Source organism: Coregonus lavaretus, assembly GCF_964263955.1.
Source record: "Coregonus lavaretus genome assembly, chromosome: 24".
Lineage (NCBI taxonomy): Eukaryota > Metazoa > Chordata > Actinopteri > Salmoniformes > Salmonidae > Coregonus > Coregonus lavaretus.
The window spans coordinates 42,334,571-42,478,749 of NC_140011.1; the positions used below are offsets into that span (position 1 = coordinate 42,334,571).

General features: G+C 43.7%; 5 protein-coding genes across 7 annotated transcripts; 2 read left to right on the forward strand and 3 right to left on the reverse strand.

Moving 5' to 3' along the window:
- Positions 1 to 16,419: 16,419 nt before the first annotated feature.
- On the reverse strand, positions 16,420 to 29,056 carry LOC311099553 (katanin p60 ATPase-containing subunit A-like 1). Its single transcript, XM_084140252.1, has 11 exons — positions 29,016 to 29,056; positions 27,447 to 27,639; positions 27,132 to 27,292; positions 26,246 to 26,417; positions 25,870 to 25,997; positions 25,617 to 25,722; positions 21,787 to 21,945; positions 21,336 to 21,462; positions 20,324 to 20,458; positions 19,945 to 20,071; positions 16,420 to 17,139 (listed from the first exon to the last, which is right to left on the reverse strand). Exons 2-11 carry the CDS (start codon positions 27,606 to 27,608, stop codon positions 16,941 to 16,943), a joined length of 1,476 nt encoding a protein of 491 aa, XP_083996378.1. The 5' UTR covers positions 27,609 to 27,639; positions 29,016 to 29,056; the 3' UTR covers positions 16,420 to 16,940.
- A 7,614-nt stretch (positions 29,057 to 36,670) lies between these two features.
- On the reverse strand, positions 36,671 to 43,111 carry LOC311100231 (high mobility group-T protein-like). 2 transcript variants are annotated; one of them, XM_084141052.1, is made up of 5 exons: positions 43,033 to 43,111; positions 39,441 to 39,595; positions 38,925 to 39,070; positions 37,985 to 38,159; positions 36,671 to 37,506 (listed from the first exon to the last, which is right to left on the reverse strand). In XM_084141052.1, exons 2-5 carry the CDS (start codon positions 39,585 to 39,587, stop codon positions 37,357 to 37,359), a joined length of 618 nt encoding a protein of 205 aa, XP_083997178.1. In that variant the 5' UTR covers positions 39,588 to 39,595; positions 43,033 to 43,111; the 3' UTR covers positions 36,671 to 37,356. The 2 variants fall into 2 exon arrangements, with proteins under 2 accessions (XP_083997178.1, XP_083997177.1); XM_084141051.1 differs by lacking the exon at positions 43,033 to 43,111 and adding an exon at positions 39,732 to 41,387.
- A 5,548-nt stretch (positions 43,112 to 48,659) lies between these two features.
- On the forward strand, positions 48,660 to 84,984 carry LOC311100290 (uncharacterized protein). 2 transcript variants are annotated; one of them, XM_084141147.1, is made up of 9 exons: positions 48,660 to 48,778; positions 49,824 to 50,008; positions 50,910 to 51,032; positions 51,828 to 53,547; positions 56,191 to 56,301; positions 69,399 to 69,534; positions 73,337 to 73,462; positions 79,925 to 80,085; positions 81,650 to 84,984. In XM_084141147.1, the coding sequence occupies exons 2-9, from the start codon at positions 49,865 to 49,867 to the stop codon at positions 83,881 to 83,883; spliced, it is 4,755 nt and encodes a 1,584-aa protein (XP_083997273.1). In that variant the 5' UTR covers positions 48,660 to 48,778; positions 49,824 to 49,864; the 3' UTR covers positions 83,884 to 84,984. The 2 variants fall into 2 exon arrangements, with proteins under 2 accessions (XP_083997273.1, XP_083997272.1); XM_084141146.1 differs by having other exon boundaries at positions 49,824 to 51,032.
- Positions 84,985 to 91,011: 6,027 nt separating this feature from the next.
- On the forward strand, positions 91,012 to 98,922 carry LOC311100332 (arachidonate 5-lipoxygenase-activating protein-like). Its single transcript, XM_084141218.1, has 5 exons — positions 91,012 to 91,231; positions 91,917 to 91,998; positions 97,102 to 97,172; positions 97,281 to 97,362; positions 97,577 to 98,922. The coding sequence occupies exons 1-5, from the start codon at positions 91,162 to 91,164 to the stop codon at positions 97,737 to 97,739; spliced, it is 468 nt and encodes a 155-aa protein (XP_083997344.1). The 5' UTR covers positions 91,012 to 91,161; the 3' UTR covers positions 97,740 to 98,922.
- A 903-nt stretch (positions 98,923 to 99,825) lies between these two features.
- On the reverse strand, positions 99,826 to 104,990 carry LOC311100331 (mesenteric estrogen-dependent adipogenesis protein-like). The gene is made up of 5 exons (XM_084141217.1): positions 104,745 to 104,990; positions 104,495 to 104,631; positions 102,403 to 102,518; positions 102,048 to 102,218; positions 99,826 to 101,160 (listed from the first exon to the last, which is right to left on the reverse strand). The coding sequence occupies exons 1-5, from the start codon at positions 104,939 to 104,941 to the stop codon at positions 101,140 to 101,142; spliced, it is 642 nt and encodes a 213-aa protein (XP_083997343.1). The 5' UTR covers positions 104,942 to 104,990; the 3' UTR covers positions 99,826 to 101,139.
- Between the last annotated feature and the right edge of the window lie 39,189 nt (positions 104,991 to 144,179).

A 144,179-nucleotide genomic window follows, 5' to 3' on the forward strand; every position in this document is an offset into this window, starting at 1 on the left:
ACACACACACACACACACACACACACACACACACACACACACACACACACACACACACACACACACACACACACACACACACACACACACACACACACACACACACACACACACACACACACACACACACACACACACACACACACACACACACACACACACACACACACACACACACACACACACACACACACACACACACACACACACACACACACACACACACACACACACACACACACACACACACACACACACACACACACACACACACACACACACACACACACACACACACACACACACACACACACACACACACACACACACACACACACACACACACACACACACACACACACACACACACACACACACACACACACACACACACACACACACACACACACACACACACACACACACACACACACACACACACACACACACACACACACACACACACACACACACACACACACACACACACACACACACACACACACACACACACACACACACACACACACACACACACACACACACACACACACACACACACACACACACACACACACACACACACACACACACACACACACACACACACACACACACACACACACACACACACACACACACACACACACACACACACACACACACACACACACACACACACACACACACACACACACACACACACACACACACACACACACACACACACACACACACACACACACACACACACACACACACACACACACACACACACACACACACACACACACAGCCAGTCAGGACAGAGTCAAGTTGACAGAGGTATTGCTCAGTGGTCGATACACAGATGTTTGTCGTTCGATTTCCCCCTTGCTCCCTCCGTCATCTTCCTGCATCCATCACATTAGCACATCTACAGCTGCTAAGCTTGCCAGTAAAGTGCTCAAAATAGCCCACGTCAACATTTTACATTTACATTTTAGTCATTTAGCAGACGCTCTTATCCAGAGCGACTTACAGGAGCAATTAGGGTTAAGTGCCTTGCTCAAGGGCACATTAACGTCATTTAGCAGACGCTCTTAGCCAGAGCGACTCACAAATTGGTGCGTTCACCCTATAGCCAGTGGGATAACCACTTTACAATTTGGGGGGGGGGGGGGGTTTAGAAGGATTACTTTATCCTATCCCAGGTATTCCTTAAAGAGGTGGGGTTTCAAATGTCTCCGGAAGGTGGTGAGTGACTCCGCTGTCCTGGCGTCGTGAGGGAGCTTGTTCCACCATTGGGGTGCCAGAGCAGCGAACAGTTTTGCCTGGGCTGAGCGGGAACTATGCTTCCGCAGAGGAAGGGGAGCCAGCAGGCCAGAGGTGGATGAACGCAATGCCCTCGTTTGGGTGTAGGGACTGATCAGAGCCTGAAGGTACAGAGGTGCCGTTCCCCTCACTGCTCCATAGGCAAGCACCATGGTCTTGTAGCGGATGCGAGCTTCAACTGGAAGCCAGTGGAGTGTGCGGAGGAGGGGGGTGACGTGAGAGAACTTGGGAAGGTTGAACACCAGACGGGCTGCGGCATTCTGGATGAGTTGTAGGGGTTTAATGGCACAGGCAGGGAGGCCAGCCAACAGCGAGTTGCAGTAGTCCAGACGGGAGATGACAAGTGCCTGGATTAGGACCTGTGCCGCTTCCTGTGTAAGGCAGGGTCGTACTCTCCGAATGTTGTAGAGCATGAACCTGCAGGATCGGGTCACCGCCTTGATGTTGGCGGAGAAAGACAGGGTGTTGTCCAGGGTCACGCCTAGGCTCTTCGCACTCTGGGAGGAGGACACAGCGGAGTTGTCAACCGTGATGGCGAGATCATGGAACGGGCAGTCCTTCCCCGGGAGGAAGAGCAGCTCCGTCTTGCCAGGGTTCAGCTTGAGGTGGTGATCCGTCATCCATACTGATATGTCTGCCAGACATGCAGAGATGCGATTCGCCACCTGGTTATCAGAAGGGGGAAAGGAGAAGATTAGTTGTGTATCGTCAGCGTAGCAATGATATGAAAGGCCATGTGAGGATATGACAGAGCCAAGTGACTTGGTGTATAGGGAGAAAAGGAGAGGGCCTAGAACTGAGCCCTGGGGGACACCAGTGGTGAGAGCACGTGGTGCGGAGACAGCTTCTCGCCACGCCACTTGGTAGGAGCGACCGGTCAGGTAGGACGCAATCCAGGAGTGAGCCGCGCCGGAAATGCCCAGCTCGGAGAGGGTGGAGAGGAGGATCTGATGGTTCACAGTATCAAAGGCAGCAGACAGGTCTAGAAGGACAAGAGCAGAGGAGAGAGAGTTAGCTTTAGCAGTGCAGAGAGTCTCCGTGACACAGAGAAGAGCAGTCTCAGTTGAATGACCAGTCCTGAAACCTGATTGGTTTGGATCAAGAAGGTCATTCTGAGAGAGATAGCAAGAGAGTTGGCTAAAGACGGCACGCTCAATAGTTTTGGAAAGAAAAGAAAGAAGGGATACTGGTCTGTAGTTGTTGACATCAGTGGGGTCGAGTGTTGGTTTTTTGAGAAGGGGAGCAACTCTCGCTCTCTTGAAGACGGAAGGGACATGGCCAGCGGTCAAGGATGAGTTGATCAGCGAGGTGAGGTAGGGGAGAAGGTCACCGGAGATGGTCTGGAGAAGGGAGGAGGGGATGGGGTCAAGCGGGCAGGTTGTTGGGCGGCCTGCAGTCACAAGTCGCAGGATTTTATCTGGAGAGAGAGGGGAGAAAGAAGTCAAAGCATAGGGTAGGGCAGTGTGAGCAGGACCAGCAGTGTCATTAGACTTAACAAACGAGGATCGGATGTCGTCAACCTTCTTTTCAAAGTGGTTGACGAAGTCATCCACAGAGAGAGAGGAGGGGGGGGGGGGGGGGGGGAGGATTCAGGAGGGAGGAAAATGTGGCAAAGAGCTTCCTAGGGTTAGAGGCAGATGCTTGGAATTTAGAGTGGTAGAAGGTGGCTTTAGCAGCAGAAACAGATGAAGAAAATGTAGAGAGGAGGGAGTGAAAAGATGCCAGGTCGGCAGGGAATTTAGTTTTCTTCCATTTCCGCTCCGCTGCCCGGAGCTCTGTTCTGTGAGCTCGCAATGAGTCATCAAGCCACGGAGCTGGAGGGGAGGACCGAGCCGGCCGGGAGGATAGGGGACACAGAGAGTCAAAGGATGCAGAAAGGGAGGAGAGGAGGGTTGAGGAGGCAGAATCAGGAGATTGGAGGGAGAAGGATTGAGCAGAGGGAAGAGATGATAGGATGGAAGAGGAGAGAGTAGTGGGAGAGAGAGAGCGAAGGTTGCGGCGGCGCATTACCATCTGAGTAGGGGCAGAGTGAGTAGTGTGGGAGGAGAGCGAGAGAGAAAAGGAAACAAAGTAGTGGTCGGAGACATGGAGGGGAGTTGCAGTGAGATTAGTAGAGGAGCAGCATCTAGTGAAGATGAGGTCAAGCGTATTGCCTGCCTTGTGAGTAGGGGGGGACGGTGAGAGGGTGAGGTCAAAAGAGGAGAGGAGTGGAAAGAAGGAGGCAGAGAGAAATGAGTCAAATGTGGACATAGGGAGGTTGAAATCCCCCAAAACTGTGAGGGATGAGCCATCCTCAGGGAAGGAACTTATCAAGGCGTCAAGCTCATTGATGAACTCTCCAAGGGAACCTGGAGGGCGATAGATGACAAGGATATTAAGCTTAAATGGGCTAGTGACTGTGACAGCATGGAATTCAAATGAGGAGATAGACAGATGGGTTAGGGGAAAAATTGAGAATGTCCACTTGGGAGAAATGAGGATTCCTGTACCACCACCCCTCTGACCAGATGCTCTCGGGGTATGCGAGAACACATGGTCAGACGAGGAGAGAGCAGTAGGAGTAGCAGTGTTTTCAGTGGTGATCCATGTTTCCGTCAGCGCCAGGAAGTCGAGGGACTGGAGGTTGGCATAGGCTGGGATGAAGTCAGCTTTGTTGGCAGCAGAACGGCAGTTCCAGAGGCTGCCTGCGACCTGGAACTCCACGTGGGTGGTGCGTGCAGGGACCACCAGGTTAGAGAGGCAGCAGGCAGCCACGCGGTGTGGTGCGTTTGTGTAGCCTGTGCAGAGAGGAGAGAACAGGGATAGGCAGAGGCATAGTTGACAGGCTGTAGCAAATGGCTACAAAAATGCAGAGGAGATCGGAATGAAATGAGCTAAGCATCTGGGAGCGGAGAGAGCAGGGCCTCCCTCACCAAAAACTTCTACCTCAGAAACTAAAATTGTTTCACTGAACCACCCGAACAAAAACTCTCCCAACTTCCACCTTTAGAAATCAGAATTGTTGTGAACCACAGCGGTTCAATGTTTAAAGGAATAGACTCAACCCACTTTATTCAACTATGACACCATAGCTAACTAGCAAGCTAGCATCCAATAACAATAACACACCGTATAGCACCAACCCTTGGTCACAACAAACCACCAATAGTGTGATAACACACTAAACAGATCATTCGTGTCTGTGTCAAGTTCCTTTCATGACGCAGCAATGATTAGACGTTGGCTAGCTAGGACAAGTATATTGTATTTAGCTACTACCGTACAGTTAGCTGGTCGTGTTGGGTAGCTAGCAATGGCCACTGTGTTGACTTTGTTTGAAGAACGGCTAGCTAGCTAGCTTCGTGCTACACCCGGCACACAATGGCTATTGTGTTGACTCTGACTCTGTTCGAAAAAACGGCTAGGTAGCTCGCTTCGTGCTACAGCCGGCACTGCCAAGACACAGTAACTACCCACAACAACCCACGATGCCTAGCTATGACGCCGTAGCTAACTTGCAAGCTAGCATCCATTAACACACAATTTAGCATCAATACTTGGTTACAACAAACTGCCAAGAGTGTGTTAGCACACTAAACAGATAATTCAAGTCCGTGTCTAGTTCCTTTCATAACGCATAACGCAGCAAAAATTAAACGATGGCTAGGACTACATTAACATTGGAAACAGCTCTCCAGCGTTGCTAATCGATACCAGTAGCTACCCGCTAGCTAGCTAGCCTCGTGCTTCGATACTAACCTACAATTACCTACGGAAACCTACAATAACAACAATACTAACCTATAATAAATACAATACCTAACTACAGCTAACTACCTACGATCTAATACATGGTTAAGCTTTACTCAACACCATATGAGAAGCTTACCTCCTGCTTACCTCCAGCTAGAGAAAAACACGACCTCTCCCGACATCTTCACTAGCATCCATTAACACACAATTTAGCATCAATACTTGGTTACAACAAACTGCCAAGAGTGTGTTAGCACACTAAACAGATAATTCAAGTCCGTGTCTAGTTCCTTTCATAACGCATAACGCAGCAAAAATTTAACGATGGCTAGGACTACATTAACATTGGAAACAGCTCTCCAGCGTTGCTAATCGATACCAGTAGCTACCCGCTAGCTAGCTAGCCTCGTGCTTCGATACTAACCTACAATTACCTACGGAAACCTACAATAACAACAATACTAACCTATAATAAATACAATACCTAACTACAGCTAACTACCTACCTACGATCTAATACATGGTTAAGCTTTACTCAACACCATATGAGAAGCTTACCTCCTGCTTACCTCCAGCCTTACCTCCAGCCTTCACTTAACAACATATGTAGCTTAAGAAAAAAGGTTCATGAAATCAATAATTTGCTAGTGACAGATGACATTCATATTCTGACTATCTCTGAAACTCACTTAGATAATACCTTTGATGATACAGTGGTAGCAATACAAGTTTAGAACATTTAAAGAAAATATAGAAATGACAATGGTGGAGGTGTTGCTATTTATATTCAGAACCACATTCCTGTGAAGATTAGAGAGTATCTCATGTTAAATACTGTTGAAGTAATATGGCTACAGGTTCATCTGCCTCACCTAAAGCCAGATACAATGCTATTTTACAGTAAACAAACTGACAACAAACTTTCAGCATGCTTATAGAGAAGGACATTCAACAAGCAACCCACTGATGTCAACAACTACAGACCAGTATCCCTTCTTTCTTTTCTTTCCAAAACTATTGAGCGTGCCGTCTTTAGCCAACTCTCTTGCTATCTCTCTCAGAATGACCTTCTTGATCCAAACCAATCAGGTTTCAGGACTGGTCATTCAACTGAGACTGCTCTTCTCTGTGTCACGGAGACTCTCCGCACTGCTAAAGCTAACTCTCTCTCCTCTGCTCTTGTCCTTCTAGACCTGTCTGCTGCCTTTGATACTGTGAACCATCAGATCCTCCTCTCCACCCTCTCCGAGATGGGCATCTCCGGCGCGGCTCACTCCTGGATTGCGTCCTACCTGACCGGTCGCTCCTACCAAGTGGCGTGGCGGGAAGCTGTCTCCGCACCACGTGCTCTCACCACTGGTGTCCCCCAGGGATCGGTTCTGGGCCCTCTCCTTTTCTCCCTATACACCAAGTCACTTGGCTCTGTCATATCCTCACATGGTCTCTCCTATCATTGCTACGCTGACGATACACAACTAATCTTCTCCTTTCCCCCTTCTGATAACCAGGTGGCGAATCGCATCTCTGCATGTCTGGCAGACATATCAGTATGGATGACGGATCACCACCTCAAGCTGAACCCTGGCAAGACGGAGCTGCTCTTCCTCCCGGGGAAGGACTGCCCGTTCCATGATCTCGCCATCACGGTTGACAACTCCGCTGTGTCCTCCTCCCAGAGTGCGAAGAGCCTAGGCGTGACCCTGGACAACACCCTGTCGTTCTCCGCCAACATCAAGGCGGTGACCCGCTCCTGCAGGTTCATGCTCTACAACATTCGGAGAGTGCGACCCTGCCTTACACAGGAAGCGGCGCAGGTCCTGGTCCAGGCACTTGTCATCTCCCGTCTGGACTACTGCAACTCGCTGTTGGCTGGGCTCCCTGCCTGTGCCATTAAACCCCTACAACTCATCCAGAATGCCGCAGCCCGTCTGGTGTTCAACCTTCCCAAGTTCTCTCACGTCACCCCCCTCCTCCGCACACTCCACTGGCTTCCAGTTGAAGCTCGCATCCGCTACAAGACCATGGTGCTTGCCTATGGAGCAGTGAGGGGAACGGCACCTCTGTACCTTCAGGCTCTGATCAGTCCCTACACCCAAACGAGGACATTGCGTTCATCCACCTCTGGCCTGCTGGCTCCCCTTCCTCTGCGGAAGCACAGCTCCCGCTCAGCCCAGTCAAAACTGTTCGCTGCTCTGGCACCCCAATGGTGGAACAAGCTCCCTCACGACGCCAGGACAGCGGAGTCACTCACCACCTTCCGGAGACATTTGAAACCCCACCTCTTTAAGGAATACCTGGGATAGGATAAAGTATTCCTTCTAACCCCCCCCCCCCCAAATTGTAAAGTGGTTATCCCACTGGCTATAGGGTGAACGCACCAATTTGTGAGTCGCTCTGGCTAAGAGCGTCTGCTAAATGACGTTAATGTGCCCTTGAGCAAGGCACTTAACCCTAATTGCTCCTGTAAGTCGCTCTGGTTAAGAGCGTCTGCTAAATGACTAAAATGTAAATGTAAATGTAAGCACAGCACTTACACAAATGACTGATGATTGGCTGAGAGAAATTGATGATAAAAAGATTGTGGGGGCTCTTTTGTTAGACTTCAGTGCGGCTTTTGACATTATCGATCATAGTCTGCTGCTGGAAAAACGTATGTGTTATGGCTTTACTCCACCTGCTATATCGTGGATAAAGAGTTACCTGTCTAACAGAACACAGAGAGTGTTCTTTAATGGAAGCCTCTCCAACATAATCCAGGTAGAATCAGGAATTCCCCAGGGCAGCTGTCTAGGCCCATTCGTTTTTTCAATCTTTACTAATGACATGCCACTGGCTTTGAGTAAAGATTGTCTATGTATGCGGATGACTCAACACTATACATGTCAGCTACTTCAGCGAATGAAACACTTAAAGAGTTGTAGTTAGTTTCAGAGTGGGTGGCAAGGAATAAATTAGTCCTAAATATTTCTAAAACTAAAAGCATTGTATTTGGAACAAATCATTCACTAAACTCCAAACCTCAATTAAATCTTGTAATAAATAATGTGGAGATTGAGCAAGTTGAAGTGACTAAACTGCTTGGAGTAACCCTGGATTGTAAACTGTCATGGTCAAAACATATTGATACAACAGTGGCTAGGATGTGGAGAAGTCTGTCCATAATAAAGCGCTGCTCTACCTTAACAGCACTATCAACAAGGCAGGTCCTACAGGCTCTAGTTTTATCACACCTGGACTACTGTTAAGTTGTGTGGTCAGGTGCTACAAAGAGGGACTTAGGAAAGTTGCAATTGGCTCAGAACAGGGCAGCATGACTGGCCCTTGGATGTACACAGAAAGCTAACATTAATAATATGCATGTCAATCTCTCCTGGCTCAAAGTGGAGTAGAGATTGACTTCATCACTGCTTGTGTTTGTGAGAGGTGTTGACATGTTGAAAGCACCGAGCTGTCTGTTTGAACGACTCGCACACAGCTCAGACACCCATGCATACCCCACAAGACATGCCACCAGAGGTCTCTTCACAGTCCCCAAGTCCAGAACAGACTATGGGAGGCGCACAGTACTACATAGAGCCATGACTACATGGAACTCTATTCCACATCCGGTAACTGATGCAAGCAGTAGAATCAGATTTTAAAAACAGATAAAAATACACCTTATGGAACAGCGGGGACTGTGAAGCAACACAAACATAGGCACAGACACATGCATACACACACGATAACATGGGTTTTGTGTTGTAGATATGTGGTAGTGGAGTACCACATATCTGAGGGCACACAGTGTGCTGTGAAATCTGTTATGACTGTATTGTAATGTTTAAAAAAAATGTATAACTGTTATGGGAATTATTTAACAAACTATTTCAGTGTCTCGGTACGTCTCCCAAAAGGTTGTAAGTCTTTTGGGATTTAAGTAACGGACAGAGTCCGGGTCTGCATAGTCAGAGATTTATTCATTGAGAATTCTGCCATCACAATTTCAGAGTCCATCTTTTATAGTCATACGTCATACAAAAAAAATCCCTCCCCTCTGTAGGCGGGCTGTAGTTTTCCACTCTAAAACTGCTCTCCTGACCATCAGTTCACACACACACACATATACTCACATGCATACACACATACATACACACACACTTTCTTATCATAGCCTACTCCCTACATTCCTCAGTTATTGCCGTTCTCACAATATTCTGCACCATACTCATTAAAAAGCCTATCAGTTGCCTGTAGGCAGTTCTCCTTGTCCTTTGTTGTCTGGCCTAACTCTTACTGTCACGGATTCAGCCGAGGCTGCTCCTCCTCCTTGCTCGGGCAGGCTTCGGCGTTCGTCGTCCCCGGAGTACTAGCTACTGCCGATCGATGTTTCGGTGTTTGTCTTGTTTGGTCTTTATTGTTTACACCTGTTTCCCATTATGTTGTATTGTATTCCCTATATTACCCCCTGTCTCTCATTGGTTATTGTGTGTGATTGTTCTTTGTCATTCCGGCAGTTGCTTTGGGGTACGGGTTATTGTGTTTTCCTCCCTGTTTGGAGATTTATTGTTTTTGGACTATATTTACTGTGTTCAGTAAGGTACGTTGCCAGCCGCTCTGTGTCCTTGCGTTTGACTTTGCTGACCGCATACACGTCGCGTGACAGAATCACACACCATAACATGGAGTCAGCAGGAGCGGCGGTGCCAGCTGGATCAATGGAGGAACGCGTAGCACAACAAGCGGCCATGATCCAGGCTCTCGGCACCGCCATGGAACGGGTAGTGAACACCATGGAGCGATGGGAAAGAGGAGGTTTGCCTACACCTCCTCCGATGATAACACCACCATCAGCTATACCCATCGCTTCACCTCCGGGGTCCAGTGGGATTCGGCTCTCGCTCCCGAGGGCTTATGATGGCACAGCGGCCGGGTGTCAGGGTTTCCTGCTCCAAGTGGAACTCTACCTGGCAACCATCCACCCGGTGCCCTCGGGATACGAGAGCGTGTCCGCCCTCATCTCCTGTCTGTCCGGCAAGGCGCTGGAGTGGGCCAACGCCGAGTGGGGGGGAATAGACGCCGCTACAGTCAACTATGCGGAGTTCACCCGCCGCTTCAGGGCGGTGTTCGATCATCCCCCAGAGGGGAAGGCGGCGGGTGAGCGTCTGTTCCACCTCAGACAGGGGAAGAGGAGCGCGCAGGAGTTCGCACTGGACTTCCGGACTCTGGCTGCCAATGCGGGATGGAATGAGAGGGCCCTCATCGACCACTACAGGTGCAGCCTGAGGGAGGACGTGCGTCGGGAATTGGCCTGCAGGGACACCAACCTAAGCTTCGATCAGCTGGTGGACATGTCAATTTGCCTAGATACCCTGTTGGCTACCCGCGGACGTCCGAGCCGAGCCCTATGGAGCTCGGGGGTGCTGGTGCTAGGGAGACCAGGAGAGACCAGGAGAGAGGCCGTCCCCTGCACCAACTGTGGCCGCAGAGGACACACTGCTGGTCGGTGCTGGGGAGGGTCTCCTAGGAATCGAGGCAGTAGGCAGCGCACTGATGAGTCATTCCAGGTGAGTAAGCACCCAACTCACCCAGAGCTCTCTGTTGCGCATATGTGTATTAAAGTTGTGTTTCCTGAGGTTTCTCCTCACTCCCAGCACAAGGCGCTAGTAGATTCAGACGCAGCTGGGAATTTTATCGATCGCCGGTTCACGTATAAGTTAGGGATTCCTATTGTACCAGTTGATGTGCCCTTCCCTATCCATGCCCTAGATAGCCGCCCTTTGGGGTCGGGATTGATTAGGGAGGTCACAGCGCCACTTAAGATGAAGACGCAGGAGGGCCATGAGGAGATTATACGGTTATATTTGATTGATTCTCGTGATGCAATAAAGGGATTGGCTGAGCAGACAGCGGCAACTAGCTTAATGGCATGGCAGAATAGAATAGCTTTAGATATGCTTTTGGCTGATTGGGGCGGAGTTTGTGTTCTGTTTGGATCTATGTGCTGTACTTTCTTCCCCAACAATACAGCACCGGACGGGTCCGTGACCAAAGCGCTTCAGGGACTCACCACGCTGGCGAACGAACTGGCTGAGAACTCTGGTATTGATAGCTCCCTAAACGGTTGGTTTGATAACATATTTGGTAAATGGAAAACTATTATTGTAACTATTCTGGGTGCAGTTATAGCTTCTATGGGTATACTTGTTCTTTGTGGATGTTGTCTTATTCCCTGTGTCCGAGGGTTGGTGAGCAAGGCGATGGAGAAGGCGGTTTCCCAACAGATGGTGAGATACGGCCCAATCCCGTACTCCGACCTAAGGAATGAAGGATATGACCTATCTGGCTTGGTGGAGGACGACGACGATTCAGATAGTTTGAGACTGGATGTTTTCCTAGAACTATAAATCTCTAGTTTAAAAGTTATTGTAATGATCTTTTGTGTATTAAAGTCTCGTTTTAAGTATGATGTACTAGTTACTATTGCTAAAAAGTAACGTTACGCTTTTAATCATGGGGTAACCCTGATGAACCTGTAATGTTTTTATATGCAAACCAACTTACAGTGGGGGACAAAAGTATTTAGTCAGCCACCAATTGTGCAAGTTCTCCCACTTAAAAAGATGAGAGAGGCCTGTAATTTTCATCATAGGTACACGTCAACTATGACAGACAAAATGAGAAAATAAAATCCAGAAAATCACATTGTAGGATTTGTAATGAATTTATTTGCAAATTATGGTGGAAAATAAGTATTTGGTCAATAACAAAAGTTTCTCAATACTTTGTTATATACCCTTTGTTGGCAATGACACAGGTCAAACGTTTTCTGTAAGTCTTCACAAGGTTTTCACACACTGTTGCTGGTATTTTGGCCCATTCCTCCATGCAGATCTCCTCTAGAGCAGTGATGTTTTGGGGCTGTCGCTGGGCAACACAGACTTTCAACTCCCTCCAAAGATTTTCTATGGGGTTGAGATCTGGAGACTGGCTAGGCCACTCCAGGACCTTGAAATGCTTCTTACGAAGCCACTCCTTCGTTGCCCGGGCGGTGTGTTTGGGATCATTGTCATGCTGAAAGACCCAGCCACGTTTCATCTTCAATGCCCTTGCTGATGGAAGGAGGTTTTCACTCAAAATCTCACGATACATGGCCCCATTCATTCTTTCCTTTACACAGATCAGTCGTCCTGGTCCCTTTGCAGAAAAACAGCCCCAAAGCATGATGTTTCCACCCCCATGCTTCACAGTAGGTATGGTGTTCTTTGGATGCAACTCAGCATTCTTTGTCCTACAAACACGACGAGTTGAGTTTTTACCAAAAAGTTATATTTTGGTTTCATCTGACCATATGACATTCTTCCAATCCTCTTCTGGATCATCCAAATGCATTCTAGCAAACTTCAGACGGGCCTGGACATGTACTGGCTTAAGCAGGGGGTAACGTCTGGCACTGCAGGATTTGAGTCCCTGGCGGCGTAGTGTGTTACTGAGGGTAGGCTTTGTTACTTTGGTCCCAGCTCTCTGCAGGTCATTCACTAGGTCCCCCCGTGTGGTTCTGGGATTTTTGCTCACCGTTCTTGTGATCCTTTTGACCCCACAGGGTGTGATCTTGCGTGGAGCCCCAAATCGAGGGAGATTATCAGTGGTCTTGTATGTCTTCCATTTCCTAATAATTGCTCCCACAGTTGATTTCTTCAAACCAAGCTGCTTACCTATTGCAGATTCAGTCTTCCCAGCCTGGTGCAGGTCTACAATTTTGTTTCTGGTGTCCTTTGACAGCTCTTTGGTCTTGGCCATAGTGGAGTTTGGAATGTGACTGTTTGAGGTTGTGGACAGGTGTCTTTTATAATGATAACAAGTTCAAACAGGTGCCATTAATACAGGTCACGAGTGGAGGACAGAGGAGCCTCTTAAAGAAGAAGTTACAGGTCTGTGAGAGCCAGAAATCTTGCTTGTTTGTAGGTGACCAAATACTTATTTTCCACCATAATTTACAAATAAATTCATTAAAAATCCTACAATGTGATTTTCTGGAATTCTTTTTCTCAATTTGTCTGTCATAGTTGACGTGTACCTATGATGGAAATTACAGGCCTCTCTCATCTTTTTAAGTGGGAGAACTTGCACAATTGGTGGCTGACTAAATACTTTTTTCCCCACTGTACATACACACACACACACACTTTCTTATCATAGCCTACTCCCTACATTCCTCAGTTATTGCCGTTCTCACAATATTCTGCACCATACTCATTAAAAAGCCTATCAGTTGCCTGTAGGCAGTTCTCCTTGTCCTTTGTTGTCTGGCCTAACTCTTACTCACATTGCTAAATAGTAGCTCAATGCCATAGTCTTTACTGGTCCTACACTCACACATTTCTAACAAATTATACACAGTTTCAGGGTGTAATAATTAGTCATTAATAATTAATCTATCACTAACTGCCTTAATTTTGGAAGAGTGGATCCATAATAAATACAAATACACAGAATATCTGATAACACTTTAATATTCTCGTTTTTATAAATGACATTTGAAAATATCACCAAACATAGTGAGGCTGCCTAGCTCCTCACTCCTGCTCTAATTCACAACTCTGTACCTCTGATGTACTAGACTTAGTCTTAGGCCTACTTGACAAACCCATCTGATTGTGTCCTAAATGGCTGTATTCCCTATATAGTGCACTACTTGTTGTCCCTATGGGATGGGAGCCGGTCAAAAGTAGTGCAGTACATAGGGAATAGGGTCCCATTTTGGACTCAGACAGACAGACAGACAGACAGACAGACAGACAGACATACAGCTCTGTTACTTCTCCAGTGTTCCAGTGTTCCAAAACTTCAAACAATAAAAACATGACAATGACAAGATTCCATTTTCCTTTTCACTTAAAACATTCAGGAATGTGAATCGTAACGCGCGTACAATTCATATAAATTAAATCACTAAAGAAAGGAATGAGATGAAGTTTCTAAAAACGAAAGTCAGTACCGCACCAGACGTAGAGCCTCTCAAGTGGAAGAATGGTTCGTTTGTGTGTCTCCAGGTGAAATATAAAGGAACACACACACACACACACACTACTACACAGTCTTTCTGTGGTGCTGGGTTATAAAACACATAAGATCCAACAGTTTAGTGATCAATAATAAACATCTGTGTGAGTAGTGTTCATCAGTGATGACTAACTAGGATACTAGTTACAGTAGCTACACTAACTAGGATAGTAGTTACAGTAGCTTCACTATCTAACTAGTATACTAGTTACAGTAGCTATACTAACTACACTGAACATAAACGCAACATGTAAAGTGTTGGTCCCATGTTTCATAAGCTGAAATAAAAGATCCCAAAAATGTTCCATACGCACAAAAAGCTTATTTCTCTCAAATTGTGAGCACAAATTTGTTTACATCCCTGTTAGTGAGCATTTCTCCTTTGCCAAGATAATCCATCCACCTGACAGGTGTGGCATATCAAGAAGCTGATTAAACAGCATGATCATTACACAGGTGCACCTTGTTCTGGGGAGTATAAAAGGCCACTCTAAAAAGTGCAGTTTTGTCACAACACAATGCCACAGATGTCTCAAGTTTTGAGGGAGCATGCAATTGGCATGCTGAGTGCAGGAATGTCCACCAGAACTGTTGCCAGATAATTTAATGTTCATTTCTCTACCATAAGCCGCCTCCAACGTTGTTTTAGAGAATTTGGCAGTACGTCCAACCAGCCTCACAACCGCAGACCATGTGTATGGCGTTGTGTGGGCGAGCGGTTTGCTGATGTCAACGTTGTGAACAGAGTGCCCCATGGTGGCAGTGGGGTTATGGTATGGGCAGGCATAAGCTACGGACAACGAACACAATTGCATTTTATCGATGGCAATTTGAATGCACAGATACCGTGACGAGATCCTGAGGTCCATTGTCTTGCCATTCATCCGCCACAATCACCTAATGTTTCAGCATGATAATGCACAGCCCCATGTCGCAAGGATCTGTACACAATTCCTGGAGGCTGAAAATGTCCCAGTTCTTCCATGGCCTGCATACCCACCAGACATGTCACCCATTGAGCATGTTTGGGATGCTCTGGATTGAAATGTACGACAGCGTGTTTCAGGTCCCGCTAATATCCAGCAACTTCGCAAAGCCATTGAAGAGGAGTGGGACAACATTCCACAGGCCACAATCAACAGCCTGATCAACTCTATGCAAAGGAGATGTGTCGCGCTGGATGAGGCAAATGGTGGTCACACCAGACACTGACTGGTTCTGATCCACACCCCTACCTTTTTTTTAAGGTATCTGTGACCAACAGATGCATATCTGTATTCCCAGTCATGTAAAATCCATAGATTGGTGCCTAATACATGTATTTCAATTCACTGATTTTCTTATATGAACTGTAACTCAGTAAAATGTTTGAAATTGTTGCGTTTCTATTTTAGTTCAGTATATTATCTACATTTCCAGACACTGTGATAGCTAGGTGGTCAAACTAACGGCTGAACCATTCAACCAACCTGTTCAGCTACATTTAATCTCCTGGTGAATGTGTGTGGTGGTTAGTGTATGTATGTGTTTTCATTCCAAAAAAAAAGTATCAGTCCATTCAAGTATCAGTCCAAGCAGTCCCACCAGGACAATCATGTGAAGAGTCTCAGACTGCATTCGGAATGGCACCCTAATCCCTATATAGTGCACTACTTTTGACCAGACCCATATGAGCTCTGGTCAGATGTAGTGCACTATATAGGGTATAGGGTACCATTTGGGATGCAGTCACAGACTCCTTCTCCACAGTCACATAGAGCCGTAGTGAGTGGAGGGAGGGAGGGACAAACAGATACAGAGGAAGAAAAGGAGATGAAGAGACAAGGAGACAAGGCTTTGAAGAGAAGGAGACAAGGTGATGAAGAGAGGAAGACAAGGAGACAAAGAGAGGAAGCCACTTTAGACTATTGAGATGTACCCTTTAATCTCAACCAAACACTCCGCTTTACACTTCTATCCACTTGGCTCACACTCTGGTCCTCTAGTTCCTCTCCAGTCACACTCTTGTCCTCTAGTTCCTCTCCAGTCACACTCTTGTCCTCTAGTTCCTCTCCAGTCACACTCTTGTCCTCTAGTTCCTCTCCAGTCACACTCTTGTCCTCTAGTTCCTCTCCAGTCACACTCTTTTCCTCTAGTTCCTCTCCAGTCACACTCTTGTCCTCTAGTTCCTCTCCAGTCACACTCTTGTCCTCTAGTTCCTCTCCAGTCACAGCCTCCTCTAGTTCCTCTCTAGTCACAGCCTCCTCTAGTTCCTCTCTAGTCACAGCCTCCTCTAGTTCCTCTCTAGTCACAGCCTCCTCTAGTTCCTCTCCAGTCACAGCCTCCTCTAGTTCCTCTCTAGTCACAGCCTCCTCTAGTTCCTCTCTAGTCACAGCCTCCTCTAGATCCTCTCCAGTCACAGCCTCCTCTAGCTCCTCTCCAGTCACAGCCTCCTCTAGTTCCTCTCCAGTCACAGCCTCCTCTAGTTCCTCTCTAGTCACAGCCTCCTCTAGTTCCTCTCTAGTCACAGCCTCCTCTAGATCCTCTCCAGTCACAGCCTCCTCTAGCTCCTCTCCAGTCACAGCCTCCTCTAGCTCCTCTCCAGTCACAGCCTCCTCTAGCTCCTCTCCAGTCACAGCCTCCTCTAGCTCCTCTCCAGTCACAGCCTCCTCTAGTTCCTCTCCAGTCACAGCCTCCTCTAGTTCCTCTCCAGTCACAGCCTCCTCTAGCTCCTCTCCAGTCACAGCCTCCTCTAGCTCCTCTCCAGTCACAGCCTCCTCTAGTTCCTCTCCAGTCACAGCCTCCTCTAGTTCCTCTCCAGTCACAGCCTCCTCTCCAGTCCTTTCTTCCACTCCCAGTGCTGTGTCCTCTCTCTAGACCGATCCAAACTCGTCCATCCAGGCCTGGTACTTCTCCAAGTCGGCAGCGGAGACAGACTTGGAGATCTTCTTCAGGGTCATGGTGAAGTCGTCCATGGTGACAGGCATCTGAAGCTCTTCTTTAGACAGAGCTCTGATCTCCTCTGGAGAGAGGCCCTGGATACGCCGACGCATTGCCATCATAGACGCGTCTCTGTGGGGGCACACACACATGGCATTAGCATACAACACACACACACACACACACACAGGTTGAGGAATACACACACTCAGAGACAGAGACAATTTATTTAACAGTAGACACGTTCTTTATACAGAGCTCTGATCTCTTGACACCAAAAAACCTGGATACAGTGCATTCGGAAAGTATTCAGACCCCCTTGACTTTTTCCACATTTTGTTGCAGCCTCATTCTAAAATGTATGAAATAGTTTTTTCCCCCCACATCGATCTACACAAAATACCCCATAATGACAAAGCAAAAACAGGTTTTTATACATTTTTGCAAATGTATAAAAAATTAAAAACTGAAATACCACATTTACATAAGTATTCAGACCCTTTACTCAGTACTTTGTTGAAGCGCCTTTGGCAGCGATTACCCAAGTCTTCTTGGGTATGACGCTACAAGCTTGGCACACCTGTATTTGGGGAGTTTCTTCCATTCTTCTCTGTAGATCCTCTCAAACTATGTCAGGTTGGATGGGGAGCGTCGCTGCACAGCTATTTTCAGACTGGGCTCTGGTTTGGCCACTCAAGGACATTCTGAGACTTGTCCTGAAGCCACTCCTGCGTTGTCTTGGCTGTGTGCTTAGAGTTGTTGTCCTGTTGGAAGTTGAACCTTCGCCCCAGTCTGAGGTCCTGAGCGCTCTGGAGCAGTTTTCATCAAGGATCTCTCTGTACTTTGCTCCGTTCATCTTTCCGTCGATCTTGACTAGTCTCTCAGTCTCTGCCGCTGAAAAACATCCCCACAGCATGATGCTGCCACCACCATGTTTCACCGTAGGGATGGTGCCAGGTTTCCTCCAGACGTGACACTTGGCATTCAGATCAAAGAGTTCAATCTTGGTTTCATCAGACCAGAGAATCTTGTTTATCATGGTCTGAGGATTTAAGTGCCTTTTGGCAAACTCCAAGCGGGCTGTCATGTGCCTTTTACTGAGGAGTGGCTTCGGTCTGGCCACTCTACCATAAAGGCCTGATTGGTGGAGTGCTACAGAGATGGTTGTCCTTCTGGAAGATTCTCCCATCTCCACAGAGGAACTCTGGAGCTCTGTCAGCGTGACCATCGGGTTCTTGGTCACCTCCCTGACCATGGCCCTTCTCCCCGATTGCTCAGTTTGGCCGGGCAGCCAGATCTAGGAAGAGTCTTGGTGGTTCCAAACTTCTTCCATTTAAGAACGATGGAGGCCACTGTGTTCTTGGGGACCATCAATGCTGCAGAAATGTTTTGGTACCTTTCCCCAGATCTGTGCCTCAACACAATCCTGTCTCGAAGCTCTACGGTCAATTCCTTTGACCTCATGGCTTGGTTTTTGCTCTGACATGCACTGTCAACTGTGGGACCTTACATAGACAGGTGTGTGCCTTTCCAAATCATGTCCAATCAATTGAATTTACCACAGGTGGCCTCCAATCAAGTTGATCAATGGAAACAGGATGCACCTGAGCTCAATGTTGAGTCTCATAGCAAAGAATACTTATGTAAATAAGGTATTTCTGTTTTTTATTTGTAATAAATTTGCAAAAATCTCTAAAAAACTGTTTTTGCTTTGTCATTATGGGGTATTGTGGGTAGATTCAATTAGTTTTTTCCCTCATCAATCAATTTTAGAATAAGGCTGTAACGTAACAAAATGTGGAAAACGTCAAGGGATCTTAATACTTTCCGAATGCACTGTAAATTGACGCATAACTAAAATGTACTGCACACAGCTAATTGGTCACATACAGCGCAGAGGCCTGACCTCCCGAGGCCACAATGGTTTCTCTCCATTTCCCTCCCTCCCTCCCTCTGTATCCTCTCCCTCTCTCCCTCCATCTCGCTCTCTCTCTCTGTATCTCGCTCTCTCTCTCTCTGTATCTCTCTCCCTCTCTCTCTGTATCACGCTCTCCCTTTCCTTCCATCTCTCCCTTAATCTATCCCTTTCCCTCTCTTCTCCCCTCTCTCCCTCTTTCGCTCGCTCGCCCTCCCCATCTGCCTCCCACTCCCTCTCTTCCCCCCTCCCTCTCTCTCTCCCTCCCCCTTCCACTCTCCCTCCTCCCCCGCTCCCTCCCACTTCCCCCCTCCCTCTCTCTCTCTCCCCCTTCCACTCTCCCTCCCTCCCACTCTCCTCCCTCCCACTCTCCCTCCCTCTCTCTCGCTCGCTCTCCCACTCTCCTCCCTCCCGCTCGCTCTCCCACTCTCCTCCCTCCCGCTCGCTCTCCCACTCTCCTCCCTTCCGCTCTCCCGCTCTCCCTCCCACCCACCCTCCCCCCTCAACTCTCTCTGTTATATAAAGGGTGTGTTCAGGGGATGCCCCTGGCCAAGAGCCATGACTGTGACCTTAGCTTACACACACAGACAGAAAGTGCCACACGACTAGTCACGACTCACAAGGGTCAGTCATGGGAACAGTCTCACAAGAACACTCGCACACGTTTTGTTCATCTATCCTCGTGGGGACCTCAGATTAATTTCCATTCAAAATCCTATTTTCCCTAACCTGTAACCCTAAACACTAACCCCTTACCCTAACTGTAACCCTAAACACAAACCCCTTACCCTAACTGTAACCCTAAACACAAACCCCTTACCCTAACTGTAACCCTAAACACTAACCCCTTACCCTAACTGTAACCCTAAACACTAAGCTTAAAATAGCTTTTGTCCTCATGGGTGTATGGGAAATGTCCCCACGAGGAAGAATTTTCCTTGTTTTACTATCTTAAAGTCCCCAAAAGGATAGAAGAACCAAGCCCCCCCCCCCCCCCCCCGCACACACACACACAGCTAGACCTGCAGACGTTGGTGATGTCAGCGCCAGAGTATCCGTCTATCTTGTCAGCGATGAGAGCCAGGTCCACGTCATCAGCCACATCCACCTCCTTTAGACTGATCCCCAGCAGCTCAGCACGACCCACAGCTACACACACACACACACACACACACACACACACACACACACACACACACACACACACACACAGGAAAGTGGGTTAACAACACACCCTACAGCTAGAGACATACAGGTATAACTGTACAACAATGTGAATGTTCTGCACAACAGATACATTTTAAGAATAGGTTAATATGCAAGACATCTGTATGAAACAGGATTTCCGCATCTCAGGTTCAGGGTAAGGGTAGAGGTTAGGGTTGAAAGGTTAAAGATCACCTGTAGGCAGTGGGATGTAGATTCTCTTCTCCAGTCGTCTCCGTAGCGCCTCGTCGATGTCCCAGGGGAAGTTAGTAGCGGCCAGAACCATCACCATCTTAGAGGGATCGTCATTCTCTGAAGCTCCCCCCACACCTGGACAACAATGGTACAGTCAGATAGCTCCCCCCACACCTGGACAACAATGGTACAGTCAGATAGCTCCCCCTACACCTGGACAACAATGGTACAGTCAGATAGCTCCCCCTACACCTGGACAACAATGGTACAGTCAGATAGCTCCCCCCACACCTGGACAACAATGGTAGAGTCAGATAGCTCCCCCTACACCTGGACAACAATGGTACAGTCCCCAAAAACACATCTCAGCAGCGGAGCAAGAAACAACATATTCAGAAACCAGTGAACTCTTTCTCCCTCTGCCCCACTCCCTCCCTCCCTCTCTCCTTATCTATTTCACCCTCTCTCCTTATCTATTTCACCCTCTCTCCTTATCTATTTCACCCTCTCTCCTTATCTATTTCTCCCTCTCTCCTTATCTATTTCACCCTCTCTCCTTATCTATTTCTCCCTCTCTCCTTATCTATTTCTCCCTCTCTCCTTATCTATTTCTCCCTCTCTCCTTATCTATTTCTCCCTCTCTCCTTATCTATTTCACCCTCTCTCCTTATCTATTTCACCCTCTCTCCTTATCTATTTCTCCCTCTCTCCTTATCTATTTCTCCCTCTCTCCTTATCTATTTCACCCTCTCTCCTTATCTATTTCACCCTCTCTCCTTATCTATTTCACCCTCTCTCCTTATCTATTTCACCCTCTCTCCTTATCTATTTCACCCTCTCTCCTTATCTATTTCTCCCTCTCTCCTTATCTATTTCACCCTCGCTCCTTATCTATTTCTCCCTCTCTCCTTATCTATTTCACCCTCTCTCCTTATCTATTTCTCCCTCTCTCTTTATCTATTTCTCCCTCGCTCCTCCTCCTCCTCTCTTCCTCTCCCCCAGCTTCTCTCACCGTCCATCTGCACCAGTATTTCTGACTTGACTCTGCGGCTGGCTTCGTGTTCGTCTGACTTCCCTCGACTCCCACAGATGGAGTCTATCTCATCTATGAAGATGGTGGTCGGGGCGTAGAACCTCGCCTGGACACAATGGAGAGAAAAGGTTCTTTCAAAAAAGGTTCATTGAGTATTCCCCAGTGAGCAGAAATCTTTTTTTTAAACTCAGTCGGGGTCTCAACTTACTGTTGAGAGTTAGAATAGTAGAATATACAAAGTGACATTTTGAAATGTGGTTGTGCATCAGCAGTTTTTCTATTGTTCTGTCAGTCACTCAATTATCCCATGTCAGCGATTATTTATTGCTAGGTAAGGTAGTCTAGTCAGCTATCTAAACCATGTAGTAGGCCTAATCATCACCATATTACTGTTTTCGTCCGTCACAAGAGACCACACACAAAGACTCACCATCTCAAAGAGCAGGCGAACCAGTTTCTCAGACTCTCCTCTGTATTTGGAGGTGAGTGTGGAGGAGGACACGTTGAAGAAGGTGGTGCCACACTCTGTAGCCACGGCTTTAGCCAGCATGGTCTTCCCTGTCCCTGGGGGGCCCACCATCAACACCCCCTGGTGGAGAGAGAGAGAGAGAGAGAGAGAGAGAGAGAGAGAGAGAGAGAGAGAGAGAGAGAGAGAGAGAGAGAGAGAGAGAGAGAGAGAGAGAGAGAGAGAGAGAGAGAGAGAGAGAGAGAGAGAGAGAGAGAGAGAGAGAGAGAGAGAGAGAGAGAGAGAGAGAGAGAGAGAGAGAGAGAGAGAGAGAGAGAGAGAGAGAGAGAGACAGAGAGAGACTGAGCATATATTGCAGAGGGGTCGCTGACAGTAGGTCAATCTTTTCCAAACTACATGAATTTCTACAGTACAACATCACCGCTTACAGGCCTGAGTGGTGTATGGCAAAGAGCAGCCTCTGAATATCCATCCATATGTCAACGTTCAAAACTGTTCACTGTATTCATTAATTAATTCACTCACATGTAAGAAACCATGCATTTCTACACTACATGGTCTTCATGTGATACATGTGTTTGGTTGTGACACAGAGACCAATGAAATATTGACCCCCCTATCAATGGATTGGGCCTGAGGGCAGGGCTCTAAATTAACGTATTTCCATTGGTAGCACTGGTGCTCCTAACTTTAAAAAGTTAGGAGCACCACATAAAATGTACCAAAGTGTTGGTCAGTGTTTCCCAAGGGACCATTTGAATAGATGTTACATTTAGACAAACATTTTAGAATAGGCTGATTCAGAACATGCTGTTGTACAAACAACATACAGATCTACACCATCACTGGTAGCAACCTGTATTAGAGGTAACGTTTGCTTTGCCCTAGCTAGTTAGCAATTAGCTAAATGGCATTTAGCTAGCCAGCTAGCTAGTTAGCAATTAGCTAAATGGCATTTAGCTAGCCAGCTAGCTAGTTAGCGATATGCATTTAACTAAATGGCATTTAGCTAGCCAGCTAGCGATTAGCGATGTGCATTTAGCTAAATGGCATTTAGCTAGCCAGCTAGCTAGTTAGCGATATGCATTATGTTAGGCACATGCCAGGTTTCTTATATTTGTATTTATTAAGGATCCCCATTAGCTGTTGCCAAGGCAGCAGCTACTCTTCCTGGGGTCCAGCAACATTAAAGGCAGTTATATACCGTTTTAAATATTACATTTCATTAAACTTTTCACAACACATTCAATGTGTTCGCTCAGGCCACTATTCTACTACCACATATCTACAATACAAAATCCATGTGTATGTGTGTGTAGAGTGCGTGTCTTATCATGTGTATGTGTGTCTGTGTGTGTCTCTTCACAGTCCCCGTTGTTCGATAAGGTGTATTTTTATCTGTTTTTTAAATCTGATTCTACTGCTTGCATCAGTTACCTGATGTGGAATAGAGTTCCATGTAGCCATGGCTCTATGTAGTACTGTGCGCCTTCCATAATCTGTTCTTGACTTGGGGATTGTGAAGAGACCTCTGGTGGCATGTCTTGTGGGGTATGCATGGGTGCCCGAGCTGTGTGCTAGTATTTTAAAAAACAGACACCTCAGTGCATTCAGCATACTTCTTACAAAAACAAGTAGTGATGAAGTTTTCGTTTTTGCTTGTAAGCAGAAATCAGGAGGATAGAGTTATGGTCAGATTTGCCAAATGGAGGGCGAGGGAGAGCTTTGTACGCGTCTCTGTGTGTAGAGTAAAGGTGGTCTAGAGTTCTTTCACCTCCAGTTGTACAGGTGACATGCTGGTAGAAATGAGGTAATCTGCACAAGAACTGTTCGTCAGGAGCTTCATGAAATGGGTTTCCATGGCCGAGCAGCCACACACAAGCCTAAGATCACTATGCGCAATGCCAGGCGTCGGCTGGAGTGGTGTAAAGCTCGCCGCCATTGGACTCTGGAGCAGTGGAAACGCATTCTCTGGAGTGATGAATCACTCTTCACCATCTGGCAGTCCGACTGACGAATATGGGTTTGGCGGATGCCAAGAAAACGCTACCTGCCCCAATGCATTATGCCAACTGTAAAGTTTGGTGGAGGAGGAATAAGGGTCTGGTGCTGTGTTTCATGGTTCGGGCTAGACCCCTTAGTTCCAGTGAAGGGAAATCTTAACGCTACAGCATACAATTACATTCTAGACAATTCTGTGCTTCCAACTTTGTGGCAACAGTTTGGGGAAGTCCCTTTCCTGTTTCAGCATGACAATGCCCCCGTGCGCAAAGCGAGGTCCTGACAGAAATGGTTTGTCGAGATCGGTGTGGAAGAACTTGACTGGCCTGTACAGACCCCTGACCTCAACCCCATCGAACACCTATAGGATGAATTGGAATGCAGACTGTGAGCCAGCCTTAATCGCCCAACATCAGTGCCCGACCTCACTAATGCTCGTGGCTGAATGGAATCAAGTTCCCGTAGCAATGTTCCAACATCTAGTGGAAAGCCTTCCCAGAAGAGTGGAGGCTGTTATAGCAGCAAAGGGGGGACCAACTCCATATTAATGCCCATGATTTTGGAATGAGATGTTTGACGAGCATACTTTAGGCCATGTAGTGTATGTGTGGAATTATTTTTTATTTAGAATGGCCCACAAAACATGGCATTCGAACATGGCAGCCTGCACTCGAATAGTGAATGGAGAAAGTGCTTCCCGCGGTAACGTGTTTAATAATATGCCAGGTAGGCTACAGCAGTTGTAGAGCGGATTAATTTTAAGTATTGAGCAATATTGCTCTCAAACCATGTACCAGGGGTCTTGGGCCTGTAGGCTACGCTTAGATTTATGGTTGTGATACAAACCTTATCAAAACATATTAGGCCTATGGGCTAGGCTACACGATGCATTCGACTATGATTTGAAAAAGTTGCAAAAAAAATGCATGCACTGTTTCTTGCCTTAGACACACTGGGCATCATTCACAAGTGATAATATTCTCACCCATCAGACTATTCTCAATGTAATCTTGTCTTTACATATACTAAATCATATATGTATGAAATTAGTTTTGATTTAGAATGGACCATTATCATGCACCTGTCAGAACAGGGGCAGGGGGAAAAAAATACATGTCATCCGTATGCACTTGAATAGCGAATGGAGGACGCTTTTCCTGCGGTTCATTTTCATGCCAGCCAGGTAGGTTACTCCAGTTGTAAAGCATGGCAATGTGCTTAATATTATGAGAAATATAGTAGGCCTAGCCTATAGAAAGCTTATGGGATCCTCCTCTTTTTAATAGAAACTCTGTTTTCTCACGCATAGCATAGCCTAGCATAGCCTTGCATAGCATAGCCTATAGAAATGTTGCTCAACATGGGCTTATAGGAACACATTTCATTCCATGTATCAACCAGCTATGAGGAGCTGGCTCTCGCTGCGCAACAGCTGATCCTATTCCGTTTAAACTCAATGCCAGGGCTCTCCTGCAGTGTTCATTTTCGATTGCATTTGCATTGTCAGAGTGATTAGAGGGACAATAGAGCGCTGAGTACCAGGCCATTAGCGACTGGCTTTTAACAAGTTTGGTAGGCTACTAATGCTACTAATGACCACCAGCGGCATCAAAGAGCAGTTTTGGAGAAGCCTAGTTACCGTGACTCAACGGTCACATGGAATTTGACTGCGGCCATGACTCGTGACTGCCGGTGTGGCGGTAATACGGTCACGTTACAGCCCCTACTCATGACTTCACACACACAACTACTCAAGGCACTATCTCTCATTGCCTTTTAAGTGTGTGTGTTACCTTCCAGGGTCGGCGTATACCCTTGAAGAAGTCTGGCATCCACATGGGCAGAACCACCGCTTCTCTCAGCAACTTCTTAGCATCCTCCAGGTCAGCAATATCCCCCCTGGAACACACACACACACACCAAACTTATCAGCAATGCGTCAGTCCTACAGTGATACACACAAAGTGATTATTTACATTTACATTTTAGTCATTTAGCAGACGCTCTTATCACACACACGTCAGCAAGGTGATGTGTTTACTGTACCAGTGTACGTTGGGGTTGCGGGAGACGATGTCTCTCTCCAGTGCTTCCACTAAGTCACTGTCGTACCCTGAACCATCAAACTTCTTCAGCTCTCCATCCCCCGCTCCCTCTGCTACAGCCTTTTTACCCTGCAGGAGACACACACACACACACGTTTAACAGAAGTTTAACTTCCCCGCCTTATACTCGTCTTACCCTGGGACAACAGACATACGAGTTTAAGGGCCGTTTTCCCAGACACAGATCAAGTCTAGTCCTAGACTAAAAGGTTATTTCGATAGAGATTAAGCATGATTTTCAGTCCAGGACTAGACTTCATGTGTCCAGGAAACCAGCCCTAACAGTGTAAATATAGTATCTCCAGCTGTACACTGACCTTGTCGTCTCTGGCCTTGGTGCCTCGGGGGGCGTCCCTGGGGGCAGGGCGGTCTGTTTTGGGGTTGGTCTGGCCCCTCCCCCCTGGAGCCCCTCTGGGCTGCATCCCTGGTGAGTCCTTCCTCTGCTGGGGTTTTACACCACTGTTAGGACGCTTCACTGCAGCAGGGGCCCTAAACACACAGGCAGGGACACACACACACACACACACACACACACACACACACACAGAGACAGGCAGACACACACACATTTTCCATGAAGCAATCAATGTCCAAGCAGTGTAGCAAAACAGAATGTCAGTTTGAGAGATCATGATGGTTGTAGGATGCTACAGGGCCTATAGACTATTTTAGAAAGTCATAAGACGTACAGCTAGTGAATGAAACTATGCAGCATGTAACCTTTTTATTGTGGTCCTGTATACTGTAATCGCCATGCTTTTCAGAAGATGTGTAGCCTACTCTCTGCCATGCACTGCTGCAGCCTCACTTCCAATAGGAAGCAGCAGCTTGTCAACTTCAAGTGGTGATCATTTGGTTAAGTGGTGATCTTTTGGTTAAGTGGTAATCATTTGGTTAAGTGGCATTTCCTCCTCTCATATCAGTGTATTCGCACTGATATATACACACTGATTCGTCCACTTCAATGCACACTACCCAGATACACTGTGTTAACGCTACAATGTTCCACCTTAAGATTTTAACTTGAGCGCTGTACTTGTTCTTAGTTAAAAATGAGACCTTACACAGCCAGGTGCTGTTTACCCCTTCAGGTTGCCTCCTCTGCACTCAGTAGTGGAGCTGGTCCGGTGAACCACGCTCAAGTGATGAATAAGATTGCCTGAGACCTGAAGAATTGTGTTAGGTCTCAGACATGCCATATACCTGTGCTCTGCGGGGGTGGGGGGGGGCCACACTGCGGGGTCTCGGGGCCCTTCCTCAGGCTGAGGGACAGGGAAGTCAGCTGGCTTGTCTACCTTAAAACTCTCCAGAGTTCCCACAATGCCTTTCACCTGCTCATACTCCTCCACCAGCTCCTGTCTCACCTAGAGCGAGAGAGGACATTTCGGTAACACTTTTAGCCAACCGGTATATCAAATGATTACTTGTTAAGCATGTAAGAGCATTCATAATGTCTTATTACCAATGCTTCTATGCTGCAACATCTATGTGGTTTGTATGTGTTTGGGAGAGTCCCACCTGTTGCCACTTGACTTTGAGTGCAGGGTCTCTGAGGGCTTGGCCGTGTTTCTGTATCTGCTGGATCACTCCCTGGTAGTAGACCATAGAGGAGTCATAGTTTCCCAGCAGAGCGTACTCTCTGCCCTTCTTAGCATTGTCACAGATCTCTGCCAGGTTCATCTTAATGGAGGACAATGTCTCTGGGCTGGAACTGTCTGCCAGGGAAACAGAAGAAGGCTACATTAGGATGAAAGTTCTCCATCGATCTTCAGGTCGAAACGTTGCACAATAAAACTACAGAAGTAATCATCATCAGTGTGCGGGTATCGCTTTCTTTCTTTAGTTGACTTGTTCTACCCTGGATGTGCAAGTCACTGGGTGTGCATACACTACTCTGAAACTAAGCTATGTTAGTATGACATGATCTCAGCACTGAGAATGTAAAAGTGACGCAAGTAAACCAAGATCATGACATGGCTCACAGGCTTTATAAACAATGGGAACTGTTGTCAAACAGTAGTGAGATATATTGGTTCCCTTTCCTATGCACTACTGCTGGCTGTGTCACATGATCCCTTTCTTCAGTGTTTAGAGTTGGCTTGTCAGACTTATGTTCGGATTAGCTGGCTAGATATGTACTATCTGAAATCAATGGACTGTTTGAACAGCCAGGGTTTGCAGATACTAGTTTAAACTGAAGTAAGAGCAAACTCAGAGTTATATAATAAGCTGTCTACACTGGAGGTGGTGTATCAAACCATTGCTCTGTTAGACCAGGGGTTCCCAAACACCCCCCGGGTGCACATTTTGGTGTATGCCCTTCCACTACACAGCTGATTCATATAATCAAAGTTTGACAATGACTTGGTCATTTGAATCAGCCGTGTAACGTTAGCACTAGGGCAAAAACCTAAATGTGGACCCAGGGCAGGGCCAGGACCAAGTTTGCGAAACCCTGTGCTAGACACGCAGTATGATCATCTTATCCCATGGTAAGCAGGATGTCCCATAGTTGATAGCAGTGTCCCTTCATTCTGGTTACACCCCCATGCATTTCAATAACCATATGTTCATAGTAGCTAAACTAATTACATTCACTTCAAAGCCTATTTAATTTAGCCCTACTTAATCCAGATGGGTTTCATAGTTAGCTAAAATAGCTAGAAAACACATCATTTTCACAATGTAGCTAGCTAGCTAGATAGTTAGCTTGCTAAGGTAAATATGTCAACCATTACTAGTGGGCTAGTATGTGAATCAACAATAATAACATCAGCAGAAAACCTTTTCAAAGAATGCACATATCAATAAAAAATCTATCATTGCATTTCAGGACCCGGGTCTTGTAGTTCAAACACAGATATCCCTCCATCTATTTTGATCAGCAGTATGCGTAAATAAAACAGCATTTCCCATCGGCCTCCAGTTACACCCCAAGCTTAGGCCAGATAACAAAACGGATCGCATGGCAAGAAAATACCCTCTTGTTTCGAATAAATGACGTGCCGCCAAGTATACCACACAAACCAAAAGACAAACAAATAGCTAGTACTTACAACTATGTGCATGAAAATAGTATGATTGTACCTCAAAGAGAAGCGCTTGTTTCTGTTGTTGTGTGCAGTAGTCCGTTACACAGTGGTGTTACCATGGCCGCGGAGAGACGCCGTGTGGAGAACGACGATCATCAGCGGAAGAGGAGGGGCCGCTGGAGTCCGTGGATGACATCTGTCATACAGAACACAACAGACTGTCAAAATATTATGACAAGGGGTGCTTACAGACTTCGATGATGCCCCAATTTTCACTAAATTGTCTGGATTAAATGGTTCAATCGACGCTGGAGGGTAAACAATGCATACTCTAGAAGTGTTTGTTCTAGACTAGAGAGAGAGCAAGACAAAATAATGGTGTACCAAAAAAAGTCCAGTTGCCAGGACCACAAATACAAATTCCATCTAGACACCGTTGCCCTAGAGCACACAAAAAACTATAGATACCTCGGCCTAAACATCAGCGCCGCAGGTAACTTCCACAAAGCTGTGTACGATCTGAGAGACAAATCAAGAAGGGCCTTCTATGCCATCAAAAGGAACATAAAATTAGACATACCAATTACCAAAAATACTTGAATCAGTTGTAGAACCCATTGCCCTTTATGGTTGTGAGGTCTGGGGTCCGCTCACCAACCAAGAATTCACAAAATGGGACAAACACCAAATTGAGACTGCATGCAGAATTCTGCAAAAATATCCTCTGTGTACAACGTAAAACACCAAATAATGCATGCAGAGCAGAATTAGGCCAATACCCGCTAATTATCCAAATCCAGAAAAGAGGCGTTTAAATTCTACAACCGCCTAAAAGGAAGCCATCACCTACAGAGAGATGAACCTGGAGAAGAGTCCCATAAGCAAGCTGGTCCTGGGGCTCTGTTCACAAACACAAACAGACCCCACAGAGCCCCAGGACAGCAACACAATTAGACCCAACCAAATCATGAGAAAACAAAAAGAGAATTACTTGACACATTGGAAAGAATTAACAAAAAAACAGAACAAACTAGAATGCTATTGGGCTCTAAACAGAGAGTACACAGTAGCAGAATACCTGACCACTGTGACTGACCCAAACGTAAGGAAAGCTTTGACTATGTACAGACTCAGTGAGCATAGCCTTGCTATTGAGAAAGGCCACCATAGGCAGACCTGGCTCTCAAGAGAAGACAGGCTATGTGCACACTGGCCACAAAATGAGGTGGAAACTGAGCTGCACTTCCTAACCTCCTGCCAAATGTATGACCATATTAGAGACACGTATTTCCCTCAGATTACACAGACCCACAAAGAATTTGAAAACAAATCCAATTTTGATAAACTCCCACATCTATTGGGTGAAATACCACAGTGTGCAATCACAGCAGCAATATTTGTGACCTGTTGCCACAAGAAAAGGGCAACCAGTGAGGAACAAACACCATTGTAAATACAACCCATATATTTATTTTCTCTTTTGTACTTGAACTATTTGCACATCATTTCAACACTGCTTCTACATCTGCATTGCTTGCTGTTTGGGGTTTTAGGCTGGGTTTCTGTATGGCACTTTGTGACATCTGCTGATGTAAAAAAGGCTTTATAAATACATTTGATTGATTGTATATAGACATAACATGACATTTGAAACTTCTTTATTCTTTTGGAACTTTTGTGAATGTAATGTTTACTGTTCATTTTTTATTGTTTATTTCATTTGCTTTGGCCATGTAAACATATGTTTCCCATGCCAATAAAGCCCCTTAAATTGAAATTGAATTGATAGGTTGTTGTCTGTGGTTTGACCCTTGGACAGTCATGCAGTCTCATTATCTGGAGGCTACATTGATTCACTTAAAGCAATGGAGCCTTTTAGTTGTGGCCATTATGCATTGAAGAAAGCACCCTATTATAGCTCATTACTACCCTATACGTGGATTAAGGTGCCATTTGGGACGTACACGGTCCGAGGTGCCAGCACGAACAGCATTAGCGTCGAACAGCCCCCGCGATATGCAACTTTTCAGGGAAGTTAGGAAAGCAAAGGCTAGCTTTTTCAAACAGAAAATGTGCATCCTGTAGCACTAACTCCAAAAAGTTTTGGGACACTGTAAAGTCCATGGAGAATAAGAGCACCTCCTCCCAGCTGCCCACTGCACAGAGGCTAGGAAACACTATCACCACCGATAAATCTACAATAATCGAGAATTTCAAACAAGCATTTTGCCATGCTTTCCACCTGGCTACCATTACATCGGCCACCAGCTCTGCACCCTCCGCTGCAACTTGCCCGACTCTTTTCTCTGTGTATATCAATGATGTCGCTCTTGCTGCTGGTGACTCTCAGATCCACCTCTACGCAGACAACACCATTTTGTATCTGTGTTAACAAACCTCCAAACGAGCTTCAATGCCATACAACACTCCTTCCGTAGCCTCCAACTGCTCTTAAACACTAGTAAAACTAAATGCATGCTCTTCAATCGAACGCTGCTGGCACCCGCCCACCCGACTAGAATCACTACTCTCGGCGGGTCTGACCTAGAGTATGTGGACAACTACAAATACCTAGGTGTGTCACGGAATCAGCCGAGTGCGGGTTGTTTTCCTCCTTGTATGGAGATGGTTTTCTTCTCTGGTTACTTTCAAGTAAAGTACTTTTCCAGTAAGCTCTGTGTCCTGCGTTTGACTTCGCCTACCGCATTTCACCGTCATCTTCTGACAAGGTGTCTGGTTAGACTGTAAACTATCCTTCCAGACTCACATTAAGCATCTCCAATCCAAAATTAAATCTAGAATCGGCTTCCTATTTCGCAACAAAGCCTCCTTCACTCATGCTGCCAAACATGCCCTTGTTAAACTGACTATCCTACCGATCCTGTCATTTACAAAATAGCCTCCAACACTCTTGGATGTAGTCTATCACAGTGCCATCCGTTTTGTCACCAAAGCCCCATATACTACCCACCACTGTGACCTGTACGCTCTTGTTGGCTGGTCCTCACTACATATTTGTCGCCAAACCCACTGGCTCCAGGTAATCTATAAATCACTGCTAGGCAAATCCCCGCCTTATCTTAGCTCATTGGTCACCATAGACACCCACCCGTAGTATGCGCTCCAGCAGGTATAGTATGCGCTCCAGCAGGTATATCTCACTGGTCATCCCCAAAGCCAACACCTCCTTTGGCCGCCATTCCTTCCAGTTCTCTGCTGCCAATGACTGGAATGAACTGCAAAAATCTCTGAAGCTGGAGACTCTTATCTCCCTCACTAACTTTAAGCATCAGTTGTCAGAGCACCTTACTGATCACTGCACCTGTACACAGCCCATCTGAAATTAGCCCACCCAACTACCTCATCCCCATATTGTTATTTATTTTGCTAATTTGCACCCCAGTATCTCTATTTGCACATCATCTCTTGCACATCTATCATTCCAGTGTTAATATTAAATTGTAATTATTTTGCACTATGGCCTATTTATTGCCTTACCTCCATAACTTGCTACATTTCCACACAGCGTATATATATTTTCTGTCGTATTTTTGACTTTATGTTTTGTTTACCCCATATGTAACTCTGTGTTGTTGTCTTGGCCAGGTCGCAGTTCGAAATGAGAACTTGTTCTCAACTGGTTTACCTGGTTAAATAAATTGTCTTGGCCAGGTCGCAGTTCTAAATGAGAACTTGTTCTCAACTGGTTTACCTGGTTAAATAAATTTGAAATAATTAAAATAAAATAAACTGCAGGAGGAAAAAACAATGCCTGAAAATATTTTAGATAGAAAGTTAGACACTATCAGAGCTGGTTTGTTTCTTCTGTTATAAATCAATACAATAACTGTTCATATAAGTAGCGTTATATTAACTTTGATTATTCCCACATATTTTATCAGCAATACCGCAGAGAAAAACCAATAATTCTGCAGTTCCACTAAATGTCCACTAGAGCTCGCTCTAAGCCCAGGTATTGTGTGCTGTGTGAGTGAACAGCAAGAGACTGGATTAGTGAGGCTTTGAGGCCCGCTGTCTGCCTGTTCTGTGGCGCTGTGTGCTGTCTGCCTGTCTGTGGACTGCTGCTTTCAGGCCTAGTCTGTCTGCTCTGTGAAGCAGGACGATAGTCTCACAGTACAGCACAGCGAACCACAACAGCTGAAGAGTAGACCAGTAGTAGGCCACTACACAGAACCAGCACTGGAAACACTAACACAGCCCCTTCCACTACTACCATTACCATCACTATGTATGCCTATTGTACTAGTGGTAGCCAAATAGACATTCTGAAACCAGGAAATGACAGCGGTGCTGCTGTTGTTAACCCTCTAACTCCAGAACTCGTGGTAGAACAGGGATGGGCGACTGGCGTCCCCCGTGGGGCGCCCCCACTTTTGAAGGCCCTTGGATCAATTTCCCCCCAGAAAATAACCATATGGGTTAAAGATAGGTACAGAATGGTGTCATTTTTCACATCCACAGTCTATCATGAGTCACGATGATATTGATGACAACTCTATAGTTGGCCTTGGCATTCCCATTGTAAATAATCACAGATTGTAAAATAACTCTGAATGGGGGAAATCACAATTTGTTTTCATACAGGATCACATGGTATCTCTGTTCTACTTAACTAATTTCTATCTAAACATTCCCTTCTGTAGCATTGCCTCCTCCTGAATAAACCCTGTCTCTATCCAGTGTGTGTGTGTGTGTGATTAGTGAGTGACACTGTGCATTACATTATGTGAGGCAGTTCTACAACGCAAATATCTTGTTTCACTGGGTTTGTCAAAGCACATAATCCTTCTTATATAAACTGTCGCTGTTTTTCCCCATCCTGGATGGAAGTCAATGAGAGAGAGAGAGAGAGAGAGAGAGAGAGAGAGAGAGAGAGAGAGAGAGAGAGACAGACAGACAGAGAGAGAGAAAGAGAGAGAGGGAAAGAGAGCGAGAGAAACAGAGAGAGGAAAAGAGAGACAGACAGAGAGAAACACAGAGAGAGGGAAAGAGAGAGAGAGAAACAGAGAAACAGAGAGGGAAAGAGAGAGAGAGAAAGAGAGACAGAGAGAGAGAGGGAGAGAGAGAGAGAGAGAGAGAGAGAGAGAGAGAGAGAGAGAGAGAGAAAGAGAGAGACAGGCAGAGAGAGAATACCTCAGTATATCTAAATAAAGCAGGGAGAACAGGAGACAGTGGTGCATGGTGTTATCATGCCACGTTGTGCTGCTAAGACATACTAACATCCTCTCTGTATACTGTTAGCTATAGCCTAGCCACAGTAGCTAACCCCCACCAGGGGTAGGGAGAGGATAGGATACAGCAACACACAGGCTCAGATGTTTGTGCAGACAGACATACATAGACACACACACTTACACTATTGCACTATACTGACACGTAGGCACACACACACACACACACACACAGCTATGATGACTCACACCTCCTTAAAAGGGACAGCATTGTCCACACATTGTCATTAAAAGTACACTTGAATAGTCTGTGTGTACATTCCAAATGGCACCCTGTTGATTACTGCATTACACCCTGTTGATTACTGCATTACACCCTGTTGATTACTGCATTACACCCTGTTGATTACTGCATTACACCCTGTTGATTACTGCATTACACCCTGTTGATTACTGCATTACACCCTGTTGATTACTGCATTACCCCCTATTGATTACTGCATTACACCCTGTTGATTACTGCATTACACCCTGTTGATTACTGCATTACACCCTGTTGATTACTGCATTACACCCTGTTGATTACCGCATTACCCCGTATTGATTACCGCATTACACCCTGTTGATTACTGCATTACCCCCTGTTGATTACTGCATTACACCCTGTTGATTACTGCATTACACCCTGTTGATTACTGCATTACCCCCTGTTGATTACTGCATTACACCCTGTTGATTACTGCATTACACCCTGTTGATTACTGCATTACACCCTGTTGATTACTGCATTACCCCCTGTTGATTACTGCATTACACCCTGTTGATTACCGCATTACACACTGTTGATTACTGCATTACACCCTATTGATTACTGCATTACACCCTGTTGATTACTGCATTACACCCAGTTGATAACTGCATTACACCCAGTTGATTACTGCATTACACCCTGTTGATTACCGCATTACCCCCTATTGATTACTGCATTACACCCTGTTGATTACTGCATTACACCCTGTTGATTACTGCATTACCCCCTGTTGATTACTGCATTACACCCTGTTGATTACTGCATTACACCCTGTTGATTACTGCATTACACCCTGTTGATTACTGCATTACACCCAGTTGATAACTGCATTACCCCCTGTTGATTACTGCATTACCCCCTGTTGATTACTGCATTACACCCTGTTGATTACTGCATTACCCCCTGTTGATTACTGCATTACACCCTGTTGATTACTGCATTACCCCCTGTTGATTACTGCATTACACCCTGTTGATTACTGCATTACCCCCTGTTGATTACTGCATTACACCCTATTGATTACTGCATTACACCCTGTTGATTACTGCATTACACCCTATTGATTACTGGGTTTGGAGCTTGCAAGAAAGGCATTTCACTGTACTTGTGCACGTGACATTAAAACTTGAAACCTAATCCCTATATATCTCCACACGATAACATACGCACTATACACACACGTACACATGGATTTTTTGTTATAGATATGTGGTAGTAGAGTAGAGGCCTGAGGGCACGCACTTAATAAGTTATGAAATATGTTGTGAATGTATTGTAATGATTTTAAAATGTATAACTGCCTTAATGTTGTTTGGAACCCAGGAAGAGTAGCTGCTGCCTTGGCAACAGCTAATGGGGATCCATAATAAATACAAAATATATATAATGCACTATGGGCACTGGTCAAAAGTACAGCACTATAAGGAAATAGGTTTCTTCTCTCTTTTTAGGGCCAAGTGACTACAGTTTTACCCCCCACCACAGTAACTGGACAGGGGCACTGCAGTTCTCCTAGACCCAGGAGACATCCCAGTAATACAGTCGATCTTAGTGTGTGTGTGTGTGTGTGTGCCAGCCTTCTACGGCGCTTCTGTAAAGCCCTATTCCCAAGCGCGCCTTACGACACTCTGAGATACGATTATTCCTAGATATGAGAAACTCTTGCCGCGTTCACGTGCTAGACGGAACTAGGAAACTCTGAAAATGTCCAACTTGCTAACTGGTTGGTGGCTATACACGTGACGCATTCAACCACTTAGCACGTCGGAAATGTCCGTTTCCTAGTTCCGACTAGCACGTGAACACGGCATAACCAGCTACGATTATTCCCAGACAGGATAACCCATAAGGACCATTCATATGATTGAATGTATTATTGACTGGCTGTCAATTAGACACTTGTGTTAACAAAGCAGTGAAGATGACTTTCCTCCTGTTAGGAACCCAGCGGATAGTATAGCCAATACAGAACCAGTTTACCTCATGTCAGACAAGGTCACTGATGCGCTATAGAGCTGCATTGGATTGAGTTGCTACTCCCATCCTTGCCCATTCTATTCAAACTTCAGTATGACACAATCGAAGGCTGAAAAACAGTAACAGTAGGATACTTCCAACAGCTTTACTGACTAATGACTTGTATCTTATTAACCATGGGAATAATCTAGTGGTGTTCCATCTACAAGAAAATAAAATAAAAAATCAATCTATAAAAAAAAAAAAAAGTTTATTGATGTCAGAAGCAATTCAGAATCAACAAAAACAGATGTAATCCTTTTCTTATTTTTGTAATTACAGTGGTATTCAAATAGTACAGTAAAATAACGTTGATAATACGGCAATTTGATAATACGGCATCTAAAATAAGAGAACAGATACACCAGTCATTGAAAACAGAAGAACTTCTAGGACCCCACGTATAACTAGGTAGTGTGCTGCTGTGCACTGCTACATAGGGAAACTAGACCCAGCGGTTTCCCAGCCAATTTTACAACCGCTTTAAACTGTACCAGGCAAGGCTGCGTTCCAAATGGCACCCTGATCCCTTTATAGTGCACTACTTTTGACCAGAGCCTCATAGCGAGTGAACTAAATAGGGAATAGGGTTTCATTTGGGACGCAGCCAGGGATAATAGTGGTATAAATACTAACTACCACTGGAAGAGAGTAACACTAGACAAACACAGATGACACTGTTGTAGAAAAGGAGAAAAAAATCTGTACAGCTTATAAACTTCTTAAGTCATTTCTTTTGGTACAGTTTTTTTTTTTTTTAGCGTCTTTTGACTTTTTTTTCAAGTTTTGTTTTGTTTTCAGTAAGTGATGTGTGTACAAGGGGGGGTTAAATGCTTTATAAACAAGAAATTATAAGTGCTACACGTAACAACGGTAATCTACTCGTCATCATCCTCATCATCATCATCATCATCTTCATCATCTTCATCATCATCATCATCACTGTCTTCGTCGTCCTTGGCGGGTGCGGCGGCCTTCGCTGGCATGCTGACGGGCACCTTACCCTTGTTGCGGTACGCAGTGATGTCCTGAGAACAAGGAAGCGGAGGAGAGATTTTTGTTGAACTGTTGCTCTGAATGACACTTGGCTAGTGTTTCAGATGACTGGGGTGTAATCATTACTCCAAACAGTTGCAACATTTTCTATTTTAGAACGAAAACTAGCATTTCTATTGGACAGGATCAGCAAACGGAGGGACCTACCTGAATCTGTCCAATAGAAACGCTAGTTTACGTTGCAAAACAATTACACCCCTGGTTTTAGTAATAGATATTTTGACTGTTAACATGTAAGGTATTTCTAACCACACTGTAGAATTTACTGTTGGTCCCATGTTGAAATCCACAAGTCTAACTTCAATTGTCACACTATTGACATGAACTACGAGAAAGTCCAAATTAGACTCAGCCCTCTGAATACACCCGTCGCCCCCCGTCTGACTGCACTGTGTTACAGCTCCTCCAAATTCATAAAGGAACAAAAGGGTTGACGTTTATTTGTTTTACCTTCTCGTACTTCTCCTTCAGCTTGGCAGCCTTCTTCTCATAGGGCACCTTGTCCTCCGCCGTTAGGTTGTTCCACTTCTCTCCCAGCTTCTTGGCCACATCACCGATAGACAGGCCCGGGGTCTCCCCCTTCACCTGGGGTCGGAGGTCAGCGCAGAAGATGAAGAACGCAGACCTGGAGGATGGGAGAGGGACAAGGAAGGAGGGGGGAGATGGTGGTAGGAGAGAGATGGTGGAAGGAGAGAGATGGTGGTAGGAGAGAGATGGTGGAAGGAGAGAGATGGTGGAAGGAGAGAGATGGTGGAAGGAGAGAGATGGTGGTAGGAGAGAGATGGTGGTAGGAGAGAGATGGTGGAAGGGGAGAGATGGTGGAAGGAGAGAGATGGTGGTAGGAGAGAGATGGTGGAAGGAGAGAGATGGTGGAAGGAGAGAGATGGTGGAAGGGGAGAGATGGTGGAAGGAGAGAGATGGTGGTAGGAGAGAGATGGTGGAAGGGGAGAGATGGTGGAAGGAGAGAGATGGTAGAAGGAGAGAGATGGTGGAAGGAGAGAGATGGTGGAAGGGGAGAGATGGTGGAAGGAGAGAGATGGTGGAAGGAGAGAGATGGTGGAAGGAGAGAGATGGTGGAAGGAGAGAGATGGTGGAAGGAGAGAGATGGTGGAAGGAGAGAGATGGTGGTAGGAAGGAAAGAGAATTCTTACTGGTTTTGTTTGGATATCATGAAATGATTGTTGTTGCCAAAACATGGGATACACTGATTTTAATTGTAGTGTTAGATGGCTGCATTAGATGCAGTAGTTGTGATATTCAAATGTAATTCAAATCACTTTTATTGTTCATTATTTTATAATAATAATTGTTTCATAATTACTTTAGACATGCTTCTCTGAGACATGAGTCATGGGGGGATGACTGTCTTTTTCTGTCAGGCAGTACTCACGATGGTCTCTTGGGGGCGTTGGGGTCCTTGAACTTCTTCTTCTTCTCTCCCTTGGGAGGAATGTAGCTCCTCATCTCCCTCTCATAGCGCACCTTGTCCAGCTTGGCCAGATCCTCAAACTTCCCCTTCTCCTTGGCGGACATGGTCTGAGACAAGAAGAAAAACAACAACATGAAGAAGGTGTTTAAGTACATGTAGAAAACACTGGTCAGACACACAGTGGTAGAGGGAGACAACGTTTACAAGAGAATGATACACAAGGGGTGGCAGATAAGTATGGAACAACTTAGCTGTGACACCATTCATTTGAAACTATCTTGTACCACAGACAGCTATCAAGGGATTGATATTGGTACAGGACAGTGTCAACTAAAGGGGGTTGGCTCCCAAATGGCACCCAGTCCCTATTTAGTGCACTACTTTCAACCAGGACCCATAGGGCGCTGGTCAAAAGCAGTGTACTATATAGGGAATAGGGTGCCAGTCAGTCACAGCTGAGATGTGTTCCATACTTACCTTCCATCTCTCAGAGCACTTCTTGGAGAACTCGGAGAAGTTGACGGAAGCTTCTGGGTGTTTCTTCTTGTGCTCCTCCCGACAGGTCTGGACAAAGTAGGCATAGGAGGACATCTTGCCCCTCGGCTTCCTTGGATCTTTCCCCATCTCAATATCTAAAAAGGGAGAGAACGTTTTAGAAATTAGCAAAACAGCAAAGAAAAGTTAATAACGTAAAATATTATAAACATTTTTATTCAGTAATTTCTGACCAAAAAACGATTTACTGCCATATTTTTTTTGAAGTGTCACCTAAATACTTTTCTGCAAACTCTGCACGTGATTGGAGAGCGGTGTTTGTTTTCTGTAATGTTCTCCTTCTTTCCGATCGGCCGTACCGGCTACAGTTGGCGAACGATCGAGCTATAGTTGATTCGTGGACATTTTCTCCCATCTCAGCCATGGAAGTCTGCAGCTCTTTCAAAGAGGCCGTCGGCCTCATGGTGAGTTCTAGAGCTAGAATCCTTTTGGCCCAACTGCTTATTTTGGAAGGCCTTCCTGATCTGGGCAGAGTCTCCGTGGTTCCATACACCTTCCACTTCTTAATGATTGACCTGACTGTACCCAATGGGATACTCAATGTATGGGAGATTTTTTTATAACCTTCCCCTAATCTGTGCCTATCTACAATTTTATCCCTGAACTCTTCTGAAAGCTCTTTGCGCCTCATGGTTGAAATTCACTACCTGACTGAGGGTGGAAGCCCTTTCTCAACTAATTACCAATATTTGTTGCAACTGAGTTAATTAGATTTGCTTTGACCAATGGGTTAAAGACATTAAATAATATAGTATTGGTTATTTATTTGGATGATTTATTTTCTATCATTTGGGATTCCCCCTACAAGCCTACAATCAAGACCGTTTCCTTCCCTCACTCTTGGCATCAGAACTGTAAACGCAGCCCTCTGCGAATAAACACGTCTGGTTCGTTCTGTCTGCTAGAAAATACGTTTGTGGAAAACAAACCCTTTGTCGAGGAGCGTTTGTCACAGCTCTTTGCCGAAAACGCAGCCGTTATTTTTACTGGTGAAATCATGAGAAATGTAACTTTTTAATAAAAAATCATGTAAAAAACGATTTTCATGTATTTTGTAGTCTTAAAATTAGTCACATTTTATTTTTATTTTTTTATGCAGAGTGCCTGTCATTCAATCATTGGAGTTTTAGCTATAGAACGTTACAGAAGTTCTCAATCTAGAAAAAAATGCGTGCAACATTGGATTCTCTTATGCAGATGTATGCAAAGATTTGAAATGTTTCACGCACTAAAGCAGAAAGAAAATGAGAAATACATATCACCACGTTTCTGATGAATTCGTGTATAATGTTAAAATGACAGTGCAGTCTAAATAAATATATTCCTAAGAAAAACATAAACCCCGAAAAATCGAGAAAAATACCCTAAAACCACAAAATAACGTCAAAAGATGTTTCCCTTTCAATCTAAACTCGATTCGGCAACATTTGAAAAAATCATAAAATTTTGGAAAAAAATCACTAATATTCCCTATTATATTACTGGTAGCTATACATCTGTGTTGTAACAAAGCAATGCCTTTCTATCTGCCGAGTGAAGTAGTAATGGCGCATAGGCTTCTCGTTGAGGAAAAGGAGGTCAACAACGACTGCAATATTTCTTCTTCCATTTTGTAAGAAAGCCTTCTTCATGAAAGAAAGTCGCCCTGAAATGTCTCCACCCGCATTCCCGGTCGCTTTATTAATCGACAAATTTGTTGACAAAGCCCGCGAGCCTGACAATACTTTTCCCCGGTAGATTCCTATTGCAATAGCCGCCGTTTATAGCAATACACTGGGTCTGTGCTATGCCTATGTGCGGGCCGTGTTGAGTTAGTTTCCTATTAGCTCGGAATGGCCGCTTGTCTTCATCCACTAACATGGAGAATATGGCTCCTTCTCTTTGTGTCAATGCACAGCCATTACACGGTTTACACTAGTTACCACAGCAACAAAGTCAAAATTGAAAATCGTAAAAATGAATGAAAACAACAATTTGCTTTTTGGTCTTAATGGAAGGTCAGGGTTAGGCATAAGGTTAGCAGTGTGGTTAGTGTTAGGTTTAAAATCACATTTTAAGAAAATAAATTTTAGAAATAGGAGGGGTTTAAGACTTTGTGGCTATGGTAACTAGTGACGACACAGATAGAACAATGAGCCAGATGTTTCACCGGATGTACAAATCTGAAGCATCCGGTAAGCGATTCCACTCGCCACCAAATATGGTGATGAGAGGAAGCCTAGTGGCCGGCAGTGAGAGTAGAGTGAGATGGATTTTGCCCAACATTCTGCTAATTTTCGATTCAATTAAACATTTGATCTTAATAAAGTATTCTGTTCCTATTACTACAATATGTCAAGATCAGATTGGACTATGTTTTGTTGACTTTACCCTTTGCCAAAGTTTCATTAAATTGCGTTGTTTAGAACGACTGCACAGGCAAATGATGTTATTGCACACGCGCACTTCAGAGTAGGCGTTCCCTTACGGAAATATGCAAATAGATGCTAGAACGTGCCAATAGGATCTTACTAACTTGTGCTTGGCTCTGCACCGCTCCTTGCTTGTTCCGCCCACTATGATTCATTTGCTCACATTGGAAACGACAGGTTGTGGTCTATCTTGGGTTAGTTAAATCTTTGGCCATTACATTGCATACAGTAGAGGGCAGCGCGACCGCGGGTGCCCACCTTATTTCAATCTGCGATTTCAACCCTTTAATCTCGACGGAAAAATACCATAATACTGTCGTTGGAATAAGGAAAGATGGGACTTTAATTTCTAATCGTTAGATCGTACAGTTTGATACGTGTTTGGTGAGAAATCACGGTTTGAAAAAGTTGAAGTGAACTGCGCTTGTATGGCTGGCTCAGCCGTTACTGTCTGCATTTTTTCCAATGCGAGTACAGTCAGCCATTACAGTAAAGCGCAGATTCCTGAGGAAATTTTTATTTCACTCTTTTATGAGACGATTAGTTAAAAATAACTATGAACAGCTTTTTTTCCCCACAATGTTTTCTATATTTTTATTTTCGATTTTCCCACGGTTTCATCTTCGCATGAGAGGCATCACAGCCTCGCAACACACTGCAATGACTAGCTATGGGCTGGAGCCCATACCATGAACCATGTCTTCCACCATGAACCATGTTTGTGCGCTAACGTTACATAGCCAGCTGTCCGCTGGACATTACTCATTTTTAACTCGATAATTACACCACATTTTATCATAACAATGCAACACTTACCTGACATGAATTAATGAAATAATTTGCATTCAAGGAAATCGACGTTTGTATTGAAATTCCACTGATTCATTTTGCTTTCTCTTTTTTTTTTTTTACGTGTGCTTATTGTAAGTTACAGTAGCTGGCTAATTTGTAGTTTTTTTTACGTTCGCTTCGAATGAAAAATCACAAAATTGTCGCCAACCTAATATTCAAGCATGGTCAATACATTTCTGAGGTATTTCAGCATTTTCTTATCACTTTCATCCTTCCCGACACTTTCACATTTTTTCGTGAGTGATACTTACCAAAGGCTGCCGCTGTATCTCAATGCACTGCAATGGCTGTATGTGGAATACCAGCGATACGCAGTGTCTTCAGTCTTCGCTTCTGTAACATTACTGTCGATGGTGCTCGCCCCGCATTGGCCACCTTCAAGTCTATCGCATATCTGATTGGATATAACCTTTTCATTGCCCTAATATCAGACGATGCGCCATTGGCTATCTTTTGTGAAACGTCACCAGAGTTTTAAATGGCGCGGTGATACGAAACATGTTGCTAGTGCTGAGTTTGGGGCGCGCAGCTTGCTAGATAGTGTAGTGTGTTAGCCATAGTATTGAATTATGTGTGTTGAACACAGTGTAGCAAATGAATGGGACAACGTGGAGCGTTCTAGTGAGCTACAGAGTGGTAAAGTGAACCGGATAGGTGGGCGTTTCCCCTGATCATCAATCACAACCATTGACTTTTCACACCACCCAATGTTAACTTTATTAGCAAATTATGACTTTGTTAATTTAAGATTAGGATGGTGGGTTTTGAATAGGAATAATATAAAACTGTTTGAGGGACTTCTTGGTAATGTAATGCAGAAGGAATTTGAGATAATTTGGCATTTGTTTTTCAGCCAATCAATAGGCTATAGGCTAGACACAATATACACTGCTATCAATGCAGGTGTATCAATAACTGTCTAATTATTTAGCCTTCTTAAGCCACCATCGCTCTGCTTTTCGATACGAGACAGCGTTTACTATGCTAAAAGTGATTGTTTAAGAGAAATACAAGATTATCTAACAAATGTTAATCACATAGTTTAATCTAATGCATGTGGTATATTGTTATCAGTGGGAGCACCACAAACATAACAACCTGTTTCATGTGCGCTCTTAAGGCTATATGAAGCAGTGAGACGCGCAATAGGCTACAGCTCTGACTCGAACCGTTAACTTTGTACCGTTATTTTTCTGCTATTGTAACTGTACGTTTTGTTACAATCTAGCTAAAGGCTAAACCTTTTGGATACATGTATTAGGATACAAGCAAGAGCATCGCGGGAGACCTGCTAAAAGATCTTTGATGTCAACGCCCTTACAGTATGCGTGTATGTTGCAACCCAACGTTACAATTATCACATGCGCTCGCGCTCCTATGAATAGAATTGTATTGCATTCCATAGCCCCTTCCAGGCACATTCAATTCACACATATAAGGTCAATCCATGGATTGATTGAAGCCTAATTTTACAAGTTGAATAAAAACAATCATGTGCCATTAGAAATATAACCATATTTTGATCTCGACAAAAGTTTGATACCATTTTTAATAGACAGATTTGAATGCACCCTTGTTGGGACAGTGCTGTTTTTTCAGTCCCTTAAGGTCAAATTCATTATCAAATCAATTATCATCATCATACCACTGACAAAAAAAAACGATGGGATTTTTATAGGGCTCTGAGCCATTGTCTTTACAGGTGTGGAAAGTACAACAAGATTATGATAATGTCTAACTTATAATACAATGATGATGCTGGTGGTATTGATGATGGTTGATGGTGATGATGATGATGGTATTGATGATGGTGAAGGTGGTGATGATAATGGTAGTGATGAAGATGAAGATGATGATGGTGGTGATGATGGTGGTGATGATGATGATGGTGGTGATGATGGTAGTGATGATGGTGGTGATGGTGATGATGCTTTCCTTCCACGTTCTGATATTAATTTGCTGTTTGTTAGCATCATTATCATCTTAAATTAAACCACCCTTGATTTCTACAATCCATTTATTTCTTTGGAGGTTACATTGATACCCTTCGACCTACAGAACAATCGAAGGGTGAAACTGATAGTGCCACCAATCAGAATTTGCTATATAGGAATACATTCTAGCACAGTGCTATCAAAATATAAAGGGACGGAATATGTCCACCCACTAGGAACAATGGAGGGGAGGGACCTAATACACTTACTTGACATATGAGAATAAATACAGTCAAAAAAGAAATAAAAATACATTACGGGGGAGGGGCAATTCCACCCCTTCATATCTACGAGTAGGATTCAGTGAGCGGAAACTGATCCCAGATCTGTACCTAAGGGCAACTTTTATCCAGAGACCCATTTGTCTCTGTCTGGCTATTACACTCTCATATGTCCCATGTAGCAGCAGTAGACAACCCACCGCCAGTGTATTTATGCATTCTATTGAGGCCTCTCTGGGGGGGAAGAAAATATGCAATATGAATTTGTCATCAGGAGAGGAAAACAAAGGAGAGTAGTGGTGCATACAGGAGGGGCTGGGGGGAGGGGGGGGGGGGGGGGGGGTTGTTTTTCATAGATTTGTAGCACCTACCCCACCGCTCTGCCCTCTTGCCTCTGTACTCTGAGTACCCCAAAGAACCCCCCCTCTCCATTTTATGTTTCTCCTTCTATAAATTCAAATCAGAAAGAGAAGCTGAACTAAATGTGGATAGCAAAAGATGACATAGTTGCATTAGTACAGCAATTATTAGTATCAGTATTCATATTAGTACAGCAATTATTACTATCAGTATTAATATTAGTACAGCAATTATTAGTAGCAGTATTAATATTAGTACAGCAATTATTCACATTATGATAGGCATATAAATTGTCATTTATCGCCCTCCAGGTTCCCTTGGAGAGTTCATCAATGAGCTTGACGCCTTGATAAGTTCCTTTCCTGAGGATTGCTCACCCCTCACAGTTCTGGGTGACTTTAACCTCCCTACGTCTGCCTTTGACTCATTTCTCTCTGCCTCCTTCTTTCCACTCCTTTCCTCTTTTGACCTCACCCTCTCACCGTCCCCCCCTACTCACAAGGCAGGCAATACGCTTGACCTCATCTTTACTAGATGCTGTTCTTCTACTAATCTCACTGCAACTCCCCTCCAAGTCTCCGACCACTACTTTGTATCCTTTTCTCTCTCGCTCTCCTCCAACACTACTCACTCTGCCCCTACTCAGATGGTAATGTGCCGTCGCAACCTTCGCTCTCTCTCTCCCGCTACTCTCTCCTCTTCCATCCTATCATCTCTTCCCTCTGCTAAATCCTTCTCCCTCCGATCTCCTGATTCTGCCTCCTCAACCCTCCTCTCCTCCCTTTCTGCATCTTTTGACTCTCTATATCCCCTATCCTCCCGGCCGGCTCGGTCCTCCCCTCCTGCTCCGTGGCTTGACGACTCATTGCGAGCTCACAGAAGAGGGCTCCGGGCACCCGAGCGGAAATGGAGGGAAACTAGACTCCCTGCGGACCTGTCATCTTTTCACTCCCTCCTCTCTACATTCTCTTCCTCTGTTTCCGCTGCTAAAGCCACTTTCCACCACTCTAAATTTAAAGCCTCTGCCTCTAACCCTAGGAAGCTCTTTGCCACCTTCTCCTCCCTGTTGAATCCTCCTCCTCCTCCCTCTCTGTGGATGACTTCGTCAACCATTTTGAAAAGAAGGTTGACGACATCCGATCCTCATTTATTAAGTCAAATGACACCGCTGGTCCTGCTCACAATGCCCTACCCTATGCTTTGACTTCTTTCTCCCCTCTCTCTCCTGAAATCTTGCGACTTGTGACGGCCGGCCGCCCAACAACCTGCCCGCTTGACCCTATCCCCTCCTCTCTTCTCCAGACCATTTCCGGAGACCTTCTCCCTTACCTCACCTCGCTCATCAACTCATCCTTGACCGCTGGCCATGTCCCTTCCGTCTTCAAGAGAGCGAGAGTTGCACCCCTCCTCAAAAAACCTACACTCGATCCCTCTGATGTCAACAACTACAGACCAGTATCCCTTCTTTCTTTTCTCTCCAAAACTCTTGAGCGTGCCGTCTCTAGCCAACTCTCCTGTTATCTCTCTCAGAATGACCTTCTTGATCCAAACCAGTCAGGTTTCAAGACTGGTCATTCAACTGAGACTGCTCTTCTCTGTGTCACGGAGGCTCTCCGCACTGCTAAAGCTAACTCTCTCTCCTCTGCTCTTATCCTTCTAGACTTATCCGCTGCCTTTGATACTGTGAACCATCAGATCCTCCTCTCCACCCTCACTGAGTTGGGCATCTCCGGCGCTGCTCACTCTTGGATTGCGTCCTACCTAACATCAAAGCGGTGACCCGATCCTGCAGGTTCATGCTCTACAACATTCGCAGAGTACGACCCTACCTTATACAGAAAGCGGCACAGGTCCTAATCCAGGCACTTGTCATCTCCCGTCTGGATTACTGCAACTCGCTGTTGGCTGGGCTCCCTGCCTGTGCCATTAAACCCCTACAACTTATCCAGAACGCTGCAGCCTGTCTGGTGTTCAACCTTCCCAAGTTCTCTCATGTCACCCCGCTCCTCCGCACACTCCACTGGCTTCCAGTTGAGGCTTGCATCTACTACAAGACCATGGTGCTTGCCTACGGAGCTGTGAGGGGAACGGCACCTCCTTACCTTCAGGCTCTGATCAGACCCTACACCCAAACGAGGGCACTACGTTCATCCACCTCTGGCCTGCTAGCTCCCCTACCTCTACGGAAGCACAGTTCCCACTCAGCCCAGTCAAAGCTATTCGCTGCTCTGGCACCCCAATGGTGGAACAAGCTCCCCCACGACGCCAGGACAGCAGAGTCACTGACCACCTTCCGGAGACACTTGAAGCCCTACCTCTTTAAGGAATACCTGGAATAGTGGTTGTCCCACTGGCTATCATAAGTTGAATGCACCAATTTGTAAGTCGCTCTGGATAAGAGCGTCTGCTAAATGATGTAAATGTAAATAATCTTATATTATCATCAAATCTATTACATTGATTGGACTTCATAATTGTTATTATCATTTTATGCAAAGTCCTCATCACACCAGTCAAGTCAGCGTCACTCTAGGCTACATTACCGGCTAGCTAGCTGAACATCTATTTTTCAGAGCTCGACTCCACAATGTCTGTGTGTTGCAGGCAGCTATGTGAATCTGATGTTCTTCTTGATCTGAATCAAAATGTACCAGTCTCATAGAGATAGATAGAGGACTCATCTTTGTGTCTGTGCAATTATAGAGTCTGTGACAGCATGGGCAACGCCATTGAGACAATCTCCATTTTGAAGAAGTCCATTTTATTTTTCACGATTAGCTGATCCCTTCTGATGCCCCGGTTGGACATGGATCAGCCAATGAAGTTGGAAGTCCCACCCAGTTGACTATATTAAAATGGTGGATGTCCTCAATGGCGTCGCCAATGCAAATGAAGCCTTTTTGGCCATTAGAGTCCTCTATCATTCTCTATGACCAGTCTAGCCAATAAGGTGTTATACATTGTGTGGCCTGTGGGAGGTGGTACACCAACGCCTTTTTCTCCGTTCGAAGGGAAGGTAAAGTTAACTATGTAACCGGCGCAAAGCGATTGTCACTAGCTACCACAGACACAAAGTCATAAACCCCGCCCATTTCTACAATTTATCTTCTTAAAATCTGATTTTCAACCTAACCCTAAACCCACTGCAAACCTTAGGCCTAAAAAGACCAAAAAAATCTCAAGACCTAAATGCTCATTTTAGTTTTCATGAATTCTTACGATAAAACCAATTTTGACTTTGTGTCGGAGCTATCTAGTGGAAACGGCAACTAGCCCCCAACCGGAAACACAACGTTTCGACCCCGAAAGAGCGGTGCACATGGAAACACACCGCCGACCGGAGTTGATGAATGAATTAACTTCAGATGGATTATTGTGATCATATTCAACTCTAAATTTGATAGAATAAGCTCTTTACCGAGGTAGGGTAAAATAATAGCAAGGTTTGAGGTCTAGCGTTTTCTCTAACTACTCGCTCAATAGCATGGCATTGCTAACAAGCTAGCATTAACCACCACGTTATAGCTAACGTTACTATTTTTCTGTGTTAGTTTCATAAGGTAGCTAGCTATCACAGCAACATTAAATCCTATTCCCTGCATGGTCATATCAACTATGTTTCGGACATGATTATGGGTGTAGGTAACGTTTAGCCATTAGCAAACGTTAGATATCCAAACGTAATGCCAACGTTTTGCTGCGTGTACTTTGCCAATGTGGCGTCTGTCTGCGTGACAATTGTTATCTTTGATTAAAGTTAACTAACGCCTAGGAAGTTCTCATTCACCAGCTCTGCGAGCGTTATAATGTCACAATACGTTAATTGAATTTCGCTGAGAAACTATCTTGATTTACTCCCGTTACGGCCTTCAAAAAAAGGTCTAAATAAATAGGTCCAATAAAAATATTAGCTCAAATACTTATTTTGTATATCCTGTGACTATCAATCGTCCGTAAAATATCTGTGTAAATCAATTGGTCCCGATTAAGCATGAACAACAGTACAACTATAAAACTCTAAGAACCAAAATAACTTCTCATTGGCTTATCATTATTATAACGTCTATTTTAACTCTTGCAGAGCTGGTGAATTTGAGTTTGAATCGGAGCATTCTGGGCTTTAGAGGTCCCTAACGCACAGATACTGGTTGAACTAGGTAAATACTTAATTTATAAGTATGTATTTTATATATTTAATCATGTAACCATGTATTCTACCCCTGAAAGAGAATGCTTAGCTATATTAATATTCAGTTCTGCTGGCTAGAATAGGGCTGTGTAGTCAATAGTGTGCACATCTGAATAAATATGGTAGTCAATCGCAGGTGTCTTGTCAGTAGGCTGGCGTTCCATTGGCTGATATGGGTTCATTCTCTGACTGTCTTCTTCTTCTTCTTTAGATATACACTACTCACTGTACCTAACATATTCTGCTTTGTTTTTGTTGTCCCCTTCCCTCCCTCATAGCCTACCATGCTGAGGTGGTGAGACTGGGTGTTCACAGTGATATGGTAATGTGTAGTGAATGGCGCCGGACACTGACAGCACAGGACACAACAACAACAACAAGGAACAGCAGTGATTTGCCTGTGATGAGTGGCGAAGGCACTGGTTTGGGGGCCCTTGGCCCGCTAGCGGGGTATTGGGAAAAAGTCAGTTGAACTCGTATTGTCTTCCTCTCACTTACTGTCACTTGTGCAAAGCTATTTTGGGTCAGAGAGATGCTGTCTGATTGGGCAGGCAGAATCCTCTTGTATCCAAAATCAAAGTTTAAAAAAAGACAAACTCAACAAAACAAAGAAACTGAAACTTTGGTTTCAAAAGGCGGAAGGTTTTGATCTGTTGTGTGTGGGTGTTTTTGAGGGTTAGATTGATTGACATGCTGCCTGGTACAATGCTCAACTTAAAAATTATTCTCATATCGACTGGATTGATACTCCACTGTACTAAACGATATCTTGAGATACACTAAAAAAATCAATGATACTGTGTACTCTAATCTGATACTCCAGTGTACTATATTTTACATTTTAGTCATTTAGCAGATGTTCTTATCCAGAGCGACTTAGTTAGTGAGTGCATACATTTTTCATTCTGACATTGAGATACTCTCTGATTCTAAATGATACCGTGTACGATACTCTGTGATGGCACTAAATTATATTTTGACGATGCAAGTATCGGGATATATTTTCCCATGCATTAAATGAAAACACGAAGCAGACTATACTCTTTGGGCCTTTAAAAACCTGCTGTATGTAAAATATTGTGTGCTATAGCTTGAAAAATAAATAAATGTGACTCTGGATGACAACATAATGTTTGTTTACAACATTAGGGCTGTCTTCCTAAAGAAGTTAAATATGCTTCATGTTTTGTCTTCTTGCCAAGATACTAACGAGTATCACGATACTGGTGATACTCTATTGTACTCAACTTTACTCAATGATACTGTACAATACTCTGTGTAATTACTGTATGTGGTTGACCAGGTTGCCCTCCCCTACTGATATCTATCAGGGTATTAACATATTTTGTGATTGGTCCCTGCAGATCCAGGAGCGCTCAGCTTTGTTGGAGACCTGTCCATGGTGTGCTGCTAAAGGACAGACTCAGGCCCTGCGCTCCTACAGGATCAACTTCCAGGAGTTCATCACTCTCTGCACTGACCCACAGGTAGGGTATCGTTAAAACACACACATGCGCTCACTCACTCACTTACACACACACACACACACACACACACAGATGTGCGCACACAATCAGCACAACGTCAACAAAAACAGTGGGGTATTTCACAAAGCAGGATCAATGAGTGAATCCTAAACTGTCTGAACAAGACACCAGTTGTAGTAGTTTCCTAAAGAAACCTCTGAACAAGACACCAGTTTTAGTAGTTTCCTAAAGAAACCTCTGAACAAGACACTAGTTTTAGTAGTTTCCTAAATAAACCTCTGAACAAGACACTAGTTTTAGTTTCCTAAATTAACCTCTGAACAAGACACCAGTTTTAGTAGTTTCCTAAATAAACCTCTGAACAAGACACTAGTTTTAGTTTCCTAAAGAAACCTCTGAACAAGACACTAGTTTTAGTAGTTTCCTAAAGAAACTGTGTCCTGTGTCTGGGTTTGCTTTGTTGTCCGGCATAGTGGCAGTATTATGGCTGAATTCTGTGTTACTGTCGGTAGTAAATGCAGTCAGAAACTGTGCTAAAGTATCCTTTCACTCTGCTACTTTATAGTGTGAGTGTTGTCCTGTAGTGTTGTCATTCAATGCAAGAGTGAATACAAGTAGTAGGGTCAAGAAACAATATGAAGTCAATGTGAAGTTTGAACTTCCCAGACAGTTGCCCATAATTATTTCTTAATTCAACCACGCCTCTTGCCAGGCCATCCTTTTTAATTAAGAATTGACTTGCCTGTTTTAAATAAACAAATGCATCAGAGTAACCTCTCCCCCTCTACCCTACAGTGCCTGTTTCCCCTGGTCTCCAGGCCTTTGGAGGATGTCCTGGACAGCCTCGTACCCCCTCTACTCCGAACTCAGACGGGGAACAAGAGGAAGAGCCCCTGCGGGTTGGAGAACGGAGACCCTGTACCTTCCCCCAAACGTGCACGATCGGTGGATTCAGAAGTGGCAGAGGAGGCCGTATCACAGAGTGGAGCTCTATCAGTCAGCAGCATCGCCAACAAACTCAATGGGGGAGAAGAGTGCTTTAATGGGAAGAAGCGTGCAGTACAGAAGGAAAGAATCAGCCAGTCAGAACACACCGACATGGATGTGGTGGATAAAACCCTCAAACACCCACTTCCTGAGACTGAGAGGGGAGGGGCCAACGGATACCACAAGGATTCTGGTTGGTCGATGCCAGAAGAAATGAACCAGGAAGTCCTAGAAGAGGAAGAAGATGGTGTCTTTCTCCCAGAGGAGGGTACACCTACCTTAGACAAGGGTTTGCCTCTCCAAGAGAAGACTGTACCGGTCTTACAGGTGGCCGTTTCTGTTGTAGAGCCTACCGTAGAGACTGAAGGTGCACCAAAGGTGGTTAAGATTATCTCTACCTTAGAGGAGGCTGTATTTGCCCTAGAGAAGACTTTATCTGCCCCGCAGGTAGCCATTTCTGTCCATGAGAAGATTTCACCTCCCTTACACGTGGCCGTTTCTGCCTCAACGTCTGCCCCAGAGAAACCGTTGGCCAAGGCTGCCTTAGTGGAAGTTACACCAGCACATCAGAAGGTTAACCCTCCCTTACAGGACACAGTCTCTCTCCTAGAGGCTCTGACTGCCCCAGGGGAAGCTACACCAGCACATCAGAAGGTTAACCCTCCCTTACAAAGGACTGTGTCTGCACCCGAGGATGGTGTGTCTGCACCCGAGAAGGTGGGGACACCTGCCATGGAAGCTGTCCTCGTGTTGCAGGAAGCTCTGACCGTCTTAGAGGAGGCTTCACCTGGCATTAACAAGGGTCTCTCTGTCTTAGAGAAAGGTGAGGAAGAGGAGTGTTTAATGGAGGAGGAGGAGGAAGAAGTGGTTACACTTGTGGCCTTGGAGGCTGTCCCTGCCTCAGAGAAAGACGAGGAGCAGGTGGATGATGAGTACGGAGAGGAGGATCTGCCTGTCTTTGACGAGGAAGAGGAGGAAGAGTGCCCACCAGAGGTGATGTGTAGGCCCTGTAGTGTGGACCTCAGTCAGAGCAAAGTGCCTGTTGAAGTTCATGTTGTGGGGGATGATGATGATGAAGATGCTGGTCCTATCAGAGCTAGAAGAAGAGCTCAGAACGCCCGGCAACTAATCAGTAGCGAGGACGAGATGACTGACGCAACCATGGAAACGGAACAGGAAGGAAGCGTCACGGAGGAAGTGGAAGTCGTGGCACCACCGCTGAAAAAGAAAATGGGCCGGCCGAGAAAGACTCCTATTATTAAATACACGCAGGAAGTGGGTCCCCACTTTGACCCGGAAGTTATCTTGACTGGGGAGTTGGTCCCGGTTCCCGGGCCTCACCTGTTCTGGAGGAATGAGAACAGTCTGTGTTGGCTGGACACCTTGCTGGTAGCGCTGGTCCACTGTCGCACCCTGAGGGACAGACGACCCACCAAGAGGCCCACTGTAGGTCAACCTGTCTGGGACCTGTGTGAGAGATATGACCGGGCCTGTGGTCTCATTACAGCCTACCAACACACTGACGCAGGTGGGTGGACTTATCTATTTAGTAAGGTTTATTTGAATTGATGTAGAACATTGGCAGCTAAGAGCTGAATATCTATTTGGAATGGGAATGAATGTAGCCGTGTTCTACTAAGCTATATGGAATTGTTTTAAGAAGGTCATACCAAGGACCATTTAGCTATTTGAGTTAGAATTCTAAGACCCCTTGAAGTATACATTTTTTTACTGCTATTAGACTAAAACAAACGCATTGAATAAAAGATTCAATACATGGAACAAACAATAGATTCCCCAAAAAAATCCTAAGGAAGTTTGTTCTGAAGTGTCTGTCCTATATCTGAGAGATATAGATCAGGATTTATTTATTTTTATTTTTTAACATGGATTTAACCCCTTATTTTAGGCACTAAACAGTCACCATATACAGTACCAGTCAAAAGTTTGGAAACACATACTCATTCCAGCGCTTTTCTTTATTTTTACTATTTTCGACATTGTAGAATAACAGTGAAGACATCAAAACTATGAAATAACACATATGGAATCATGTAGTAACCAAAAAAGTGTTAAACAAATCAAAATATATGTTATATTTGAGATTCTTCAAATAGCCACCCTTTGCCTTGATGACAGCTTTCCACACTCTTGGCATTCTCTCAACCAGCTTCACCTGGAATGCTTTTCCAACAGTCTTGAAGGAGTTCCCACATATGCTGAGCACTTGTTGGCTGCTTTTCCTTCACTCTGCCGTCCGACTCATCCTAAACCATCTCAATTGGGTTGAGGTCGGGGGATTGTGGAGGCCAGGTCATCTGATTCAGCACTCCATCACTTTCCTTCTTGGTAAAATAGCCCTTACCCAGCCTGGAGGTGTCTTGGGTCATTGTCCTGTTGAAAAACAAATGATAGTCCCACTAAGCCCAAACCAGATGGGATGGCGTATCGTTGCAGAATGCTGTGGTAGCCATGCTGGTTAAGTGTGCCTTGAATTCTAAATAAATCACAGACAGTGTCATCAGCAAAGCACCCCCACACCATAACACCTCCATGCTTCACGGTGGGAAATACACATGTGGAGATCATCCGTTCACCCACACCACGTCTCACAAAGACACGGCGGTTGGAACCAATAATCTCCAATTTGGACTCCAGACCAAAGGACACATTATACCGGTCTAATGTCCATTGCTCATGTTTCTTGGCCCAAGCAGGTGTCTTCTTCTTATTGGTGTCCTTTAGTAGTGGTTTCTTTGCAGCAATTCGACCATGAAGGCCTGATTCACACAGTCCCCTCTGAACAGTTGATGTTGAGATGTGTCTGTTACTTGAACTCTGTGTAGCATTTATTTGTGCTGCAATTTCTGAGGCTGGTAACTCTAATGAACTTATCCTCTGCAGCAGAGGTAACTCTGGGTCTTCCATTCCTGTGGTTGACCTCATGAGAGCCAGTTTCATCATAGCGCTTGATTGTTTTTGCGACTGCACTTGAAGAAAAGTTCTGGAAATGTTCCGCACTGACTGACCTTCATGTCTTACAGTAATGATGGACTGTCGTTCCTCTTTGCTTATTTGAGCTGTTCTTGCCATAATATGGACTTGGTCTTTTACCAAATAGGGCTATCTTCTGTATAACCCCCCTACCTTGTCACAACACAACTGATTGGCTCAAACGCATTAAGAAGGAAAGGAATTCCACAAATTGACTTTTAAGAAGGCACACCTGTTAATTGAAATGCATTCAAGGTGACTACCTCATGAATCTGGTTGAGAGAATGCAGAGAGTGTGCAAAGCTGTCATCAAGGCAAAGGGTGGCTATTTGAAGAATCTCAAATATATAACATGTATTTTGATTTTACACTTTTTTGGTTACTACATGATTCCATATGTGTTATTTCATAGTTTTGATGTCTTCACTATTATTCTACAATGTAAAAATAGAGAAAAACCCTTGAATGAGTAGGTGTGTCCAAACTTTTGACTGGTAGTGTAAACTTCCATGCATTTTTTCAACTGGTACCGGGGGACCTTCAGACAAGTCTCCTGAGGCCTGTGGGCGTCCTAGAGCAAAACAACGTACATGTTCGTGAGAGTCTCACCTTTCCACAGATGGATCATATTAGTGTGTAATCCAAGCTGTTCGAATGCTACAGACAGAAGTTGGCAGATTGACTGTACCGATTTCAGACGAGTCCCAAGACGCCTGTGGAGGTCCTAGAGCAAAATGGAGAACATCGTCTTCCTGAGTCTCATTTTGTGAGAAGACCAATTTTCGTGATGTCTCATGGTCTGCCAATCACCACTCTAGCTCTGTCACCTATTTTCACAGATACGGAAGTGCGACATCGGCGGATGCGGTGGATTGAGACTCATCCAATGCAACAACAAAATATATCTCTAGCTTAAACTGATGGATTTGTATGGGATAAAAAAAATGCTAATTAGATTTCCACGGGGGTGTGGACATCGACTCTAGGGGGGGTTTAACCAAGCTGCCTTCAGCAGAGTTTCTTGTGTTTTGATCTATTTCCCAATCCTAAATACAGAACTCAATTTGACTTTGGACTGCCTTTCACTTTCCAAAGAAGTAAAAAAAACATGTGTTTTTGTGCTGCCAGAATGCCATGTTTACACCTGTGTGTTTCTCTCCCTCTCATCTCTCTCCAGACGGAGTAGTCAGAGTGCCCTCTGCGGTGTTACAGAGGGTCCAGACGGAGATGCAGACCGCCAGGATGTCCATCTTTAAACTGCTGGAGCCTCTACTGAAATGCAAACTGGGTAAGAACCTGTCTGGGAAATCATAGAGGGCGTTGGGTGATGGCTCTCGGCAGTTCATAGATCAACAAACGTGTGAAAGCTCCGGATAAGAGCATCTGCAAAATGACTCGTGCAATTTGGGCTTTTTGTTCACGTGACCTTATCTTATCTACTTAGTCTAAAGTAATATACAGTGCCTTCAGAAAGTATTCATACCCCTTGACTTACTCCCCAAAAAATTGTTACAGCCTGAATTCAATTTTTTTTCTGTGCAAATGTATTAAATTAAATACAGAAATATTTCATTGACATAAGTATTCACACCCCCTGAGTTAATACTATATAGAAGCACCTGTGGCAGTGATTACAGCTGTAAGTCTTTCTGGGTAAGTCTCTTAAGAGCTTTCCAAACCTGGATTGTGCAACATTTGCCCATTTTATTCTTTTAAAAATTATTTGAGTTCTGTCAAATAGGTTGTTGATCATTGTTCGACAACCATTTTCAGTTCTTGCCATAGATTTTCAAGGCGATTTAAGTCAAAACTGGAACTCGGCCACTCAGGAACATTCACTGTCTTTTTGGTAAGCAACTCTAACGTAGATTTGGCCTTGTGTTTTAGGTTATTGTCCTGCTGAAAGGTGAATTTGTCTCCCAGTGTCTGGTGGAAAGGAGACTGAACTAGGTTTTCCTCTATGATTATGCCTGTGCTTAGCTCCATTCCGTTTCTTTTTTATCCTGAAAAACATCCCAGTCCTTAATGGTTACAAGCATACCCATAACATGATGCAGCCACCACTATGCTTGAAAAAAAAAGTTACTTGCTTTGCCACATTATTTGCACTATTGCTTTAGTTCCTTGTTGCAAACAGGATGCATGTTTTGGAATACGCTTTACATTTACATTTTAGTCATTTAGCAGACGCAGATTTGAACGTTATTGGGGTTGAATACTAATTGACTTGTTGACATTTCAGCTTTTAATTAATTTGTAAGAACTTTGAATAACCTAATATTGGGCGTATTGTGTGTAGGCCAGTGACCAAAAATCTCAATTGAATCCATTTTAAATTCAGGCTGTAACACAACAAAATGTGGGAAAAGTCTAGGGGTGTGACTACTTTCTGAAGGCACTGTATAATAAAGTCGTATATAATAATATACACTGAGTGTACAAAACATTAAGAACACCTGCTCTTTCCATGACATAGCTTTCACCTGGTCAGTCTATGATCCCTTATTGATGTCACCTGTTAAATCCACTTCAAATCAGTGTAGATGAAGGGGGGGAGACAGGTTAAAGAAGGATTTTTAAGCCTTGAGACAATTGAGACATGGATTGTGTATGTGTGCCATTCAGAGGGTGAATGGGCAAGACAAAATATTTAAGTGCCTTTGAACGGGGTATGGTAGTAGGTGCCAGGCGCACCGGTTTGTGTCAAGAACTGAGTGTACCAAACATTTTACATTTACGTCATTTAGCAGACGCTCTTATCCAGAGCGACTTACAAATTGGTGCATTCACCTTATAGCCAGTGGGATAAACACTTTACAATATGTTTTTTTGGGGGTGGGGTAAGGGGGGGTAGAAGGATTACTTTATCCTATCCCAGGTATTCCTTAAAGAGGTGGGGTTTCAAGTGTCTCGGGAAGGTGGTGAGTGACTCTGCTGTCCTAGCATCGTGAGGGAGCTTGTTCCACCATTGGGGTGCCAGAGCAGCGAACAGTTTGAGTGTACCAAACATTAGAAACACCTTCCTAATACCTTTTGACCTCAGAACAGTCTCAATTCGTCAGGGCATGGACTCAACATTGTGTCAAGTGTTCCACAGGGATGCTGGCCCATGTTGACTCCAATGCTTCCCACAGTTGTGTCTAGTTGTCTGGATGTCCTTTGTGTGGTGGGACCATTCTTGATACACACAGGAAACTGTTGAGCAGGAAAAACCCAGAAGCGTTGCAGTTCTTGACGCAAACCTGTGCGCCTGGCACCTACTACCATACCCCGCTCAAAGGCACCTAAATATTTTGTCTTGCCCATTCACCTTCTGAATGGCACATGTACACAATCCATGTCTCAATTGTCTCGAGGCTTAAAAATCCTTCTTTAATCTGAATGGCACATGTACACAATCCATGTCTCAATTGTCTCTAGGCTTAAAAATCCTTCTTTAACCTGTCTCCTCCCCTTCATATACCCTGATTTTGAAGTAGATTTAACAAGTGACATCAATAAGGGATCATAGCTTTCACCTGGTCAGTCTGTGCCATGGAAAGAGCAGGTGTTCTTGAGACTTTGTATACTGTGTACATTACAGTATATGCCATTTATCAGACACTATCCAAAGCGACTTACAGTCATGCAACATTTTATGTATGGGTGGTCCCGAGAATCAAACCCATATTGAGCTATAAAAGAGAGGCGTGAACAGACCTTCTCCCTGGGAGAATCTCAATTACATACTCATCGCGTCCTCTCTCCTCGCCGCCTCCTCAAAACCCGTTGGAGGAGAAGGTCAGAGGGGAGGGACCTCTGGCTTTCTCATCCAATGGGTTTTGAGGAGAGAGGGCGCGAGGAGTATGCAATTGAGATTGTCCCACTGTGTGCTCACTAAAGTTAACTTTCTCTGGCGGCTGTGTCGTCACGCGCTCCACGCAACAAACTTTTTTTTCCTGACTGGGAAATTTGGAATGCAACTCGAGGTAAGCAACCTGTGTTCAAAATAATGCTGTGATTTTATGTTTGATAAGAAGCAAATTATACTGTAGTTGCATGTATGTTTCAATAGCGCAAACTATCACACACAAAGTTATTAACGTTAACTAGCTAGCTATGTTAGCATCTAAGCTGGCAAGCTAACATTACCAGTGAATAATGGTGTACGTTTCTCATATCGAAATGAATGACTGAACAGAATGCGTCCTACAAATAGAATATCAGAGTTCAGAGTGTGATGTTAGATATGTCATATCAGAATGAGTGCTTCATCCAATAATATCACGTGTAACAACTGTGAGCAGCCAGCCACATCCCCTAACCAGCCATTAGTCTACTCAGCTGCTTCCCTCCAGACCCGGCGCCAGGATAAAGTGACTAAGGGGGCAGTTGAAATCGTTGAGGTGGCACAGTTTGTGGGGGTTCTTGCATTGGAATTATATAGAGTTCTGCTTAAATCGCTCAATACCACAAACAAAGTTAAAATGCTGAGACTCTGAGACCATTTAGTGCTTTTGAAGTGACATGCTACCTCCGCTGCGCTGTTGTTATGTGAATTATTAAACAAACTATTTCAGTGTCTCTGTGCGTCTCCCAAAAGGTTGTAAGTCTTTTGGGATTTAAGTAACGGACAGAGTTCCGATCTGCATAGTCAGAGATCTTTATTCATTGAGAATTCTGCCATCACAATTTCAGAGTCCATCTTTTATACTCATACGTCATACAAACATCCCTCCTCTCTGTAGGCAGGCTGTAGTTTTCCACTTTCAAACTGCTCTCCTAACCATTAGGTCACACACATACAGTGGGGAAAAAAAGTATTTAGTCAGCCACCAATTGTGCAAGTTCTCCCACTTAAAAAGATGAGAGAGGCCTGTAATTTTCATCATAGGTACACGTCAACTATGACAGACAAATTGAGAATTTTTTTTCCAGAAAATCACATTGTAGGATTTTTAATGAATTTATTTGCAAATTATGGTGGAAAATAAGTATTTGGTCACCTACAAACAAGCAAGATTTCTGGCTCTCACAGACCTGTAACTTCTTCTTTAAGAGGCTCCTCTGTCCTCCACTCGTTACCTGTATTAATGGCACCTGTTTGAACTTGTTATCAGTATAAACGACACCTGTCCACAACCTCAGTCACACTCCAAACTCCACTATGGCCAAGACCAAAGAGCTGTCAAAGGACAACAGAAACAAAATTGTAGACCTGCACCAGGCTGGGAAGACTGAATCTGCAATAGGTAAGCAGCTTGGTTTGAAGAAATCAACTGTGGGAGCAATTATTAGGAAATGGAAGACATACAAGACCACTGATAATCTCCCTCGATCTGGGGCTCCACGCAAGATCTCACCCTTGGGGTCAAGATGATCACAAGAACGGTGAGCAAAAATCCCAGAACCACACAGGGGGACCTAGTGAATGACCTGCAGAGAGCTGGGACCAAAGTAACAAAGCCTACCATCAGTAACACACTACGCCGCCAGGGACTCAAATCCTGCAGTGCCAGACGTGTCCCCCTGCTTAAGCCAGTACATGTCCAGGCCCGTCTGAAGTTTGCTAGAGTGCATTTGGATGATCCAGAAGAGGATTGGGAGAATGTCATATGGTCAGATGAAACCAAAATATAACTTTTTGGTAAAAACTCAACTCGTCGTGTTTGGAGGACAAAGAATGCTGAGTTGCATCCAAAGAACACCATACCTACTGTGAAGCATGGGGGTGGAAACATCATGCTTTGGGGCTGTTTTTCTGCAAAGGGACCAGGACGACTGATCCGTGTAAAGGAAAGAATGAATGGGGCCATGTATCGTGAGATTTTGAGTGAAAACCTTCCATCAGCAAGGGCATTGAAGATGAAACGTGGCTGGGTCTTTCAGCATGACAATGATCCCAAACACACCGCCCGGTCAACGAAGGAGTGGCTTCGTAAGAAGCATTTCAAGGTCCTGGAGTGGCCTAGCCAGTCTCCAGATCTCAACCCCATAGAAAATCTTTGGAGGGAGTTGAAAGTCCGTGTTGCCCAGCGACAGCCCCAAAACATCACTTCTCTAGAGGAGATCTGCATGAAGGAATGGGCCAAAAATACCAGCAACAGTGTGTGAAAACCTTGTGAAGACTTACAGAAAACGTTTGACCTGTGTCATTGCCAACAAAGGGTATATAACAAAGTATTGAGAAACTTTTGTTATTGACCAAATACTTATTTTTCGAATCGCATCGCAGTGGTTGTTTGCTGAAGTGGTAGTTGCTTGTTAAAAATGTAATGTAATACAATGGCAATTCTGGTTATAGGTTAAAATCCTACGCATGAACTGCCGACATTTTTACGCACATTAATTGATAATGATGGAAAATAAGATATGCAAGATATTTGAATAGATGTTTTTTTAAATAGCTATGTAAATATATTGAGGTGAGAGCATTGGAAATGCTTTTGGCGGTTGACCTGCTTCTGTTTTGTGGGTGGCACTATGTGATGTTTTCGATGGATGGGTCCTGGCCTCTCGGGGGCATAGGGATCCGGGGGGACAGGGGTGGTATACTGATCACTGGGATGACGGCCCAACTTGGGATGGGGAGTGGTTTTAGCGGGGGAATTGGTGGAGAACAATTGGAGGGTTAATTAGTAACATTGCAAATATCATGGTATAGTGATATGGACACTCAATCACTATGGTATTTTCTATTGGTAAATTTACAAACATATATAATGACAAATAGATTTGAAACGTGTATCTCATTATGGTATGTACTGAAATAAGTATAGCCAGTTGTAATTGTAATGGCTTAGCAGATAATAACAAAAGAACAATATTTACATGGCTCAAAGAGAAGGAATATAATATCTATTGTTTACAGGAAACCCATTCAACAATTCAAGATGAAGTTGCATGGAAAAAGGAATGGGGGGGCGAAATATACTTCTCCCATGGGCTAAGAAACTCAAAAGGGGTGATGATATTAATTAACAGTAATTTCGATCCGAATGTGCAAATTGTCCAAACAGATATGCAAGGTAGATGGATTATTTTAAATATGTTATTGGACCATAAACAAATATGCCTCATTAACCTTTCACGGACCAAATAATGATGATCCACACTTCTTTGACAAAATATATAATAAATTATCAACCCTGCAAGCAATACAAGACTCTATTATTATGGTGGGAGATTATAATACTGTATTAAATAGCTCATTGGACCGTAAAGGAAATCACACTACAAACTATCACCCTCATGCTCTTAAGGAAATCGTGAATGTCATGGATACATTAGAACTAGTAGTTATATGGTGGCTTAAATATCCTGATTTAGTGAGATACAGTGGGGAGACAAGTATTTGATACACTGCTGATTTTGCAGGTTTTCCTACTTACAAAGCATGTAGAGGTCTGTAATTTTTATCATAGGTACACTTAAACTGTGAGAGACGGAATCTATAACAAAAATCCAGAAAATCACATATGATTTTTAAGTAATTAATTTGCATTTTATTGCATGACATAAGTATTTGATCACCTACCAACCAGTAAGAATTCCGGCTCTCACAGACCTGTTCATTTTTCTTTAAGAAGCCCTCCTGTTCTCCACTCATTACCTGTATTAACTGCTCCTGTTTGAACTCGTTACCTGTATAAAAGACACCTGTCCACCCACTCAATCAGACTCCAACCTCTCCACAATGGCCAAGACCAGAGAGCTGTGTAAGGACATCAGCGATAAAATTGTAGACCTGCACAAGGCTGGGATGGGCTACAGGACAATAGGCAAGCAGCTTGGTGAGAAGGCAACAACTGTTGGCGCAATTATTAGAAAATGGAAGAAGTTCAAGATGACGGTCAATCCCCCTCGGTCTGGGGCTCCATGCAAGATCTCACCTCGTGGGGCATCAATGATCATGAGGAAGGTGAGGGATCAGACCAGAACAACACGGCAGGACCTGGTCAATGACCTGAAGAGAGCTGGGACCACAGTCTCAAAGAAAACCATTAGTAACACATTACGCCGTCATGGATTAAAATCCTGCAGCGCACGCAAGGTCCCCCTGCTCAAGCCAGCGCATGTCCAAGCCCGTCTGAAGTTTGCCAATGACCATCTGGATGATCCAGAGGAGGAATGGGAGAAGGTCATGTGGTCTGATGAGACAAAAATAGAGCTTTTTGGTCTAAACTCCACTCGCCGTGTTTGTAGGAAGAAGGATGAGTACAACCCCAAGAACACCATCCCAACCGTGAAGCATGGAGGTGGAAACATCATTCTTTGGGGATGCTTTTCTGCAAAGGGGACAGGACGACTGCACCGTATTGAGGGGAGGATGGATGGGGCCATGTATCGTGAGATCTTGGCCAACAACCTCCTTCCCTCAGTAAGAGCATTGAAGATGGGTTGTGGCTGGGTCTTCCAGCATGAAAACGACCCGAAACACACAGCCAGGGCAACTAAGGAGTGGCTCCGTAAGAAGCATCTCAAGATCCTTGAGTGCCCTAGCCAGTCTCCAGACCTGAACCCAATAGAAAATCTTTGTAGGGAGCTGAAAGTCCGTATTGCCCAGCGACAGCCCCGAAACCTGAAGGATCTGGAGAAGGTCTGTATGGAGGAGTGGGCCAAAATCCCTGTTGCAGTGTGTGCAAACCTGGTCAAGACCTAGAGGAAACGTATGATCTCTGTAATTACAAACAAAGGTTTCTGTACCAAATATTAAGTTCTGCTTTTCTGATGTATCAAATACTTATGTCATGCATTAAAATGCAAATGAATTACTTAAAAATCATGCAATGTGATTTTCTGGATTTTTTTGATTCCTTCTCTCACAGTTGAAGTGTACCTATGATAAAAATTACAGACCTCCACATGCTTTGTAAGTAGGAAAACCTGCAAAATCAGCAGTGTATCAAATACTTGTTCTCCCCACGGTATACATGGCGGAGACTCAATCAAGCTAGTTGTCTTGACTTCTTTCTTATGTCATTGTCGTTGGCACCAAAAGTTTAAAAAGTGTTGATAGGGGACAGAATGCGGTCGGACCATCATATAATTGGCAAATACATTACTCTTACTGAATTTCCACGTGGGCGAGGATATTGGTAATTTAATCAAAGCCTATTGGATGATAACTTGTTTTTAACTAGGACAGAGGAATTTATAACTGATTTTTTCCAACATAACATAGGTACAGCAAATCCCCTTATTGTATGGGACACCTTTAAATGTGCCTTTTTAGAGGCCATGCAATTCAGTACTCATCTCGAAAACAAAAGCAATTTAGGTCAAAAGAGTCCATACTAACAAAGGAAATAGAAGGTCTAACAGAACAGATAGATAGCAATAAAAACTGTAACATAGAGGCTCAGAATAAATTAGAGGAAAAACAAAAAGAAAAGGAGAAACTTATTCAAGAAAGATCAAGTGTAATATATTATAAAAATAAAGCAAACTGGATGGAATATGGGGAAAAATGCACCAAATTCTTTTTTAATCTTCAACATAGGAATGCTACCAAAAATAATTTCTTGAAACTGGTTTCAAATGACGGAGTCACCCATGATTCACCAAATTATATTTTGAAGGAGGAAACAAAGTATTTTAAGTATATGTTTTCGTTTCAGTCGCCTCCATCTCCTCTAACTGAAGCAAATTGTAGAGATTTATTTTCTATTGATAATGTAAAATGAACAGCCCTACAGAAAGACTCATGTAAAGGGGAAATTACAGAGGAGGAACTTCTGGAAGCAATTAAAGACTTTAAGTCCGGGAAAACTCCAGGGTTGGATGGCATACCAGTCGAAGTATACCAAACCTTTTTTGATATACTTAGAGGACCGCTATTAGCATGTTTTAACCACTCCTATGTAAATGGTAGATTATCTGACACTCAAGAAGAAGGTCTGATTTCATTATTACTGATACAGGATACAAGTGGAAAATATAAAGATCCAGTCCATATAAAAAATTGGCGGCCCCTTACACTTCAGTGTTGTGATGCAAAAATTCTAGCAAAATGTATAGCGCATAGAATTAAAAAAGTATTGTCGGACATTATTCATTCTAATCAGACAGGTTATTACATGGGCGATACATTGGAGATAATATAAGGCAGTACTGGAAACAATAGGACACTATGAAAAATCTGTGAAACCAGGCCTACTATTCAAAGTAAACTTCGAAAAGGCATTTGATAAAGTACGACTGGGGTTTATATATAAATGGCTGGAGCATTTCAATTTTGGACAATCTCTTATAAATTGGGTTAAAATCATGTATAGTAACTCTAGGTGTAAAATAGTAAATAATGGCTATTTTTCAGAAAGTTTTAAACTGTCAAGAGGAGTGAAACAAGGTTGTCCACTATCGGCATATCTATTTATTATTGCTATCGAGATGTTAGCTATTAAAATCAGATCCAACAATAATATCAAGGGATTAGAAATCCAGGGCTTAAAAACAAAGGTGTCATTGTACGCTGATGATTCATGTTTTCTTTTAAATCCACAGCTTGAATCCCTCCACAGCCTCATAGAGGATCTAGATACATTTTCTAACCTCTCTGGATTACAACCAAATTATGATAAATGTACTATATTACATATTGGATCACAAAAAAATAAAAAATTTACATTACCATGTAGTTTACCAATAAAATGGTCAGATGGTGATGTGGATATACTCGGAATACATATCCCAAATGAAATAAATGATCTCACTCCAAAAAAATAAAATAGAAATTTAGCAAAAATAGATAAGATCTTGCTACCATGGAAAGGTGGGTGCCTGTCAATTTGTGGAAAAACCACCCTGATTAACTCTTTAGTATTATCCCAGTTTACCTATTTGCTTATGGTCTTGCCTACGCCTACCGAACATTTTTAAATTATATGAGAAAAAAATATTCCATTTTATTTGGAATGGCAAGCCAGACAAAATTAAACGGGCCTATTTATATAATGAATATGAATTAGGAGGACAGAAATTATTAAATATTAAAGCATTAGACCTATCACTAAAAGCTTCAGTCATACAAAAATTATACTTAAATCCGAACTGGTTCTCTAGCAAACTAGTAAGATTGTCTCAACCAATGTTCAAGAAGGGACCTTTTCCCTTAATTCAGATTACAACCCCTCACTTTCAGGTATTTGAAAAGGAAATCATCTTCCAAATATCACTATTTCTAAAACAAGTCATAGAAAGTTGGTTGCAATTTCAATTTAATCCTCCAGAAATGACAGAACAAATATTGCAACAAATATTGTGGTTAAACTCAAATATACTAATTGATTTTAAAAAAATATTTTTTTTTAGATAAAAAAAAAGAAGTAATCTTCGTAAATGATATTATCGGTAGGAATGGTGGAGTTATGTCGCACGTGCAGCTAACAAAAACATATGGAAATGTCTGCTCTACCCAAAATTACAACCAAATAATTGCAGCGTTACCGCAAAAATGGAAGAGGAAAGTGGAAGGAGGAAAAAGTAAGGAACTTGTCTGTCGGCCTTGCATTAAAGAACATAATTGGTTAAAGAAAATTGTGATAAAGTTTTCCAGTTTAATTTAAGGACCAAAAGATTGACAGCCGTCCCATATAGATTGCAAATTAGTTGGGAAGAGATTTTTGACGTACCAATTCCATGGCATAGTGTTTATGAACTGTTACGTAAAACAACGCCGGATTCAAAACTTAGAATTTTTCAATTTAAATTCTTATAACAAATTCTCGCTACCAATAGAATGTTATTTGTATGGGGTATACAACCTTCCCAGCTCTGCAGATTTGGCTGTGAAGAGACAGAATCATTAGATCATTTGTTTTGTTACTGTCCATTTGTAGCTTGTTTCTGGAAACAGGTCCGGGAATGGCTGAAGGATTGCAATATTTGCATGGCGCTGACCCTGCAGATAGCACTACTGGGTGATCTGAAAAGTCATAGTCAATCGATCAATAATATAATACTTTTAGCAAAAAAAAATATTTTCAATTCACAAACTGTAGAAACAATGAGAATAGAAAGGTTCAGAACTTTTGTAAAACATCACAGTACAGTTAAAAAAATATATGGCAAATAGAAATCCAATATGGATGGTGTTCAGAGATAGATGGGAGGTCTTGAATGGAGCTGAAGGATGGGACTAATAACAAGATAACTAGTGTAAGACATGCTGTGTCCATAATAAATATATAGGTTATATATTGTGAGCTTTTGTGAAAGAGCACTGTTAGAAAGATATGGCATATCGAAGCATACCAGATGGACATCATGAAAATGATCGGAGGAAGTTCAGGAGTAAAAGCAAACAAAATATATTTATTGACTGTGTCCATAAAATGTATATAGTATGTATAAGCATGAAGTAGAGGCCTAAGCATTGTTGTTCACTAGTTTACTCCAATTAGGGAAGGGATGGTGGGGTTGGAAGGTAATAAAGGGAAATATATATACACTGCTCAAAAAAATAAAGGGAACACTTAAACAACACAATGTAACTCCAAGTCAATCACACTTCAGTGAAATCAAACTGTCCACTTAGGGAGCAACACTGATTGACAATAAATGTCACATGCTGTTGTGCAAATGGAATAGACAACAGGTGGAAATTATAGGCAATTAGCAAGATACCCCCAATAAAGAAGTTGTTCTTCAGGTGGTGACCACAGACCACTTCTCAGTTCCTATGCTTCCTGGTTGATGTTTTGGTCACTTTTGAATGCTGGCGGTGCTTTCGCTCTAGTGGTAGCATGAGACGGAGTCTACAACCCACACAAGTGGCTCAGGTAGTGCAGCTCATCCAGGATGGCACATCAATGCGAGCTGTGGCAAGAAGGTATGCTGTGTCTGTCAGCATAGTGTCCAGAGCATGGAGGCGCTACCAGGAGACAGGCCAGTACATCAGGAGACGTGGAGGAGGCCGTAGGAGGGCAACAACCCAGCAGCAGGACCGCTACCTCCGCCTTTGTGCAAGGAGGAGCAGGAGGAGCACTGCCAGAGCCCTGCAAAATGACCTCCAGCAGGCCACAAATGTGCATGTGTCTGCTCAAACGGTCAGAAACAGACTCCATGAGGGTGGTATGAGGGCCCGACGTCCACAGGTGGGGGTTGTGCTTACAGCCCAACACCGTGCAGGACGTTTGGCATTTGCCAGAGAACACCAAGATTGGCAAATTCGCCACTGGCGCCCTGTGCTCTTCACAGATGAAAGCAGGTTCACACTGAGCGCGTGACAGACGTGACAGTCTGGAGACGCCGTGGAGAACGTTCTGCTGCCTGCAACATCCTCCAGCATGACCGGTTTGGCGGTGGGTCAGTCATGGTGTGGGGTGGCATTTCTTTGGGGGGCCGCATGTGCTTGCCAGAGGTAGCCTGACTGCCATTAGGTACCGAGATGAGATCCACAGACCCCTTGTGAGACCATATGCTGGTGCGGTTGGCCCTGGGTTCCTCCTAATGCAAGACAATTCTAGACCTCATGTGGCTGGAGTGTGTCAGCAGTTCCTGCAAGAGGAAGGCATTGATGCTATGGACTGGCTCGCCCATTCCCCAGACCTGAATCCAATTGAGCACATCTGGGACATCATGTCTCGCTCCATCCATCAACGCCACATTGCACCACAGACTTTAGTCCAGGTCTGGGAGGAGATCCCTAAGGAGACCATCCGCCACCTCATCAGGAGCATGCCCAGGCGTTGTAGGGAGGTCATACAGGCACGTGGAGGCCACACACACTACTGAGCATCATTTTGCGGAGATCTGCATGGAGGAATGGGCCAAAATACCAGCAACAGTGTGTGAAAACCTTGTGAAGACTTACAGAAAACGTTTGACCTGTGTCATTGCCAACAAAGGGTATATAACAAAGTATTGAGAAACTTTTGTTATTGACCAAATACTTATTTTCCACCATAATTTGCAAATAAATTCATTACAAATCCTACAATGTGATTTTCTGGATTTTATTTTCTCATTTTGTCTGTCATAGTTGACGTGTACCTATGATGAAAATTACAGGCCTCTCATATTTTTAAGTGGGAGAATTTGCACAATTGGTGGCTGACTAAATAATTGTTTTCCCCACTGTATATATATATATATATATATATATATATATATATGTATATATATTTGTGTGTGTGTATGTGTATGTGTATGTATGTGTGTATATATGTATATGTGTATATATATATATATATATATATATATATATATATATATATATATATATATATATATACACAAATATTAAATATTCCAGCATCTCAACTGTCTCTTAAATTCAGAACTAACACAAACATTCAACCATTGATTCCAAATTGACCTGATTTGACTTTTAGTGAGCTGACCCTGATTTTTTTTAGCCCTGACCTCACCCTGCCCCCTGCTGTTTTGTCTCCTCTCCTGCAGGTCAGAATGAGACGCCGGTGTTCGCCCTGCCTCTCCTCCTCAGGGCTGACTCATGGGCCGAGCCTCTTTTCCAGCAAGCATATGAGTGGCAGTTTGAGTGTATCTCAACAACCTGCCAGCACGCCACCAACACCAAGTAACTATCTCCTTACTCCTGAGTGGCGCAGTGGTCTAAGGCACTGCATCGCAGTGCTAACTGTGTCACTAGAGATCCTGGTTCGAATCCAGGCTCTGTCGCAGCCGGCCGCGACCGGGAGACTCATGGGCGGCGCACAATTGGCCCAGCGTCGTCCAGGTTAGGGGAGGGAATGGCCGGCCGGGATGTAGCTCAGTTGATAGAGCATGGCGTTTGCAACGCCAGGGTTGTGGGTTCGATTCCCACGGGGGGCCAGTATAAAAAAATATGTATTCACTAACTGTAAGTCGCTCTGGATAAGAGCGTCTGCTAAATGACTAAAATGTAAATGTAAATGTCTGTTTTACACTATTTTAATGTATCTATCAGGGATATATCATAAAGGTCTATAAGTGGCAGGTTGAGTGTATCTCAACAACTTGTCAACAAGCCACCAAGTAAGAGCCACCTTTTAACTTTTAGGGTCAGGTTTCTGGACATAGATATAACCTAGTCTTGGACTAAGAAGCACTTTCAATGGAGAATCTCCATCTCTCATGGAGAATCTTCATCTGTCTATCAGTGATTTAGTGATCAATATCATTATTAGTCGTTATCTTAGAAGTTCTGTGTTTGACTGTTTCCAACGTTCTTTAGTTTTCATAAGAAGCCTCTGGTAGTCCTACAGCAATACTGTAGACCAGGGTTGCCCAACCCTGTTCCTGGAGAGCTACCCTCCTGTAGGTGTTCGCTCCAACCCTGTTCCTGGAGAGCTACCCTCCTGTAGGTTTTAACTCCAACCCTGTTCCTGGAGAGCTACCCTCCTGTAGGTTTTAACTCCAACCCTGTTCCTGGAGAGCTACCCTCCTGTAGGTTTTAACTCCAACCCTGTTCCTGGAGAGCTACCCTCCTGTAGGTGTTCGCTCCAACCCTGTTCCTGGAGAGCTACCCTCCTGTAGGTGTTCGCTCCAACCCTGTTCCTGGAGATCTACCCTCCTGTAGGTTTTAACTCCAACCCTGTTCCTGGAGAGCTACCCTCCTGTAGGTTTTAACTCCAACCCTGTTCCTGGAGAGCTACCCTCCTGTAGGTGTTCGCTCCAACCCTGTTCCTGGAGAGCTACCCTCCTGTAGGTTTTAACTCCAACCCTGTTCCTGGAGAGCTACCCTCCTGTAGGTGTTCGCTCCAACCCTGTTCCTGGAGAGCTACCCTCCTGTAGGTTTTAACTCCAACCCTGTTCCTGGAGAGCTACCCTCCTGTAGGTGTTCGCTCCAACCCTGTTCCTGGAGAGCTATCCTCCTGTAGGTTTTAACTCCAACCCTGTTCCTGGAGAGCTACCCTCCTGTAGGTTTTAACTCCAACCCTGTTCCTGGAGAGCTACCCTCCTGTAGGTTTTAACTCCAACCCTGTTCCTGGAGAGCTATCCTCCTGTAGGTTTTAACTCCAACCCTGTTCCTGGAGAGCTACCCTCCTGTAGGTTTTCGCTCCAACCCCAGATGTTACTAACCTTATTCATCTTATCAACCTGCTAATTATTAGAATCAGGTGTGCTAGATTAGGGTTGGAGTAAAAACCTACAGGACGGTAGCTCTCCAGGAACTGGGTTGGGCAGTCCTGCTGTATACTCTGTCATATTAACCTAATGGTCAATACTGTAGACTAGGTCATATTAACCTAATGGTCAATACTGTAGACTAGGTCATATTAACCTAATGGTCAATACTGTAGACTAGGTCATATTAACCTAATGGTCAATACTGTAGACTAGGTCATATTAACCTAATGGTCAATACTGTAGACTAGGTCATATTAACCTAATGGTCAATACTGTAGACTAGGTCATATTAACCTAATGGTCAATACTGTAGACTATAATATATAATATAATATAATATGCCATTTAGCAGACGCTTTTATCCAAAGCGACTTACAGTCATGCGTGCATACATTTTTGTGTATGGGTGGTCCCGGGGATCGAACCCACTACCTTGGCGTTACAAGCGCCGTGCTCTACCAGCTGAGCTACAGAGGACCACAAGGTCATATTAACCTAATGGTCAATCAGGTGAGAGAGCAGGTTTATAAGCATCTTGTCCTCTCTCGCTCTCTCTACCTTCAGTAGACATGGCTTGTAACAGCATCCGACATATCCTGAGGCACAACGTGCTGCTGGGATAGGCATGGGAATGAGAGAAAAGAGAGGGAGTAAGAGAAAAGAGAGGGAATGAGAGAAAAAGGGAGAGAAGGAAAGAGAAGTGAAATTAATATATCAATGTGGTGATTGTTCTGTACTACTGGAGGAGTGCCCAGTCTTGTGCCCAGAGGAAGAGGAAAGAATAGGAAAATGAGTCATGAATGAAAACAAACGTTTACTCACCTAATTCCTTCCTCCTAGTTTCGTGATTGGTCGTATTATGGCTCTTTGAGAAACTTGGCCCGGTATAAGTTTACCAGTATAGACAGTGAAGCAGGTATTGGGCAACATTTTAGCAGTGCAAAGAGCAAAAAATACTGTGAACCTATTGTTCTAATTATGAATCTTCAAGGAACTTGGCCCAGTAGCTACAATACAGACGGTGAAAAGGGTAACGATTAGTCTGTTGAAACCTCCATCCGCTACTTACTGGGGCGGCAGATAGCCTAGCGGTTAAGAGCGTTGGGCCAGTAACTGAAAGTTTGCTGGTTCGAATCCCTGAGCCGACTAAGTTAAAAAAATCTGTCTGTGCCCTTGAGCAAGACACTTAATCCTAATTGCGCCTGTAAGTTGTTCTGGATAAGAGCGTCTACTAAATGACTAAAATGTAAATGTACTCATTTCATTCTTCCTGTAGTTTTCGGTTGGTTTCTTTTGAAGAACTTGGCTAAGTACATGCGCTCCAGCAGGTGTATCTCACTGGTCATCCCCAAAGCCAACACCTCCTTTGGCCGCCATTCCTTCCAGTTCTCTGCTGCCAATGACTGGAACGAACTGCAAAAATCTCTGAAGCTGGAGACCCTTATCTCCCTCACTAACTTTAAGCATCAGTTGTCAGAGCAGTTTACCGATCACTGCACCTGTACACAGCCCATCTGAAATTAGCCCACCCAACTACCTCATCCCCATATTGTTATTTATTTTGCTCATTTGCACCCCAGTATCTCTATTTGCACATCATCTTCTGCACGTCTATCACTCCAGTGTCAATACTAAATGGTAATTATTTTGCACTATGGCCTATTTATTGCCCTACCTCCATAACTTACTACATTTGCACACACTGTATCTATATATTTTTTCTGTTGTATTTTTGACTTTATGTTTTGTTTTACCCCATATGTAACTCTGTTGTTGTTTTTATCGCACTGCTTTGCTTTATCTTGGCCAGGTCGCAGTTGTAAATGAGAACTTGTTCTCAACTGGCTTACCTGGTTAAAATAAGGTTAAATAAATTTAAAAAAAGCAGATATTATTTGTTGAAACCTCCATCCCCTATATTCCTGTGTGAATTGAAATTGAATCGGTCTAGATAGCTTCTAATAATAATTTAAGTGAGATGAAAACTACTAACAAAAAGACTCATTCCCATACCGGGAGTCGAACCCGGGCCGCCTGGGTGAAAACCAGGAATCCTAACCGCTAGACCATATGGGAAGCTGTGTCTTTCTGTGTTTAACTAGGCATTTGAATGGCAACAACAACGAGGTAATGTTGACACAAAGGGAGGACATTTTAGATAATAATTTGCATAAAACAAATAAAGGGAAAAACTGACTGACTCAACTGGACTAAAGGGTGTATGCGTGTGTGTGTGTCTTTATTTACAATGAAATGTTTTTTTCTTTCAGATGTAAGAAGACCCTCACCACTTTCACCAAGGTGGTTTCTGATTGGCACCCTCTCAACGCGGCCCACCAATCACGTTGCAGCAAGTGTAATAAGAGGAAGCAGACCAGGATGTTGGTGCTGGAGAGGTGAGGGTGCGACCTCTAACCTTTCATACTTGAGTTGGATCTCAACCAGGGTTGTGGTCAGTTCTGTTTTTTAATTCAGGAAGTGAATGAAATTGGAATTCTATTCATGAATTGAGAAGTCCTCATAGAAAACAATGGGAAACTTCCAATTCAGTTCCTGGAGAGCTACCATCCTGTAGGTCTTCGCTCCAACCCTAATCTAGCACACTTGGTGCTAATAATTAGCTGGTTGATAAGGTGAATCATGTTAGTTACAACTGGGGTTGGAGCGAAAACCTACAGGACGGTAGCTCTCCATGAACAGGGTTGGAGAGCCCTGTTGTAGACAATTGAGATGGAGCCATGTAGTTGATATTGTAGACTATTGAGATGGAGCCAATACAACAATTTCAAAGAGTTTACTGAGTTTTACAGTTCATATAAGGAAATCAGTCAATTGAAATAAATTAATTAGGCCCCCCACCTCAGACGATCCCGCAGGTGAAGAAGCCGGATGTGTAGGTCCTGGGCTGGTTTGTTTACACGTGGTCTGCGTTTGTGAGGCCGGTTGGACATACTGCCAAATTCTCTAAAACGACATTGGAGGCAGCTTATGGTAGAGAAGTGAACATTAAATTCTCTGGCAACAGCTCAGTTGGACATTCCTGCAGTCAGCATGCCAATTGCACGCTCCCTCAACTTGAGACATCTGTGGCATTGTGTTGTATGACAAAACTGGACATTTTAAAGTGGCCTTTTATTGTCCCCAGCACAAGGTGCATCTGTGTAATGATCATGCTGTTTAATCCGCTTCTTTGATATGCCACACCTGGCAGGTGGATGGATTATATTGGCAAAGGAGAAATGCTCACTAACAAGGATGTAAACAGATTTGTGCACAACATTTGAGAGAAATAAGATTTTTGTGCGTATGGATTTTTTTATTTCAGCTCATGAAACATGGGACCAACACTTTACATGTTAAGTTTTATTTTTGTTCAGTGTAGTTGATATTGTAGACTATTGAGATGGAGCCATGTAGTTGATACTGTAGACTATTGAGATGGAGCCAAGTAGTTGATATTGTAGACTATTGAGATGGAGCCAAGTAGTTGATATTGTAGACTATTGAGATGGAGCCAAGTAGTTGATATTGTAGACTATTGAGATGGAGCCAAGTAGTTGATATTGTAGACTATTGAGATGGAGCCAAGTAGTTGATATTGTAGACTATTGAGATGGAGCCAAGTAGTTGATATTGTAGACTATTGAGATGGAGCCAAGTAGTTGATATTGTAGACTATTGAGATGGAGCCAAGTAGTTGTTATAGATGGCTTGCAGTTGACGTATGATGCCTCCTGACGGCGATGTTGGAAGACCCCCGCAGTAATTCTTTCCGACAACAGCAGCTGAGTTGCTACCACAAAGAGCATGAAAACAGTGTCTGAAACTGTTTGATTCATCACCACAGTCATTTTCTGTGCAGTATTTGGCTGCTCTGACAAGGCAGGAAAGACAACGGGGATGAAAAAAAATGTTTACGGATTCCCCACAATCATGAAACACCATTGGTGACACCAAGGAGATAAGACTCAAGAACTGTCAGAAAAGCGAAGAAACCTGTTTGCCCGTCAAGACCTGAACCCAGACAGCTGTTAGTACAGGGTCTGCTACAATCATTTAATCACTGGTAAGTCAAGTCTGATCGATCTTGACTTTAGTTTAGCTGTTATGCTAATCAGGTGTTAACAACAACACTAAGTTAGCCAAAATTAGCTAGCTCGATAGCTTGAAGTCTAGCTATTAGCATGTGTCGCGTGAGTTTCACGTTTTAGGGAAGCAATTTTTTCACCCTAAAAATGCACCTTTATAACAAAGGATTGCATGCATCTATCATCACATTTGCAGACTAATGTAAGCATACTATTCCTAATGTGATGAGTAGATTGGATAGTCATAATTTAGGCTGTTAATGAGCGTGTAGTGGTATAGGCCTATAGGCTATTAATGAGCGTGTAGTGGTATAGGCCTATAGGCTATTAATGAGCGTGTAGTGGTATAGGCCTATAGGCTATTAATGAGCGTGTAGTGGTATAGGCCTATAGGCTATTAATGGGCGTGTAGTGGTATAGGCCTATAGGCTATTAATGAGCGTGTAGTGGTATAGGCCTATAGGCTATTAATGAGCGTGTAGTGGTATAGGCCTATAGGCTATTAATGAGCGTGTAGTGGTATAGGCCTATAGGCTATTAATGAGCGTGTAGTGGTATAGGCCTATAGGCTATTAATGAGCGTGTAGTGGTATAGGCCTATAGGCTATTAATGAGCGTGTAGTGGTATAGGCCTATAGGCTATTAATGAGCGTGTAGTGGTATAGGCCTATAGGCTATTAATGAGCGTGTAGTGGTATAGGCCTATAGGCTATTAATGAGCGTGTAGTGGTATAGGCCTATAGGCTATTTTAGAGATGTTTCTTTCCTTTGCAAGGGGAAAATGTGGCCTTTGACAAACATTTCATAGATTTCTACTACACTTTATATGACTGGAGACATTAGAAGAATCTTTTTTTAATACGATCCAAGTGCCACTCAGACCATCTGGGAGAAAAGGATCTGACATTGAACTTGGTGGTAGTAGCTGTGTGTATGTTTTAAGCTAAGGATCCCATAATCTCCTTCTAACAGACATTTCAGGGTTGGATTTGCACTACACTATTTAATGTCAGCACAAGCCATGTACAACATCTGGTATAATATTAGCCTCATATACAGTGCATTTGGAAAACATATTCAAACCCCTTGACTTTTTCCACATTTTGTTACTTTAGAGCCTTGTTCTAAAATTGATTAAATTAAATGTTTTCCTCATCAATCTACACAAAAAAACCCGTAATGACAAAGCGAAACCAGGTTTTTAGAAATGTTTTCAAAGTATTAACATAAGTAATCAGACCCTTTGCTATGAGACTACAAATTGAGCTCCGGTGCATCCTGTTTCCATTGATCATCCTTGAGATGTCTCTACAACTTGATAGGAGTCCACCTGTGGTAAATTCAATTGATTGGACATGATTTGGAAAGGCACACACCTGTCTATATAATAGTTGACAGTGCATTTCAGAGAAAAAACCAAGGCATGAGGTTGAAGGAATTTTCCGTAGTGCTCCGAGACTGGTTTGGAACCACCAAGACTCTTCCTAGAGTTGGCCGCCCGGCCAAATTGAGCAATCGGGGGAGAAGGGCCTTGGTCAGGGAGGTGACCAAGAACCCGATGGTCACTCTGACAGAGTTTTTCTGTGGAGATGGGAGAACGTTCCAGAAGGACAACTGTCTCTGCAGCACTCCACCAATCAGGCCCTTTTATGGTAGAGTGGCCAGGCGGAAGCCACTCCTCAGTAAAAGGCACATGACAGCCCGCTTGGAGTTTGCCAAATGGCACCTATAGGATTCAGACCATGAGAAACAAGATTTTCTGGTCTGATGAAACCAAGATTGAACTCATTGGTCTGAATGCCAAGCGTCAAGTCTGGAGGAAACCTGGCACCATCCCTACGGTGAAGCATGGTGGTGGCAGCATCATGCTGTGGGGGTGTTTTTCAGCGGCAGGGACTGGGAGACTAGTCAGGATCGAGGGAAAGATGAACGGAGCAAAGTACAGAGAGATCCTTGATGAAAACCTTCTCCAGAGCGCTCAGGACCTCAGACTGGGGCAAAGGTTCACCTTCCAACAGGACAACGACCCTAAGCACACAGCCAAGACAACACAGGAATGGCTTCGGGACAAGTCTCTGAATGTCCTTGTGTGGCCCAGCCAGAGCCCGTACTTGAACATGATCGAACATCTCTGGAGAGACCTGAAAATAGCTGTGCAGAGAAGCTCCCCAACCAACCTGACAGAACTTGAGAGGATCTCCAGAGAAGAATGGGAGAAACTCCTCATACAGGTGTGCCAAGATTGTAGCGGGTGGTCCTCTGTAGCTCAGCTGGTAGAGCACGGCGCTTGTAACGCCAGGGTAGTGGGTTCGATCCCCGGGACCACCCATACACAAAAATGTATGCACGCATGACTGTAAGTCGCTTTGGATAAAAGCGTCTGCTAAATGGCTTATTATTATTATTATTATTATTATACCCAAGAAGACTCGAGGCTGTAATCGCTGCCAAAGGTGCTTCAACAAAGTACTGAGTAAAGGGTCTGAATACTTGTATTTACCTGTTTTTGCTTCGTCATTATGTGGTATTGTGTGTAGATTGATGAGGGGAAAAAACAATTTCAATCAATTTTAGAGTAACGCTTTAATGTAACAAAATGTGGAAAAGGTCAAGGGGTCTGAATACTTTCCGAATGCACTGTACATTGTCTACTGCTATAGTTTTTTTTAAATTGAGAACATATAGCTCAAGAATATGTAAATAATATGTGAGTTAAGCTATTCTCTGCTTCAGATGCACAATGTCAAGGGGTGCATTGCAAATGCCCACAAGGCAGCGTTTCCCAAACTCAGTCCTTGGGACCCTAAGGGGTGCACGTTTTGGTTTTTGCCCTAACACTACACAGCTGATTCAAATTATCAAAGCTTGATGATTAGTTGATTATTTGAATCAGCTGTGTAGTGCTAGGGCAAAAAAAACTAAACGTGCACCCCTTGGCGGACCGAGTTTGGGAAACCCTGCCATAAGGCTAACGCCATCATACTGTAGGCCAGTGGTTCCCAACTCCGGTCCTCCAGTACGCCCCAACAGTACACTGTTTTATCGTAGCCCCGGACAAGCACACCTGATTCAACTCGTCAACTAATCATCAGGCCCTCAATGAATTGAATCAGGTGTGTTTGTCCAGGGCTCCGTGTGTGTTGTTGGGGGGAACTGGAGGACCGGAGTTGGGAACCGCTGCTGGAGGTCTGTGGCTGCATTGGCGTTGCATGTCATTATCAGCTGCAAAATGGGTTCAGATGGCTGATATCCTGAAAAAAAAGTGACAATAAAATAATACTAATTGTAGAGCTTACAACTGAACAAAACGTTTTTTTGAGAATATAACACAGACATATTAGACAGATTGCCTTTATTGCAGGATTGTGAGCTGTGATTTAATCAACATTGACGCTAGTTCATCTTGAATAAAAAGTTTTAAGGTGACAACTAAAACAAGTTTAAACACTTCACTTCAAAGAATCAACAGTATTTCATATAATTTGCACACGTAAACTAACTCGTATGTAAAGGTTAGACATCTTAGTAACAAGTAGGCTATTAATTACTAAAGCGTCATTTCAGTTGAACAAAAAAACAAAAGTAAATACCAGAGGTGTGTCCAACCTCGCTCCACTGATCCCTGATCTACTGGGTGAGCAGACTTCTGTTCCAGTCCAGCAATAGCACACTTGATTATCAACCAATTAGGTTTGATACATTGAATCATGTATGTTGGTGCTGGGCTGGAATAGACGCCTGCACACCCAGCAGGGCTGGCCTGCTCCAGTTGTAATAGGTTTCTACATTGTGTGGGACTTTTTTTTTTTTTTTTATGTATTGTTCTTCACAAAATTTGCCAACATAGGTACACATATAATCCATGGCATACAACGATGTACCCTTTTGTCCCAAGATAATTTCATTGGTACCTCTTCAACTGCAGACAGGGTTTCACAGCTCTCTGGATCTGCGGACAGAACACATCACAAAGAAACGGGCTGCGTTATACTCAAATTAGACGGCACTAAATATGATGTTGCTGTATCTCTCTCTTCTCATAGTGTTTCTTGCCAGGGACTTGAACTGGAGAGTCTTTTCATAATGTCCTCTCACAAAGGACCAGTAGCTGCCCTATCCAAAGGAGCCAACTGTCCCTTCTCTGACAGATGGAACTGCTAGCTAACGTTTTCACCCTCTTCCATGGCTGTTAGCTAGCTAGCTACATAGCTACAATTGCGTTTTGAGTTACAAAAATAAATACATCAAAGATAGGTAGCTAACTAGCTAATATGAAGTTAGCTTGCTGGTGATTTTTTAATTCACTTGGTTAGCTACACGGTATGTAAAATCAGCTAGCGAACATTACATTAGCAGCTAATTTGAGTTAGCCTGCACTCAAAGTTCCTGTAGCTATCATTTTCAAAATATATTTACTTACTTGAATAGGTTCTCCCACTGCCTCCGTTTTCTGGGTTCTTCCTGACGTTTACGGTGATGGCAAAACGCAGCCAGCCATGTGGACGATTGGAGGACTTCTACCAGACATGGCGCCTGGTGCGGTTGCTAGGTGATTTGTGAAGCAACTGCAAGCACTCTATTGTCTTGGTTTTTCTCTTTCATGTTGTCTGTTGCTGATTTGTTGTTCTGTTACCAGTCAGTGCAGATGGAGGACAGGAGATGAGTAGATGAGTTCTCTTCAAACGATCGAGGTGCCATGTTGTAGACATTGTCTTGCTTTTCTCTAACTCTGTTTCCTGAGGCTGATATCTATTCTGTCTCTTCTTTCAGGGTGTCTCCTGTGTTTGTGCTGCACTTTGTAGAAGGTCTCCCTGACAACGACCTCAGTGTGTACTCCTTCACCTTCCAGCAGCAGAAATACTCCGTCACCACCGTCATACAGTATGACCAGCAACTCAAGCACTTTGTCACCTGGATACGCAGACCAGACGGTCAGTGTGGCTTTCTCATTTAGTTCAGTATAACTTTATTTATCCCTTCAGGGGCAGTTAAGACTGTCATTTCATTCATGTAGTTTGTTGTTTTTTACTGGTCAACAAGTTAATTTGTGTTATTTTTAAAAGGTATACTTCAGGATCTTGGCAACTTCCCCAGAGTCAGATGAACTCATGGATACCATGTTTATGTCTCTGCGTGCAGTTTGAAGGAAATTGCTAACTAGTGTTAGCGCAATGACTGGAAGTCTATGGTAACTACTAGCATGCTAGTAGATTGCTAGTTAGCATTGGCTCGCGAAACTACCTCAGACTTCCTTCATACTGGATGCAGAGACACAAAAATGGTATCCATGAGTTCATCTGACTCAGGAAGTAGATAAAGGGCTTGATTGCCAAAATCTCAAAGTATCACTTTAAGAATGCCATATATAGCTTATTCATACCTCCATTATCAACAGATAGAAACAAATATATTTCGTAACTGAAAGGTCATGTCAGTGTGTCTAATCATGTGTAGCATTTATAAAGTGCCAATCAGTAGGTCTCTTTACGTTGTGTTGGGGTAACTCTATAAAAGAGATGGACAGCACACAAAAAATACCTTCAATAATCAATTTAGCACCTTCCTACTATTGAGGAATGATCTGAGAGTGAGCATGTTATCTATTCGTCTGTGACTGTAATAACTCTCCCCATCCACCACCATTGTATACCACCCATTCCTCTGTGACTGTAGTAACTCTCCCCATCCGCCACCATTGTATAACACCCATTCCTCTGTGACTGTAGTAACTCTCCCCATCCACCACCATTGTATAACACCCATTCCTCTGTGACTGTAGTAACTCTCCCCATCCGCCACCATTGTATAACACCCATTCCTCTGTGACTGTAGTAACTCTCCCCATCCACCACCATTGTATAACACCCATTCCTCTGTGACTGTAGTAACTCTCCCCATCCACCACCATTGTATAACACCCATTCCTCTGTGACTGTAGTAACTCTCCCCATCCACCACCATTGTATAACACCCATTCCTCTGTGACTGTAGTAACTCTCCCCATCCGCCACCATTGTATAACACCCATTCCTCTGTGACTGTAGTAACTCTCCCCATCCGCCACCATTGTATAACACCCATTCCTCTGTGACTGTAGTAACTCTCCCCATCCGCCACCATTGTATAACACCCATTCCTCTGTGACTGTAGTAACTCTCCCCATCCGCCACCATTGTATAACACCCATTCCTCTGTGACTGTAGTAACTCTCCCCATCCGCCACCATTGTATAACACCCATTCCTCTGTGACTGTAGTAACTCTCCCCATCCGCCACCATTGTATAACACCCATTCCTCTGTGACTGTAGTAACTCTCCCCATCCGCCACCATTGTATAACACCCATTCCTCTGTGACTGTAGTAACTCTCCCCATCCACCACCATTGTATAACACCCATTCCTCTGTGACTGTAGTAACTCTCCCCATCCACTACCATTGTATAACACCCATTCCTCACTTTCTTCACTCTTCCTCTTATTGTCTCTCCCCACAGGATCATGGCTGGAGTTCGACGATCTGAAGCACCCTAACTGTGTCTCCCACACCCAGCTGGTGGTCCCTCCTAGAGAAATCCATGTTGTCTTCTGGGAGTTGAAGACCAACAGACCGGACAACCCACAGACACCCTGCTCTCCCCCTGTATCCCTGACAAGCACTTTCCTGATACAGAAAGAACTGAAGCAACCTCCCTTAGCCAAACTCTTTGTCAACAATGAATCTCAAGACATCTCTCAGACGGTCTCTGACGATGCGGACACTGACATGGACACCACCATAACTGCTGGCTATATTGATAACGTTATGGACACAACATTAACGAATAACGTTGACTCTCCCATCGTCATCGGTTCCACCACCGTGCTTCCTGGCGTACCGGTTCAGTCCTGTGACCACAACCTTTCTCTCCCCCTCCTTCACAACGACACGGCCATTGTCGAGGCACTGACGGTGTCTGATGATACCGACAACGACATCATGGACACCACGGTAACCATTGGTAACTCATCCATCAGTAGCACCACACTGCTCGACACCTTCGAGGGCCTCTCCCACGATGACATCGTCACCCTGACGCTCGTAGAGGTCCAAGTTGACTCTGATGGGAGGCCGTTGGACGACAACGTCTCCCTAGCTCCCAGGCAAACTGGAGACCTCACTCCTCCTCGACCTGCTCCTACACCTGAGGCTGAGAACCCCGCACCTGCCCGTGAAATGCCCCCTGAAACAGATGATGACATTGTCATCAAAAGGCCAACGTCCCCCGACACTGCCAGTGAGTTTCTCCTTGACAACAGTGACGGTCATTCTGAGCCCGACTCTGAAGAGCCCACTCCTCCTAGTCCTCCCAAGCTCAGAAGGGGCAGAAGCACCCGCAGTAAACCCAAAATGGTAGCATCCAACACTCCAGTTGCACCAGCAGCTAAGGTGGTCACATCAACAACACCACCAAGAACAGCTACACCAATGGCACTTACTGGAAACTGTGGCGGAATAATCCTGCCCTCAGTTGTATCTATGATGTCACCATCATATGTGGAACCCAGCACCCCAGCACCAGAGTCCCCTACTCGTTGCTCTCCCCCGCCCCACTCCAAACCCGCTAATACCTCCACGTCTCTGCAGAGCAAACCCGGCCTTCCTCCGCCCCTGGACCCCAACTCTCGCTGGTCCTACCTGCTTAGCCGCCACCCCACCTCCACCCCAACTCCCCCCAGAACCCAGAGACCACCCAGCCACTTCAACCACTCAACACCCAACCAGTTCCAGCAGCTTTCACAGAGCAGGCAGACCCCAAAGGTGTCTCCCCCCAACCCAGACGCCAGGCTGAAGAAGCCTCCGCCTCTACCCAAACCCAAACTGAGTAAGGTGGACAACGAGACCCTGCCGGTGAAGGCTGCCGAGATGTACGGAAGGTTCCAGGCCAGGAGCAGGAACGTAAATACAAACATAAACGATGTCCCCTCCAAGACTTCACCTCCCACCCAGCTCCTCTCTCAAAGAACTGACCCTCAAAATGGCGTCTGGAAGACACCAAGTCAACCTGCCGCCCTTGTCTCGCGAAAACCCCCTATCAACCACACCACTTCAGCAGTGCCTATTATGACCTCACTTCCCCCCTCTCCAGGAGTCACTGAGCTCCCTAAAATCTCTTCCTCCAGGAAACACAGCCCCGGAGGCCAGGGCTCGAAAGTTCCGGCTGGCCTCAGTGAGACGGAGGCCCTCAGGTACAAGCTGCTGAAGAAGCTGAAAGCCAAGAAGAAGAAACTGGAGAAGCTGAATCAGATGTTGGGGTACCCCGGGGGGGGAGTGACCTGCAGACCAGACATGGTTGATCGGAATCCCTCTTACACCGTGAGCTCTAGTACCTCTGTCTACGACAGCCCCGCATACGACGAGTTCTTCGCCGACCTTCTGTCGCCCGCGACGACCGCAAGCAACCTATCACCGGACAGCACAGGCTTCCTGGAGATGCTGACCACCAATGGTCAAGAAGGGGGCGGGGACTTGGCATGTGGGGGGAATGGTGTTGTTGGAGCCTCACAGGTGGTGACACCTGTGACCTTGCAACCGGCCAGTCACTATGTAGTAGTGCCACAGCCTGATCTAGCCGGGCCAATCACAACCTCTGGTGAGAACTTCCTGGAAGAGTTCATATCAGGTTCGGCCAATCAGCAGACGGTGGAGATGGAGACTGAAACCCTCAGTGCTCTCGACATGTTCTTTTAGGCTCGTTAACCACAGGTCTAGGATCTGCTAACAACTCTTACCTAACCCCTAAGCTTAAACATTAGGGGGAAATACAAAGCTTACCTCAGATCAGTGGCTAAGGTTACGTCTGAAATGGCACCCTAATCCCTATATAGTGCACTATTTTTGACCAGAGCCCCTGGTTAAAAGTAGCACCATAGAGATCCTATTAAATTAAAGTATTCTAATTATATGAGTAGTGCACTATATATAGGGAGTTAGGGTGCCGTTTCGGATGCAGACAGTTCCTAGTACAAACTACATGCTACTATTCCTTTGTCTGGAGAGAGTGTGTGTGTGTGTGCACGTGCACATGCTTGGCATCAATGGGTTGTTCTGTTCTGGGTAGCATGTGTTACACAGAGCGGAATCAAATAAAATGACATTGGTTGTCTTACCCTGTAAACAATCTATGGACAAGGTATGACAGCAATCCATGCTTTGGTTGTTTCCACGCTCTAACGTTTTAGCATTTGTGGCACAAATCCCATCCAAGTCATGGGACTTGAATTTGGGAGAACTATCCCTTTAACTCGGATATCGCTCATTTATTTTTTTAGTTTAGCAAGAATGTTGAAGCTGAAATGGAGTAATGTTAATACTCGCTGAGGCTTCGTCCCAAATGACACCCTATTCCCTATATAGTGCACTACTTTAGACCAGGGCCTGTAGGGGATAGGGTATCATTTGGGACGAACCATAATACTTACAGGTTCTGAGGCTTTAAGGGAGATAAAATATGGAGGTTGTTTCAGAGTATTCTGGAAAGTTAATAGAACAATTATTTGATCCTGCTTTTGTGGAGGGAAAATAAAACCTCCAGAAGACATCATATGTACTGTTGTTGTTTTGGTTTGCTTTTTTTTATATTCGTTTGTCTGAATTACTTTAACCTGAGCTAGGATAAAAGCCTGACATGTAGGATAAAAATGGGTTTGTGTTTTAGGGGTGGTTCGAACTCTTATCTTATCCAAGGTTTGAATATATTTTTGTAATACAAAGTGTGACAGAGTTGTACAATGTTGTACTGAATCAGATACTGTATGTAATTCTAATAAAATAAAATCTTCTTGACATGGATACACATGTTTTTGAGGTATACGTAAATAAGCCTTGTCTGAGCCAGAACCAAAAAATTTTGTACTAACGTGAGTCAGCGTGATGCACCTGTAACTCCTGGACAGGACGCTTATCGGTCTTATCCCCAAACCATCTCCTTATTTATTTGTGTATGATAGGTGGTGGAAAATATATACTGTGACTCCTAGTAGCAAATCAATCAGGAGGCAAAATTATCCATATTGTCAATTTCTAGAATCTAGAGGAAATAGTTTTGGGGGAGAGTTGTGAGAATCAATTAGCCTGGTCCCAGATATGTACAGTGTATTGGGAAAGTATTCAGACCCCTTGACTTTTTCCACATTTTGTTACGTTACAGCCTTATTCTAAAAAATGAGAGACTTGTCCGAAAGCCACTCCTGCATCGTCTTGGCTGTGTGCTTATGTTCGTTGTCCTGTTGGAAGGTGAACCTTTGCCCCCAGTCTGAGGTCCTGAGTGTTCTGGAGCAGGTTTTCATTAAGGATCTCTCTGTACTTTGCTCCGTTCATCTTTCCCTCGATCCTGACTAGTCTCCCAGTCCCTGCCGCTGAAAAACATCCCCACAGCATGATCCTGCCACCACCATGCTTCACCGTAGGGATGGTGCCAGGTTTCCTCCAGACGTGACGCTTGGCATTCAGGCCAAAGAGTTCAATCTTGGTTTCATCAGAACAGAGAATCTTGTTTCTCATGGTCTTAGTCCTTTAGGTGCCTTTTGGCAAACTCCAAGTGGGCTGTCATGTGCCTTTTGCTGAGGAGTGGCTTCCCTCTGGCCAATCTACCGTAAAGGCCTGATTGGTGGAGTGCTGCAGGGATGGTTGTCCTTCTGGAAGGTTCTCCCATCTCCACAGAGGAACTCTGGAGCTCTGTCAGAGTGACAATCGGGTTCTTGGTGACCTCCCTGACCAAGGCCCTTCTCCCCCAATTGCTCAGTTTGGCCGGGTGGCCAGATCTAGGAAGAGTCTTGGTGGTTCCAAACTTTTTCTATTTTTGAATGGAGGCCACTGTGTTCTTGGGGACCTTCAATGCTGCAGACATGTTTTGTTTCCATTCCCCAGATCTGTGCCTCGACACAATCCTGTCTCTGAGCTCTACGGACAATTCCTTTCTACCTCATGGCTTGGTTTTTGCTCTGACATGCACTGTCGACTGTGGGACCTTATATAGACAGTTGTGTGCCTTTCCAAATCATGTCCAATCAATTGTATTTACCACAGGTGGACTCCAACCAAATTGTAGAAACATGTCAAGGATGATCAATGGAAACAGGATGCACCTGAGCTCAATTTAGAGTCTCATAGCAAAGGGTCTGAATACTTATGTAAATAAGGTATATCGAATGAATGACATTTTATTTTCGTGTCAAATCGCCAATTGGCAACCCACCGTTTATGGGATTAATTGACGCATAAACAAACATTACAATAATTCACTGTGGTAATTAAATGATGATTGTTCTTCTTCCGGTGTTCTCTGCATTGCGCATTGCATAAATAGTGAAACAATTGTAAAAATCAATATATAATAGTAAATAAGGTTCTCCAAACAATCTCCCTAGTGCAGTAAAATAATATACAGACATACATGGATACCATATGTGAATTGATTGCCCCCCATTTATCCTCAGAGTTCGTACTGCTTGGTGACCTAAATTGGGATATGCTTAACACCCCGGCCATCCTACAATCCAAACTAGATGCCCTCAATCTCACACAAATGATCAACGAACCTACCAGGTACAACCCTAAATCCGTAAACATGGGTACCCTCATAGATATCATCCTGACTAACTTACCCTCTAAATACATCTCCGCTGTCTTCAACCAGGATCTCAGCGATCACTGCCTTATTGCCTGCGTCCGTAACGGGTCCGCGGTCAAACGACCACCCCTCATCACTGTCAAACGCTCCCTAAAACACTTTAGCGAGCAGGCCTTCCTAATTGACCTGGCCCAGGTATCCTGGATGGATATAGATCTCATTCCGTCAGTAGAGGATGTCTGGTTGTTCTTTAAAAGTAATTTCCTCTCAATCTTAAATAAACATGCCCCATTCAAAAAATACAGAACTAAGAACAGATATAGCCCCTGGTTCTCCTCAGACTTGACTGCCCTTGACCAGCACAAAAACATTGTGGCGTACTGCATTAGCATCAAATAGCCCCTGCGATATGCAACTTTTCAGGGAAGTTAGGAACCAATATACACAAGCAGTCAGGAAAGCAAAGGCTAACTTTTTCAAACAGAAAGTGCTACAGGATGCAAATAACTCCAAAAAGTTTTGGGACACTGTAAAGTCCATGGAGAATAAGAGCACTTCCTCCCAGCTGCCCCCTGCACTGAGGCTAGGAAACACTATCACCACCGATAAATCTACAATAATGGAGAATTTCAACAAGCATTTTGCTACGGCTGGCCATGCTTTCCACCTGGCTACCACTACCCCGGCCACCAGCTCTGCACCCTCCGCTGCAACTTGCCCATGCCCCCCCCTGCTTCTCCTTCACACAAATTCAGACAGCTGATGTTCTGAAAGAGCTGCAAAATCTGGACCCCTAAAAATCAGCTGGGCTAGACAATCTGGACCCTTTCTTTCTAAAACTAGCCGCCGAAATTGTCGCAACCCCTATTACTAGCCTGTTCAACCTCTCTTTCGTAACGTCTGAGATCCCCAGAGATTGGAAAGCTGCCGCGGTCATCCCCCTCTTCAAAGGGGGTGACACTCTAGATCCAAACTGTTACAGACCTATATCCATCCTGCCCTGCCTTTCGAAAGTATTTGAAAGCCAAGTTAACAAACAGATCACCAACCATTTCGAATCCCACCGTACCTTCTCCGCTATGCAATCCGGTTTCCGAGCTGGTCATGGGTGCACTTCAGCCACGCTCAAGGTCCTAAACGATATTATAACCGCGATCGATAATAGACAGTACTGTGCAGCCGTCTTCATCGACCTGGCCAAGGCTTTCGACTCTGTCAACCACCGCATTCTTATTGGCAGACTAAATAGCCTTGGTTTCTCAAATGACTGCCTCGCCTGGTTCACCAACTACTTCTCAGATAGAGTTCAATGTGTGAAATCGGAGGGCCTGTTGTCTGGACCTATGGCAGTCTCTATTGGGGTGCCACAGGGTTCAATTCTTGGGCCGACTCTTTTCTCTGTGTATATCAATGATGTCGCTCTTGCTGCTGGTGACTCTCAGATCCACCTCTATGCAGACGACACCATTTTGTATACATCTGGCCCTTCATTGGACACTGTGTTAACAAACCTCCAAATGAGCTTCAATGCCATACAACACTCCTTCAGTAGCCTCCAACTGCTCTTAAACACTAGTAAAACTAAATGCATGCTCTTCAATCGAACGCTGCTGGCACCCGCCCACCCGACTAGAATCACCACTCTCGACGGGTCTGACCTAGAGTATGTGGACAACTACAAATACCTAGGTGTCTGGTTAGACTGTAAACTCGCCTTCCAGACTCACATTAAGAATCTCCAATCCAAAGTTAAATCTAGAATCGGCTTCCTATTTCGCAACAAAGCCTCCTTCACACATGCTGCCAAACATGCCCTCGTAAAACTGACTATCCTACCGATCCTTGACTTCGGCGATGTCATTTACAAAATAGCCTCCAACACTCTACTCAGCAAATTGGATGTAGTCTATCACAGTGCCATCCGTTTTGTCTCCAAAGCCCCATACACTACCCACCACTGTGACCTGTACGCTCTTGTTGGCTGGTCCTCACTACATGTTCGTCGTCAAACCCACTGGCTCCAGGACATCTATAAATCACTGCTAGGCAAATCCCCGCCTTATCTTAGCTCATTGGTCACCATAGCAGCACCAACCCGTAGTCTGCGCTCCAGCAGGTATATCTCACTGGTCATTCCCAAAGCCAACACCTCCTTTGGCTGCCATTCCTTCCAGTTCTCTGCTGCCAATGACTGGAACGAATTGCAAAAATCTCTGAAGCTGGAGACTCTTATCTCCCTCACTAACTTTAAGCATCAGTTGTCAGAGCACCTTACCGATCACTGCACATGTACACAGCCCATCTGAAATTAGCCCACCCAACTACCTCATCCCTATATTGTTATTTATTTTGCTATTTTGCACCCCAGTATCTCTATTTGCACATAATCTCTTGCACATCTAGCATTCCAGTGTTAATACTAATTGTAATTATTTTGCACTATAGCCTATTTATTGCCTTACCTCCATAACTTGCTACATTGGCACACACTGTATAAATATTTTCTGTTGTATTTTATGACCTTATGTTTTTTTTACTCCATATGTAACTCTGTGTTGTTGTTTTTATCGCACTGCTTTGCTTTATCTTGGCCAGGTCGCAGTTGTAAATGAGAACTTGTTCTCAACTGGCTTACCTGGTTAAATAAAGGTGAAATAAAAAATAAAACATAACATATACAGATAAAAAAGAAACGGAAGGCATTTGAACCTAGTCTGGCACAAAGAGAGCTATATGTATGTATGTATGTGTGTATATATATATATATATGTTTATTTTTTATAAATTAGCAAAAATTTCAAAAAAACGGCTTTTGCTTTGTCGTTATTGGGTATTGTATGTAGATTGAGGAATTGTCTTTATTTAATCAATTTTAGAAATGAAGGCTGTAACGTAACAAAATGTGGAAAAAGTCAAGGAGTCTGAATACTTTCCGAATGCACTGTATGTGCTATCACGACAACTCCTGTGTCATGATGGCACAACAGACTGGTAGTGGCACCCAGGCTAAGAATCAGGAGTAACCTGCAGGAAAGTATACGCAGTTCACTCCACTAAAATGAATGGAAGGATATGAAAATGTGGTGATGTAGCTTTGTAGTTGTGGTCTCACTACAGGGTGATAAAATGTGTTAACTACTGAATATACATAGATTGGTAAGTAGTTCCACAACCACATATTTACTGGTAATGCAATTTAACTAGTATTCTTTCCTTCGCCATGTCAGGCTCTTCGATAGTGCTAATGCGCCACCTAGTGGAACATATTTGAAAGAGCATGTCCATTTACCCCAACGTCGGTCTTTCAATATTCTACCAAAGATAGTTTACAATTATTTATTTTTTTGTCAAGGATCCTGTCTGTGTAATTGGGCGTTTCCTCTTTCGCGTGAGTATGCTTTTCCCGCGTGAGCTCACGGTTCCTCCAGAATATCTGGCATACTCACGCGAGAGCTCGCTCGCTCGCTCTGGTCTACTTATTGTCCCCAACCGCTCGCCCCATCCGCCCCGCCAACCGCTCGCCCCATCCGCCCCGCCAACCGCTCGCCCCATCCGCCCCGCCAACCGCTCGCCCCATCCGCCCCGCCAACCGCTCGCCCCATCCGCCCCGACCAGAATCTTTTTGCCTGTGAGATATCTCGTTCTGGGGCACCCCCTCCTCGGGGCGGGGGAAATAAGTAGACCAGAGTGGGGTGTCTCGCGTTCTCTAACTTCTCTGGTTCTACTAGCTACAGTATGTACATTATTTTAAAACACAGTATTTTATCAGTTGGAGGAATCAATGTTTTGTTAAATTTATTGACATACATTCTCATAAATATGAAACATGTAGAACATGTCAATTCTAGCTAGGTTTATGTATTGGCTGTTCTCCGCGCGCAGAAAACTCCTCGCCAATTGGAAAGTCATGCATGCAAGCATCATTGTAAAAATATGTAAGTAAATTGAATCGCCTATGATAGTGATTTATTGGTGGGAAGACTACTAACAAAAACACTCATTCCCATACCGGGAGTCGAACCCGGGCCGCCTGGGTGAAAACCAGGAATCCTAACCGCTAGACCATATGGGAGTCTACATTCTTAGTTCGTCAATGGCGTTTTCAATGTACTAAGCAAAGGCAATAACAGTGACGTAACCATGACGGAAGGGTGAGGGAGCTCCGTTGGTAGGCCCTGTCACACACACACACTAGTAAGGAAATATTGTCTGAAAAATCATTTGCGTAAAACAAATAGAGGAAGTGCAGGACAGAGATAGAGAGATAGTGTGTGTGTGCGACAGACACAGAGAGAGAGAGAGAGTTATAACTGTTGTCCCCCCTCCTCCTCTCCTTATATTCAATCATCCTGTCCTCCCTGTTGTTATCTCCCTCCATCCCTCCGTTCTGAGTAGTCATGGTATCCATAGTGGTGGAACACATCTTTCTCTTGGTCATCGTCACTCTCATTAGCGTCCTGCAGAATGGTAAGACAATTAATACACTTTATATCAATTATTATGGTTATTATTATCAAAAATTTTATTTTACTACATGTATTATTTTATTTCAACTAGGATGTCCCATTCACATGAATAATATATTTATAGAAAGGAGACCTGGCCAAAAAGACAACTGTGGCGAAGTTACTTGCATTGTCATTGTCAGTGAGAGAATAAATACACTTTATTGGTCTTTTTCCCAGACATATATTAAACCTAATCCTGGAATAAAAAACACTTTCAATGGCGATTTTAGTCCAGGACTAGGCTTTATCTGTGTCTGGGAAACCGGCCCTATCTCAGCTGAGTGACTATAAACGTAATATCGATTAAAATATATATTTTATTTGAACCAGGAAGTCCCACCATTGAGATAAATAATACCTTTATAAATGGAGACCCGAGGAGGATTTCCTCGCATTGTAAAGTAGCTTACTATGTGATTTATTAAGACTAATAGGCATTAGTAGTGGTGACATGTTCTTTGTTTTTCATACTGTAAAATGTTTTTTATCATTTAATCTTTCGGTTGATGCTTTGAATTGAATACCATGCCTAGCTTTTAAATTACGGTATATCACTTGAAAATCAAGTATTTTCCTTAGCTTCTCTGATCGATGATGAAATACATTTCTGACTGTTGGTGATGTATCTGTTGTGTTATTTACAGCTTTCTTTGCAACAAAAGTAGAGAAGGAAGGTAAAGTGCAAAACACCAAAACTTCTGCTTTTGAGAGAGTGTCTTGCGCCAAGTAAGTGACTTTCACACATGCACACACACACACACACACACACACACACACACACACACACACACACTGTTATATGTACAGTTATATTCTTTCCCTGTGTATTTAGAATATTAACTAAGCCATAACCCAAACAAGGACGTTCCATTTGAACCGTGTTGAACTGTTGTTCCAGTTTGACATTATTTCCCAATGTTCTTTACTGCTTATTACATGTACATGAACGCTACTACCCCCATGTACCAAGCCATAACCTAATAATAGCCAAGCCACAACCCACACAAGACTGCGTGTTTCTGTACACATTGGTTTTGTTGGCTGTGTGATAAGGGTTTTGCATATCCCATGTCTCCTTTCTCTTCCATCTGAGTAGTCGACTTTTCCATCTGATTTCCATCTCTCCTAACATTAGTAACCATCCCATGGAGTTTCCTCAAACTCCAACCAGACCAGGTTATAGCCACCCTATTTTCTATTTATAGTGCGGAACTGTTGACCAGGGCCCATAGTGCCCGACCCTGGTCAACTGTAGTGTCATATGTAGGGTGCAGGGAGTAGGGTGTAGGAAGTAGGAAGTAGGGTGTAGGGTGTAGGAAGTAGGGTGTAGGGAGTAGGGTGTAGGGTGAAGGGAGTTGGAAGTAGGGTGTAGGGAGTAGGGTGTAGGGAGTAGGGAGTAGGGTGTAGGGTGTAGGAAGTAGGGTGTAGGGAGTAGGGTGAAGGGAGTAGGGTGTAGGGAGTAGGGTGTAGGAAGTAGGGTGTAGGAAGTAGGGTGTAGGGAGTAGGGTGAAGGGAGTAGGGAGTAGGGTGTAGGGTGTAGGGAGTAGGGTGTAGGAAGTAGGGTGTAGGGAGTAGGGAGTAGGGTGTAGGGTGTAGGGAGTAGGGTGTAGGGAGTAGGGTGAAGGGAGTAGGGAGTAGGGTGTAGGGTGTAGGGAGTAGGGTGTAGGGAGTAGGGTGTAGGGAGTAGGGTGTAGGGTGTAGGGAGTAGGGTGTAGGGTGTAGGGAGTAGGGTGTAGGGAGTAGGGTGTAGGGAGTAGGGTGTAGGGTGCCATTTGGGAGGCAGCCGTCTCTCCTGACATTATAACCATCACAGAGTTCCATAAAAAACACATCAGGTGTAGTTCTTTCTGCTTACTGTGTGGAACTGCCCTGGTGGCTTTAGGGGAGGTTAGATTCTGCTTACTGTGTGGAACTGCCCTGTGCCTGTAGGGGAGGTTAGATTGGGGCTGTAGGGGAGGTCAGACTGGGGCTGTAGGGGAGGTCAGACTGGGACGGTTTCCTGTACAGATGTTAAGTCTTGGACTAAAAAGCATACTCAACGGAAACAGCCCCATTGTAAGTGCTTTGTATTCCAGGACTTGGCTTAATCTCAGACCAGGAAATCGGCCCATAGGGTGCATCTCAATAGTTTGAAGTGGCTTCCTCTTCTTGTCTCCTTTCCTTTAAAAGTTCAGGTATAAAAGACGAATAACGTAGATGAAGACAGACACATGAAGGAACAGAGGATCAGAACTGTTGTTTCAATGTCTTTAATTGGAGGCCATCGTTATTGCACTGATGTACTTCCTGTACTAAAAAAAGGAAACAGTGGACCCACATCCTTTCTCTACTCTGCACCTTAGCACACACTCATATCACAACTGCTGCTACTACACTTATAATATACCATTTAGCAGACGCTTTTATCCAAAGCGACTTACAGTCATGCGTGCATAAATTTTTTATTTTATGGGTGGTCCCAGGGATCGAACCCACTACCTTGGCGTTACAAGCGCCGTGCTCTACCAGCTGAGCTACAGAGGACCACTTATATTATACTGCTCAGTTTTATAAACCCCTCCCCCTCCCCCTCCCCCCCTTCCCCAAAACACGTGTAAATATTGGACTGTAGATTGTGCCTTCCTCTATTATACTTCTGCTGAAATGTTTCTTCTGTTCTACTGAGACATTTACTTTATGTTGCTATTCTCATCTTTCATTATTTCTTATTGTTGTTGCATTGTCCAGAAGGAAGCTGCAAGGAAGCGTTTAGTTGGACGGTGTATACCATGTGTGTCCCGTACATACGACTAATACAACTTGAAACTACTCTGAAGAGAGGACTTAAGTTAACGGTGGTTAGGCTAACTCAGCCGGTAGAGCACGGCGCTTGTAACGCCAAGGTAGTGGGTTCGATCCCCGGGACCACCCATACACAAAAAATGTATGCACGCATGACTGTAAGTCGCTTTGGATAAAAGTGTCTGCTAAATGGCATATTATTATCATGTGTGAAGAAACACACTCACTCAAACACACAAAGTAAAACATTTTGCAACAAAAACAAGAGTTTCTTGATGGATAAGTTCAGGAAGTTGCTGTGTGGCTGCGTTGAGTCACACATTAAATATATTTTTCTAACACCCCACCCTCCCTCCACCCCTCCTTCTTAGTGTGAGAGGGGCTGAGGATGTTGTCATCACATTTCATCAACGTTCCTTTACTGACACACTACAGAGAGAGTCCTTTACTAACCACAGAATATGTGCAATAGATATTGTAAGGGCTCTATTCAATAGCACTACTGGGTGATCTGAAAAGTCATAAGTCAATCGATCAATAATATAATAATACTTTTAGCAAAAATGTTTATTTTCAATTTACAATCTGTAGTAACAATGAAAATAGAAGGGTTCAGAACTTTTGTGAAACATCACAGTACAGTTGAAAAATATATGGCAAATAGAAATCCAATATGAATGGTGTTAAGAGATGGGAGGTGTTGAATGGAGCTGAAGGATGGGACTAATAACAACAACTATTAACAAGAAGATAACTAATGTAAAGCATACTGTGTCCATAATCAGTATATACAGTGGGGAGAACAAGTATTTGATACACTGCAGATTTTGCAGGTTTTCCTACTTACAAACATGTAGAGGTCTGTAATTTTTATCATAGGTACACTTCAACTGTGAGAGACGGAATCTAAAACAAAAATCCAGAAAATCACATTGTATGATTTTTAAGTAATTAATTTGCATTTTATTGCATGACATAAGTATTTGATCACCTACCAACCAGTAAGAATTCCGGCTCTCACAGACCTGTTAGTTTTTCTTTAAGAAGCTCTCCTGTTCTCCACTCATTACCTGTATTAACTGCACCTGTTTGAACTCGTTACCTGTATTAAAGACACCTGTCCACACACTCAATCAAACAGACTCCAACCTCTCCGCAATGGCCAAGACCAGAGAGCTGTGTAAGGACATCAGGGATAAAATTATAGACCTGCACAAGGCTGGGATGGGCTACAGGACAATAGGCAAGCAGCTTAGTGAGAAGGCAACAACTGTTGGCGCAATTATTAGCAAATGGAAGAAGTTCAAGATGACGGTCAATCACCCTCGGTCTGGGGCTCCATGCAAGATCTCACTTCGTGGGGCATCAATGATCATGAGGAAGGTGGGGGATCAGCCCAGAACTACACGGCAGGACCTGGTCAATGACCTGAAGAGAGCTGGGACCACAGTCTCAAAGAAAACCATTAGTAACACACTACGCCGTCATGGATTAAAATCCTGCAGCGCACGCAAGGTCCCCCTGCTCAAGCCAGCGCATGTCCAGGCCCGTCTGAAGTTTGCCAATGACCATCTGGATGATCCAGAGGAGGAATGGGAGAAGGTCATGTGGTCTGATGAGAAAAAAATATAGCTTTTTGGTCTAAACTCCACTCGCTGTGTTTGGAGGAAGAAGAAGGATGAGTACAACCCCAAGAACACCATCCCAACCGTGAAGCATGGAGGTGGAAACATCATTCTTTGGGGATACTTTTCTGCAAAGGGGACAGGACGACTGCACCGTATTGAGGGGAGGATGGATGGGGCCATGTATCGCGAGATCTTGGGCAACAACCTCCTTCCCTCAGTAAGAGCATTGAAGATGGGTCGTGGCTGGGTCTTCCAGCATGACAACGACCCGAAACACACAGCCAGGGCAACTAAGGAGTGGCTCCGTAAGAAGCATCTCAAGGTCCTGGAGTGGCCTAGCCAGTCTCCAGACCTGAACCCAATAGAAAATCTTTGGAGGGAGCTGAAAGTCCGTATTGCCCAGCGACAGCCCCGAAACCTGAAGGATCTGGAGAAGGTCTGTATGGAGGAGTTGGCCAAAATCCCTGCTGCAGTGTGTGCAAACCAGGTCAAGACCTACAGGAAACGTATGATCTCTGTAATTACAAACAAAGGTTTCTGTACCAAATATTAAGTTCTGCTTTTCTGATGTATCAAATACTTATGTCATGCAATAAAATGCAAATTAATTACTTAAAAATCATACAATGTGATTTTCTGGATTTTTGTTTTAGATTCCGTTTCTCACAGTTGAAGTGTACCTATGATAAAAATTGCAGACCTCTACATGCTTTGTAAGTAGGAAAACCTGCAAAATCGGCAGTGTATCAAATACTTGTTCTCCCCACTGTAGGTTATAGGTTGAGAGCTTTTGTGAAAGAGCACAGTTAGAAAGATATGGTATATAGAAGCAAACCGGATGGACATCATGAAAATGATCGGAGAAGTTCAGGGTAGAGGAAGTTCAGGAGAAAAAACAAACAATATAGAATTATTGTCAAATTGACTGTGTCCATAAAATGTATATAGTATGTATAAGCTGGAAGTAGAGGCCTAAGCGTTGTTGTTCACTAGTTTACTCCAATTAGGGAAGGGGTGGTGGGATTGGAAAGTAATAAAGAAAAAATGAAAAAAGGTCTCTATTCAATCTGTAAAACTGAAGCGTTACAGATTCCGCTATAGAACTTCAAAGGTAATTCCGATTGAGCCGACATATGCAGCTTTAACCGTGAATGCAGTCTCACCGTTAACAGGGGAACATTGCCTTTACATGTCAATCACGCTGTAATGCTGAATTTCCGAGATACGGATTGAATAGAGCCCTAACACTTCATATGAGTCGAGTCTCAGTGTGTGTTTGTATTCACTGTAAGTTTGTGTTTGTGTGTTTTGTATTCACCCGCCATGCGGGTGTCTGCTATCGCCGGTTAACCCTCGATCTGATTGAATCTAGGCCTAACTAGGGTTTTCATCATGTGTTTCTCTTGTCTGTCTCCCCCAGTCGTAACTGTATGGATTCCTACCCGACCTTCCTAGCAGTGATGTGGTGTGCTGGGCTGTGTCTTAACCAAGGTAAATCATCACACAGATGCCGTACATCACGTGACAATTCCCAAGTCTCTATTTTCACCTAGTATGATTCCCCAACTAACACTATGTCTGTGATCTTGGTGTGTTCAGCTCCTGCTGCCTTCGCAGGGCTCATCTACCTGGTGGCCAGGCAGAAGTACTTTGTCGGGTACATGGGTCAGACATCTCAAAGGTGAGAGGGTGTGTGTGTACCTGTGTGTGTGAAGTATGTGTAACTGACTGACTGTTGTTTTGTGTGTGTGTGTGTGACTGACTGACTGTTGTTTTGTGTGTGTGTGTGTGTGTGTGTATGTGTATGTGTGTGTGTGTGTGTGTGTGTGTATGTGTATGTGTATGTGTGTGTGTGTGTGTGTGTGTGTGTGACTGACTGTGTTTCTGTCTGACAGCACTCCAGGGTACCTGTTTGGGAAACGCGTCCTGGCCTTCCTCATCCTGATGTGCATTGTGGGTATCTTCAACTTCCTGCTGGTGCGTTACTTCGGCAACGACTATAAAGACACCACGGAAATGATCACCAACGCAGCCTCCGCTCTCCTCCTCATTCCCTGAACCTGTCTGTGTGTTAGACCTACTTCGGCAGTGACTATAAAGTCTATGTATTGTCTGTGTGTTAGACCTACTTCGGCAGTGACTATAAAGTCTATGTATTGTCTGTGTGTTAGACCTACTTCGGCAGTGACTATAAAGTCTATGTATTGTCTGTGTGTTAGACCTACTTCGGCAGTGACTATAAAGTCTATGTATTGTCTGTGTTAGACTTTATAGTCACTGCCGTAGGACCTCTATGTATTGTCTTTGTGTGTGCGTGCATGTGTGTATTCGCACAGTGCAAGGGTAGGAAGTGTGTGATGTGATGTGTAATTCAATGTGGTGCAATTATCCGCTTCTGTGCTCAATAATTTCATGTTTTATTTTTCTAAAAAATACTTTTATTTGAGTCTGGAAATAGAAACACACAAAAACAATCAAAACTACAGAGCATAATTTTGAATTCCATTGAAAATTAATAAAATGTTTTGATATGCCACAGCAGCCACAACTACCCCTCTAAATGTAATTTGAACAGTTTCTAAAGTCAGTCCAAGGTGACCCTTCATCTAAAGAGCATACAGCATCTCCACATCTACATTAAGAGCATACAGCATCTCCACATCTACATTAAGAGCATACAGCATCCACATTAAGAGCATACAGCATCTCCACATTTACATTAAGAGCATACAGCATCTCCACATTTACATTAAGAGCATACAGCATCTCCACATTTACATTAAGAGCATACAGCATCTCCACATTTACATTAAGAGCATACAGCATCCACATCTACATTAATAATAATAATAATAAGAGCATACAGCATCTCCACATTTACATTAAGAGCATACAGCATCTCCACATTTACATTAAGAGCATACAGCATCTCCACATCTACATTAAGAGCATACAGCATCTCCACATCTACATTAAGAGCATTCAGCATCCACATAAAGAGCATACAGCATCTCCACATCTACATTAAGAGCATTCAGCATCCACATAAAGAGCATACAGCATCTCAACATTTACATAAAGAGCATATATTTTCTTGTATTACAGCCTGAATTCAAAATGGATTAAATATGTTTTTCTCACCCATCTACACACAATACCCCATAATGATAAAGTGAAAACATGTTTTTACAAATGTTTGCAAATGTATTGAAAATGAAATACAGAAGTACCCTTGAGTCAATACTTTGTGGAAGCACCTTTGACAGCGATTAATTACAGTTGTGAGTGTTTCTGGGTAAGCCTCTAAGAGCTTTCCACACCTGGATTGTGCAACATTTGCCTGTTATTATTTGCAAAATTCTACAAGCTTGGACAAATTGGTTGTTTGTCATTGCTAGACAGCCATTTTCAAGTCTTGCCATAGATTTTCAAGCAGATCTAAGTCAAAACTGTAACTCGGCCACTCAGGAACATTCACGGTCTTCTTGGTAAGCAACTCCAGTTTAGATTTGGCCTTGTGTTTTAGGTTGTCGTGCTGAAAGATGAATTCATCGGTCTGGTCGAAAGCAGACTGAACCAGGTTTTCCTCTAGGATTTTGCCTGTGCTTAGCTCCATTCCGTTTATCTTTTATCCTGAAAAACTCCCTAGTCCATAACGATTACAAGCATACCCATAACATGATGCAGCCACCACTATGCTTGAAAATATGGAGAGTGGTACTCAGTAATGTGTTACATTGGATTTGCCCCAAACATAACACTTTGTATTCAGGACAAAAAGTTAATTGCTTTGCCACAGTTTTTGCAGTATTACTTTAGTGCCTTGTTGCAAACAGGATGCATGTTTTGGAATATTTGTATTCTGTACAGGCTTCCTTCTTCTCACTCTGTCAATTAGGTTAGTGTTGTTGAGTTACTACAATGTTGTTGATCAATTCTCAGTTTTCTCCTATCAAAGCCATTCATCTCTGTAACTGTTTTAAAGTCACCATTCCTGAGCGGTTTCCTTCCTCTTGGGCAACTGAGTTAGGAAGGACGCCTGTATCTTTGTAGTGACTGGGTGTATCGATACATCATCCAAAGTGTAATTAATAACTTCCCCATGCTCAAAGGGAATATTCAATGTCTTCTTTTTTAATTTTTTACCTATCTACCACAGGAGGCTGCTGAGGGGAGGACGGCTCATAATAATGGTTGGAATGGAGTGAATGGAATGGCATTAAACACATGGAAACCATGTGTTTGATGTTTTCAATACCATTCCATTAATTCCGTTCCAGCCATTACTAAGAGCATGTCCTCCCAATTAAGGTACCACCAGCCGCCTGTGCCATCTACCAATCGGTGCCCTTCTTTGCGAGGCATTGGAAAACGTCCCTGGTCTTTGTGGTTAAATCTGTGTTTGAAATTCACTGCTCGACTGAGGGACCTTACAGATCATTGTATGTGTGGGTACAGAGATTAAGTAGTCATTCAAAGATCATGTTAAATACTATTATTGCACACAGTGAGTCCATGCAACTTATTATGTGACTTGTTAAGGACATTTATTTTGGCTTGCCATAAGGGGTTGAATACTTACCGACTCATTTTTTATTCATTAATTTTTTTTGGGGGGGGAAAACATTATTCCACTTTGTCATTATGGTGTATTGTGTGTAGGCCAGTAACAAAAATAATCTCTATTTTATCAATTTACAAAAATTCAGGCTGTAACACAACAACATGTGGGAAAAGTCAAGGGGAGTGAATACTTTCTGAAGGCGCTGTATATATATGAACTTCTTAAAACAACTTATTGTAAGTCTTTTGGGCTATTCTTACAATAGTTTCATGCCGACTAGCTTACTCAGTCTTCCCATTAACATAACAGTGCAGCAGAGGGGTCAATTCTCAAATCAAAGCAGCAGCATTAAACTGACCATCCCATGTCCTACACTAAACGAGATGATCCAGTCTGCTGATAAACAGATCCTCCCAGTGGTGGAATCCTGCATAGCAGACAGCGTCTCACTTCAACTAACAGGAGTCGCTGTCCGCTGAAACATGGGCCTAGGTTGAGGGGAAGAGGCGAAGCGAGAGGATTTACTCCGCCCAAAATATATCCGTGTGAGATAAGACCATTTTTGTATGGAGGTCTATGAGAGAGTGTTGAATTACATGGGGCTAATTTGATTCAAATAGAAGTTTGTAATTTTTAGACTGTTACAAATGTACTGATATAAATGGATGCAGGTGGCATTCCGGCAACTTGGTTGTGCCTGTTGTTCACACGTGTATCTGCCCTCTCATTGGCTAGAATGGTCCCTCCTGACCTCACTTGCCTTCAAGCATTGAAGACATGTATTTGCATTGTTTGAGCGGTCACTCGGCTATCTTGTCAATATAATAGCTCATCTTTGGCCTATGTCCAGTCTTCTTGCCCATCAAATAGCTATTATTGATTATTGCTAAGGTCTCATATTCCATGGTAGGAGATCTACAGGGAAGAAATCACAAAGTAAATAAACATGTGTTGGTTCCCTTCCTCTGAGTGGACACCCTAGCTATGGCCCAATCATATCCTTCCTCCCAGAGTGGACACCCTAGGTATGGCCCAATCATCTCCTTCCTCCCAGAGTGGAACTGTTCACTTCCCTTCACTGATTTGAAAGAAAATGACGGAGCCATGGGCTGGTGGGAGTTTCCACCATATTTCACTGCCATGGGCTGGTGAGAGTTTCCACTATATTTCACTGCCATGGGCTGGTGGGAGTTTCCACTATATTTCACTGCCATGGGCTGGTGGGAGTTTCCACTATATTTCACTGCCATGGGCTGGTGGGAGTTTCCACTATATTTCACTGCCATGGGCTGGTGGGAGTTTCCACTATATTTCAATGCTTTTAGATTTGTGGGAAGTAGTGAACGACTGCACACTTCAGGAGGACAGAGATATTATTGGGACACACCCTTTGATGGCCACAAGCAAGATTCAGAGAAACAGATTATTCAGCAGTAAACGGTCTGTGGTAGAGATTATAAACTGGGTGGTTCGAGCCCTGAATGCTGATTGGCTGAAAGCCGTGGTATATCACAGGTATGACAAAACATTTATTTTTACTGCTCTAATTATGTTGGTAACCAGTTTATAATAGCAATAAGGCACCTCTGGGGTTTGTGGTATATGGCCAATATACCACGGCTAAGGGCTGTATCCAGGCACTCCGAGTTGCGTCATGCATAAGAACAGCCCTTAGCCGTGGTATATTGGCCATTTACCACACCCCCTCTGGCCTTATTGCTTTAATATACATCAATAAGCTAACAGGACAGTTCCAGATCCATTAATAAATAAATAGGCCTTATTCATTCATTGTATTTTACCTTGAAATGGCGTTTACTGAAGCCGAGCCAGTGTGGGAAGTCGAAGAGGGCATCAGAGTAATATTTCAGGGTGAAGCAGGTATCCCTCCACACGGGCGTGACCTTCTCTCTGTCGCCTAGGAGACAGAAACTCTCACCTGCCCAGCCACGCAATGCATCACCCAGGTCAATCTGAAAACCAAAAAGCAGAGGGAAAAATGTATTTTAACTTTACATTAAAATATAAGAAATATGAAAATGCTATTTTCAATGTCATCATCTTGAGAGGTGGTTGCATAAAGAAAATAAGCGTGTTATCCAAGAATCACACTCTTATTAAAATGTTATTTTTATAACAGGAAAATGACAAACTCACATCGACCCTGTAGCTCTCCCCAGCCACAGAGGAGATAGTCCTGTCCAGGCCTCTCTCCATCTCCCACTTGATCAGAGCGTTACGGCCATCAATGGCCACCACATACCGCTGGAGCACTGGGCGGGAGGGAGAAAAGGAGAGGGAGAGAGAGAGAGAGAGAAAGAGAGGGGGAGAGTGAGAAGGAGGGAGAGAGAGGGGTTGGGGAGAGAGAGAGAGTTAGTCATGTGATGACCACTGTGTTAGTTAGTAATAAAACCTTTCACCAATCCACCACAGTGAAGAGGCAATGAGTCTCTGTACAGTGCATTCAGAAAGTATTCAGACCCCTATTACTTTTTCCACATTTTGTTATGTTACAGCCTTATTCTAAAATGGATTAAATTGTTTGTTTTTCCCCTCAATCTACACACAATACCCCATAATGATAAAGCAAAAATAAAATAAAAAAGAATACCATTTACATAAGTATTCAGACCATTTACTCAGTACTTTGTTGAAGCACCTTTGGTAGCGATTACAGCCTCGAGTCTTCTTGGGTATGACGCTACAAGCTTCGCACGCCTGTATTTGGCTAGTTTCTCCCATACTTCTCTGCAGATGCTCTCCAGCTCTGTCAGGTTAGATGGGGAGTGTCACTGCACAGCTATTTTCAGGTCTCTCCAGAGATGTTTGATCAGGTTCAAGTCCGGGCTCTGGCTGGACCACTCAAGGACATTCAGAGACTTCTCCCGAAGCCACTACCACATTGTCTTGGCTGTGTGCTTAGGGTCGTTGTCCTGTTGGAAGGGGAATCTTCACCCCCCAGTCTGAGGTCCTGAGCACTCTGGAGCAGGTTTTCATCAAGGACCTTTCTGTACTTTGCTCCGTTCATCTTAACCTCGATCCTGACTAGACTGGTCCCTGCCGCTGAAAAACATCCCCACAGCATGATGCTGCCACCACCATGCTTCACTGTCGGGATGGCGCCAGGTTTCCTCCAGACGTGACGCTTGGCATTCAGGCCAAAGAGTTCAATCTTGGTTTCATCAGAACAGAGAATCTTGTTTCTCAAGGTCTGAGTCCTTTAGGTGCCTTTTGGCAAACTCCAAGTGGGCTGTCATGTGCTTGGGTACCTTCAATGCTGCAGACATTTTTTGGTATCCTTCCCCAGATCTGTGCCTCGACACAATCCTGTCTCTGAGCTCTACGGACAATTCCTTCGACCTCATGGCTTGGATTTTGCTCTGACATGCACTGTCAACTGTGGGACATTATATAGATAGGTGTGTGCCTTTCCAAATCATGCCCAATCAATTGAATTTATGACAGGTGGACTCCAATCAAATTGTAGAAACATCTCAAGGATGATCAATGGAAACAGGATGCACCTGAGCTCAATTTCGAGTCATTGCAAAGGGTCTGAATACTTTTGGAAATAAGGTATCAGTTTTTTTTATTTGTAATAAAACTTGTTTTTACTTTGTCATTATGGGGTATTGTGTGTAAATTGATGAGGATTTTTATTTATTTAACACATTTTTCGAATAAGGCTGTAACGTAACAAAATGTGGATAAGTCAAGGGGTCTGAATCCTTTTCAATTGCACTGTAGTTAGGCCGTGAGTCAGACCTAAAAGTCACACTGCACCGCCTGCAACCGGTCAAAAACCGCAGTTCTATCCCAAATGGCACCCTATTCCCTATATAGTGCAATACTTTTGACCAGAACCCTGGTCAAAAGAAGTGCACTATATAGGGAATAAGGCACAATTTGGGAAGTACCGAGTGATTCATTATAACCTACATAGGAGGGGCCAGCCCAGGTTAAAAATACATCAATAAAATGCTGTTGTTTCACTGCATGGTTAAGAACTATGTGCTGCTGATAGCCTGATACATTATGCATGTATTGGTGGATAACATTTACTCCTGTACATACATTAAATTATGCAATCTGGTATTTGATGCTGTAAAGAGTAACGTTATGAAAAGTCATTTAGGAAAACCATGGACTACAGCGCAGCGCACACAGACAGACGCACCGTGTGGTTTTGGCTTACGCCTTGTCTGCTGCAGCCCACAGGTCCATTATAGATAGAACAGTGAAAATTTACCTTTGAGGTTTTTGGGAGATTTCTTATCTGTCGATGAAAGTTTACTTTCACATGCAGACACCAGTATATATATCTTTTTTGAGGTTAGGCTCTTCCTGAAGCGAGTGTAATCTCCCAAATTGCGCACTGTGATTTTCCTGAAACAAAATAAATGGTTAGATGAATTGTCGATTGCTGAGAAGTTGATGCGCATCTGAATTATGTTTTCAAGGCTGACTAACCTAACTTTTTAAATTAACATATTCCTTACTTTCCTGGCGAGTGCTGGAAGACTACTTTTCCTACTCTGGATAACTCAAAGTCATCGATGAACACGCAGCAGTTTTCAGGATCGCTTTTCACGAATCGGTAGCCAGCCTCTACCGTGAAACCGGGCGGAGGGTTCCGTAAGAATTCCTCAACTTCTATAACTTCCATCGTACAGCGGGAGACATCTGTGACCGTCATGTCTTTGGAGTGATATGGACTTCTCTGTCTCGCACGCTGTCTGTTTTTCTGCTGTGATTCCAGATCACGTGATGAGGAAATGAACGTCTTATAACCCCAGATGAACTCTCATTGGAACAGAACGTCTCAATCAGAAAGTATTTTCTTCACAAAAGCACATATGAATGACACGGATTGATAGTGGTGACTTGAAGATCTTTGGATGGGACATTTTTGCTGTATCCCTTATCAAGATGCTTATAAACGTTTCAATATTTTTAAAAACGTTTATTTTATTTGTATTATCATTGATCTTTTTTGGTGGGGTCATAAAAAAACTTAACAGATGTGGTCTATCCTATTTACTTTACCCATTTCATTTCTTCAACTTGTTACAATCTTCTACCTGTTGCTTAACTTTTTACACTAGGTCTACACTAGTTAGATTCTAATGCCGGACTCACTGTACTGTCCTGAAACATGACACAGAAAATATGTACTCACTTAATAACAGCAAGTGTAGTAAGCGTTTCTCCACCCTGTTTGGAATCTTCCAAGACAGACTGGCTGTCACCGGTGTGGAACGTTTTAGACCTCTACCCATTTTATAACTGTAGACCGAGGTGTCGCACCTTGTTTGGAATCTTCCAAGACAGACTGGCTGTCACTGGTGTGGAATGTTTTAGACCTCTACCCATTTTATAACTGTAGACCGAGGTGTCGCACCTTGTTTGGAATCTTCCAATGGGTAAAAGTCAGACTTGCCCTCAATGGCGAGTAATGTTTGTGAGAAATAATAGACTATTGACACTCACCTGACCGCTTGTTAATTTGTAGGCAACAGGTGAGGCTCTGAAAAAGTGGGTGTGTGCTGACGTGACTGGGTGTCTGCTTATCTATGTAGCTTATGTGTGTGTGTGTGATCAGAAGGGCAGTGTTGCCAACTCATCAGTAAGGAAAGTAGCTATTGGCTGTCCTAAAAGTCGCTAGAAGTCGCTAAATGACATCATCACCTAATTTGCATAATTGGCCATCTGCATGTAATTGTGATGGACGCTGTAGGAGAGAGGAATAACGTTGTGGGAAAGACAACAAGTGAGTAAAAAACACCCTAAATATGTTTAGAACTACAAATGAACTTTCTTCTCTCGATATAAAAAAAAAAAATGTTTTACATTTACATCCCGCCCTGAATGTAAGCCAGGGTGGGATCAGCCAGGGTGGGATCAGCCAGGGCGGGATCAGCCAGCGACGGCTTCCCGCATGCGCGATTCATTTGCAGTCTGGACGCGGAGGGATGAACATCTCCTGCTCTGACTGCAGCTGGGAGGGACTGCTGCATGAGGACTGGGCCGCCTGTGAGTGCTTTGGGACGGAGGGGGCCCTGGGGGTGGGGGTGGGGGTGGGGCCCACGGCAGCACCCGCTGCTCGTTGAGAAGAGTAAGAACGATACGTGCTTTCACGTCAGAGTCTCCAAAAGTCTCCAATAACACCAGAAAAAGTTGCTAGATTTGTCGCTAGTCGCTTTTTTGAAAACGTGTCGCTAGAGGGGTCTGAAAACTCGCTAAATATAGCGACAAAGTCGCTAAGTGTCACGATCGTTGAGAGACGGGTCAGACCAAGGTGCAGCGTGAAAAGCGTACATGTTTATTTACTCAATAAACATACAACAAAACAAGAAACACCGTAACGTGAAGTCCTCTGGCTATACACATACAAGCCTAAACGGAACAAGATCCCACAACTAAGGTAGGCAACCAGGCTACCTAAGTATGATCCCCAATCAGAGACAATGAGCGACAGCTGTCTCTGATTGGGAATCACACCCGGCCAAACATAGTAATACACCCTAGATCTACCACATAGAAATACACTAACATAGATCTCAACAGAAAACTCACACCCTGACCCAACCAACGAGAGTTCTCTTGATCAGGGCGTGACAGTACCCCCCCCCCCCCAAAGGTGCGTACTCCGGCTGCACCAACCTGACTCATTAGGGGAGGATCCGGGTCCGGGCGTGACGACCTCTCCCTCTCTGCCTCCCCGTTGCGCCCCTGGTCTGGTCTGGACCTCGGCGCGATGCTTCCCCTCTCCTTCCTCCCACAATGCACCAAGCCCTGTCTGGACCCTGGTGTGGGAGGCCCCGACCCTGGAGAGGGGCTGACATCTGGGCCTGGAGTAGAGCCGCTGTCCGGAGCTGGATTGGGCACCGGTGGAGCGGACTACTCTGGCTCCGGAATGGATCCGCTGACTGGAGCTGGACTGGGCACCGGTGGAGCGGACTGCTCTGGCTCCGGAGTGGATCCGCTGACCGGAGCTGGACTGGGCGCCGGTGGAGCGGACTGCTCTGGCTCCGGAGTGGATCCGCTGACCGGAGCTGGACTGGGCGCCGGTGGAGCGGACTGCTCTGGCTCCGGCGTGGATCCGCTGACCGGAGCTGGACTGGGCGCCGGTGGAGCGGACTGCTCTGGCTCCGGAGTGGATCCGCTGACCGGAGCTGGACTGGGCGCCAGTGGAGCGGACTACTCTGGCTCCGGAGTGGAGCCGCCGACCAGAGCTGGACTGGGCAACGGTGGAGCGGACTGCTCTGGCTCCGGAGTGGATCCGCCGAACGGAGCTGGACTGGGCACCGGTGGAGCGGACTGCTCTGGCTCCGGAGTGGAGCCACTGACCGGAGCTGGACTAGGCACCGGTGGAGCGGACTGCTCTGACTCCGGAGTGGAGCAGCTGACCGGTGCTGGACCAAGCACCGGTGGAACGGGCACGGGCCGTGCCGGACTGGGAACACGCACAACTGGCTTGGTGTGAGGAGCAGGCCCGGGCCGGGCTGGACTGGGGACACGCACCACTGGTCTGGTGCGAGGAGCAGGAACGGGCCGGACTGGAGACACGCACCACTTGTTTGGTGCGGGGTGCTGGCACAACCCGTCCTGGCCGGATGCCCACTTTCGCATGACACGTGCGGGGCGCTGGCACAGGACGCACTGGGCTGTGAATGCGCACTGGCAACACAGTGCGTATCTCCGCATACCTAGGTTCCTCAATGAACACACGCTCCTTTTGTTGCCTGACCAGCTCCTCTCTCCGTGCCTCCACTACTTCCTTCTCCCTTTGAGCCTCCTGTAGCGCCTCCCTCTGAACGGATAACTCCTGCTCCCTCTGAGCTAACAGCACCCCGTAACGTGGTGGCCTCCTCTCTCAGACTGCTCCAGTCCTTCTCTCTCTCTCGCCAATCCTCCTCCAGTGAGGACTCCTTCGGGAGCCCCCACGAGTTAGGGAACAGAAACTCATCGTCGTCGTCATCCTCCGACTCCTCTGTGTAAAACTGTTCCCATTCCTGTTCCCATGGTCGTAGGGACTCCAACTGGAACCCCACCGGGTGCAGTGGCTGGGGCTCTTCTCTCTCGATCCCTGACCACCCCTCTAGCCCCCCCAATTTTTTTTCTTGGGGTTGCCTCTCGGGCTTCCTCAGCAGTTGGTCCCGTTGGCGTTGTCGTGGATCCTCTCCTACCCGGGCCTCTACCTTCGCCCAGGGTCCTTTCCCAGCTAATATCTCCTCCCATGACCACCATTTGCCCACCTGTGACAAAGCTATTCGCTCCTCTTCGGCACGCTGCTTGGTCCTTTTGTGGTGGGATCTTCTGTCACGATCGTTGAGAGACGGGTCAGACCAAGGTGCAGCGTGAAAAGCGTACATGTTTATTTACTCAATAAACATACAACAAAACAAGAAACAACGTAACGTGAAGTCCTCCGGCTATACACATACAAGCCTAAACGGAACAAGATCCCACAACTAAGGTAGGAAACCAGGCTACCTAAGTATGATCCCCAATCAGAGACAACGAGCGACAGCTGCCCTCTGATTGGGAATCACACCCGGCCAAACATAGAAATACACACTAGATCTACCACATAGAAATACACTAACATAGATCTCAACAGAAAACTCACACCCTGACCCAACCAACGAGAGTTCTCTTGATCAGGGCATGACACTAAGTTGGCAACACTGCTGAAGGGGAAAACACATTTATTTCCCCTCTGAAAGTCCCAGAGGGATGAGATTAAGGGTCAGTCCTCAAAGTGGGTCAGTAGGTTTAGGTTAATATGTGTGTCCCAAATGAGACTCTATTCCCTATAAGTGGAGGCTCCTCAGAGGAGGAAGGGGAAGAGCATCCTCCTCAGTGAATTTCATAAAAATAAAAATAGTTTATTTTTATTTTTTTTAGATAAAACAATACTAAATATATTCCCCTGAAGCAGATCGTAATTTTGGTGGGCATAGAATGAAGTCATGAGTGCATTCAGATGCGTGGTCCGTGGCACATTTACGTAACAATACAAATATACAAACAGGCTCATTCTGTTCAGGACAACCCAGGGTATAACAACTTGTAATTGTACATCAAACATAGTGATGATAAACGTTGACACTGTATATGACATGAGTTTTATGATATGGCAATGTGAAGTGCACATTTGGACTAATGGGTGTTTGGCTTACCTGTATAACATCAACGTCTCATCTTTCAAAATACATTGTGTCCTCTTAATTTACAGAATTCCCCTCACTCAAGACAACAAAACATTTGCAAAAGTTGCCCAATTGGCGGGTACTCAAGTTCAGAACGGCTGTCAGTCAAAACCCACACAGAGCTGTAAAGCAGAGAACCTGAGCGCCAACGTCATGTATAGCATGTTACTGTCCAGCCACTGACCTCTGACCTCATGTATAGCATGTTACTGTACAGCCACTGACCTCATGTATAGCATGTTACTGTACAGCCACTGACCTCTGACCTCATGTATAGCATGTTACTGTACAGCCACTGACCTCATGTATAGCATGTTACTGTACAGCCACTGACCTCTGACCTCATGTATAGCATGTAACTGTACAGCCACTGACCTCTGACCTCATGTATAGCATGTTACTGTCCAGCCACTGACCTCTGACCTCATGTATAGCATGTTACTGTACAGCCACTGACCTCATGTATAGCATGTTACTGTACAGCCACTGACCTCATGTATAGCATGTTACTGTACAGCCACTGACCTCTGACCTCATGTATAGCATGTTACTGTACAGCCACTGACCTCATGTATAGCATGTTACTGTACAGCCACTGACCTCTGACCTCATGTATAGCACGTTACTGTACAGCCACTGACCTCTGACCTCATGTATAGCATGTTACTGTCCAGCCACTGCGTTCCAATTTAGGCGCTTCCCAGTGTCCAAATCAGCCATTTTCAACCCGTATCCGGGTACGAGTTGCTACTGAGAGTTGAATCAAGCCAACCAGTTAATTTACCACAGCTTGAGCTGCCAAAGCACTCATTAGCTTTAAGACCTTTGTCTGAATGGATCTGTGTGTGTTTGTGTGTGTAGTCTCCTGAGTGGCGCAGTGGTCTAAGGTACTGCATCGCAGAGCTAACTGTGCCACTAGAGATCCTGGTTCGAATCCAGGCTCTGTCGCAGCCGGCCGCGACCGGGAGACTCATGGGCGGCGCACAATTGGCCCAGCGTCGTCCAGGGTAGGGGAGGGAATGGCCGGCAGGGATGTAGCTCAGTTGATAGAGCATGGCGTTTTGGGTTCGATTCCCACGGGGGGCCAGTATAAAAAAAATATGTATTCACTAACTGTAAGTTGCTCTGGATAAGAGTGTCTGTAAAAGTGTGAGTGTGCATCTGTGTGTGCTGTGTGTGCTGACGGGAGAGGACGTGTTTTTCTCTGGCTGGAGGTAAGTAGGGGTAAGCTACATGTAGTGTTGAGTAAAGCTTAACCATGTATTAGATCGTAGGTAGGTAGTTAGCTGTAGTTAGGTATTGTAGGTTAGTATTGTTGTTATTGTAGCTTTCCGTGGGTAATTTGTGGGTTAGTATCGAGGCATGAGGCTAGCTAGCTAGCGGGTAGCTATTGGTAACGATTAGCAACGCTGGAGAGCTGGTTCCAACGGTAATGTACTCCTACCCAACGTTTAACTTTTGCTTAACCATGTATTAGATCGTAGGTAGGTAGCTAGCTGTAGTTAGGTATTGAATTTATTGTAGGTTAGTATTGTGGTTGTAGTAGCTTTCCATAGGTAATTGTGGATTAGTATCGAGGCACGAGGCTAGCTAGCTAGCGGGTAGCTATTGGTAACGATTAGCAACGCTGGAGAGCTGGCTCCAACGGTAATGTAGTCCTACCCAACGTTTAACTTTTGCTTAACCATGTACTAGATCGTAGGTAGGTAGTTAGCTGTAGTTAGGTATTGTATTTATTGTAGGTTAGTATTGTTGTTATTGTAGCTTTCCGTGGGTAATTGTGGGTTAGAATTGAGGCACGAAGCTAGCTAGCTAGCGGGTAGCTATTGGTAACGATTAGCAACGCTGGAGAGCTGGTTCCAACGTTTAATTATTATTATTATTATTATTATTATTTTTATTTTTTTTGCTGCGTTGTGAAGGGAACTCGACACGGACTTGAATTGTCTGTTTGGTGTGCTGACACACTCTTGGCAGTTTGTTGTGGCCAGGTGTTGATGCTAAGTTGTGTGTTAATGGATGCTAGCTTGCAGGTTGGCTACGGCGTCATAGCTAGGCTTCGTGGGTTGTTGTGGGTAGTTACTGTGTCTTGGCAGTGTCCTCGGCCGTGCCAGCTGTAGCACGAAGCTAGCTAGCTAGCCGTTCTTCAAACAGAGTCGACACAGTGGCCATTGCTAGCTACCCAACATGACCATTTGGCTGTACTGAAGTAGCTAACCACAATTTACTTGTCCTAGCTAGCCAACGTCTAATCATTGCTGCGTCATGTAAGGAACTTGACACAGACACGAATGATCTGTTTAGTGTGTTATCACAATATTGGTGGTTTGTTGTGACCAAGTGTTGGCGCTAAACGGTGTGTTATTGTTATTGGATGCTAGTCTGCTAGTTGGCTATGGAGTCATAGTTGGCTAGCTGAACAAAGTGGGTTGAGTCTACTCCTTTAAACATTGAACCGCTGTGGTTCACAACAATTCTGATTTCCAAAGGCGGAAGTTGGGAGAGTTTTTTTCTTCGGGTGGTTCAGTGAAACAATTTTAGTTTCCGAGGTAGAAGTTTTGGTGAGGGAGGCCCTGCTCTCTCCACTCCCAGATGCTTAGCCCATTTCATTCCGATCTCCTCTGCATTTTTGTAGCCATTTGCTACAGCCTGTCAACTATGTCTCTGCCTATCCCTGTTCTCTCCTCTCTGCACAGGCTACACAAACGCACCACACCGCGTGGCTGCTGCCTCTCCAATCTGGTGGTCCCTGCACGCACCACCCACGTGGAGTTCCAGGTCGCAGGCAGCCTCTGGAACTGCCGTTCTGCTGCCAACAAAGCTGACTTCATCCCAGCCTATGCCAACCTCCAGTCCCTCGACTTCCTGGCGCTGACGGAAACATGGATCACCACTGAAAACACCGCTACTCCTACTGCTCTCTCCTCGTCTGACCATGTGTTCTCGCATACCCCGAGAGCATCTGGTCAGAGGGGTGGTGGTACAGGAATCCTCATCTCTCCCAAGTGGACATTCTCAATTTTTCCCCTAACCCATCTGTCTATCTCCTCATTTGAATTCCATGCTGTCACAGTCACTAGCCCATTTAAGCTTAATATCCTTGTCATCTATCGCCCTCCAGGTTCCCTTGGAGAGTTCATCAATGAGCTTGACGCCTTGATAAGTTCCTTCCCTGAGGATGGCTCACCCCTCACAGTTTTGGGGGATTTCAACCTCCCTATGTCCACATTTGACTCATTTCTCTCTGCCTCCTTCTTTCCACTCCTCTCCTCTTTTGACCTCACCCTCTCACCGTCCCCCCCTACTCACAAGGCAGGCAATACGCTTGACCTCATCTTCACTAGATGCTGCTCCTCTACTAATCTCACTGCAACTCCCCTCCAAGTCTCCGACCACTACTTTGTTTCCTTTTCTCTCTCACTCTCCTCCCACACTACTCACTCTGCCCCTACACAGATGGTAAAGCGCCGCCGCAACCTTCGCTCTCTCTCTCCCACTACTCTCTCCTCTTCCATCCTATCATCTCTTCCCTCTGCTCAATCCTTCTCCCTCCAATCTCCTGATTCTGCCTCCTCAACCCTCCTCTCCTCCCTTTCTGCATCCTTTGACTCTCTGTGTCCCCTATCCTCCCGGCCGGCTCGGTCCTCCCCTCCAGCTCCGTGGCTTGATGACTCATTGCGAGCTCACAGAACAGAGCTCCGGGCAGCGGAGCGGAAATGGAAGAAAACTAAATTCCCTGCCGACCTGGCATCTTTTCACTCCCTCCTCTCTACATTTTCTTCATCTGTTTCTGCTGCTAAGGCCACCTTCTACCACTCTAAATTCCAAGCATCTGCCTCTAACCCTAGGAAGCTCTTTGCCACATTTTCCTCCCTCCTGAATCCTCCCTCCCCCCCCCCCCCCCTCCTCTCTCTCTGTGGATGACTTCGTCAACCACTTTGAAAAGAAGGTTGACGACATCCGATCCTTGTTTGTTAAGTCTAATGACACTGCTGGTCCTGCTCACACTGCCCTACCCTATGCTTTGACTTCTTTCTCCCCTCTCTCTCCAGATAAGATCCTGCGACTTGTGACTGCAGGCCGCCCAACAACCTGCCCGCTTGACCCCATCCCCTCCTCCCTTCTCCAGACCATCTCCGGTGACCTTCTCCCCTACCTCACCTCGCTGATCAACTCATCCTTGACCGCTGGCCATGTCCCTTCCGTCTTCAAGAGAGCGAGAGTTACTCCCCTTCTCAAAAAACCAACACTCGACCCCACTGATGTCAACAACTACAGACCAGTATCCCTTCTTTCTTTTCTTTCCAAAACTATTGAGCGTGCCGTCTTTAGCCAACTCTCTTGCTATCTCTCTCAGAATGACCTTCTTGATCCAAACCAATCAGGTTTCAGGACTGGTCATTCAACTGAGACTGCTCTTCTCTGTGTCACAGAGACTCTCCGCACTGCTAAAGCTAACTCTCTCTCCTCTGCTCTTGTCCTTCTAGACCTGTCTGCTGCCTTTGATACTGTGAACCATCAGATCCTCCTCTCCACCCTCTCCGAAATGGGCATCTCCGGCGCGGCTCACTCCTGGATTGCGTCCTACCTGACCGGTCGCTCCTACCAAGTGGCGTGGCGGGAAGCTGTCTCCGCACCACGTGCTCTCACCACTGGTGTCCCCCAGGGATCGGTTTTGGGCCCTCTCCTTTTCTCCCTATACACCAAGTCACTTGGCTCTGTCATATCCTCACATGGCCTTTCCTATCATTGCTACGCTGACGATACACAACTAATCTTCTCCTTTCCCCCTTCTGATAACCAGGTGGCGAATCGCATCTCTGCATGTCTGGCAGACATATCAGTATGGATGACGGATCACCACCTCAAGCTGAACCCTGGCAAGACGGAGCTGCTCTTCCTCCCGGGGAAGGACTGCCCGTTCCATGATCTCGCCATCACGGTAGACAACTCCGCTGTGTCCTCCTCCCAGAGTGCGAAGAGCCTAGGCGTGACCCTGGACAACACCCTGTCGTTCTCCGCTAACATCAAGGCGGTGACCCGCTCCTGCAGGTTCATGCTCTACAACATTCGGAGAGTGCGACCCTGCCTTACACAGGAAGCGGCGCAGGTCCTGGTCCAGGCACTTGTCATCTCCCGTCTGGACTACTGCAACTCGCTGTTGGCTGGGCTCCCTGCCTGTGCCATTAAACCCCTACAACTCATCCAGAATGCCGCAGCCCGTCTGGTGTTCAACCTTCCCAAGTTCTCTCACGTCACCCCCCTCCTCCGCACACTCCACTGGCTTCCAATTGAAGCTCGCATCCGCTACAAGACCATGGTGCTTGCCTTTGGAGCAGTGAGGGGAACGGCACCCCTGTACCTTCAGGCTCTGATCAGTCCCTACACCCAAACGAGGACATTGCGTTCATCCACCTCTGGCCTGCTGGCTCCCCTTCCTCTGCGGAAGCACAGCTCCCGCTCAGCCCAGTCAAAACTGTTCGCTGCTCTGGCACCCCAATGGTGGAACAAGCTCCCTCACGACGCCAGGACAGCGGAGTCACTCACCACCTTCCGGAGACATTTGAAACCCCACCTCTTTAAGGAATACCTGGGATAGCCTAAAGTATTCCTTCTAACCCCCCCAAATTGTAAAGTGGTTATCCCACTGGCTATAGGGTGAACGCACCAATTTGTGAGTCGCTCTGGCTAAGAGCGTCTGCTAAATGACGTTAATGTGCCCTTGAGCAAGGCACTTAACCCTAATTGCTCCTGTAAGTCGCTCTGGTTAAGAGCGTCTGCTAAATGACTAAAATGTAAAATGTAAAATGTAAATGTGTGTGTGTGTCTCTTTCTTTCTGTGAGAGAGCAGAGTGTGTTTTGTGTTGACAGAAACTGATTGAGGTCACTTGCCCAGCCCTGAATATTTATATGGTGCAAATAGTGCTCAAAGGGGTTGAACTGATTTGACATCATAGACCCCTTCTTTCTCTCTCCCAATTCTCTAGTAGCTTCTCTCTCTTTGCACGCACGCTCTCTCTCTCCTATCTTATTCTCTATATTGAGCCCCCCCCCCCCCCCCCCGAGAAAAAGTCAGAGAAATACTTTCCTGTGTATTTACATTTTTAGTCTGCTGAAATAGTCTCCTGGCAAGTCCTTTTTTAAATTAGTCCTCACACTGTTGTAGTACACTCACATCAACAGGAAAGGTCGCCATTGACCTGTCTCTGACTCAGCTCAATGCTGGGACTCCTCAACTGTTCTTTTGCAGTGACAGCCTGCCTGTTTGACTGCAATGAATGAGACAGACAGACAGAAAGATAGACAAGAGGGAGAGACAGGAAAGAAAGGGATTGGGGTTGACTATAGTTTACTGTAGACACTAGACACAGAACTGGGAACAGAACAGGGAACAGAACAGGGAACAGGGAACAGTTAAAAGAAACAGTGAACAGGGAACAGAACAGAGAACAGGGAACAGAACAGGGAACAGGGGAACAGTTAAAAGAAACAGTGAACAGGGAACAGAACAGGGAACAGAACAGGGAGCCGAGAACAGGGAACAGGGAACAGGGAACAGAACAGGGAACAGAGAACAGGGAACAGAACAGGGAACAGAACAGGGAACAGGGAACAGGGAACAGAACAGGGAACAGGGAACAGAACAGGGAACAGAACAGGGAACAGGGAACAGAACAGGGAACATAACAGGGAACAGGGAACAGAGAACAGGGAACAGAACAGGGAACAGAACAGGGAACAGAACAGAGAACAGGGAACAGAACAGGGAACAGAACAGGGAACAGGGAACAGAACAGGGAACATAGAACAGGGAACAGAACAGGGAACAGAGAACAGGGAACAGAACAGGGAACAGAACAGAGAACAGGGAACAGAACAGGGAACAGAACAGGGAACAGAGAACAGGGAACAGAACAGCGAACAGAGAACAGGGAACAGAACAGCGAACAGGGAACAGAACAGGGAACAGAACAGGGAACAGGGAACAGAACAGGGAACAGAGAACAGGGAACAGAACAGGGAACAGAGAACAGGGAACAGAACAGGGAACAGAGAACAGGGAACAGAACAGGGAACAGAACAGGGAACAGGGAACAGAACAGGGAACAGGGAACAGAACAGGGAACAGAACAGGGAACAGGGAACAGGGAACAGAACAGGGAACAGAACAGGGAACAGGAAACAGGGAACAGAACAGGGAACAGGGAACAGAACAGGGAACAGAACAGGGAACAGGGAACAGAACAGGGAACAGGGAACAGAACAGGGAACAGAGAACAGGGAACAGAACAGGGAACAGAACAGAGAACAGGGAACAGAACAGGGAACAGAGAACAGGGAACAGAACAGGGAACAGAACAGGGAACAGGGAACAGAACAGGGAACAGGGAACAGAACAGGGAACAGGGAACAGGGAACAGAACAGGGAACAGAACAGGGAACAGGAAACAGGGAACAGAACAGGGAACAGGGAACAGAACAGGGAACAGAACAGGGAACAGGGAACAGAACAGGGAACAGGGAACAGAACAGGGAACAGAGAACAGGGAACAGAACAGGGAACAGAACAGAGAACAGGGAACAGAACAGGGAACAGAACAGGGAACAGGGAACAGAACAGGGAACAGATAACATGGAACAGAACAGGGAACAGAGAACAGGGAACAGAGAACAGGGAACAGAACAGGGAACAGGTTCAAATAGCTGACCAATCAGCCTGTTACCAACCCTTACTAAAGTTTAGGAAAAATTTGTGTTTGACCAGATACAATGCTATTTTACAGTAAACAAATTGACAACTGACTTTCATCACGCTTATATAGAAGGTCATTCAACAAGCATTGTCTTTGACAACTTTTAGGGCCTTCCTCTGACACCGCCTGGTATAGTGGTCCCACTGATGTACTGGGCCGTACGCACTACATTCTGTAGTGCCTTGTGGTCGGAGGCCGAGCAGTTGCCGTACCAGGCAGTGATGCAACCAGTCAGGATGCTCTCGATGGTGCAGCTGTAGAACCTTTTGAGGATCTGAGGACCCATGCCAAATCTTTTCAGTCTCCTGAGGCTTTGTCGTGCCCTCTTCATGACTGTCTTGGGTGTTTTTGGACCATGACAGTTTGTTGGTGATGTGAAGCTCTCAACCTGCTCCACTACAGCCCCATCGATGAGAATGGGGGCGTGCTCAGTCCTCTTTTTCCTGTAGTTCAAAATCATCTCCTTTGTCTTGATCATATTGAGGGAGAGGTGGTTATCCTGGCACCACACGGCCAGGTCTCTGACCTCCTCCCTATAGGCTGTCTCATCGTTGTCGGTGATCAGGCCTACCACTGTTGTGTCATCAGAAAACGTAATGATGGTGTCGGAGTCGTGCCTGGCCATACAGTCATGGGTGAACAGGAAGTCCAGGAGGGGACTGAAAACGCACCCTTGAGGGGCCCCCGTGTTGAGAATCAGCATGGCAGATGTGTTGTTACCTACCCTCACCACCTGGGGCGGCCCGTCAGGAAGTCCAGGATCCAGTTTCAGAGGGAGGTGTTTAGTCCCAGGATCCTTAGATTTGTGATGAGCTTTGAGGGCACTATGGTGTTGAACGCTGAGCTGTAGTCAATGAATAGCATTCTCATGTAAGTGTTCCTTTTGTCCAGGTGGGAAAGGGCAGTGTGGAGTGCAATAGAGATTGCATCATCTGTGGATCTGTTGGGGCGGTATGCAAATTGGAGTGGGTCTAGGATTTCTGGGATAATGGTGTTGATGTGAGCCATGACCAGCCTTTCAAAGCACTTCATGGCTACAGACGTGAGTGCTACGGGTCGGTAGTCATTTAGGCAGGTTACCTTAGTGTTCTTGGGCACAGGGACTATGGTGGTCTGCTTGAAACATGTTGGTATTACAGACTCAGACAGGGAGAGGTTGAGAATGTCAGTGAAGACACTTGCCAGTTGGTCAGCGCCCGTCTGGCCCTTTGGCCTTGTGAATGTTGACCTGTTTAAAGGTCTTACTCACATCGGCTACGGACTGCGTGATCACACAGTCGTCTCGAACAGCTGATGCTCTCATGCATGCTTCGGTGTTGCTTGCCTCGAAGCGAGCATAGAAGTAATTTAGCTCGTCTGGTAGGATCGTGTCACTGGGCAGCTGGTGGTTGTGCTTCCCTTTGTAGTCTGTAATTGTTTGCAAGCTCTGCCACATCCAACGAGCATCGGAGCCGGTGTAGTAGGATTCAATTTTAGTCCTGTATTGACGCTTTGCCTGTTTGACGGTATGTCGGAAGGCATAGCGGGATTTCTTATAAGCGTCCGGGTTAGAGTCCCGCTCCTTGAAAGTGGCAGCTCTACCCTTTCGCTCAGTGCGGATGTTGCCTGTAATCCATGGCTTCTGGTTGGGGTATGTACGTACGGTCACTGTGGGGACGACATCATCGATGCACTTATTGATGAAGCCAGTGACTGAGGTGGTATACTCCTCAATGCCATCGGACGAATCCCGGAACATATTCCAGTCTGTGCTAGCAAAACATTCCTGTAGTCCTGTAATCTACTTTGTGCATGACACAAGTAATTTTTCCAACAATTGTTTACAGACAGATTATTTCACTTATAATTCACTGTATCACAATTCCAGTGGGTCAGAAGTTAACATACACTAAGTTGACAGTGCCTTTAAACAGCTTGGAAAATTCCAGAAAATGATGTCATGGCTTTAGAAGCTTCTGATAGGCTAATTGACATCATTTGAGTCAATTGGAGGTGTACCTGTGGATGTATTTCAAGGCCTACCTTCAAACTCAGTGCCTCTTTGCTTGACATCATGGGAAAATGAAAATGAATCAGCCAAGACCTCAGAAAAAAAATTGTAGACCTCAACAAATCTGGTTCATCCTTGGGAGCAATTTCCAAACGCCTGAAGGTAACACGTTCATCTGTACAAACAATAGTATGCAAGTATAAACACCATGGGACCACGCAGCCATCATACCGCTCTGGAAGGAGACACATTCTGTCTCCTAGAGATGAACATACTTTGGTGAAAAAAGTGCAAATCAATCCCAGAACAGCAAAGGACCTTGTGAAGATGCTGGAGGAAACAGGTACAATGGTATCTATATCCACAGTAAAATTAGTCCTATATCGACATAACCTGAAAGGCCACTCAGCAAGGAAGAATTACTTTATCCTATCCCAGGTATTCCTTAAAGAGGTGGGGTTTCAAATGTCTCCGGAAGGTGGTGAGTGACTCCGCTGTCCTGGCGTCGTGAGGGAGCTTGTTCCACCATTGGGGTGCCAGAGCAGCGAACAGTTTTGACTGGGCTGAGCGGGAACTATGCTTCCGCAGAGGAAGGGGAGCCAGAGGCCAGAGGTGGATGAACGCAATGCCCTCGGTTGGGTGTAGGGACTGATCAGAGCCTGAAGGTACAGAGGTGCCGATCCCCTCACAGCTCCATAGGCAAGCACCATGGTCTTGTAACAGATGCGAGCTTCAACTGGAAGCCAGTGGAGTGTGCGGAGGAGCGGGGTGACGTGAGAGAACTTGGGAAGGTTGAACACCAGACGGGCTGCGGCATTCTGGATGAGTTGTAGGGGTTTAATGGCACAGGCAGGGAGCCCAGCCAACTGCGAGTTGCAGTAATCCAGACGGAAGATGACAAGTGCCTGGATTAGGACCTGTGCCGCTTCCTGTGTAAGGCAGGGTCGTACTCTCCGAATGTTGTAGAGCATGAACCTGCAGGATCGGGTCACCGCCTTGATGTTAGCGGAGAACGACAGGGTGTTGTCCAGGGTCACGCCAAGGCTCTTCGCACTCTGGGAGGAGGACACAACGGAGTTGTCAACCGTGATGGCAAGATCATGGAACGGGCAGTCCTTCCCCGGGAGGAAGAGCAGCTCCGTCTTGCCAAGGTTCAGCTTGAGGTGGTGATCCGTCATCCATACTGATATGTCTGCCAGACATGCAGAGATGAGATTCGCCACCTGGTTATCAGAAGGGGGAAAGGAGAAGATTAGTTGTGTATCGTCAGCGTAGCAATGATAGGAGAGGCCATGTGAGGATATGACAGAGCCAAGTGACTTGGTGTATAGGGAGAATAGGAGAGGGCCTAGAACTGAGCCCTGGGGGACACCAGTGGTGAGAGCACATGGTGCGGAGACAGCTTCTCGCCACGCCACTTGGTAGGAGCGACCGGTCAGGTAGGACGCAATCCAGGAGTGAGCCGCGCCGGAGATGCCCAGCTCGGAGAGGGTGGAGAGGAGGATCTGATGGTTCACAGTATCAAAGGCAGCAGACAGGTCTAGAAGGACAAGAGCAGAGGAGAGAGAGTTAGCTTTAGCAGTGCTGAGAGCCTCCGTGACACAGAGAAGAGCAGTCTCAGTTGAATGACCAGTCCTGAAACCTGACTGGTTTGGATCAAGAAGGTCATTCTGAGAGAGATAGCAAGAGAGTTGGCTAAAGACGGCACGCTCAATAGTTTTGGAAAGAAAAGAAAGAAGGGATACTGGTCTGTAGTTGTTGACATCAGTGGGATCGAGTGTATATCGATATATATATTTATTGAATATTTAAAACATACAATATATTTGCAGTGAAGCGCTCAACAACTACATCACATTAGTAATCTAACAGACTCCCATCCAGAGCGACACACAGAAGCAACCAGGGTCAACGCCCTGCTCAAGGGCACATCGACATCTCCCACAAGGTCAAAAACGGCGACCCGAACCATCAGCCACCAATTAATCGAAAATGAGACATGGCAATCTGAACAAAGGCAAAAAGGCAATTTTTAAACAATGGATGAGCTTTTCTTAGTAATCTACTTGAGAACCATTTAGGGTTCAAGTAAAACTTTTGAATAAGTTATGCTTTTAGAGAGAGGTTTAGTGCTTTTATATTTAATAATCTCAACCCACCCAATTCATATTCATTATATAGATAGGCACGCTTTATCTTGTCTGGTTTAGCATCCCAGATAAAGCGAAATATTTTTTGCTCCTATGATTTCAAAAACAAATCATCAGGAGTAGGCATTGTCATAAGTATGTGAATAAACTGAGATGTGACTAAGGAGTTAATCCATAAATAGACAGGTATTTACCTCTCCATGATTGCAGGATCTTGTCTATTTTTACACGTTTTCTATTGAAATTCATTGTGGAGAGCTCATTTATATATTTGGTGATATGAATACCAAGTATGTCTACTTCACCATCTGTGATGGATGATTTGAAGGAGTCAGGCGCAGGAGGGCAATTCACAGAATAAAAGGTTTATTCTGAACACAGTAGTACGCAGCAATGCGTCAAACACTTCAGTGCGGAAAAACAGGTGCACTGGAAAACAACGAAGCACACGGGTGAAAATAACCCGGCGATACAAAATAACAAAGAACCTCCACAATAAACAATCCCCCACCAATACAAGGGGGCAGAGGGAACACTTATACAGGTACTGATGAGGGGGATATGAACCAGGTGTGTGTAATAAACAAGACAAAACAAATGGAATGAAGAGATGACGAGCGGCAGTGGCTAGAAGGCCGGTGACAACAAACGCCGAAGCCTGAACGAACAAGGAGAGGTGGCAGCTTTGGAGGAAGTCGTAAGACCGTCAGCCCATTTTATAGGTAAACTGCAGGGTAATGTAAAATTTTTTTAAAGATCCAATACGTAATAATGTACACTTATCATAATTAGGTTTTAGTCCAGAGTCCAGAAAAGTTATCTAGATCTTCAATGAGACATTGCAGGGATCTAGCTTGCGGACTTAATATAAAACTTGAGTCATCGGCATACATGGACACCTTTGTTTTTAAGCCTTGGATTACTAATCCTCTAATGTTGTTATTTGATCTGATTTGAATAGCTAGCATTTCGATGGCCATAACAAATAGATATGGTGATAGCGGCACCCTTGTTTAACTCCTCTTGACAATTCAAAACTCTCTGAGAAGTAGCCTCTATTTACTATTTTACACCTGAGGTTGCTATACATTACTTTTACCCATTTTATAAGAGAATCACCGAAATTTAAAAAATACAGGCATTTATAAATAAAATCTAGTCTTACTTTATCAAAGGCCTTTTCAGAATCCACTATAAATACCAGGCCTGGCTTCTTAGATGTTTCATGATGTTCTATTATTTCTAGTAGTTGTCGTATATTATCTCCAATGTATCGTCCATGTAAAAAACCTGTCTGATCAGGATGAACAATACCTGGTAAAACCTTTTTAATTCTGAGTGCTCTGCATTTCGCTAGTATTTTTGCATCACAACATTGAAGTGTAAGAGGCCTCCAGTTTTTAAGATAAACTGGATCTTTATATTTGCCATCTGGGTCTTGTTTTAATAATAGTGAAATCAGACCTTCCTGCTGAGTACCTGACAGACTACCATTTCTATCAGAGTAGTTAAAACAAGCTAACAATAGAGCTTTGAGTATATATAAAAAAAGGCTTGATATACCTCTACCTGTATACCATCAAGCCCCGGAGGTTTTCCACACTGAAAGGATTTAATGGCCTCAAAAAGTTATTCCTCTGTAATTTGCCCTTCGCGCTGTTCTTTCTGTACATTTGTTAATTTTCCATTTTTTATTATTATTTGGAAATAATTCCTTACAGTAAACATCATTCAGTGGGTGAGGATGAGACGGAAAAGAGAACATCTGCTTAAAATATTTAGCTTCCTCTTTTAAAATATCATTCGGAGAATCATAGACGACTCCGTCTTCAGTAACGAGTTTCTGCAAATTATTTTTATTAGCGTTACTGTGTTGGAGATTCAGGAAGAATTTGGTGAATTTTTCTCCATATTCCATCCAGTTTGCTTTATTTTTGTAATAGATTACATTAGATCGTTCTTGAATAAGTTCCTCCAGTTCTTTTTGTTTTTCCTCTAACTTATTGTGTATCTCTGTAGTATCGTTTTTATTGCTATCTACAGTTGCTTGCGAAAGTATTCACGCCCCTTGGCATTTTTCCTATTTTGTTGCCTTACAACCTGGAAGTAAAATGGATCTTTTGGGGATTTGTATCATTTGATTTACACAACATGCCTACCACTTTGAAGATGCAAAATATTTTTTATTGTGAAACAAACAAGAAACAAACAAGAAACAATACAAACAAACAGAAAACTTGAGCGTGCATAACTATTCACCCCCCCCCCAAAGTCAATACTTTGTAGAGCCACCTTTTGCAGGAATTACAGCTGCAAGTCTCTTGGGGTATGTCTCTATAAGCTTGGCACATCTAGCCACTGGGATTTTTGCCCATTCTTCAAGGCAAAACTGCTCCAGCTCCTTCAAGTTGGATGGGTTCCGCTGGTGTACAGCAATCCTTAAGTCATACCATATATTCTCAATTGGATTGAGGTCTGAGCTTTGACTAGGCCATTTCAAGACATTTAAATGTTTCCCCTTAAAACACTCAAGTGTTGCTTTAGCAGTATGCTTGGGGTCATTGTCCTGCTGGAAGGTGAACCTCCGTCCCAGTCTCAAATCTCTGGAAGACTGAAACAGGTTTCCCTCAATAATTTCCCTGTATTTAACGCCATCCATCATTCCTTCAATTCTGACCAGTTTCCCAGTCCCTGCCGATGAAAAATATCCCCACAGCATGATGCTGCCACCACCATGCTTCACTGTGGGGATGGTGTTCTCGGGGTGATGAGAGGTGTTGGGTTTGCGCCAGACATAGCGTTTTCCTTGATGGCCAGAAAGCTCAGTTTTAGTCTCATCTGACCAGAGTACCTTCTTCCATATGTTTGGGGAGTCTCCCACATGCCTTTTGGCGAACACCAAATGTGTTTGCTTATTTTTTTCTTTAAGCAATGGCTTTTTTTTGGCCACTCTTCCGTAAAGCCCAGCTCTGTGGAGTTTACAGCTTAAAGTGGTCATATGGACAGATACTCCAATATCTGCTGTGGAGCTTTGCAGCTCCTTCAGGGTTATCTTTGGTCTCTTTGTTGCCTCTCTGATTAATGCCCTCCTTGCCTGGTCCGTGAGTTTTGGTGGGCGGCCCTCTCTTGGCAGGTTTGTTGTGGTGCCGTATTCTTTCCATTTTTTAATAATGGATTTAATGGTGCTCTGTGGGATGTTCAAAGTTTTTGATATTTTTTTATAACCCAACCCTGATCTGTACTTCTCCACAACTTTGTCCCTGACCTATTTGGAGAGCTCCTTGGTCTTCATGGTGCCCCTTGCTTAGTGGTGTTGCAGACTCTGGGGCCTTTCAGAACAGGTATATACTGAGATCATGTGACACTTAGATTGCACACAGGTTGTTATGATGAGTTTCTTGGGTATCAAAGAATCAAGGATGCAAGAATTTACTTAGACATTCTGTGGAGATTTTATACCAAGTATTTGATCACGAGCTCGTGGGTTCATCTAACAAACGAACATAGCTCTGCCCTTTGTCATTTGAACTGCCCACACACACAAATCTCACAGCTTTTATACTCTCGGTCATCCTTCCTTTTGTTAGAATAGCGTTAATTCAAATCTGGTATTGGAATGAGAGAAAACATGATCAAGAGGTATTCAATTCAAGCTACATTTATTGTATGCAAATGTATATATGATAAGTATGAAAGTTCGTATACGGGCTCACTGAAATACCACGCAGGGCAGACAGAGAACTAAGTTCCTTACTACAGGCTCTTCTTTAAATACCCTGACAGTGATAGTTCCCGCTCCTTGCTGGGCCTATCAGGGTAGAGGCTGAGTGTGGTTTAGACTTACTCAGCCAATCGTTGGCGCACAGGCTGGTCCCAGGCCCTTGGCGCTTCACTGTTGCCAGGCATTAATTGTTATCTCCACAACTTGTCCCGAGTCAGCACCCATAGACACAGTTTGTAGCAGAACACATGTCCTTGAGCGCGGTCTAACAAAGAGGCTGTGTTTGTGTCTGTGTGACACAAGTTCTTATCTCCCCCTACTCCCTAACAGCTCCTCACATGAATCACAGCGTGCTATGTTAAACAGTCTATATCAGTACAGCACAAACCTATTATGTTTAATCATTAATGCTTTCTTATTAAGCTAACAGCACATCTAAAATATAAGAGAATAATTTCCCACACTTTCACATACATCTGGCAACCATCATAGTCACTCCCTTTCTCTGTTGTTATTACCCTTTGCCCCAGGTCATTATATCCTGTCCATCAATCATACTACCATAAACATCAGTAATCTCCTTTGACATAAGGAATGTAGACTTCATGGCCCCAAACCAATTATCTCGTAACTCTACCTCGGTCCTCACAATACTATGACATGACATTATTACAACCCACTTTTTTTTTGTTGTGGTAAGTGACATGACTTAACCCCCAACCATTTACATATAACTTCAATATTTCCAATCAGTAGTACATATATATCTCTGACCAGATCCTAAACTATGCTAGAAATCTGAGAATTGACCCCTTTCTACCTTTTATACCTGAATCCAACCTGATTCTCAATATATTTAATCAACAAAGGTATAAATTCTTATCTATCTTATGCGATATCAAACCTCTCAAACCTCTATAAACTCAGTCAGAGTAAAAGATAGACACATAATTAACTACTATATATTCATGATAATAATCTATGTAGTCAAAACCTTATTTTTATATATAAGGAAAAATCCCACATAGACATCCCCCATCTTAAAATGACCTTTTTGTATACATCATTTTCAAATATACCCATTTCTTAGACATGCTACCAAGAAAACATTCATCAAAATAAATTGTAACCATCATGACACCATCCCCACAAATACAAAGATCCATAACACTTTGTAAGTTACATGGATATTATAATCTATACACATGAATATAAAAATAACAAAAACATCCGTCTTCATCATCCATGCCCCGTCAGATGAACCCCAAGCTTATCACTGGTCACAAGGGGCGCTATCTGATCTACTGAGATAGTCATCTGTCCACATCTTCAATCCTCTAAACCTTAAATTCCATGATATACATTTCCAACTTAACATTCTCATTTCTCAATCAACATTATCAATGTACTCTAATCTGGAATAACATATAGATGAATAATTTATCCTTTGTCTCCTTGCATTTATATTGACTGATACATCTCTGTTCATCCTCCTAATACCTTCCTATATGTCTCTAATATTTCCCATAGCTTTATTTAAATTACCAATACCTTCCTAATCTTACTATCCAACATGTATCCCCCATATAATCACATACATTCCCTCTTTATCTACTATAATAGCATCCAATGCTATGTGATTATCACTTGCATAGTCTGATGAGTAACATCTCATACCCAATTGCTTAACAACCCATGATTGTTAATATATACAATGTTCAACTCCGACTTTGTCCTCCTAATATACCTGATATGACATACACATTATAACACTCTATTATCACTCCCTGTTAAATCATCACGTCCCTAAACTATTCCTGCTTTAATAATTCAACCAAATTCAGATCATATGAAAATATCATAACCCCATGATAATAACCAATTAAGTACTTGCCTATCAACATAGATATTTACCACTCTAAACATCCATATCAATATCACCCAATACTTCAAATGTATATAATGACTAATATGCTAATACATTAAACCAATTAATCAACATATTCATGATTTCATTCACAATCCTCACCTTAACTTCCATGTTTAAAACAGTATGATTCAACAATGTCCACTCAAAATAAATCATATAAGTGTATCCTAAGACATTACCATAATGTATCACTGTTTTAACCCATAATATCTATATAAAGCATTTCTCAATTGAACAATCAATATTCTTCATTTTGAAAATAATTATACTAATACATACAAATGATTTACTTAAATCACCCATTAATCTTATAAATTATAACCAACCAAATTACTTAACTCAACCAAATTTAAAATGACAATCCTTATTGATTCACTTTCTCCTTATCAATGAACATTAAAACCCTCAACTTTATCACCCATTACAACTGTCATAATGTACACTTATATTAACATACATTATAAACATCCATAATTCAATTATGACTTTCCTCATCCTGAAAATAAGTACAGATCATTATCTCAATGCATTCTTAATACTATTAATTTAGCAGTGTATATACCTACTACCCAAATTATCACTTAAATCTTCTTGCGTCTCTTCATGACGTTCTTCAGACATCTTCATATTTCAAAATGACTTTCCCATGACAATGTCACAACTACAATGTCTCATTCGAGTCACCGCCAACTCCACAACCTCAATGTCTTCTCCATTTACCAACCATTATACCAACAACATGAGAAATGTTGCATTTGAACAGATCTTTCTCCATTCTCACTCAATGGTGGACTCCTTTCCCACCCCTTCGATATAAAACATGAGAAAATCCTTTGATATCTTCGATTGGTTGTTGTACACCAGTTGCATGTAGAAGTGGTATTTTACAAAAACGTCTTCAACGCCTCTGATATTCACCTTCAGCCGGTTCATAGTTTGTTACATTTATTTATTTAGGTTCACACCATGCTAGGCCAAATTATCCCTACTATGCATCAAGACAGCATCTGTACTTATCTCACTAGAAGACAAACATAACAGTTTAATTGATTTCATTTCTAAACCAATAAATCCATATAAACATTCACCATATGACAAATTATTACGTGTTAACAATGATTCTTAATACCAATTTCTAATATACTTCCCAATTTCTGTTCACATCGTTCTGTGTAGCATGTCCTTCTTGCATCGCACCAATATGGAATTCAAGATTCACAGCTGCAACGACACACAGACATAGACACAAAAACAAAAACAAAAACAATGCTCCACAGTGGCAGTTCCATCTTCCTCCTATGATTCTTAACACTCCTACATTGGGACAAATATATGCACAAATCTCTCTTCTACTTTCTCCTCCCTTGAGGTAGCCCGCAACAACTAGTACTAACCACTCCACCTAGATTATGTCCAGCTCTTACTTCTTTAATCCTCTAAAAATGTTTATTTAATCCATCATCCTAATAGTAAAAACTATATCCCATTATTCAACATACCATAAACAGATTAGCGTTTTTTTTTTTAGAAGTAATGAACTGTCTGCTTAACTCCATGTTGTTTAAATAAACTATATAATGTAATAATAATTACCAATGATCAAATAATGTTCCATATTCAACTATGTAGACATGTTCTTCATATCATCCCAATAAACCTACTTAACCTTCTTCAAACAATTCAATTCAAAATTAATTCAACATGTCTCATCACCCAATGAACTTACTTACTTTGTAAACCCTCTACGATATCTATTATTCTCTATCACTAACTTTCCATATAACGTTACCTCAACAGATGACAAATTATTGTAAAGTTATAGTCAAAACAAATAAAACATCTATTCACCGATCTGCAACTTTAATTACTATGTTATACTATTCGCTATGTGCTGGTAAGACAATTCCTTTCACGTAATCTTGTCAATTCGTCTAGTAATCTAGGTCAATAGCATCAATGTAAAATATTTGCTTTCTGTCCCTTCCTGGGCTCGAACCAGGGACCCTCTACACATATCAACAACATTTACCATCGAAACACCATTACCAGTCACTCCACAAAATCCGCGATCCTTTCAAAGCAACTAGCTCCAGTTCATAGAGCAAGTGACATCACAAATGAAACCCCACTAGCTCTCACCGCTAACTAGCTAGCCATTTCACACCGATAACATTCAACCCCCCCATTCAACCCCCTTCCTTCTCCACAGCAACCACAGATCCCTGTACTCCTAATTTAACCCATAATGTCCCTTACAGCACTCTCACGTTTCAGCAAGACACAGTTGCTAACACCCGCAGACAAAACATGGAAACCCCTTCTTACTAGTATACCAAATAGCATCCATGCTCAAACCGCGTTCTGCAGTTACCTTTATCGTAGGGTTTAAAAATGAACGTAACAACATTAACCATCCTAAATTGCCGTAGTAACGTCATGTTTGGTTCAGTTTATCTATTACACGATAGTATGTCCATAATACTTCTAACAAAGCGACGCTATCCCTAGTGTTTGTTTAATATTCCTATTATTCTATAAGTTCCCTTGCTTCACTTTTCATGAATATAAGACATTCACTTCTCCATGCGTCGTAAACTATATCCTATTTCCCCTGCCATCAACTAAGATTATAGTCACCGCTCGTCTTAAAACAACACTCTTCCATCATCAGAATATAGCAGATGTAGGTATCTATCCTTTCTACGTAGGCTACAAGTAACAGCAAACACTTGCTGTAGTTTACCATCATATGAATTACACTCCAAAACCCAGATTTTAGTCAGTACCATGGAACCGATGGCTTTTGAAAAGACAATAAGTCCCCCAAATAGCCCAACTACAATGGTTTGTAGTCTTAACCTCTGGTACATAATAACGACAAAATTACAAGAAAATAGCCTTAAAAAGTATTTCAAGTGTTTCTTTGCAAAGATCTCACGTGCTCAAAATGAATAAATTAGCAGTCAACGAGTCAAATCCACATTCATTGATTTGGAAATATTTTAATAAAACGGATTATGTTTTCCCTTGCGACGTAATGAAATCCCTTTATGACATCATATTCGCACCATAATGAGTTTTATTTTGATGGAAACCCTAAATTGGCTTTGTACAACATTATAACTCAAGTCTTTAACCACATTACTCACGGTCAGTTTATTCCTTAAATCTTATCTCGATCACATTATCCAACTACGGTACAAACATAGAAAACCCATATTAATTACTTTTCCACCCACGACGTACGTCTACGTTGTGGGTGAGCAAGCTATCGTATCTGAAGATTATGCCTTTGTTAAATGTTTTTCATGACGAAATGGAATGTTGGTTATGTTAGTATCAAAAGACAATGGTTAGAATAATGTAACATATAATAGACAGGAAGTGTATTGTAAACTGGCCAGAAGAGGGAGCTCATCTTGTTGCATTTGTTATAAATAGGGGTACACGAAGAAGATAGGGCAGAGCGGTTATTATAATTCGAGGCAACTGCTCTCCAGACAACGCGTGTCTGTAATCTATGCTGTAACCTCGTGGTATGAATAAAAACTTCTGACACGATGCAGCATGGATGGACTCTTTTGTTGACAGCGATAATTGCCACCATTCATCATATACGACATAATGGCGCCCAACGTGGGGCTGGTTTTGCGTCTCTTCCTTGTTTCAGTCAACCGCCGGCCTAACACTCTCTGAAGCATGGTCGGAAAAAGGGTGAGTGTTCTTACCGCTTTGGAGTTTGTTAGATTGGATATGACTTGTGTGCACGGGAGAGATGTTCCATTATGACCTGGCCTCAGGTGGCGTTGTTGCTGGTCGACTGGAGTCTGCTAAAATGTTATTTCATTGGTAACTATAGACAATGATAATTTAGAGTGATAAGTTTATATTTCATTGGTAACGGATGGCAATGAGGATTTAGAGCATACATTTATATTTCATTGGTAACTATGGGCAATGACAAATTTAGGAAAACGGTAGGAGACATTTATATTTCATTGGTAACTATGGTCAATGATAAGGTTATATTTCATTGGTAACGGGTGACAATGGTTGGTAAATTCAGATATGCGCATTCTTTAGAGCATTGCAGGTTTAGATAAGCCCTCGTGACACACGGGGCGACCACAGGGTGGGCCAAAATCCTGGACATGCGTTATGAGTGTTCAGGTTCAGTCTGGGACTGGGGGTTGGTGGGACATTTCTTGGGGATGGCTTACTCAACTTCTGTTCGACGGGATAGTTGCATTGGGGGGGATCGCTCACTGAAATAGCCATACCCACGGCAGAATAAATTTAGGGCAAACGAAACAGTAATCAATTAAAGACGCAATGCGGGATGTTCATTTGTGTTGTAGGCCGCAGTTAGCTGGAGGCTAGGGCTAAGGCTGGATTGTTACGGGTCACGTGGTACATCGTGGCTAAATGCTAATGCTACATGCTAATTGTGTTTTGTGCCACGGTGTACCTTAGGCTAAGCTAAATGCTAAGGTTGAAGGCTAATTGTGTTGGGTGCTGCATGCTAACGTATCCTTAGAGACTCCATTGCGATGGATTAAAGTCTCTTAAATTTGTCTCTGTGTTTAAGTCAGGTTATATGTTGTTTTGTGAGCGCTGTTAAATGTTGTTTGACTATAAGGGGGAAACGGGAGTTATAGCTGGAGGGTTATTCTGTCTGTTTGGGGAGAGAGAATAGAAAATCTTCCTTCCACGGTGAGAAGGGATTTTTGAATGGTTGTGCGCATGCGTTTAATTTTGCGATACTACCCTACAGAAAGGGGGAGGTTATGACAGGAGATTAGGACACGTGTTGATTTTACGGGGCTAAAAACTACGAAATGAGGTTGGGCTAAGCCTACAAAACAAAATGGTGGCTTAAGGTCATAGGTCCCATTTGGCGTTACCCTGCAAGGGAAAATAGACAGAGGAGAAATTTTAACACGATGATTCTAGTTTAAACTGCGATTGGTTAAGATGAAACTTGTTTTGGGACCTATTGAATTTATAAATTAGATATATGGTAGCGGATTATAATAGATTGAATTAAATTAAATTAAATGACGGATGAAAATAAAATTTTAAATGTTTTTGAGCGATCTATAATTCGTCCTGAGTTAAAGTCTTAGAGCGAATGTAAAACGGACGAATATTGAATGTGGATAACTTGGTTAATTGCATAAACTGCTGAAATCTTGTGTGTTTCTATGTTTTTTGAAATATGAGAGGAACATGGAACGGCGAGACGAGAGAGAGAGAGGAGGGGCTGACGTGTGCGTGGCGTGACGTCACATGACGTGACATCACATGACGCAGCAGAGGATCAGATATCAGGCTAGGTTGCAACATTTTCCAATTTAAAGATATGTGATGTTATGACAATTTTACATGGGCTTGGCAAATACTATTTCATTAAAAATTGCATTTTGGAGGCTGTGTATCACTGGGGTTTGATTACAGATGTGTTGGGAATCAAGGATGGATGGAGGATTGTTCTGTAAATTTAAGATAATTAGAGCTAATAGAGCAAGGGGTTATGGGAATTGGAGTATTGAAGGGTTGTAAGGTTAGAAGGCTTTGTTTATGGGTATTTTAGTCTGAAGTTTACTAACTTCATTTACTTGCATTTGATGGGTTGTGGTAAGATAGCCAACACTAATTGATATTGGTGACATAGGAATAGGAATTGGGGTTAATTATTCAGGATTGTTAATGGATTTGTTTAGGTTATATTAAGAATTACAGGGGGGAAGTCTATATAACTTATATAGTCTAAAATAGGATAGTTCACAATAAAGGAATAGAAAGGCTTGTTACAATGGGGAAAAAGATATCAGGACTATGAAAGTCATTACACGGGTTGAAATAGTGGTAATCCTTTAATTAAAGTGTTGCTAGGGTATCCGGCAAGTGAAACAAAAGTTGCCCTTCATTCTCAAACAGAAATTGATAAAATATTCCAGCGATAGGATAGGCTAAAAAATAGAGCTTAGGGATGTTTATCCTCAGTTCCAGTCATCATCCAGGAGAGTGATTATTGCCTCAGAGATGAAGATGAATCCAAAACTTCAGAAGTAAGAAAAACCGAGATGTCTGGAAACGAAGAGAAGAATGAGGTTCAGAAAGATGAAGTTGAAGATGAAGATTTGGAGATTAAAGGTGCTTTATTTTCAAGAGGAGTTTGTCCTACAAGGACTGGCACAGAAGAACAGTAAGAAGATGATGGAAGATGATATTTCGAGGACAGAACTTAGAACTAAGGTTGAAGAATACTGATATGTCAACGACGAGAAGGAACAGGACCAAGAAAACATGCTGAGAAAATAATCCCAAGAGTTGGAGAAGAAGAAACTCTGAAAACTCAATCATACAACGGGTGGAGAAGATAAGTTTTGGTTATGAAGAATCAGAGTGAACCAAATCAACAATCACTGTTACAGCTTTAACTGAACAATATCAAAGGCAATTGTACCAGCCAAGGGGGGACCAGATGTTCCATATCGACCGCCAGTTTCTGGACAGACACAGAATTGGAGGAGGAGGAAGAACAGAGAACATTTTTAAGGAAGATACAGGGGCAATTCAAGATCACCTGTTAGTGTCTAGAAGATCCGGAAGGGGGGGCATTGCTGAGAGCATCGATTAGAGGAGAAGAGAAAATAGCTAACAGTTGAAACAACCGACCATTAGAAGTGATAGTGAATAGGGGAAAAACTTATTTGTGTTCAGCCTAAAGAGGTTAAACATCTCACTACTTGATAACTAATTAGGATAGGGATTTGAGGTAGTAAAACAGTTACTTACTCTTAAGGTACTAATATTAGAAGATGCTGTTATGGCAGTGTTGGGAAGAGATGCATGGTTTGAATTGAATTGTACAATAAAATGTACACTAGACGACTGTCTATTAGACGATCTGTCTGGGAAAATAAAGTTAAAAGGGGGTGACTATTATTCTGGGTTACATTCTTACACTAAGGGATTTCAGGCTAGGCTAAAAGGTGTTTAGACGTTTGCCAAGTCTGTGTGTAATGAGTCAGAAGCAGGTGGGGAACTTTCCCAATCACATATTCTACAAATTTGGTGGTAAGGGATTTTGTGAAAATCAGGGGAAAAGGTTTTAAAGGTTATGAGAGAAAAGATCAGATTAAAATAAGTTAGGAGTAGATTAGGGTTGAAGGAACTCTGAGACAGTAAGCTAAGTTTCAAAGGTAGTAGAAAGAGAGAGAGAGAACAGTGATGAAGGACATTTTAAAGTTAAGTGGGAAGATATGGTAGGAGTTTAGATCTGATAGGGGCAAATGCATTGAGAAAGTATGTGTTGCTGAATGATAAGAGAAGATTGAGGGTGATGGAGTATCTATATTTACAGTTTCCAGCAGGGAGATCAAGGTCATTATAGGTGTATTTTGTGTAATCAAAAGTTTGAAAGTCAGGGATTTAGAGATAGGACTGAGATTTGGGGAAAAAGTGACACTAGTGGTGATGGATGGAAGTACAAGGAAAGAGTTCAAAGTCTTAGGGGAAAACTGGGGGAAAACTAGGAGTAAATAAGGACATTAACACTTCAGTCTATTAGAACAACAGGGAGAAGCAATTTAACTCTTTCAACATTGATAGGTATTAAAGTCATAAATATATTGCATTTGATTATAAGGGAACCAATACAGCACCAATTTTAGGGGGAAAAATACTTATTAGGGTTTAGGATGGGGACGTTTCTCCCATATGGAGAGATAATTATGGAGAATAAGTATTGTTATCAGGATCAGGAGTAAAAGGAGGTATAGTTTAAAAGAGGGTTAGGAGTGACTGTTCACTTATTTGGCGTAAGGTTACAGAGAAAGGTCAGGGAGAATATATGTGTACTTATTTAGGGCAAGCATTAGAATTTGTTCCGGTTACGAATTATTGGTTAAAGGGCTAGGTAATTCATGAAGTAACGCTTATAATGGAAGAGTTGAGGTCTGTTGTAGCCTCCACAGTCATTGAGGGAGTTCAGGAGGAGTAGAACTGAATGGACAGTAGTCACTCCAACAGTAGATAATACACCGAGGATAATGGGAAATTTTGCACTAGAAGTAATTAGGGTTGATACAGCAGCTAAATCAACTACTTTAATGGTAACTTTGGAAGGGATTAATGATACTATGGCAATAGCAAATATAGGAGTATGATACCGACAACAACTGTTCTGAAATTAAAGGGGGTTAGCAAGAAGGACTCAGGGGTTTAGGTTACGGATGGAGAGTGTTGTCAATGATAGTACGAATAGGGTTAAAATAGGAGAACAGAGAGTAGTAGAGAGAATATAGATTCATCATGGAGGACAGGATGAGATCTTTGATTTTAATGACAGATGGGGAGAGGTATCTGATCAGTACTGCTCGTTCTTCTGTTGTGGAAATTAGAGATATATTAACTCATTCTGGAAGATCAGTGAGGAATCTTGAGGGTCCATGTCTGTTGAGAATTCCATCCCAAACATGTTAGATGGTTGCGCAGCCTCTATCAGGTGTGGGTCAGTCTTATGCTTTGTCATGACTGTGGAATTAGCAACAGTCATTGACAGATAAAATAATGTCGTTGTCAGAACAGTGGTTTAAGCTTAGGTTTAAGTAGTGTTCTTGGGTAAATGGTTTACCCTATGGGAATTGTTAGATGGAAAGTAAAGTCAGGTAACAGCGGATCCCTGAAGCATTTGAGGTGAAAGCAGTGAGGGCTAAGAATTGTTTTTGTTCTAATAAAACATATGAGGTAAGGGGTATGTTTATGGGAAGATCAGTGTGATGTTATATGATAAATTTGGATAAGCATGACCTTAAGGGTAGTAATGAGAAATATGTTATTTTTTAGGTATCAGGTAGTAAGAAGAGCAGGACTTTGATGGGTAAAAGATTAGCTTTTGCTTATGACTATGGGGAATTTTAGAGATATTGGGTGGGTTTGTGATGATAAAATATATATTCTTACATTATGAATTAACAGGATTTGGTTACATGTCAACGTTGAAGCTTCCATATGAGGTTTTACCATTATAAGAGGGATAGCATTGGACACAGCTAACTCTAGGGTTAAAAGGGTGACATGGCGACATGTCATAGTCTTCAAGCCTATCATTGAAGAATAAGTCTAAGGGAGAAGGGGGGACTTTATTCATGGTATGGTGTAACATTTGGGAAGATCATATTGATAAATATTAGTTATCTTTTGAGTCCAGATAGTTTAGATAAGATCACTGGGGTTATATATGCATTATAAGGGATGTGTTTGGGAGATCTGAGAAGATTTGGTTGCAAGATCAATTAGGCCAGTAGGGGCAGTGATGGGTTAATGACAGCTTTGATAGCAAGGTGTAATATGTTACTGACTTTTGAGGAAGCTATGAGATTGAAATAGGTTGGAGAAGGATGCCGGTGTTGACTGTTCCGGATCTGGACAAAGACGGACGAGGGGGTCTAGATGGACTACTGAATGGATAAATATCCTTTTTGATTATTTGATCATTTTATTTTTATTGTTTCAAGGAAAACATTTTTTTAGTATGATTTTGGTATGATTTATGAATCAAGGGGGGGATAGGTTAATGTGATTCATACATCATTTATAGGTCATTTTTATATTCTTAAATTGATGTGGAGGTTTAATTTGAAAATGTTGTTTTGCAAAAGATACTGTTTGGTCGTTTATTTTCTTGTCATTCCAGAAGCATTTGGGAGAACATGTGGAGATTGGAATACTCAAACAAAGACAATATGAAGGGACAATATGACTGGAGGAGATGAAACAAGGAGGGTGTGGCTGATTCCATCATCAACAAGTCCATTGGAAGAGGACACTACAGGGAGATGAAGTGTAGTGGACTACATTCCAGTGTTGGCAATGAAATATAGACATGTGTAATACATAATTGTGTCATATTCTTAGGTATTGATTTTAGTAGAATGATGTTTGATGTTATTGAATGCAGATGAGGATCTTAGATGCTTTTGTTTATTTCGATGGGGTTTAGGGACAGAAGGTCTAGGAAGGGAGAGATTCATTGTACGATTCGATGGTTTGACCAGCCGTACAATGGATATTTATGGATAGGATTTTGTTTACATGTGTATTTAATTACATCATAGTTTCAAATGCATTTACATGGTTAATGAGGTTATCTGGAGTACCGACGGTGGTTGCCTGGGGCAGAGGGACCGTGAGAGAATTTTACTGTCTTGATTGATATGGATGGATGGCTGCTGGACAGGTTTTTCGCTCTCACACTCCATAAAGATTTATTCATAATTCATAGTAATGTATTCATACTTCATAAACAGTTGTTCATATGTCATAGTAATGTATTCTCACTTCATAAACAGGTATTTCATAGAAAGGTATTTACACTCTAGAGGAGAATGTGTTTGGTTTAATGTTAAAGATACTCAATAAGATAAATGGTTAATAGTCATAATCTTATTCTGTTTGTTTTCGAGACGTTTATGTCGTCTCGAAAGGGGGGAATATCGTATCTGAAGATTATGCCTTTGTTAAATGTTTTTCATGACGAAATGGAATGTTGGTTATGTTAGTATCAAAAGACAATGGTTAGTATAATGTAACATATAATAGACAGGAAGTGTATTGTAAACTGGCCAGAAGAGGGAGCTCATCTTGTTGCATTTGTTATAAATAGGGGTACACGAAGAAGATAGGGCAGAGCGGTTATTATAATTCGAGGCAACTGCTCTCCAGACAACGCGTGTCTGTAATCTATGCTGTAACCTCGTGGTATGAATAAAAACTTCTGACACGATGCAGCATGGATGGACTCTTTTGTTGACAGCGATAATTGCCACCATTCATCATATACGACAAAGCCAATATATAATTGTTATTCCAATTATTATTTTATGAAATCTCTACTAATCACCTACCCATATGTAAAATGGATCATATTTTCACATTTGTCACAAACTCCATATAGACCGTTAGAAACTTCTAGGTACTCACATCAAAGAATACTTTAGTTAGTTTAACAATCCTCATTCATTCTTCCAGCGGAACCAAAAAAACAGCCTGTAATTTCCAAGGACACTGCCATTCCTGTCCCAGAAAACACAGACTTTCCACTACTCTCTAAAATAACTTCAAACTCTATTTACCACTCCTTGATATTCTATAATAATAATATAATATGCCATTTAGCAGACGCTTTTATCCAAATACATTTTTACGTATGGGTGGTCCCGGGGATCGAACCCACTACCCTGGCATTACAAGCGCCATGCTCTACCAATTGAGCTACAGAGGACCACCCATTCGTAAAAATGTATACTAAAAACCCATTATGACCTTATTATGTTATATATCGTAATTTCTTATCCAAACTTATATCAAATTATCATACCCATTTTTAGAACTTATTTTGCACCCTTCATATTGAAATTACCTTCTGCTCTTTGTTCATAAGATAGTCATTTCCTGTCTCTTACTTCGAATTAAATGAAGCTCTGATGGTGACTTTAAAAAAAATATTTATATATACCGGTGTACTAAGCTGGCCATTCATTACTGTTATTAGTACATGCAATATTAGTAATTGCAATTAAATACTTAAATAAAATCTCCATCCTGATATGAATTAAAATGTAGTTTTCCTTTAAATGTCATTTTGGTGCTATGATTCAATATGTTACGTTTCATCGGCTCCTGGCCGTTTTGAGTATTTCATTTTATGATGTCCTCCCACATCTAACAGGTCCGTAACCTATTATTTTATAATGTCTTACACACTACGGGACTAAAAACCCACTCTATTCCATTTTATGATGTATCCTAGCTCACATCAAGGGTTACTTGCCCACTCTTTATGACGTACCTAACATCAAGGGTTTACCTGAGCCCACTCATTTTATAATGTACTGTTTGACATTAATGGCTTGATCCACTCTCTCTTCATGATGTACTTAACATCATAGTTGCCCTGCGCCTATTCGTTTGTCCGCTTATTGCCTTTACTCAGTACTTTAAACACACTATTTTTGAATCATAACACCATATCATAGTCCAATTTGATATTCCCCTTTCATCCCTTACATAACTCAACACCACTCATCGTCCCCCTTTAATTAAAGGTCCGTTACAGCTAAGCCTTACCACAGATAAGCAGAATTTGACATAATCAAAAAAAATGAAAGTCTGCTTACCTGTTAGTCTGGCTGTGAACTGCATCCTGTTCGTTTAGACGCCAATCTGTTATGATGAGTTTCTCGGGTATCAAAGAATCAAGGATACAATAATTTACTTAGACATTCTGTGGAGATTTTATACCAAGTATTTATTTGATCACGAGCTCGTGGGTTCATCTAACAAACGGACATAGCTCTGCCCTTTGTCATTTGAACTGCCCACACACACAAATCTCACAGCTTTTATACTCTTGGTGATCCTTCCTTTCACATACATCTGGCAACCATCATAGTAATTCCCTTTCTCTGTTGTTATTACCCTTTGCCCCAGGTCATTATATCCTGTCCATCAATCATACTACCATAAACATCAGTAATCTCCTTTGACATAAGGAATGTAGACTTCATGGCCCCAAACCAATTATCTCGTAACTCTACCTCGGTCCTCACAATACTATGCCCTAACATCATAACACAGGTGGACTTTATTTAACTAATGATGTCACTCCTGAAGGTAATTGGTTGCACCAGATCTTATTTAGGGGTTTCATAGCAAAGGGGGTGAATACATATGCATGCACCACCTTTCTGTTATTAATTTTTTTGAATTTTTTGAAACTAGTTATTTTTTTCATTTCACTTCACCAATTTGGACTATTTTGTGTATGTCCATTACATGAAATCCAAATAAATATCGATTTAAATTACAGGTTGTAATGCAACAAAATATGAAAAGCGCCAAGGGGGATGAATACTTTTGCAAGGCACTGTACCTGTATTATTAGTTCATGTATTTCCCTTGTTAGTCTTGTCTCTATAGCCAGAAACTGCTTTTTTAGTATTGATGAATGTTGAATTGAATGACCTCTGAAGGTACATTTAAAGGTATCCCAAACAATAAGGGGATTTGCTGAACCTATATTGTACTGGAAAAATTAAGTTATAAATTATTTTGTCTTAGTTAAAAATAAATTGTCCTCCAGTAAACTTTGATTACTTTTCCAATATCCCCGTCCACGTGGAAATTCTACAAGAGTTATGTGAAGGCCAATTAGATGATGATCCGATTACATTCTGGCTCCTATTAAAACTTGTTTAACCTTTGATGCAAGAGAGAAAGCGACAAGACAGTAGTCAAGACGACTAGCTTGATTAAGTCTCCTCCATGTATATCTCACTAGGTCTGGGTTTTTTAGTCTCCAAATAATAGTGTCCATAATATTTGTGATTTCCTTGATGATAGGTTGTAAAGTGATTCCCTTTACGATCCATTGAGGTACATAACACTGTGTTATATTCTCCCACCAGAGTGATTTGATCATTTGTTGCCTTTAAGTTTCTATAAATTGGTATAAATATTTTTGAAGAAGTATGGATCATCCTGACCATATAGATTAATGAGCCAAATCTGTTTTTCATCCACTTTCATATTCAAAAATTCCTGACTACTTGCACATTCAGATAGAAATTTTTGTTAATTAATATCATCGCACCTTTTGAGTTCCTTTGTCCGTGACAGAAAATTATTTCACCACTCCATTCCTTTTTCCACGCAACTTCATCTAAGGATGTAGAGTGAGTTTCCTGTAAACAGTGTATGTTATAGTCCTTTTCTTTTAGCCACGTAAAGACTTATCTTTTTTTAAAATCATCTGCTTAACCATTACAATTATAACTACAAAACCATGGTGCTTGCCTACGGAGCTGTGAGGGGAACGGCACCTCCTTACCTTCAGGCTCTGATCAGACCCTACACCCAAACGAGGGCACTACGTTCATCCACCTCTGGCCGGCTAGCCCCCGTACCTCTACGGAAGCACAGTTCCCACTCAGCCCAGTCAAAGCTATTCACTGCTCTGGCACCCCAATGGTGGAACAAGCTCCCCCACGATGCCAGGACAGCGGAGTCACTGACCACCTTCCGGAGACACTTGAAACCCTACCTCTTTAAGGAATACCTGGAATAGTATAACAGTAATCCTTGAAAAAAAAAGGGTGGTTGTCCCACTGGCTATCCTAAATTGAATGCACCAATTTGTAAATCACTCTGGATTATAGCATCTGCTAAATTACTTAAATGTAAAGAATGTAAATAACTGGCTATACTTATTTCACCCCTTACCATAACGAAATACTATTCTCAGTCTAAATTGACCATAATTAGTGCTTGTAAAGTTACTGCCATAAGAGGTATTTTGACGGTCAAAACTTAAGATTTCACACGTCTGATATTTAGAATTCAAGAAACAGGCTCTAGCAGTATTAGTTGTATTCCCCTGTGAGCCAATAGTTTTATTCCCCTGTGAGCCAATAGTTGTATTCCCCTGTGAGCCAATAGTCGTATTCCCCTGTGAGCCAATAGTTGTATTCCCCTGTGAGCCAATAGTTGTATTCCCCTGTGAGCCAATAGTTGTATTCCCCTGTGAGCCAATTGTTTTATTCCCCTGTGAGCCAATAGTTGTATTCCCCTGTGAGCCAATAGTTGTATTCCCCTGTGAGCCAATAGTTTTATTCCCCTGTGAGCCAATAGTTGTATTCCCCTGTGAGCCAATAGTTGTATTCCCCTGTGAGCCAATAGTTGTATTCCCCTGTGAGCCAATAGTTGTATTCCCCTGTGAGCCAATAGTTGTATTCCCCTGTGAGCCAATAGTTTTATTCCCCTGTGTGCCATTAGTTGTATTCCCCTGTGAGCCAATGGTTGTATTCCCCTGTGAGCCAATAGTTGTATTCCCCTGTGAGCCAATAGTTGTATTCCCCTGTGAGCCAATAGTTTTATTTCCCTGTGAGCCATTAGTTGTATTCCCCTGTGAGACAATAGTTTTATTCCCCTGTGAGCCAATAGTTGTATTCCCCTGTGAGCCAATAGTTGTATTCCCCTGTGAGCCAATAGTTGTATTCCCCTGTGAGCCAATAGTTGTATTCCCCTGTGAGCCAATAGTTGTATTCCCCTGTGAGCCAATAGTTGTATTCCCCTGTGAGCCAATAGTTGTATTCCCCTGTGAGCCAATAGTTGTATTCCCCTGTGAGCCAATAGTTGTATTCCCCTGTGAGCCAATAGTTGTATTCCCCTGTGAGCCAATAGTTTTATTCCCCTGTGAGCCATTAGTTGTATTCCCCTGTGAGCCAATAGTTGTATTCCCCTGTGAGCCAATAGTTGTATTCCCCTGTGAGCCAATAGTTTTATTCCCCTGTGAGCCAATAGTTTTATTCCCCTGTGAGCCATTAGTTGTATTCCCCTGTGAGCCAATAGTTGTATTCCCCTGTGAGCCATTAGTTGTATTCCCCTGTGAGCCAATAGTTTTATTCCCCTGTGAGCCAATAGTTGTATTCCCCTGTGAGCCAATAGTTGTATTCCCTGTGAGCCAATAGTTGTATTCCCCTGTGAGCCAATAGTTGTATTCCCCTGTGAGCCATTAGTTGTATTCCCTGTGAGCCAATAGTTGTATTCCCTGTGAGCCATTAGTTGTATTCCCATGTGAGCCAATAGTTGTATTCCCCTGTGAGCCAATAGTTGTATTCCCCTGTGAGCCATTAGTTGTATTCCCCTGTGAGCCAATAGTTGTATTCCCCTGTGAGCCATTAGTTGTATTCCCCTGTGAGCCAATAGTTGTATTCCCCTGTGAGCCATTAGTTGTATTCCCCTGTGAGCCAATAGTTGTATTCCCCTGTGAGCCATTAGTTGTATTCCCCTGTGAGCCAATGCTACAGATGTTAGAAAATTGAGTCAAGATATTATGTGTGTAGTAGATCTGAGTAGGTTGATGTGTGTGATATTGGATGTGATTTAGTGAGAGTGTGTATGATAATATACAGAGGACCTATGGATCTGAGTAGGTTGATGTGTGTGATATTGGATGTGATTTAGTGAGAGTGTGTATGATAATATACAGAGGACCTATGGATCTGAGTAGGTTGATGTGTATGATATTGGATGTGATTTAGTGAGAGTGTGTATGATAATATACAGAGGACCTATGGATCTGAGTAGGTTGATGTGTGTGATATTGGATGTGATTTAGTGAGAGTGTGTATGATGTCTGGGTAAGAGTAAGACTATAATGTGTGATGTCCAAATAAATAATAACCCAGCTAATTGTCATGGTTGAGTGTCTATGTGTGTAACATGAAGTGAGTATAGCCTTAATATTCAGGATGATAATTGTAATCCATATCTTATCACCATCATAGTTGCATCATAATTACCTTTAACATCATTTTCATAGAAAAACACATCCCAACATTTCCATAGCAATTGATGTTTCACATGATCATGAAAGAGAGCTTGCATTACTTTAGAGACGGCTTCAATACAGCACAAATATATCCCGTATGATATGTTATTATTTCCCAATGTCCCTGTTCTGATATCTTCCACTTGCTTGTTGTAACCATGTAGACAAAGACATACAAAACATAGACAAACAAAAAACATTAAATTATAGAAAAGTTCTCGACAACAGAGAGAGGGAGAGAAGAGAAGAGAGAGAATGAGAGAGTGAGTGAGAGAAGAGAGAGAGATCAAGTGCGTGTGTGTATGTATAAATCAGTATGTGTGAGTGTAATTGAGTGCGTGTGTGTTCATATCAAGTAAACTTCAATGCTATTTGGCTCTAAACAGACAGTACATGGTGGCAGACTATCTGACCACTGTGACTGATAGAAAATGGAGGTAAACACTGACTGGGTACAGACTCAGTGAGCACAGTCTGGCTATAGAGACCGGTCATCAAAGGCAAACCTGGCTGCCCAGAGAGGACAGGCTGTGCTCATTCTGTCCAGGGGAGAGGTAGAGGCAGAGGTGTGGGTGAAGAGAGAGAGACAACCTTCCATAACAAAGCCATCACCTACAGAGAGATGAACTTGGAGAAGAGTAAGCTGGTCCTGGGGCTCTGTTCACAAACACAAACAGACCCAACAGAGCCCCAGTACAACAACAACAACACAATTAGACCCAACCAAATCATGATAAAACAAAAAGAGAATTACTTGACACATTGGAAAGAATTA

Bases quoted from the DNA above. Each gene is read 5' to 3' on its own strand.
- LOC311100331 (XM_084141217.1), bottom strand. From the start codon at position 104,941: ATGACGGTCACAGATGTCTCCCGCTGTACGATGGAAGTTATAGAAGTT. The intron at 102,519-104,494 runs GTAAATTTTCAC...CCTCCCGCCCAG, and splicing joins ATCTCCCAAAAACCTCAAAG to TGCTCCAGCGGTATGTGGTG. The intron at 102,219-102,402 runs GTGAGTTTGTCA...TTTGGTTTTCAG, and splicing joins GGGAGAGCTACAGGGTCGAT to ATTGACCTGGGTGATGCATT.
- LOC311099553 (XM_084140252.1), bottom strand. From the start codon at position 27,608: ATGAACCTGGCAGAGATCTGTGACAATGCTAAGAAGGGCAGAGAGTAC. The intron at 25,723-25,869 runs GTACAGTAAACA...TGTGTGTTCCAG, and splicing joins CGCAACCCCAACGTACACTG to GGGGGATATTGCTGACCTGG. The intron at 17,140-19,944 runs GTCTAGCTGTGT...GTGCCCCCACAG, and splicing joins GACATCACCAACGTCTGCAG to AGACGCGTCTATGATGGCAA.
- LOC311100290 (XM_084141146.1), top strand. From the start codon at position 50,727: ATGTTTTGTCTTCTTGCCAAGATACTAACGAGTATCACGATACTGGTG. The intron at 56,302-69,398 runs GTAAGAACCTGT...CCTCTCCTGCAG, and splicing joins TCTACTGAAATGCAAACTGG to GTCAGAATGAGACGCCGGTG. The intron at 69,535-73,336 runs GTAACTATCTCC...TTTTTCTTTCAG, and splicing joins CAGCACGCCACCAACACCAA to ATGTAAGAAGACCCTCACCA.
- LOC311100332 (XM_084141218.1), top strand. From the start codon at position 91,162: ATGGTATCCATAGTGGTGGAACACATCTTTCTCTTGGTCATCGTCACT. The intron at 91,999-97,101 runs GTAAGTGACTTT...TGTCTCCCCCAG, and splicing joins GAGAGAGTGTCTTGCGCCAA to TCGTAACTGTATGGATTCCT. The intron at 97,363-97,576 runs GTGAGAGGGTGT...TCTGTCTGACAG, and splicing joins ATGGGTCAGACATCTCAAAG to CACTCCAGGGTACCTGTTTG.
- LOC311100231 (XM_084141051.1), bottom strand. From the start codon at position 40,149: ATGAGGCGCAAAGAGCTTTCAGAAGAGTTCAGGGATAAAATTGTAGAT. The intron at 39,071-39,440 runs GTAAGTATGGAA...TTCTTGTCTCAG, and splicing joins AGTGCTCTGAGAGATGGAAG to ACCATGTCCGCCAAGGAGAA. The intron at 37,507-37,984 runs GTAAAACAAATA...CCTTGTTCTCAG, and splicing joins TGAAGGAGAAGTACGAGAAG to GACATCACTGCGTACCGCAA.